The following is a 144,179-nucleotide window of genomic DNA, read 5'->3' on the forward strand; positions in this document are numbered from 1 at the left end:
CATGATGACAACATCATAAGGAAGGTAGCTAAAACCAAAGGGAGCAGAACACGAGAAGAAGGCAAAGAAGATAAAATTCCACTGGTACACTTACCATATGAAAAAGGCGTCAGTGAACGGCTAGGCAACGTCCTCCGCCGAAGAGGTTTCAAACCGATTTTTCGAAGCAGTCACAGGATCCACGAAATGATACGTTCCACCAAGGATGTAGTCAATCTTAACACTGCAGGTGTTTACGAACTACGGTGTGAGTCCGGAGTTAGCTACGTAGGAGAAACAGGGAGTCCTGTCAGCTTACGAGTAGCAGAACACGAACGCTATGTACGATTACAACAAACGCTGGCTACAAACTCCCGGCGTCCTTGCTGCCGGCCATCCAAGTCCAACGGGCCGCGAGTGGTCGCGGGGCAGAAGCTACACGGGACACGGACGTATCTGCACGAACAGCTGTAGAGCAACTGTCACTCCATTTCCGCGCACACCAGGAGGAAAACTAGCCGACCAGAAGCCGAACGCTGATTGGCGGACAGCTACCAATCGTTGACGACATGGACATCCACGAATAGCCTCTTTCCTTCCATCTTCCCTTACGTCATGACTAGTCAATCAAATTAGGGGGCCAATTAAAAGTTTTACAACAGTGACGACAGACATCGATAGTCTGTAGTAATAGAAGCACCTATCCCCATGCAATACCAGTCGTGCCCTGAGGAACGCCGTTGCAATTCGGCCGAAACGTCAGTTTTAGTTTATTATTGTTGTTAGTTTTTGGAAATGACGTGGCATAATATCCAGAAGAATTTTAATCATCGTGACCTTTTCCTTTCGCGGGCAAGTGCTCTACCAACTGAGCTTCCCCAAGCACGACTTACGACCGGTCCTGAAAGCCTCGTCACCTACCTTCCAAACTTCACAGAAGCTCTCCTGCGAAACTTACAGAACTTCATTCTAAGAACGCTATGAACCTACGAACCAACCTAATATTTAAGGAGATCACGGAAAACCAGAATCTGCACTACCGGACGGAGATCTGAACTGCTGCCCTGGCAATCATGACTTCAGCATCTTACTAGGTCTCTGCTATTTAAAGAAAGTGGAAGAGAGAGAGAAATAGGTTTGGCATGAGACGTAGAATTACAGACCATACAGTTTGTGGCTACATTGTTAGGAACCATCTACAAATCTTGTATTCTTACGACTGTCCTTAGAAATGTTTTTCTCTTTCTGCTCAAATGGTTCAAATGGCTCTGAGCACTATGCGACTTAACTGCTGAGGTCATCAGTCGCCTAGAACTTAGAACTAATTAAACCTAACTAACCTAAGGACATCACACACGTCCATGCCCGAGGCAGGATTCGAACCTGTGACTGTAGCGGTCACGCGGTTCCAAACTGAAGCGCCTAGAACCGCACATTGTAATTTTGCCTACCCCCGGCCGGCTCTCTTTCTGCACTACCATGTAGAAAGTGTTTAGTGTTATCAGAATGTTCTAGGAATTTCAACACTTTTGTCTGTAGTAATGTAACTGTAGTTATCGTCATCTGCTTTACGTCGAATGAAGCTACATTTATCCCGTTATAGCGTGGTCCTTCCTCTTCTGTCCCTGATACGAGTTCTGTTTAGCGAGGACGCTTACGATATTTTTCGATACGAATGGTTGATCGTACAGTATCGATGCATCGCACTAGTTTCTTGAAGTGAACAAACGTAAGGTTATGACTGCTATATCAAGTACAAGTCGTTAGATCCAGGGAGAAGCTACAGATTGAATTGAACCACCCTGAGACAGCGGCGCAGGACTGTGCCAACCTCGAGTACATACGTGACAGAGGTGCCACTCATCCAGCTAGGACTAAGACTACAGCACGGTGTCCCTAGCGTCGGGTGGACACGTTAGCACCTGAAATACAAAGGAAGATGTAGTCTAAGTTCGTTTCTACTGAAGATGTCCTAGAATCATCGGAGAGTTGCGGTGCGGCCTGGCAACGGCGCACGACCCCCACTCCGTTGGCGGGTCTGTTTTGGACGGACCTCATGTTCAGAGGTCAGACAGTGTCTCTCGTTATAGAAGACTGTACGAGCGGTATGCAGTATCTGGAGAGGATACTATATTTCATTGGAAGGGGACAGTGATTGTGACATGGCGAAGGAAGTGAACATGAATGTGAATTGAAGATGAAACACCTACAACGCTTAATACGTTGCTCGGGAAGGCAGACTGGTCGGTTTTCAAAAAGGAACCCATATCCGGAAACGTAGATCTAGGTTACTGGAAGAGCGTCGAAGTGCGAGAACGAATGCTTCTGACTGTTCCGATTCGTTTTGGTGTGTTAGTACAGAAGGTATGGAATCCTTTAGCCATCTGTGTACTGTGAATTGGCGACCTAAGCCTAATAACATTCCTCCACATGCGCTGCATTCCTCCGCACAGCGCTGGTGCACATGCTACTGCGGACCTTGTGTGGTCTGTCAGCGGAGAAACGTTGTTGATAGCAGTGTGACAGGTACCAGCAAACAACTGCGGAAGTGAGCGACATGATGCTTGCATACGGCAAAGTGGGTTGCAATGGGAGAGTTGCTGCAAGAATATATGCGGAACGTTTACCAAACAGATGGCCGACCGCTGTGGCCGAGCGGTTCTAGGCGCTTCAGTCTGGAACGGCGCGACCGCTATGGTCCCAGGTTCGAATCCTACCTCGGGCATGGATGTGTGTGATGTCCTTAGGTTAGTTAGGTTTCAGTAGTTCTAAGTTCTAGGGGACTAATAACCTCAGTTGTTAAGTCCCATAGTGCACAGAGCCATTTGAACAAAACAGAAGCACCCCTCACCATTCCACATTCACGGACATCTAGCGACGCCTCAGAGAAGCCGGAAAGACGCACGTAGGTATTTTCTACCTGAGGTGTGACCATAGTACAGTAAAGTAGTAGCGCTTTGTGCTTTGTGTTTGCGAATACTATCCCCAGCCTACTGTCTGTTCTCCAGTAGATGCCAAACGTGATGCTGGTCTACCACACTCAGCTCTAACACTACAACTAGATGTGCTGACAATGTCTGAAGAGGACACAGCCACCAGCAGGTGGCACAAACGCCGCACACAGGTAGAATTTCCGTGTGGCGCGTTGTCCACGAATAACAGCTCCATCCATACCATCTGCCATCTGCAGAAAGTTCAGGCATTACGGAAGGGGGACTACCCACGACGGGTACACTTTGTGCAGTGGGATTTACAACAAATGTACACTACTGGCCATTAAAATTGCTACACCACGAAAATGACCTGCTACCGACGCGAAATTTTACAGACAGGAAGACGATTCTGTGATATGCAAATGATAGCATTTCAAAGCATGCACACAAGGTTGACGCCGGTGGTGACACCTACAACGTGCTGACATGAGGAAAGTTTCAAACCGATTTCTCATACACAAACAGCAGTTGAGCGGCGTTGCTTGGTGAAACGTTGTTGTGATGCCTCGTGTAAGGAGGAGAAATGCGTACCATCACGTTTCCGACTTTGATAAAGGTCGGACTATAGCCTATCGCGATTGCGGTTTATCGTATCGCGACATTGCTGCTCGCGTTGGTCGAGATCAGATGACTGTTAGCAGAATATGGAATCGGTGGGTTCAGGAGGGTAATACGGAACGCCGTGCTGGATCTCAACAGCCTCGTATCACTAGCAGTCGAGACGACAGGCATATTATCCGCATGGCTGTAACAGATCGGGCAGCCACGTCTTCATCCCTGAGTCAACAGATGGGGACATTTGCAAGACAACAACGATCTATACGAACAGTTCGACGACGTTTGCAGCAGCATGGACTATCAGCTCGGAGACCATGGCTGCGGTTACCCTCGACGCTGAAGCACACACAGGAGCGCTTGTAATATTGTACTCAACGACGAACCTGGGTGCACGAATGGCAAAATGTCATTTTTTTTTTCGGATGAATCCAGGTTCTGTTTACAGCATCATGATGGTCGCATCCGTGTTTGGCGACATCGCGGTGAAAGCACATTGGAAGTGTGTATTCGTCATCGCCATACTGGCGTATCACCCGGCGTGATGGTATGGGGTGCCATTGGTTACACGTCTCGGTCACCTCTTGTTTGCATTGACGGCACTTTGAACAGTGGACGTTACATTTGAGAAGTGTTACGACCAGTGGCTCTACCCTTGCGAAACCCTGCATTACAGCAGGATAATGCATGACCGCATGTTGCAGGTCCTGTACGGGCCTTTCTGGGTACAGAAAATGTTCGACTGCTGCCCTGGTCAGCTCATTCTCCAGATCTCTCACCAACTGGAAACGTCTGGTCAATGGTGGCCGAACAACTCGCTCGTCACAATACGCCAGTCACTACTCTTGATGAACTGTGGTATCGTGTTGAAGCTGCATGGGCTGCTGTACCTGTACACGCCATCTAAGCTCTGTTTGACTCAATGCCCAGGCGTATCAAGGCCGTTATTGCAGCCACAGGTGGTTGTTCTGGGTACTGATTACTCAGGATCTATGCACCCAAATTACGTGAAAATGTAATCACATGTCAGTTCTAGTATAATATATATGTCCAATGAATACCCGTTTATCATCTGCATTTCTTCTTGGTGTAGCAATTTTAATGGCTAGTAGTGTATATTTCATCCATAATTCCCAAGCTTACCAGAACTGGCACCGTCAGGCTACATAATCGTTATCTGTGGGCTACAAACAATCCTCGGCGCTTCAGTCTAGAGCCGCGCTACGGTCGCAGGTTCGAATCCTGCCTCGGGCATGGATGTGTGTGACGTCCTTAGGTTAGTTATGTTCAAGTAGTTCTACGTCTAGGGGACTGGTGACCTCAGATGTTAAGTCCCATAGTGCTTAGAGACATTTGAACCATTTTTGAACAATCCTCGGGGAATGGTTGAGGCATCGAATCAGCATCGTTTTAGTATCAATGTGTGGACAGGGATTCTTGGTGACCACATGCTTGGACCAGTTATTATTCCGCAACGCCTCGACGGAAGAATGTACCTGGACTTTCTGCGTAATACTCTTCCCAGGATGCTTGAGGATCTGCCTTTGGCAATAAGACAAGTAATATGGTTTCGCGTGATGGAGCACCACCCCATTTCCGCATTGCAGTTCACCGACACCTCAAAAACATCTTCCCCAAAAGTTGGATAGGACGCAGAGGCCCCTCAGCATGGCATGCTAGATCGCCGGACTTAAGCCCCTGGATTTTTACCTAGAGTTGTGTATGCTGAACCAGTCCCTGATGAGCCGGCCGGGGTGGCCGAGCGGTTCTAGGCGCTACAGTCTGGAACCGCGCGACCGCTACGGTCGCAGGTTCGAATCCTGCCTCGGGCATGGTTGTGTGTGATGTCCTTATGTTAGTTAGGTTTAAGTAGTTCTAAGTTCTAGGGGACTGATAACCTCAGCAGTTAAGCCCCATAGTAGTCAGAGCCAGTCCCTGATGTTCAAACTCTTCAACAACATGTTCACGACGCCTGTGATGCTATTCGGAGACAGGCTGGAATATGCCAAAGAATAATTAATAACGGGACTTGTGAACACGTGCATTGCATCCGATGGAGACCACTTTGAACATCTGTTGTGACGTGGATGCGATGCAGCTCTGTACCGTGATCCGGGACGATTTGTTGTCGTTGTACGTATACCATCCATTTCCTGACACCTGTTCGTAGAACCTTTTTTCCTCCATTTTCAGTCAGGTATGTGTCCCTCGGTATGTGTACATCGGTTTTATTAATGTTCACCCTGTATAGATTCGACTGATGATTAGTGGATTTTACGCCACTCCCTACAAAAGAAGAGTTGTATTTCCTGGAGACACTCTGAAGAAGAGTCCAGTGTCTTACCACTGCGCCTCCTCGCCAGCTGCTATTCTCTTCCTAATAAGCAGTGTGAAACTCTTTGTTGTGTCATTTATTAGTCAGATGGGTAAGCGAAAGAATGTGGTAGGCGAGCAGCGCGCCGATCACAGCTCGACCTTGTCGTCCTTCTCGCTGAAGCAGATGCTGTCCCAGAGCTGCATGCGCTTGAGGAAGGCCGGTGTGGCGGTGGTGAGGGTCACGTTTTCGCCGATGACGTAGAAGACGACGGAGCCGTCCCTGGGCAGCGGCCGCCACGGCTCGGGCAGCAGGTCGCTCTTGGTGGGCGTCGGGTTGCCCGTCGCCGCGAAGTTGGCCAGCATCAGGCCCAGCCGCTGCAGCGTCGTCATCGCGCCCTCGCTGGGCCGGTTGCCCGGGAACGGGATCTTCTGGCGCAGCACGTATCTGGCGAATAAGCGTGGAGAATTTATATCATCAAACATCACAAGGAGCGGTTACATTGATCTAAACTGTCAAAATTTCAAAAGAACTGCACAACTGCATGTACACCCACATTTACAGGCTGCCCAGTAAAGGTCTTCCTGATTTTAAAATTAAGCAATACCAAAACAAAGAACAATAGAATGGCGCAACAAATGGTTAGTATGAGAGCTGAGTTTCTCCTGCCGTATACATTGTTCAAATAACATACGGGAATATAGCCGGGTGACGTCGTCGACAACCGCCATTTTTCGACCGGAGCACACCTGCCATTTTCAAGGCAGAACAGCAGTAAGTAAGCGCTGTGCAAGAGAATTTAAAACCTCGGTTTTTACAGAATCTCCAGAAAGATAACATTCACACACTATAAACAATAGCGCCATCACAAATCAAAGCTGGCCGACGTCGGAATTTATCGATAGTGAAATTAATAATCAACGGGTGAGAGCATATGGAGGACATAGTGATAGACATCCCTGGGGTTGTGAAGCAGCTGAATGGGTTGAAAATAAATAAATCGCCAGATCCTGATGGGATTCCAATTCGGTTTTACAGAGAGTACTCAACTGCATTGGCTCCTTACTATCGCGAATCTCTTGCCCAACGTAAAGTCCCGAGCGAATGGAAAAAAGCGCAGGTGACATATTCTCAGTTCGAATATAATGAATTTCCTTGAGACAGAGAAGTTGTTGTCCATGCATCAGCACGGCTTTAGAAAGCATCGCTCCTGCGAAACGCAACTCGCCCTTTTTTCACATGATATTTTGCGAACCATGGATGAAGAGTATCAGACGGATGCTATATTCCTTGACTTCCGGAAAGCGTTTGACTCGGTGCCCCACTGCAGACTCCTAACTAAGGTACGAGCATATGGGATTGGTTCCCAAATATGTGAGTGGCTCGAAGACTTCTTAAGTAATAGAACCCAGTACGTTGTCCTCGACGGTGAGTGTTCATCGGAGGTGAGGGTATCATCTGGAGTGCCCCAGGGAAATGAGGTAGGTCCACTGTTGTTTTCTATCTACATAAATGATCTTATCAATAGGGTGGATAGCAATGTGCGGATGTTTGCTGATGATGCTGTGGTGTACGGGAAGGTGTCGTCGTTGAGTGACTGTAGGAGGATACAAGATGACTTGGACAGGATTTCTGATTGGTGTAAAGAATGGCAGCTAACTCTAAATATGGATAAATGTAAATTAATGCAGATGAATAGAAAAAAGAATCCCGTAATGTTTGAATACTCCATTAGTAGTGTAGCACTTGACACAGTCACGTCGATTAAATATTTGGACGTAACATTGCAGAGCGATATGAAGTGGGACAAGCATGTAATGGCAGTTGTGGGGAAGGTGGGTAGTCGTCTTCGGTTCATTGGTAGAATTTTGGGAAGATGTGGTTCATCTGTAAAGGAGACCGCTTATAAAACACTAATACGACCTATTCTTGAGTACTGCTCGAGCGTTTGGGAACCCTATCAGGTCGGATTGAGGGAGGACATAGAAGCAATTCAGAGGCGGGCTGCTAGATTTGTTACTAGTAGGTTTGATCATCACGCGAGTGTTACGGAAATGCTTCAGGAACTCGGATGGGAGTCTCTAGAGGAAAGGAGGCGTTCTTTTCGTGAATCGCTTGTGAGGAAATTTAGAGAACCAGCATTTGAGGCTGACTGCAGTACAATTTTGCTGCCGCCAACTTAACATTTCGCGGAATGACCACAAAGATAAGATAAGAGAGATTAGGGCTCGTACAGAGGCATATAGGCAGTCATTTTTCCCTCGTTCTGTTTGGGAGTGGAACAGGGAGAGAAGATGCTAGTTGTGGTACGAGGTACCTTCCGCCACGCACCGTATGGTGGATTGCGGAGTATGTGTGTAGATGTAGATGTAGCATCAACTGTGTCGCTCTGTTTTTTGACAAGGGGGAGAGCAGAATTCCATGTAGAACTTAATCAAAGTCCACCATCTCTATTTATAAGGTAAATAGCTAATTTAATTTCAACAGCTTCCTTACTAACATTATCCCAACAGCTAGAAGTCCATGCCAGAATCTCCGTGTTGTTTTATTCCGCACGATAAGCGATGCCAAGACAATGGTTTGCAATATCTGATTTGCTCGGCTTTTGTAAGCGTGTGTGCCGCATGTGCTCAGTGCACTGGTCCTTCACAGTCCCGACAGTCTGACCAGTGTAAGTCAAGCCACAACCGCAACGAATACTGTAGCCACCTGCCTTACGCAAACCAAGATCATAGTTTACGGAACCTAAGGGTTCGTTGGTGGTCGAAAAACACACTTCACTTTGAATTCCGCAAAAGAGACCAATCCTCTTCGAAATTCTCCCTATGTAAGGAAAAAAGCCCGTAGACTTTGGTGACACCTCGGTATTATCATCACTCACCCGGTGGACAGTTTATCGATAGCGCAACGCACATCTGATCTGTCTTTCACTATAAACATTCTAACGAAAGGTGACTTCGAGATGGCCTAACTCAGCTCGAAAAGGCTCAGGATCCGAGATGACCTGAAGCCTGTAAACCAATTTACGGATTACCCCTTCACGTTGAGCCAGATGGCGACAACTACCAGCCTGCTAATACAAGTGGTATGAGTAGGATTCCTATAAACGGCACGTCCCAACGTACTATCCACCTTCCTTGTGACCAACACATCGGGGAAGGGAAGGCAGCCATCCTTTACCTCCTCCATCGTGAAACAATTTATATGAACACTTGGTATGTTGACTGTGAAAGCTGTAAGATTTTTATTCAGGGATCTCGAAATAGTAGTTACAAATTTACTGACAGACAGCTGACCTGCTGTGCAGCTCGTATCAGTGTGTATAAACAAATTTATCGTCTGGAAGCGGTCTTTGCAGTTATATCAAAATCTTTCCAAATGTATCTTCGTAATAGAGAGGTGCCACAAATGAACAATCGAATTTGCAATCACATCTTATAGTCTGTCAACGGAAATTGATTAAGTTGCCACACAGATCGACAATTCAACGTCGTTCAGCGTGGTGGTATATCGAATAAAACAACACGTTACTGTTACCAGCAACTGTTTATAAATTCCTACAACGCGTTTCAAAGGATTAAACCTCTATCATCATGTGCATTTTTGTTTATTAATATGACATGTGTGTATTGTGTTACGACTTTGCGGTAACCTGTGGCGCTGTCTAGTAGAGAAACAAAACACTAATTCAGAACATCGCTCTGCGGACTCTTTGATTAAAGATTGAACGTAAATGTAAATCTCAAAGCAAAACAACTCAAATACAATACCTCTAGTGGTCACAGGGTTCTTTCTCTGTCGTAATACACCACATATAAAATGTCACACTTTGAAAACGAAGATGATGGCTATAAATTAATATGCGTAAACAACACTTAGAAAAACAGAACCACTACTTCAAGCACAAAGAACATATAGCAAAACAAGACAATTATTTCGGAGCAAGTCTTAAAGCACTGTGGATTCCTTTGTTTGATTAGGTGAACAGATATGTTATAATAAGTACTCTAGGTGGTACACAAATCCTTTTCTCTCAAGTTCGTATAACTTAGATGTTTTAACCATTTATGAAATCAGGTAAGAAGTTGAAAATGTTAAGTGTAATAATTATGTTACCAACAGTGTCACCAATATACGTAAATAACAATTCAAGTTGGGATTCAGAGACAGAGAATGAAAGCAGTGACAGAAGAGAGCAAAGTTTTGGTTATGCCACATCTCCAAGATTTAGAGAATAGATCTATGGAAAAATGGCAAAGAGGTAGTGTTGATGAAAGTGTTAATGATAAGTGCATAAAAATGAGGGAAGGACTCATGGAATCTGCCAAAGAAGTACTAGGAATTATAGTATCCCAAAGCACCAGGAAAGAATGGATAACAGAAAACATGTTGAGAAAGATGGAAGAGCGCAGAAAGTGGAATAGTGTAGAAACTGAAGAAGGCAAAAAGAGGTACAGGAAACTGAATAATGAATTAAGAAGAGAAACTGAAGAAGCAAGAGAAAAATGGATGAAACAGAAATGCGACGAAATAGAGAAAATGGAGAGAGAGGGAAAGTATGAAATGATGTATAGACTGACTAGTGAGATAGTTTTTGAACGTAAAAGAAAGAGGAATAACATGGAAATAGAAAGAGCGGATGGTACTCTAGCACAGGAGGTTTTGAACAGATGGCAAGAATATATTGAATGTCTGTATAAGGGGGATGAAATCAAAGCGAAATTAAGGTTGAAGAGGAGCAATATGTGCCGGAAGATGGAAAGGGATTTACCATCTTGGAAGCAGAAGTAGAAAAGGCGCTGAAGGAGATGAAGAATAGGAAGGCACGTGGAATAGATGATTTACCAGTAGAACTGTTGAAGAGTCTGGGAAACAAGGCAAGAAAAGAAATAGTCTACCTCTGTAACGAGATATGTGGCAAAGGGGAATGGCCTGAGGACTTCACTGCAACAGTTATGATACCAATCGAGAAAAAGAGAAACACTAAAAAATGTGAAGAGCACCGGACCATCAGTCTAATTTCTCATGCAGCTAAAGTCTTGATGAGAGTGTTGAATAGAAGGTTATATGGCAAGCTGGATAGAGGGATTGCAGTGGAGTAGTTCGGTTTTAGAAGAGGAAAAGGAACAAGAGATGTTATTGGCCTACTAAGAACTATAGGGGAAAGATATATGGAAAGGGGTAGAGAAATCTTTGCTGTTTTTATAGATTTAGAAAAGGCTTTTGACAGAGTTCAGTGGAACAAGCTGATGGATATCTTGAAGAGGAAAGGAGTAGATTGGAAAGAGAGACGACTGATACAGGATCTATATTTACATCAGAAAGTAAGGATAAGGATTGGAAATGAAATGTCAGAAGGAAGCAGCATTGGACGAAGTGTTAGACAAGGTTGTTGCCTTTCCCCACTGTTGTTTAACGTATACCTTGAAGAGATTATTGCGAAAAGCTTAGATGGGAATAGAGGAATATGTATTGGTGGAAAGAGAATAGAATGTATAAGATTTGCTGATGACATGGTATTAGTGGCAGAAAATGAGCGGACAGTGAATAACATGCTCAAAGATCTGAATGAAGCTTGTGTGGAATATGGGATGCAAATAAACACAGCAAAAACAAAGAGTTTGATCATCAGTACAAGACGCAGACTATCCAATATTAAAACAGAACGATCTACCATTAGCCAAGTAAGTGAATTTAAATATCTCGGAAGCCCAATAACTGAAGACTTGAGATGTCACCAGAAGGTGAAAACTCGAATTGCCATAGCGAAGGAGGCATTCTACAGAAAGAGGAGACTCTTATGTGGCAAATTAGATAAAGGACTAAGGAAAAGGCTTGATAAATGTTTTGTCTGGAGTGTGGCACTATATGGGTCAGAAACATGAACACTGAGACGAGAGGATGAAAAAAGGTTAGAAGCATTTGAGATGTGGATGTGGAGGAGAAGAGAGAATAAGCTGGATGGAAAGAGTGAGTAGTGAAAGAGTATTGGAAAGGTTTGGTGAGAGAAGATGTCTGCTGAAGGTTGTAAGAGAAAGGAAAAAGAACTGGTTGGGACATTCATTGAGAAGGGAGTGCTTGCTAGTAGATGCTTTGGAAGGATTGGTTTGTGGGAGAAGACTTAGAGGAATAAGGAGATACAAGATGATAGACGACATAAAGGGAAGAGGAAATTATGCAGACCTGAAGAGGATGGCAGAAGACCGGACAGCCTAGGGAACTACATGTGAAAACCTGCCTTTAGGCAGAACACTGATAATGATGACATCTGTGGGACTTATAGGGTCACATCTGTTACATGTCGTAGATTAGTAAAACCTGAAGTAACACTTTGATAAAAATTCTAAGTATGCATATATATATACTCTTAATAACAAAACCAATACATATCAGGCTGACATGAGTTACAGATATTGGCCTCTGGTTAGATGTATTAGGTTCAGTGATATAGGAAAGTCACTTCTTCATTTAGAAAAATTAAAGGAACATGTAAATAACTAAACAGATTCATGGTAAATGCGAAGGAGGCAATGTGTGTTTGTGTGGCGGGGATAGTTCCGGTAGACAGTAGTTTTAATTGTGTCCCACAAAACTTAGTCCATTCTTACACCTGTAAATTTTGGATAATCTAGCTTAATGATTCTGTTCACGAAGAACGCCGCGAGAAAGCGAAACATATCTTCGTTGCCATGTGGTCGGGGCCCATTTTGACTGGTCAAACTTTCAACACTTGATGTGTGCCGACTAATTCGTTCAATATTGAAATATAACGTTCAGTAGTTATCGATTATAGCACAAAAAAGGCTGGCAATTCCTCTGCTGCATACTGCAACGGAAACAGTAACTTTAGGAGGATCAAGTGGTTTCGATTCACATAAAAGACAATTCTCGGAACCCCAAAATCGAAGGATCCGTTACAGCCATGCGGATAAGATGCCTGTCATCTCGACTGCTAGTGATACGAGGCCGTTGGGATCCAGCACAGCATTCCGTATAACCCTCCTGAACCCACCGATTCCATATTCTGCCAACAGTCATTGGATCTCGACCAACTCGAGCAGCAATGTCGCGATACGGTAAACTGCAATCGCGATAGGATACAATCCGACCTTTATCAAAGTCGGAAATGTGATGGTACGCATTTCTCCTCCTTACACGAGGCATCACAACAACGTTTCACCAGGCAACGTCAGTCAACTGCAGTTTGTGTATGAGAAACCGGTTGGAAACTTTCCTCATGTCAGCATGTTGTCGGTGTACCCAACGGCGCCAACATCATGTGAATGCTCTGAGAAACTAATCATTTGCATATCACAGCATCTTCTTCCTGTCGATTAAATTTCGCGTCTGTAGCACGTCATCTTCGTGGTGTAGCAAATTTAATGGCCAGTAGTGTAGCTTAGAAGGGCGCTGCTTCTGCGCTGACAGCGGTTGGAGCGTTTCTGTTACTGCCGCCAGCCTAACTGGTGTGTCCTGATGAGTGGCAAATTTTCCCCCTGGGAAGAGTGGGTGGTCTCGCTGCTCCTATGGCGTGTTGGTCCTGGAGCGCTGTCCAGCGCGCCCTCGCCGTCCTCTGCTGCTTCCTGGAGTGGAGGCAGATTTGGGCTCGTCGCTGTCTGCTGTTTGTGTGTTCGGGCGCGGACGTCGCATCAAGTGGGCCTTGTCGAGAGCATGCCGCGCAGGCGGCTTTACACGGCCCGGAACATCGCGTACTCAAGTAGCTCTCTACACCGCTGCCGCCACAATTCTTTCACCTTGACGAGTGCGTCGTCGGTTGTGGCCATTGAGTGCTCGCGTGGTCGCCCGCGCACTTCATGCGTGTCTCGGATAAACAGCAGTGGCGTGTAATATGACCCTCCCTTTGGGAGCGAAAGCACTGAGGCGAGCCTCTCTTACGCGTCAGAGGCTCAACGGTGACTGCTGCATTGGCCACCCACGTCATCTTGTACAATTTCCTGTCCTCCACGCTATCTAGAGCGCAACGACAAGAGACGGAGACTCTGCTACTTGGATGATTTGATGTGCACCAGCGAGGGCACATCAGATCCAAGTTTCTCAATTTCCTCTTTGATGTGGTCAGCTGCAGCAGAGAACGGAAAGCGGTTAAACACCGCCTTAATCAGCTTTTTCAGGTTGGTCGCGTGGATGCAGAACGGCAGAGAGAGATGCCCCATCTCTCGTCGTCCTCGAGAAATTCTCACGTTTACCGATCTGACTGAAACCCCTACATACTTTAGTCTTACATAAAATCAGGGAGTGGTTCGAAATAATCTATTCAGCCACTCTGTGGCCGTAATGGCACCGAAACGGAAAATGCCAGAGGCACAAATAATAAAATGTTCCGGGCTATTATGCCGTGGTCGAATGGATTTCGCCTTACAACCCGACATTTCGTCCCCATCTGTTGAGAACATTTTCAAGGGGGATCGTAGCTTTGTTTAATGTCCTATTCACACTCTGGCTCGCTACTAGTAACAGCAAAATTCCGCTACCGCGAGCTTCCGCGAAATGGAGTGACGTCACATGTTTTGAACAAGCGAGCAAAATTGGCCGTTGTGCTGCCGTTGTCCGTTGTTGCTACCATCCCATGGTGGAAGACTGGTACACATCTTCTTCAGCATCGGACTCCAAATATCACTCAGATTCACGCCTTCTTTCATCCTGTTGAAATTCCTGGGGTGTTTTTCAATCTCTATGGCCTCTTTGTATAGCCTTTCATGGTATCCGTTTGTGGCTGCCAGTACTTGAGTCTCATCAAAATTAATGTGGTGGTCCCCTGGCTGAAAGGCATGTTCTGCAACAGCTGATCTGTCAGTCTCCCCTCTTCCGCAATTGCCCTTGTGCTCTTCGAGTCGCTTTTTGACCTTGTTATACTACCCACGTACACCTCCGCACAACTACACAGAATCTTATAAATTCCAGCTTCTTCCAGCGGTAGCCGAGCTTCCTTGGCCGATTTCAGGTGACCTATCTTCCATCTAGGTGTGCAAATTACCGCGATGTTCTGATTTTTCAGGATTTTTCTTATGCAGTCTGTCGCTTTCTTAATGAATGGCAGGAAAACTTTCGATTTCACCGCCGCTTGAGCATCGCTATAATTTCTACGCAGTGGTCTTATACACTACTGGCCATTAAAATTGCTACACCACGAAGATGACGTGCTACCGACGCGAAATTTAACCGAAAGGAAGAAGATGCTGTCATATGCAAATGCTTAGCTTTTCAGAGCATTCACACAAGGTTGGCGCCGTGCTGGATCCCAACGGCCTCGTATCACTAGCAGTCGAGATGACAGGCATCTTATCCACATGGCTGTAACGGATCGTGCAGCCACGTCTCGATCTCTGAGTCAACAGATGGGGACGTTTGCAAGACAACAACCATCTGAACGAACAGTTCGACGACGTTTGCAGCAGCATGGACTATCAGCTCGGAGACCATGGCTGCGGTTACCCTTGACGCTGCATCGCAGACAGGAGCGTCTGCGATTGTGTACTCAACGACGAACCTGGGTGCACGAATGGCAAAACGCCATTTTAATAGCCAGTAGTGTAGCTCTTTTCACCTCAGTGAAGTGAGAGTCAAGCAGCTCTGGTTCGCAGATTTCCTTTGTTCTATCTGCCAACGTTTTCATGATGCCTCGGTTTTGTTGTGGGTGATGGTTCGAATCTCGGTGTGGATAACTATCTGTGTGCGTGGGTTTTCGGTAAACCGATTGCCCCAAGCTACCATCTTCTTCCTTGAAAACTAGTATGTCAAGAAAATTTGATCTTCCGTCTGCATCCACCTACTTGGTAAACTGAATATTCGGATTGATCCCGTTCAGGTGTCTGTGAAAACGATACAGTTCCTCCCTGCCATGCCGGTGTAGAACAGGTTTATTGTTCGCAATTTCCAGTGCCGGCTCCTCGAATTTTTCCATAAGAAGTTCGATATAACCGGGCTTAAGGGGCTATCGATAGCAATTCCATCAGTCTGTTCATAGAACTCTTCGTTCCGTCTGAAATAGCGTGGTTCTGAGGAAATATTTAAACAGTTCTGCAACATCGGGAACGAAAATTTAGCTTTTGCAACACTTCATTGATTGGAACCATAGTGAATAGCGACACCACATCGAAACTACCTAATATGTCCTCCTGTTGTACCATTATGCCGTCTAATTTGCTGGTAAAATACGCCGAATTCTTGATATTAGAATCCAACCGGCCCACTTACGGTCGTAATAATGGGGAAACGTCGGGTTTTAAGGTGAAATCCATTCGACCACGGCATAATAGCCCGGAAAATTTTATTAATTGTGATATTTCCGGCCGTGAAAGTTTACATTTTGCAAATGACAGAGAAACGAGCGTAATACTGAATTCGGTCTTCCGAAATTGTTTTACCGCGGAAGATCGTAATACTCAAAAATGGCTGTGAGCACTATGGGACTTAACTTCTGAGGTCATCAGTCCCCTAGAACTTAGAACTACTTAAACCTAACTAACCTAAGGACAACACACACATCCATGCCCGAGGCAGGATTCGAACCTGCGACCGTAGCAGTAGCGCGGTTCCAGACTGTAGCGCCTAGAACCGCTTGGCTACCCCGGCCGGCAGATCGTAATACTGTCCATTGTTTCAATCACCGCTTTGTAGTGGAAAGGCATCAGTACCACATGAGGCACCTGTAAGATTTTACAGAGATTGTGTGAAACAATTTGTTCCCCTTCTAGCAGCTGTTTGCGTAGGTGGCTGGAGCAACGAACGATCCCTAGCGACATTAAAATAGCGCAGTCATTCCCGCTTTCAAGAAGGGCCGTAAGAAAGGTGCACATAATTATAGGTTTCCATCGTTGATATCAATCTGTTCTGTAATTATGGAATCTGTTGAATGCCCGTGTATTATGACGTTTTTGCAGAATGAAAATCTCCTCTATAAAAGTCAACGTGGATTCCGTAAACTGAGATCTTGCGAAACTCAGCTCGCTCTGTTCCTCCACAAGATCCACAGCGATGCAGAAATCGCCACTCAGGTTGATGCCACGTTCCTCTAATTCAGGAAGGCATTTCACACTGTCCCACACTGTCGTTTAGTAAAAAATGAGCGAGCTTACTGACTATCGGAATAGATTTGTGATTTGATAGATTTGTGATTTGATGCAAGACTTTCTTGCAGACAGAACTCAACACTTGGCTTGTAACGGAAAAAAATCAATAGATGTGTAGGTAACTTCGGGAGTAACCCAAGGAATTGTTACAGGACCGTTGCTCGTTAAAATTCATATATAAACGATTTAGTGGAACGAGTCGGAGACTGTTTAAGGCTGTCGCAGATGATGTGATTTATAAGAAGGCAGGACAAACGCAGGTTCGATGAGTGGTACAGGAATGGCAGCTGATCCTCAACGAAAATAAATTTAACATGAAACCCTGGTTCATGGCTTCCGTAGCATCGGTGGTTTCATGCTAAAGGCACTGGTACTCCAAAACAAAATGAATAAAATGATGAGTCTCGAATGAGACAATCTACATCTACATCTACATCTACATCTATACTCCGCGAGCCACCTTACGGTGTGTGGCGGAGGGTACTTATTGTACCACTATCTGATCCCCCCCTTCCCTGTTCCATTCACGAATTGTGCGTGGGAAGAACGACTGCTTGTAAGTCTCCGTATTTGCTCTAATTTCTCGGATCTTTTCGTTGTGATCATTACGAGAGATATATGTGGGCGGTAGTAATATGTTGCCCATCTCTTCCCGGAATGTGCTCTCTCGTAATTTCGATAATAAACCTCTCCGTATTGCGTAACGCCTTTCTTGAAGTGTCCGCCACTGGAGCTTGTTCAGCATCTCCGTAACGCTCTCGCGCTGACTAAATGTCCCCATGACGAATCGCGCTGCTTTTCGCTGGATCATGTCTATCTCTTCTATTAATCCAACCTGGTAAGGGTCCCATACTGATGAGCAATACTCAAGAATCGGACGAACAAGCGTTTTGTAAGCTACTTCTTTCGTCGATGAGTCACATTTCCTTAGAATTCTTCCTATGAATCTCAACCTGGCGCCTGCTTTTCCCACTATTTGTTTTATGTGATCATTCCACTTCAGATCGCTCCGGATAGTAACTCCTAAGTATTTTACGGTCGTTACCGCTTCCAATGATTTACCACCTATGGCATAATCGTACTGGAATGGATTTCTGCCCCTATGTATGCGCATTATATTACATTTATCTACGTTTAGGGAAAGCTGCCAGCTGTCGCACCATGCATTAATCCTCTGCAGGTCTTCCTGGAGTACGTACGAGTCTTCTGATGTTGCTACTTTCTTGTAGACAACCATGTCATCTGCAAATAGCCTCACGGAGCTACCGATGTTGTCAACTAAGTCATTTATGTATATTGTAAACAATAAAGGTCCTATCACGCTTCCTTGCGGTACTCCCGAAATTACCTCTACATCTGCAGATTTTGAACCGTTAAGAATGACATGTTGTGTTCTTTCTTCTAGGAAATCCTGAATCCAATCACAAACCTGGTCCGATATTCCGTAAGCTCGTATTTTTTTCACTAAACGTAAGTGCGGAACCGTATCAAATGCCTTCCTGAAGTCCAGGAATACGGCATCAATCTGCTCGCCAGTGTCTACGGCACTGTGAATTTCTTGGGCAAATAGGGCGAGCTGAGTTTCACATGATCTCTGTTTGCGGAATCCATGTTGGTTATGATGAAGGAGATTTGTATTATCTAAGAACGTCATAATACGAGAACACAAAACATGTTCCATTATTCTACAACAGATTGACGTAAGCGAAATAGGCCTATAATTATTCGCATCTGATTTATGACCCTTCTTGAAAATGGGAACGACCTGCGCTTTCTTCCAGTCGCTAGGTACTTTACGTTCTTCCAGCGATCTACGATAAATTGCTGATAGAAAGGGGGCAAGTTCTTTAGCATAATCACTGTAGAATCTTAAGGGTATCTCGTCTGGTCCGGATGCTTTTCCGCTACTAAGTGATAGCAGTTGTTTTTCAATTCCGATATCGTTTATTTCAATATTTTCCATTTTGGCGTCCGTACGACGGCTGAAGTCAGGGACCGTGTTACGATTTTCCGCAGTGAAACAGTTTCGGAACACTGAATTCAGTATTTCTGCCTTTCTTCGGTCGTCCTCTGTTTTGGTGCCATCGTGGTCAACGAGTGACTGAATAGGGGATTTAGATCCGCTTACCGATTTTACATATGACCAAAACTTTTTAGGGTTCTTGTTTAGATTGTTTGCCAATGTTTTATGTTCGAATTCGTTGAATGCTTCTCTCATTGCTCTCTTTACGCTCTTTTTCGCTTCGTTCAGCTTTTCCTTATCAGCTATGATTCGACTACTCTTAAACCTATGATGAAGCTTTCTTTGTTTCCGTAGTACCTTTCGTACATGATTGTTATACCACGGTGGATCTTTCCCCTCGCTTTGGACCTTAGTCGGTACGAACTTATCTAAGGCGTACTGGACGATGTTTCTGAATTTTTTCCATTTTTGTTCCACATCCTCTTCCTCAGAAATGAACGTTTGATGGTGGTCACTCAGATATTCTGCGATTTTTGCCCTATCACAATAGGGGCCCAAAGGATGAAATCTAATAAATACACTAAAGAAGTACTTTACTTAGCACTTGCTAGATCGATTCTAGAGTGTCGTTAATCAATCTGGAGCCATTACCAGCTAGAAAGATAGAACAGAGAGAACAGATCCAACGAAGGGAGGCATGTTTCGTCACGGAATCGTTTAGCCCGCGCGGCAGCGTTACAGATATGGTGTCAGACGCTGCAAGAGAGACGTTGTGCACCACGGAGATATTTACTGCTGAAATTTCTAGAGAATTCTTTCTGGAAAAAGTCAACAATGAAGTGCTTCCTCCCAATACGTCTTGCGAAATAAGCTCAAAGAGAAAATTTAAGAAACTAGTGCTAATACAGAGGCTTACCAACAACACTCTTCCAACGCGCGCTGGTAGAACAGGGAAGGGAGGATCAGTTAGTGGTGTCAGCGGTGCTCATCACACACCGTCAGGTGACCTACGGAATGTTGATGCAGATGCAGATGGACTCTCAACAGATCCCTTCCCGCAGACGTCACGGTGCAGACCGCGGTTGTCCAATGGTCGAGAAACATATGGAAGCCTTTGACATGTCCTTCACCTCACAGGCGACTGGAAATGGGCTGCGTTGAGACAGCATGGCGAATGGCACCGGGTGGGAGCTCGCCCCTTCTAGGGCGGTTGGAGATGCGAGCGTTCGCAAGGCCTGCTTCTGTTCCTCTACTACCGGCTGAAATCTGTTGGCGGTGGCAGTTTCATTTGGAGTGGAAATTTGTTGAGGACGAGCTACGCGTTTCGACGCAACGGTCGTTCAGGCACGCCGCACAACGCTGGTGTGTGCTACAGATCTCTCCTGCCCTCCAGTAGTTGTGGCGGTTACCTGTCTCTTCTGTGACGAGCGGTAGCCGATCGTAGGCCGGTCGCGGTGGCCGAGCGGTTCTAGGCGCTTCAGTCCGGAACCACGCGACTGCTACGGTCGCAGGTTCAAATCCTGCCTCGCGCGTGGATGTGTGTGATGTCCTTAGGTCGGTTAGGTTTAAGTAGTTCTAGGTTCTAGGGGACTAATGACATCAGATGTTACGTCCCATAGTGCTCAGAGCCATTTTTTTTGAGCCGATCGTAGGTCGAGTTTCGGTCCTCTAACGATTGTACTGTTCGTTGTGGAGAGTGAACAGCACCGCCGCCGCCTCCCGATACTACTCACCTCATCTCTTATCTGCGAGTAGCGATTCAGGGCGTTGGGAAATCCCTCTATGTAGTCGTTCGCACCTGTCGTGACCACGTTCATTCCCGCGTATGCTGGCCATGTCGCCGCACATGGGGGGACCGCATGCGGACAACGATCTGCCACTTTCTTCGCTGTCTCACGTCTATTTGCTCTCTGCGGAGCCTCAGTTCCTCGCTGACCTACGTTAACATCTGACACTGTTCATGCCCCTTCTGTACCGTACAAGGTCTGGTAATAACACTTAATATGAGCAACACAATGTACTCTGCTGCCTGCTGTACCTGTCACAGGGACTTGCAAAAATTCAAATGGCTCCAAGCACTACGGCACTTAACACCTAAGATCACCAGTCCCCTTGACTTAGAACTACTTAAACCTAACTAACCTAAGGATACTACACACATCCATGCCCGATGCAGGAGTCGAACCTGCGACCGTAGCAGCAGCGCGGTTCCGGACTGAAGCGCCTGGAACCGCTTGGTCACAGCGGCCGGCCAGAACTTTCAACTCTAATCATTTACGTACCCTCCGATGGTGTGTTCGTGTACAAAGTTAGACTGACATCCGACCATGTCTTCTAGGTGACTCACTTTTTTCGTCACGAAGCATATATCAATGATCTGCCACCGAACACGACGGACGACAAAAAATTGTTCTCTTCGCCGAAGGCACAATATATTGTCAAACACGTTGAATGTAATATAAATGACGGAGGCAACAGGGTATCAGTAACACCAAAACGTTGTTTGCAGACAATATGTTAACGCTTAACTGTAACAAAACGCAATGCAAATAGTTTCTGACACAGAAATCTTGTAGAAGCTAAATTGTATTGTCAGAAGGCGGCCAAGTAAGTCAGTGAAGTCGATTATTTTAAATTCTTGGGATTTGAACTAGGTGGAATGGTTTTTTAGAAGTTTCGCATTCAAGATCTTGTGCAGGAAACGAATGCTGTATTTTTCACAATAACAATGATCTCGTTTCACTCTGACACTAAAATACGAGGGCTTGTTTACTTTGCTTACTTTCAGTCTATTATCTCGTGTGATCCGGTGAACATTAGACGGAGAAATTATGTATACTTGCATAAGACTTCCCTAAGTACTGTACTGGAAAGTGTGCACTATTCAGTAGGTTTTATTTTAAATGGGCTTTCACAAAAACAAAAACAAAAATATGAGTGGTGACTCCTACGTACTCAAATCAAAGGTGAAAGATTTCCTTGTAGCAGACTCCTTATATTCTGTAAAGGAGTTCGTCGGACTATTGGAAAACTTGGCTCTGTAATGTGCCATTTATTTCTATAGTTTCGTTTAAGTGTTTTAGTAATTCTTTAATTCTTTGTTTAGAAATTTTGTAATCAGCTTTCCGTAAGCTGTGTACTGACTCGTTCCATGACCAAATAGCTTAGGCTTGATGCATAAATAAAATGTGAAGTAATGTTGTGCCTCCCCATAAGACGACAATGGTGACAGTGGTCGGTCCCGTCTCGTGATAATTGGAGGGTTGTAGCATATCCCACGAACGCTTCTCACGAACACATATCGAGAATAATTCTCAGGACAAAACTGCGAAATTCTCTTTATGTGGAGAGTCGTCGACCGCACAGAGCAACCTCTCAAAGCCAACGGTATACACCACAACGGAGACGTATGACGCTGAGGCTGCCGGTACGTCTGTAGTGGTTAGGCGTCTTGGCGCACTTAATGCAAGGTAACGACCTTGGAGCTGCGTTATATAATGTGGTCGAATTTGCCTGTACTTCTTTGTTTTTCTTCCATCCTGGAATTTTCATCAGGGCTATGAAATGTCACTATTCAACCCCTGGCTCACTTCGTACACCTCTAGTTCACTTCGCACTAGATTTCAATACGCCAATGATTCAGAAATACGACACGGCTTTGTAATAAGTTTTCTATCTCTTGCTGTTTCGCATCGACTCATTACTAATTATTTTAACACATTTATCCTTGCCACTGCAAAACTTGCTAGTTGCCTATTATGTTGGTATTATTATTGTACAGTGAATCACGTACATATCAGTTATGGTTGAAATGCCTCTAAGCGTTCCAGTGTTACGCGAAACTTACACTAATATGTAGATAGACTTACACTAATATGTAGATTCGACGTGAAACACAATGTGTAATATACTTTTTTCAGCACCCGAGTTTATTGTATCTGATAAGACGTCTTGAAAGAAAAGTTCACAAATTTCAAGTAACGCAATTAAAGTTAAATGCATAACAGCACTGAATATCTGTGACAGTATAAAGATGGATACCTCCACGCGAAACAAAATTTTGTATGAGAACAGCACGAAAAATCTCGTGGTGCGTATTTCATGACTAATGATGTTGCAATAAATTAAAAAACTTTCCTTATTTCTTCCCGGCCAGGTCTGAACTCATTCTCACAATTTTATCAAAGCTCGTTTATAACGTCAAGTTTATTTTGTAGTTTCCTCCCATTATTCCATATAACGCGGTACACCGCCACTTCTAAACTTCATGTTCATTTCTGCGAACTGTTGCAACTTCCATACTAATTTCAACATTGATTAATACCACAGTGTAACTACTTGAGAAAACCCTTCTATTACAACAGGATCCGGTACGTAACGATTACCATTATACTGGTTAATAGATTAGCACCGGCTGCCTCAGTGATTAGCAGTGTCGCCCTTTGCCCAGCAGCGGATTTCAATTACGGTCTTGAAACTCTCACGTAATATTGTATAGTTAAGTTAGAGAGTATACGTAATTTTGTGCACTGCTCTTAAAATTCTTGTCCCTGGCAGCGTTTCTGCACAAAGTGCTATTCTGCACAGGTTTAGGAGTAGCGACAAAAGTAAAGAGAACTCTAATAATTTCCCTCACTGCATCATACAGAAAAAATCTTCGACAACATTTTTTTTCCACATTTGTCCTTCTTTTCGAAGACTGCTGCAATTTCTTAAATATCGCTCTTTGCTATAGATAATTGTGATGACTTAGCGTGTTATTTCTTAAAAATAAGAGATTCATGACGGCGTAAAGGATACTCCGTTCAATAAAATATATTTATCAACATTGTTTAAAAAAAAAATCGCTGAAAATATGAACTGGGGCATAGGTATGAATTTCTACGTACCAGGTGGTTACAGTTAAACTGACAGTGTTGGAGTGCGGGCTGTACACATCGCAGGACAATGAAGCACTGAAGGTATGTCCCTTAATCACATGGCTCGCGGATTATGCTGGAGAAAATTATAATTCCACTTTTTACCACCAGGTGAAAATATGGCGCTGTGGGCAGTCAGAATATGGTGTCGGTGCAGGAAAAAGGAAGGAATGATCAAACACACGACAATGGTGGAACTTTTATTAGGATATGGTCACAAGTTAAATGTGTTCAGTATGGTCTCCAAACTAGGGACATGCTGCGTCCGTAACACAGCACGGCCGACAGTTGCTCGCAGCATATCCGGTGTAATCGAAGTGATATGTCGTCGTTTGCTATCCTCCAGATGAGGAAGAGTCCGGATGCATCCCTAACAGACACGGTCTTTCAGATATGCCCGCAACCAGAAGCCACATGGATTTGGGTCGGGAGATGTGGAAGACCACACCTCTTGAAATTGCATAGAGATGTACACGTAACAGGGTTGCGAGGTATCGTCTCCTCGAAGAAAAACGGACAGAGAATGAATGATGTTTTGAAATCACACCATACAGTCACATAAGCTGAGTGCAGTGGATGTTCCTGCATAACTTGTGTCGGAGTAGATCCCCATATGTGACAGTTCGGTGCATTCACGGCACTGTGAAGAGTAAAATGTGCCTCGTCTGTCCAAATAATATTCCCTGGCCACATCTGATCTATTTCCTTGTGAGTAAAAAAACGATGAGCAACGTCACGGATTTGTAGCTCATCTTGGGGCTTCATATGGTGCACGTTCTGAATCTTGGAGGGATACCAGTGCAAAATGCGCCGCAGAATTTTTGAACTGTTGACCAGGGAAGAGAGAATTCCCGTGAGACAGCTCGAGCACTGGTTGCAGAATCTGAGGTATGTCCTAGACAGTCGGCTACAAAAAATGGCTCTGAGCACTATGGGACTCAACTTCTGAGGTCATTAGTCCCCTAGAAATTAGAACTAGTTAAACCTAACGAACCTAAGGACATCACACACATCCATGCCCGAGGCAGGATTCGAACCTGCGACCGTAGCGGTCTCGCGGCTCCAGACTGCAGCGCCTAGAACCGCACGGTCACTTCGGCCGGCAGTCGGTTACAGCTACATCAACTTTTTCAACAATTGCCATGGTTTAGGCCCCCTTTCTCACTGGTGCGCCACCTATTTCACCTGTTTCTTCAAATTTCTTGATCATATTCTTTAGGTAATTTGTTACATAGGGCCTCTCCGCAGCTGTTTCTGTCCGCGATATTCCCACAATGCTGTGGTACTATTGCTGCCGTTCGGATAAAACAACTTCACCGCAGTGCATAGGCTTTCTTGTGAATAGCCATTGCGTTTCGTGCGAAAAACTTCATCATCCTTAACCATTTACACCAATAGTAGGTATTTTTTCAATATGTTAGCTTTCTGGCTGTGCCTATTCAGACATCTCAATAGTAATGTCAATTATGGCGGTACTATCGTAAAGACTACAAATCACCCTGCCCCGAGAGGAGGAAATTTCAACCCGGTAGGGAATCAAACCCGAGCCACTTCGCTTAGCAATCCTCCGCGATGACCACGCAGTTACGGAGGCAGACCCAACAGTCACTTCACAAAAGTAAGCAACACTCGTCGCCAGGCGACAAACAGGATACTGTGGTCAAAACAGGAAATGTTTCACATTCTGACTGCATACAGCATAAAATTTTCACCTGTTGGTAGAAAGTGGAGCTATTCATTTTCTCAGCATAATCCTCAAGTGCATCGATTAATGAACATAGCTACGGTGTTTCAGCGTCTTGCGATATATACAGCCAGCACTGCGGCACTCGGAACACAGTCAGTTTAATTATAATCAACCGGTACTTGGTGAAATTAGTCACAGTTTTGTTTCCAATCCAGAGTCCAAATTTGTGAGGTTTTTGTCAGACCTATTGGTTACAGTATGAAATCTTAAGACTATCATCAAGAATCCTTCAGCGTCAAATCGTAGAAGATATTCTTTCCTAAGAAACACATGGGCTGTTAAAAATCGCTTATTGCTATACAGCGTTCTGTAAAGCAATATATACACATTCTATTATAATTCTGTTTTGCCATGAGACGTCAGCGAACTGTCTTAATACAGAGGTAGTGCTTCTAATAACACTCTAAATGTACTGAGTCATAAAAGCACTGCGAAGATTCATTTGACTCGTGATGTTTTTTCGTAGTTTTGTCTTTCAGAACTTCACCATGCCTATTACACTGTTGTTGAAATAAGCCCTTAAAAGTTCATAGTTTCCCCCGAAACTTCATCTTATTTTTTACTATCCCAGTACCAAAGTGAACTACTCTTGGATGCCTTGAACATATGACAATAACCTGTCCAGTTTACTGGTAGTGATATTCCATTTATTTCATGGCTATTATATTTTGTGTTAGATCTGTCAACTAAGTTTCAACATTCTCCTGTACGGACCATTTCAACTGCCTGCAATTCTTTTGTTTTTAATTTTTGGTTTTCCGACTATCAACGTTACATTTACATATAGTGTTGAGCACTGTATGCCGTGTAGGTTCTTTAACAACTTTACGCGGACGTTTGATAGCAATAGTATTATTATACAGAGGAAATATATTTTTTGTTTTTGCTAGCACGCTTCTAGCGTCTTTCTGGCTTGGGATGACACGTTATTTACTTTCTATGCAGCAGTCTCAAATCACTTCAAATGGTTCAAATGGCTCTGAGCACTATGGGACTTAACATCTATGGTCATCAGACCCCTAGAACTTAGAACTACTTAAACCTAACTAACCTAAGGACAGCACACAACACCCAGCCATCACGAGGCAGAGAAAATCCCTGACCCCGCCGGGAATCGAACCCGGGAATCAAATCACTTCTTCTACTGTTTCTTCTTCAGTGCTATTGTTTAGAGAACCTCAATTACCTCTCCTGCTACTCCTCATCTCTCTATTCTTTGTTTCGTTTACCGTTTATCTATTTCTATAGAAGCAACTTGATATACTTAATTTATCAGTTCTTCTGAGCTGCTCATACTTTTACTTTAAAATTCATGTGGCATCTGTACTTATTCCTTTTCTTTTTGTGTTCTTATTTGTCGATACACTTCTTTCCTTATGTCTTTGACTTTTAATCGAAATTCTGGTGGCAATAAGCTATAATATCTTCTCTCTACTTTCACACGAAATTTTATTCCTCTATACCGCTTGTATTACAAGTATTTGATTTTGTAAACATTGTAGATGACTCGTGCGTCACTATTTCTTCCGAAGACCTTATTTGCGCACAGAACGTAGGAGACTTCTTCCTAAACCACAATGATATCCTGCTTTTACTTATTTCTTCCTTGGAATATAAAACATAAGTTTACAAGAACTTCGGGATACCTTCATCTCTTGTAAACGCAAATTATCTTGGTTTGAACACCTACAGTATTTATGCGCATTTTGTGTTCATCAAGCGTAATAGTCGATTTTTCTCCCCAAAACCATTCATGCAATCATTGCATCCATTCGGAAACAGCTTCAGAATTGACCGTGTTCGCGATCAGAGTAGCCGGTATTACACCTCAAGTCATTCCCCAGCTGCTACATCGACGACAGCAACGCCTCCACTTTAAAAGCGCCATTCAGTTGAGCTAATTTCTCCATCTAATTGCACTTTAGTATGGCAGTTGTGTTCTGTGGTGCACTATTTCATTAATTCGACGACTGCATAATGCTAAACTTCTGTCAAAATTGGATAAGTCGCATCAGTTTGAAAATATGGAGGATTTTGATATTAGGAATAGAATATTATTGAACGGAACAGTCTTTAGAATATTACTACAAACCAGAGGCGAGACAGAAATTTAGTAACTGCAGCAATATTAACAGCTTGCGTCGGTAGCGGAGTTGTCGACGTATATGAGTGCCATGCGAGGAACCGCCATCAAGAGGAAAAAGGAAATTAGAACTCGTTGTACCCGTATGGCGCGATAACTGAAGCGTCATGGAACTCAATAGATCGCCTGAGTGGGCTCTTACACTGCTGGATATTAAAATTACAACATAAAGACATGAAACATACGTCAAATCTACATTAAAAGTGCTACATGATTAGATATAGAAATGATTACCACTTCAGCGCAATCGCACAAAGAGCATAGGAGGAAGGGTATCTGCAGTCCGTGCACAGGCTGTTTAAAAAATAATGACCTGGTTTCAAAATTACATATTTATTGATAAAAACACATTACAAACACGGTATGTATTGAAAAATACTAGCGAAATCCTAAAGAAAGTCTCAGCTATGTTGACGAACTGTTTGTTGGCTTCTGTCTCGGGTTCTTATGCCGACGTCTATCTGACGATTTTTCCAACGTTTCACCAGCACGAGTGGATGGCATAGTCGAAGTTTCACCCTCGATTGGTAGCGGTGGACTGGAGCCGAGTTCGCGGCCGCAACCCACCAGCAAAGGAGGGTAAAACTGACAATGCCAGCCACTCGTGCTGACGTAACGTTAGAAAAATCATCAGAAAACGTCGGCCGAAGAATTCGAGACAGAAGCAAACAGGCAGTTTGTGAAAAGGGCCCACAAAAGCGTCAAAATTTTGTCTTTGCTATGTAATTAAAAATGCCATATGTGTCCATCGGCAGCAGCACGAACAACATCTACACAATCGCTAAATTCGTCATAAACTTAACACAACATACCGCCTCTTACAGAAGTTATGGCGGCTGTTTTTCTGTTCTTCTTTTCTTCTATGCCACGAGGTAAAAAGTGGAGATGAACACACCTTCCTTCACATCACGCTGACCTATGTTCAAATGTTTCAGAACTGGCTTTCCCCACAACTTCCGGAGGAATCCGATGACTTCATTTTCCAACAGGAATGAGCTCGACTACAGTTGGCACAACAATTTATGGCAGTTTCTCAAAGACACTCTGCGTCAATAGTGGTTAGGGCGCATGGGACATCGAGACACTGCCCTGCATTCTTGGCCTCCACGATCGCCAGCATGACTCCATACGATTTTTTCATGTGTACGTATGTGAAGGGAAGTGTGTTGATCTCACCTTTACCTCGTGACGTAGAAGAATTGAAGAACAGAATGACAGCCACCATAGCTTGTGTAAAAGCAGATATATCGTGCAAAATTTATGACGAATTTAGCTATCGTCTAGATGTGGTTCATGCTGCTGCTCGTGGACACACAGACCATTTGTAATAGCACAGCTAAAACTTTAAGACTTTATGAGTATTTTGCATTTTATCCCATGCTTGTAGTAGGTTTTTGTCAGTGAATATGGAGTTTTGAAATCAGGTAATACATTTTGAAACCACCTTTATAATGTTGTTTTCATCCAGAAATCATATTACAGTGCTGGTTGTTTGAGAGACTGTCACGTTGTACCTCGTGTAGAGACAGAGAGAGTCGTTTCCCAGAACATATCTGAACAGACAGTGGCAAGATCGAGACTATTAAGACTGGGTCTTTTCGTTCCGCAACATTGCTGCTCGTGTGACTGGCAGCTCACGACCATTATGTGAGTACGAAATCTAAGGGTTCAGGACACCTACAACTAACACCACACAGAATATCCATTGCTCCTGACTACAAGTGTTCCAGATGACAGACATATTGTTCGTACCTACCCTTGGCGCCGCAGGAGAGGAAGGCTCACCGGCTGTTGTGGCAGAGCGGTTCTAGGCGCTACAGTCTGGAACCGCGTGACTGCTACGGTCGCAGGTTCGAATCCTGCCTCGGGCATGGATGTGTGTGATGTCCTTAGGTTAGTTAGGTTTAAGTAGTTCTAAGTTCTAAGGGACTGATGACCTCAGATGTTAAGTCCCATAGTGCTCAGAGCCATTGTTAACTTCTGTAAGGCACACGCTAAGTAAATAAGACAGCTGATGCCACATACCTCTGCAAGACTACGGAGGACTTGCCAAATATCGCTGCTTTATTGCATTCTGAAAGTGGTTCAACATGTTATTAAATTAATATGGTGGTCATATTGTTTTGGCTCATGAGTGTATTAGGCACACCTACATCTACATTTACATCTACATTTATACTCCGCAAGGCACCCAACGGTGTGTGGAGGAGGGTACTTTACGTGCCACTGTCATTACCTCCCTTTCCTGTTCCAGTCGCGTATGGTTTGCGGGATGAACGACTACCGGAAAGTCTCCGTGCGCGCTCGAATCTCTCTAATTTTACATTCGTGATCTCCTCGGGAGATATAAGTAGGGGGAAGCAATATATTCGATACCTCATCCAGAAACGCATCCTCTCGAAACCTGGACAGCATGCTACACCGCGATGCAGAGCACCTCTCTTGCAGAGTCTGCCACTTGAGTTTGCTAAACATCTTCGTAACGCTATCACGGTTACCAAATAACCCTGTGACGAAACGCGCCGCTCTTCTTTGGATCTTCTCCGTCTCCTCCGTCAACCCGATCTGGTACGGATCCCACACTGATGAGCAATAGTGAAGTATAGGTCGAACGAGTGTTTTGTAAGCCACCACCATTGTTGATGGATTACATTTTCTAATGACTCTCTCAATGAATCTCAACCTGGCTCCCGCCTTACGAACAATTAATTTTATATGATCATTCCACTTCAAATCGTTCCGTACGCATACTCCCAGATATTTTACAGAAGTAACTGCTACCATTGTTTCTTCCGCTATCATATAATCATTCAATAAAGGATCTTTCTTTCTATGTATTCGCAATACATTACATTTGTCTATGTTAAGGGTCACTTATTCAATCTGTATATTGAGCAAGCAGTAAAGGAAATAAAAGAAAAGTTCGGAGTAGGTATTACAATCCATGGAGAAGAAATAAAAACTTTGAGGTTTGCCGATGACGTTGTAATTCTGTTGGAGACAGCAAAAGACTTGGAAGAGCAATTGAACGGAATGGACAGCGTGTTGAAAGGAGGGTATAAGATGAACATCAACAAAAGCAAAACGAGGATAATGGAATGTAGTCGATTTAAGTCGGGTGATGCTGAGGGAATTAGATTAGGAAATGAGACACTTAAAGTAGTAAAGGAGTTTTGCTATTTGGGGAGCAAAATAACTGATGATGGTCGAAGTAGAGAGGATATAAAATGTAGACCGGCAATGGCAAGGAAAGCGTTTCTGAAGAAGAGAAATTTGTTAACGTCGAGTAGAGCTTTTAAGTTTCAGGAAGTCTTTTCTGAAAGTATTTGTATGGAGTGTAGCCATGTATGAAAGTGAAACGTGGACGAACAAGAAGAGATTAGAAGCTTTCGAAATGTGGTGCTATAGAAGAATGCTGAAGATTAGATGGGTAGATCACATAACTAATGAGGAGGTATTGAATAGAATTGGGGAGAAGAGGGGTTTATGGCACAATTTGACTAAAAGAAGGGATCGGTTGGTAGGACATGTTCTGAGGCATCAAGGGATCACCAGTTTAGTATTGGAGTGCAGCGTGGAGGGTAGAAATCGCAGAGGGAGACCAAGAGATGAATACAATAAGCAGATTCAGAAGCATGTAGGCTGCAGTAGGTACTGGGAGATGAAGAAGCTTGCACAGAATAGAGCAGTATGGAGAGCTGCGTCAAACTAGTCTCAGGACTGAAGACCACAACAACAACAACAACAAGGGTCAGTTGCCACTCCCTGCACCAAGTGTCTATCCGCTGCAGATCTTCCTGCATTTCGCTGCAATTTTCTAATGCTGCAATTTGTCTATATACTACAGCATCATCCGCGAAAAGCGGAGACTGGGCCAAATTTTTATTTCGATTTTCTGACGCCCCCTGGGTAAAAGTGCGAAAACAATGGGGTTGGCGGAGGGTTAGCGTCGTAATGCGCGAGTTGCGTACTGCACGGTGCCTCGTGTCAGTTGGCCGGCCGGAGAGCCGAGTATCTTTGGTACCGATGCCGATACTCGGGCAGGATGGGCAGTCCGAATCGCTGTGAAATAGTAAAGAAGTGGCCGCGACTGAGTAACGCGCCTCACCCCACGTCGTCGATGTGCCTGACGGAGGTGGCGTCGCCGCGGCCGGCGAAGCTGAAGACGTAGTAGTAGACGGGCCGCGGCGAGGAGGCGGCCAGCAGGCGCGCGGCGCGCGTCACGCCGTGCGTGTACATCCCGTCCGAGAACAGGTCGGCCAGCCCCTGGGGGTCCAGGCTGCCCGACGCGCCGCTGCCCAGGTAGAAATCGCGCAGCCGCCGCAGCAGGTCAGCCCGCAAGTGGTGCAGGTGCAGCGCCCTGCGCACACACACACACCGCCGCCTCAGTATCACTCCGCAGCCGCCCTGCACAAACACCGACCGGCGGGCAAGTCTGCTCCGGCAGCACTCCTCCTTAAGGGGCTCCGGAACGCCCTATACTTGCAATGTTAAAATAACGCTTATAAATTACATCTTTCCTCACAAAGTATTTGAGGTAGGAAGTTGAACTTTTTACAGATTATTTATTGGAATATGGGCTACAACTTAATACAGGGATTTTACAAAATTTTAGTTCAGTTATTAAAGATGATTTTTTTTCAATTGTAATGAAAATTCACAACATTTTTTTGCAATTTTTTATTTATATATTCATAAATATACAGTTTTTTGGAAAAAGGCTGTGTTAAATTATGCAGAAGGTACTGTGTAACATTTACTGAAAGTTTGAAACAAATATGTTTGGAAGATCCTTAGAAAACATGTAATTAGTATGAGAAAATAAAAGTTTTGGGAATCGAGCGACAAAGATTGGATTAACTTTTTAGTGCATTCCAGGTCCATAGGATGGATTATCTTCATCCTCTGCAAACTCCTCCTCCAGCTTCCTCTTGTTCCTCCTCCTGCTTACTCTTGCTTGTATTTCTAGACTCTTTACAGCCCTGTCTGCAGCACGAAGGCGTTCCTTGTCTAAAGCAAGCATCGCTCGTACCATGTTAGAACCTATCTTCATTCCCATATTTATAAATACCTTGCACCTTACAATGTTGCCATCATTGAAAGTCGCAACAGCATCATACACACCAAAGTGAAGTGTTTCCATTCCAACAAATACAGTCTTGGGGATTCTCGACCATATAACACTATTTACACTTTCATTGGGGTTTTGATTTTTTCCGTGAATACACTTTTTCAACAGTTCAGGTGCTGCTAAGTCTCTGAAAATAGGTTTTATCACCTCCACTATTGCATGAGGCAGACTATGCTTATGAGTGTACACTTCACCAGTTAGCAATCCTTTGTTATATTTACACCAACTGTCTTCTTCTTTGGGACACAAGCTATGTTGGGGATTTTCATCGGTTGAAGAAGTATGAAAAAAAAGAGCCCAAACAGCCTTCTTCATTTCGTCGACACTTTGTGTATTTTGCCTAATAGCCATTCCATAATAGTTCTGTATTTTGTCAATTACACTGTCAGTTAACCTTCCCTTCCCATCCAACCCTTTATCATCACTGAGTTTTTGTTTTTTATACGAAGCTTTTCAGTCGCCGAAGTCTTGTTCCCATTCGCTTCTGTACGTGTCCAATACACTCAAATTTCTGCACTACAACATCATCACCATAGGGCTTCAGTCCTTGAACATGTTTGAAACTTTTAGAATCACCGTCACCAAGGTAATTAACATATCGCACTTTATCACACGCCTCAGAACGCTGGAATATACTGGCAACACCAGCCACTTCCATTCCTCCACTACTGCCACTATAGTTAGCTTTGCAATTATTTTCATGTGTACCTTTATATTTTTGTGGACATCTACAATACTTTGATATTACTGCTACATCTAAAACTTTCCCTGTATACATACTGGTGGCAGATACTACACCATGAAGAGATGTGTGTCCCCGTTTATGCCAGGTACCATCGAACGCTGCAGTCAAATCTCTGTTACCATTATTTTCCATTACTGCCTCTTCCACAGCGTTCTTCATAGATTCTATGCAGACATCTTCTACTTTAGACCCTATTAATTTATTATAGGTCGTAAACTTGGGTGGGGGATTTGGAAGATTCATGATGCCACAGAAAATTGCACCTGCAGTAGCACGCTTACCAACTGAACGCAAGGAATAAACAAATCTAATGTTGTGTTCGCAGATTTTGCTACCATTTTCTTCAGTTGCAGTTACTGCAACACTGTTCCAAAAGGCGGTCATGTATGAACACTTATCACATTTCAGTTGTATTTCACTAGCAAGTCCTACGTGCTTTATTATGGAGAGTTCCAGACCAACTTCACTACAATGAATACATCTTACACAGTTTGAAAAAATTCCTTTGAGAACCGACATATCAAATATTTCATTCACATCCGATTCGCCCATAAAACATTCATAGTTTTCACTCATTGAACCAAGCTTCTTCTGTGAAGTATTTTCTTTCCCACTTTGACTGCTATGGGCAGGTGTACTTGAGAGGTTAGGTTCGCTCACTTGGTTATCGTCTTTATTGTTTACAGTAATAACACATGCCTTTGGTTTTCCAACATTTCTCCTTTTCTTAAAAGCCTTCAGAGGATTTCTAATAACTTTACTTTTACTCATTATTATACTTCAACAAAACAGAGACTCAAGAAACAGAATTAATTACGAATATTTTCGAGATAACGACAGAGTAAATAAACATGAAACAATCGACAATCACACCAGCGATATATATTGAACCATCACAGGTTAGCTACAACACATACTTTATCTCACATCACTAAAATGTACCTGATGAACAAGGACGTTAATAATAACACCATTTGACAGAGGTTTAACAGCGCCACAGTGGGTCACGCCCATGTAGAACACATTTCAAAAAAAATTTAAAAATAGTTGTATTCTTCGGAATTGAATAAATTATATATCTATTAAAAGGTAATAGTCTGCAGATTCAGAAAACGCAAAAAAGTAAAAATTGAACTTTTCATGATTTTGAGCCTTTCCGGAGCCCCTTAAGCAGTCGGCGCACGGATCGTGCTGCCGAACGTTAACGTTGAGCGTGCCACGTTCAACGTGCTGCTGAACGCTCAGGAACGAAGTGACTTGTGCATACGGTACGTGGACCCCCAACGTGGTATAAGCGATCGCAACACACTCCAGCGGCAGTTGAGGGATGTTTCTAGTTCGTAAATCACACTGTTTACTCAACGGGCGCGTGTAAAAGTCCCACGTTAGCTCTATTAAAACGCACATTTCCTCCATCGTCCACGAAAAGGAAAGTACCATGTCCTATCAATAAGGATACAGGCTTGTAAAAGTTCCGTTACAAGCAGTGCGGTACAAATTTGGAATACTTCACCGCATAAGATAAACATTATTTCATCATTCCCACATTTTAGTAAAACCCCAAGGTCAGTCTTACTTGATCACTGTTCCTACCCACTAGCAGAAACTTTGCAACATGTGAATTACGAAGCGTAAAAGAAAAAGGAGCAAAATATCTTTACACTAGTAGCTCTCCTCTAGATTAAGCCAGTCGAACGAAGTCACCCCTCAAAAAAGGGTGAACTTATATTTACATAACATCAAATATTATAGTATATACTTATATAAAACTAATAATAAAGTATCAGAACCTAATAAAAACGCGAATGTTAGAAAAAAAATTTGGAGGGGGCAAGCCGCGAACCAGCGCTCGAATCCCCAACTTATCAGTGGACAGTGGCACTAGTCATTACGCTACACCAACAGCGCATCAATTACGTCTACACATAGTATGTTAACCGATGCTGAAATCACAATAGCAACATGCGTTAAATCACTATACGCGTCTTTTCCAGGGCGTTCGAATGATGGTAAAAAAAACTATAGCGTCTCATTTAAAAACATGTACTTGCCTCATTATCTTATCTCGGTCAAATAAACGTCGTGATTATTGTGCATGTACCAAAGTATGTGCCCCATAGTCGGCTATGATTCGCCGAACACCACTTGTCGATACGTGCAATCGCCTCCGGAATAATGGGGGTGTTACGTCTTACGCGATTCACCCTGTATAAATCTTCGATACAGTCATTCTTGAAACACAAAACACTTTTAGCTACCTTGCTTACGGAAGCTCCCACCATTGTAACACAAACACTTTGCCCACACAATACACTCAGCTCCGATATAATGCACTCACAACTACACAGGAAACTGTTTTGACAAAGACCAAAACACTTGCAACGCATTGAGGACATTGCACCGGTGCCGTTCGTGTTCAGATACAACTGCGTCATCTGCGGGCTTGGCTACCATCTGTGTTTACGCTCAAGCATGCGTTTTTCAAAGTGTTTCCATTATTTTTGCCCATGCCTTGTACGATGTATGTTGGAAATGACGTCCGCGGATGGCTATACAAAACTGAACTCGCGTAATTTCAACTGAAAACACTTTCTGCAGATTTGATTGTGATATGAGTCTCACGTATGCAGTTATTTCAGTTTTTAAGTCATAGAGTAAGTGAGTGATTCCGATACACTGCAGATTTTGTTTCTCCCCAAATAAAGTCTTGTGGAGTAAGGGCCGATGAGCGATGCATCTTTAGGCTTTTTTGAGATGACACGTTCCCTAAAAAACACTTCCGTAAAACAAAAGGTACTGTTAGCTGTGTGCGTAGTAGCGCCATCTTCGTGAAAGCATGAGTACTTTATTTCGCCGATAACTGGTCAATGAAATCGTGGACCATTAAACAATAAAATTCACTTTCATGGTTTCTTCAAAAAATGAAGGTCCAACAGTTGGCCTTATGGATATTGCTACCCACACTCCTACTATCTGATCACGCAATGGCCTTTCAAGAACAACACTAGGATTCTCCGTTACTATGATGGCGTGTTTTGCGTGTTTACATAAACAGAGCGGCGAAACCAGGTCTCGTCTGTATAGATGACATGAAGAATATTAATCGTATTCTTCTCAATAACAGATTTAAACCATTTGCAGCAACGGATTCACTTTCCATGATCGGCACCTCTCAGTTGTTGTACTGCTTTCACTTTATAGAGAAACAGTTTCAATGTTTGCCTGACCGCTGTGTGGTTGCCAGCGCGGTAACTTTTTCTTGTGCCAATTCGCGAAATGATTTCGTTCGGCTCTACTGTATAGAGTCAGAAATATCAAACAACTTTTGTTTGTTTACCTTAGGTGGTCTTCCAAGTAGTATGGCGTTGAACACAAAGCCTGTATCTCGAAATTTTCCAATAAATCGACGAACCGCATTACGATTATGTACAGCTGTTTCTGGGAATTTTTCACAAATACCTCCTGTACTAAATCTGTGTACTTATCGTCTTATCGAAGCACTTGTTTAACAAGAAAAATACGTTTCCCAGTTGAACGCACCAAGATTTAAAAAACGTAACACTGCACGTCGCGTTCATTAACTGCGCCAAACAGTAAGTGTTACGAAACAGCAGAACGAACTAAAAACTAGTCGAGTATCTATGAAAGAGCAGTTTTGTCAACTTACGTTCTGTCATATTTGTTTCGAACTTCCAAGGCAATCTACAGAACGAACGCAAAGTCCCATTAGCCCCTATCATGTGTCCACATATTCGTAGATGATCACATTACATTAATGTCGGATCATGGCAAAGGACACTTTGATATAGTGTGAGAATTTTTTATAATTTATTCCTCAGTGTCTTTGTGCATACCACAGTTTTCGTAACATAATATGTATCTCGTACATGTATATGTGAAATTCTGCTCAACACTGCTGGCGTAATGGCAGCAAATGTACGCCGAACACCATTCTTACGTTCTTCAGCTGTCTCGTAACGTGTGGCAGCAACCTTGTGTTTAATGAACACATTGTCGCAAGATGATAGATCACGACTTCGGAGTGGTCACTCCAAAGGTGGAGGAAAATGGGCAGTACACGTCCAAGCTACTTATTAGAAAATATCTCGTCGAGATATTCTCGCCGTTCTTGTCGATGTGGAATAAACCAATAAAATAACACGGTGAGATAAGCAATTTGATTCACAGCGCCGTCAAAGAAATATGAAGCTATCAAGTAGGTTGTAAATATCGCAGCCGATATGTGGTGGACTGTTTCCAAGTCCTTCATAAAAATGTAGGTTTTTCTTTACTACAGAAATAAAATTTTCTCGCTTTTCTGGTTGGTTGGTTGGTTGGTTTGGGGAAGGAGACCAGACAGCGTGGTCATCGGTCTCATCGGATTAGGGAAGGATTGGGAAGGAAGTCGGCCGTGCCCTTTCAGAGGAACCATCCCGGCATTTGCCTGGAGTGATTTAGGGAAATCACGGAAAACCTAAATCAGGATGGCCGGACGCGGGATTGAACCGTCGTCCTCCCGAATGCGAGTCCAGTGTCTAACCACTGCGCCACCCCGCTCGGTGCTCGCTTTTCTGCTGCGCTATATTGCACACTCGTCAGAGAAGACAATTTCCCCTTTGAAGGAAGAGTTGTAAAGATATCGAGCATTTGCCCACAAGCCTGATGACTTTTTGCGCGTCATTAGCACTTAATTCGTTTACAAACAAAGGTTTAAAAGCCTTTAACTTCAAATCATTTATTTTTGTAATGACGACGATCGCACTCCTAACTCCTGTGACCGCTTACGAATAGACTTTTCTGGCGAAACTTCGACAGACGCTGCAGCCTCCAAACAAGTTTCCAGTCGTGTTGCTGGTCGTCCTGATCGTGGCTTGTGTTTTATGCAACAAGTTGCACAGAGATTTTTCCCCACCCTAAAACAGTTGGTTTTGGTGGGGCAGGTGTCTGAAACGTTACAGTGACATCATGCCGAATATCTCTCATTGATTTTCCGGCGTGGAGTCTTTCGTGGGTCCACGGTCCATTACGATCCGCTCGTCCACGCTGTTCGTGGACTTATCATCCACGATTTAAAAGTATATCAGCACATGTAACAATAAAAAACAACACTCCATTAACTTTTTCGAGTATACAGGAAAAGTGCTAGAGTTATATCATTGTTTCTGCTTCCCTCGCTGAGTGTCGTTTCGTGTAGTCAATTGCTTCAACTATATGTAGGCATAGTAGTTCCGTACGTTCTTGCGCAAATGGCTTCTCTTTTCATTTTACTGTTATTAAATTGTTTGTAAGCACGAATGCTTCAGTACACTTTCCGCCACTCACTACCTGCGAAGGCTTACTGCTCTACAAGTGACACGGCGGATAGGATTTTTAATATGGTTTAGCAAATGGAAGTAGCCTGCTAGTTCGTGTTATTTATGCTGAAAAAGGTGCATAGATGAACATCATGTTCAGTTCCTCTTACGAACAAGAGGCATGGCGTTTAGTCCCTTCTGTTAATAAGTGTTCAGATCTTAGAAAGTACGCATACAGGACTTCGTAGTTCCAAAGCTGTAAAAAAAGTAAAAAAAAAGTTCTAGACTAAATTCACTGTTTACCATTGCCTCGTCACAAATACAATGCTGGTCATTCATACTGTAATACTGAAAAAGGAGCATGCAACAACATGAATATTACTGCGTACTTGGATATGCAAATGATTAGCATTTCAGGGGCAACCGCACAAAGTAAGTAGGAGTAGCTCTGTCCGCAGTGTCTGTATACAAAGAATGATTACGCAGCGGGCTTTTCATTAAGAAATTATGTTTGGGTATTATTTTTTTATGAGACTAATGATATACCTTCTATAAGAAGGAGAAATATCTACCAGCATGTGTCAGACAGGATTGGGATCAATCGAGACTGAGGCTACCGTTCCACAATAAATCAAATCGCGTTAGTTGGCGTCCTATGAGTGTCAGGTGACTGTATCGCTTGGTTCAGGAGGACCACATTCAACGCCATTTAAGATCTCAGCGGTTCCACGCGACTAGCGCCAAAGAGGACAGATGTGTTGTTTGGTCGATAACACAGTCACATCAGGTACCTGGAGCCAGTAAATGGACTTGATTGCAGCAAGACAGATACAAGTATCCACACGGATAGAATGATGTTGGGTTTGTGGATTTGTAACATTACAACGTCGACCCGGAATTCGCAATTGTTTATCGTTAATAGAGAGTTGGTGCCCTACTATTTAGATCTATCGATGATTACTGATTTCAATCAATAGCGTTACCCCCCCCCCCATTATTTGGTACCACTGCGAAGAAAACTACTCCTGAACAGGAGATGAACCCTGCAATTGAAAGAGCACTCTCAGCCACTGATCGAAGCCTGTACTTGGGGATAGTACCCACCAGGAACATGAAAGGGGTGCCCCCACAGTTAAGTCAAGTCTGTGTAACTCAGAACCAGTTTCTGTACAGTGAGCACTGTGCTGAGCAGCAGCCTGCAGGAGTCTCAGATGTTTGTTGGAAAGACATGCTAATTATCGATTCCAGATTTCCTGAGACTTACCAGGTTTTAGCCTAGTTACACCATATCACCTGAATTATACGCCATCGTTCTCAAGAATGCGTTATTACTCGTGTTGGCGTTATTTCTCTCACCGCGTTTGATTACAAACCACTGAGGACGCTTACAGGTTGCTTCTAATCATCGTATTGCAGAAGGGAATTTCGATATCAGTGATTACACCTCAGACGACTGTAACAGCAGTTACTCTACATCTCCCTTCTGAAGAAGAAGGTGCTGATGATGATAAGGTTCCTCATTCTACTGGAGAATGCTTGCTATTCTAGGTCTTCGGACAGAGTAGTTTCTGATAGTTTTGTAATCGAAAAGCGTGCACTGTGCCAAATGACTTCATCGTGACCACAAACGGTCTGAGTTACTAATAAATCTCACTCCACCGTATGACCCTACACCTCAAATGTTTGCTCAGGAGTGTATATCTTTTGGTTTGGTGACTGGAAAGCCACATACTACTCGTGTTAGCATGATATTCTCGCTTTGTTTAACAAGTACCTGCTGAGGATGGTTGTGTGAACTTCTGTAGCTCATCTTAGGCTACACAGGACGCCTTTTGGCCCATGATCACACAAGTAGGGTTCAGGTAGTACAAGATAACTTTTTCGGTACTCGCTGTGCTGTTTGAAAGAGATTGTCTCGTGGTCCCCTACTAGCACTTGTACAATTTGCGAATCCCACGGTAATTCGTGGCCCAACTTCTCTGACGATAGCCCTGTCCGAATCAATCAGATGCTATTGCAAGGCTCAATGTATTCGAGATGTTCAGAGGCCATACCTGTCCTCCAGATGAAGATCCACTGGTGACACAGCGCGTCTCCTGATTTGGCTGACTACAGTACAGAAAAGCGCTTACTGCTCAAAAGTCAGCCAGACTCTGAGGTCAGGATCCACAAGTATAATGCGACCATGTCTGGAGCGCCATGTACTGTCAGCATGGTGGTCGCTCTTGCAGCTTCCCTCGAAATAGCATCAGAGCGAAGCGCGTCGACAGTGGTGCAGCCAACGACAGCAATGGACAAAGATGTGGCACCACATCATATAGCCTGATGGATCCCAGTTTGGCGTACAATATCATGAAGGAAGTATACGATACACCGTGGAAAAATAACATTGAAAAACGCTTTCGCCACGACCACAGCATCTAGCGTGATGGTACTGAGGTCCATTGGGCACACAATACGATTAACTCTCTTTCAGACAGCCATAATTTGGATAGCAGGCGTTACTTTCCTGAAGTATTTGAGGAGGCGGCTGTGCCCTATCTTCCAGGTTTCCGTGGCGTGGTCTTTCAACAACATAATGCAAGACCCCATGTTCCTGTACTGTCCTGATCTATCTCGATAGAGTGACTGTTAGACATTTGGCCTGGCCAGCACGTTCTTCAGATCTCTCACCACAGAAAATATGGTGGTCTTGGGTTGCCAAGGGACTGTTGGGCCACCATTCGCCAGTGATTATTGTTTAGGGAAGCAGCATGGTATAATTTATCTTTTATCCAGGCTCACAAGTCAGTTCGATTCCAAACCGGGTTAGGGTCATGGTTGCTGCAAGAGGTGGCAGCTCTGTGTACAAATTCCACACTCTGTATTCCCTCATATCATCTACAAATTTAATCATGTATTGTTCCTTCAATACTGAAACATCCAATAAACAAAATTACAGTTAAAGTGGCCAGCCGTGTAATACTCCCTTTTCAAGAAGGAGATTAGTTAGAAAATATCTGCATCAAGAAGACAGCTTTTGGACGCAGGCAAACGGCGAGTGGCGTCGAGGTACGAACCTGCGGATGACGCCGTCGAAGTCGTTGAGCAGCTCGTTCTTGAGGTCGTGGCGCGACTCGACCAGCGTGGCGAGTGCGGCGTGCTCCTCGAGCGAGCTGCCGGCGATCAGCGGCACGTAGTTGACGCGGCCGTCGCGAAGCAGGTTCTCGGGCTCGCCGAGCAGGAAGGCCTTGCGGTCGCCCGGGGCCTCGACCACCGGCGCCCAGGGGATGGGGAAGCGCACGGCCCAGTGCGGGAAGTGGTACAGCGTGCGCACCAGCTGCTCGGCCGGCGCCGCCGACAGGCAGTGGCGTACCTGCAGCGAGGTCTCCCAGGACGAGCAGCCCACCAACTGCGCCAGCTTCTGCGCGTTCTGCGGCACAACCGACACCCCACACAGCGCTCGCGTCTCTTTGCTGAACAACTACAAGACAGCCCAAACTGAACTCCTACATTTGCATCTACAACAACGTTCCGCAAGCTACCTAACGTTACGTGCCGCACGCTACTTCAGACCAATAACAGATCCCCGCTTCCTACTTTCACTTGCGAATGGCGTGTGAGAAGGATCATTATCGGTATGCCTCTGTACTAGCTCTAATTTCTCAAATTTTCTCATCGTCATTACATCCCGAGATGTATGTGACAGGAATTAATATACACTACTGGTCATTAAAATTGCTACACCACGAAGGTGACGTGCTACAGACGCGAAATTTTACCGACAGGAAGAGGATGCTGTGATATGCAAATGATTAGCTATTCAGAGCATTCACACAAGGTTGGCGCCGGTGGCGACACCTACAACGTTCTGACATGAGGAAAGTTTACAATCGATTTCTCATACACAAACAGCAGTTGACCGGCGTTGCCTGGTGAAACGTCGTTGTGATGCCTCGTGCAAGGAGGAGAAATGCGTACCGTCACGTTTCCGACTTTGATAAAGGTCGGATTGTAGCCTATCGCGATTGCGGTTTATCATATCGTGACATTGCTGCTCGCGTTGGTCGAGATCCAATGACTGTTAGCAGAATATGGAATCGGTGGATTCAGGAGGATAATACGGAACGCCGTTCTGGATCCCAACGGCCTCGTATCACTAGCAGTCGAGATGACAGACATCTTATCCGCATGGCTGTAACGGATCGTGCATCCACGTCTCGATCCCCGTGTCAACAGATATGGACGTTTGCAAGACAACAATCATCTGCACGAACAGTTCGACGACGTCTGCAGCAGCATGGACTATCAGTTCGAAGACCATGGCTGTGGTTACTCTTGGCGCTGCATCACAGACAGGAGCGCCTGCGTTGGAGTACTCAATGACGAACCTGGGTGCACGGATGGCAAAACGTCATTTTTTCGGATGAATCCAGATTCTGTTTACAGCATCATGATGGTCGCATCCGTGTTTGGCGACATCGTGGTGAACGCACATTGGAAGCGTGTATTCGTCATCGCCATAGTGGCGTATCACCCGGCGTGATGGTATGGGGTGCCACTGGTTACACGTCTCGATCACCTCTTCTTCGCATTGTCGGCACGTTGAACAGTGGCTCTAACATTCATTCGATCCCTGCGAAACCCTACATTTCAGCGGGATAATGCACGACCGCATGTTGCGGATACAGAAAATGTTTTTCTGGATACAGAAAATGTTCGACTGCTGCCCTGGCCAGCACATTCTCCAGACCTCTCACCAATTGAAAACGTCTGATCAATGGTGGCCGAGAAACTGGCTCGTCACAATACGGCATCACTACTCTTGTTGAACGGTGGTATCGTGTTGAAGCTGCGTGGGCAGCTGTACCTGTACACGCCATCCAAGCTCTGTTTGACTCAATGCCCAGACGTATCAAGGCCGTTATTACTGCCAGAGGTGGTTGTTCTGGGTACTGATTTCTCAGGATCTATGTACCCCAAATTGCGTGAAAAAGTAATCACATGTCAGTTCTAGTATAATATATTTGTCCAATGAATACCCGTTTATCATCTGCATTTCTTCTTGGTGTAGCAATTTTAATGGCCAGTAGTGTATATTGACCAAGTCTTCCCACAAAGTACTCTCTCGAAAGTCCAGCGCAACGCCTCTCTTCTAGCGTCTCCCATTGGAGATTCTTCGTCATCTCTGTAACGCTGTCGCGTGGACCTTCTCTATCTCTTCTATCAGTTATATCTGGCAAGAGTCCCAAACTGATGAATAATACTCAGGAGACGGTGTAACAAACGCCTTATAAGCCACTTCTTTCGTGGATGAGTTACACTGACTGATGATTCTTTCTACGAATCTTAGTCTGTCAGCAGCTTTTCCTAGTGTTTGTTTGATATTGTCATTCCACTTACAATCCCTCCGGATGGTGGTCGCTGTTTCCAGCAACTTTTGAGCAGTAGTGCAGTTGCACAGTAGTGGCTTTCTTTTCCTATGTATTTGCAAATATTGCATTTATTTACGTTCAGGGTCAACTGCCACTGCCTGCACCATTCATCAGTCCTCTACTGGTCGTTCTGCACATCGATAGTGTCCTCTGGCGTTGTCACCTGCTATTGGACAACTGCATTATCTGCGAACAGTCTTAAAAACCGTCCGACGCTTTCTACCGTATCATTTGTATGCATTGTAAACAGCAACGGTTGCATAACACTTCCTTGCGGTACTCTCGAAATTAGCTTTAAAATTACAAACTCCGTCCGATCAGGTCTTGCAAAGCCGACGGAACCGACCGACCGCCGTTTCATCCTCAGCCGATAGGGGTCACTGGAGGCAGAGATGGATGGGCATGTGGTCAGCATACAACTCTTCCGGCCGTTGTCAGCTTTCATGACAGGAGAAATTAGCTTGCCATCTGTCGATTTTCTTCCATTAAAAATGACATGTTGAGTTTTATCTACAAGGAAGCCTTGAATCCACTCGCATCTGGTCCAATACTCAATAAGCTCGTATTTTTTTACCAAACGACAGTGCAAGACAGGGAACGACATCAATCTGAGCTCCGACATCTACAACGCTGTAGATCTCGTTGAGGAACAGAACGAGATGACTTTCGCAATATCTCTGTTCGAGATATGTTGATTTTTATACGGGAGAGTTTCGTTCTCCAAATACGTCGTAATAAATTAACAGGAAATATTTCCATAATTCTACAACAGACTGACGTCAACGACATAGACCTATAACTATGTGCATCTGTCCTACCAAAATTCTTGGAAACGAGAATGAGCTTCATTTTTTTCTAGTCGCTAGGTACGCTTCGTTGCTCAGGCGACCTACGATTAACTGCTACTGGAAGGAGAGCAAGTTCTTTCGCAAAATCTCTGTAGAATCTTAAAAGTAACTCAGCGATTATAAACTCCTACACCTAGAGGGTTATTCAACAATAGGAAGAAGAATGCAAAAACTTATTTTTCACGAAATACAATGGATAGAAGCATAATTCCAACGTTCCTGGACAGAAAGAGATTATGATTTAAAGGTTGAAGCGATTGTGCATTCCATGTGAGCACGATGTGTAGCACGGCAGACATCAAAATGGTAGCTCAGTTCAGAAACTATATATGGTTGTGCAACTTCACTTGCACTTCAGAAGTATTTATTGGCAGACCAGTACTCGGGTATACAGCCCATTATCAGTGACATCTGACACAGAGGATAAGTAAGAAATATATGTATACTTATCTATAAATACCTATGCATACAGGGTGTAACGGGGATAACTGCAGATATTTTTATAGGTGGTGTCTTAAATATGTACACACAGCAGTGTGTGGGCTGTCTTTTCTGTCCGTCCAACAGTCTTACCACAAACACGTCACATAATTTGCTACCTAATGTTTTCTTCACTGTAATACAGGGTGATGCTTATTCAACTACATGAAAAATACGTAAATTAGTTACAAACTACGGCGTTCACACTCTTTATCCAACATGTAAACGTCACTACAGATATTCGGATTTAGGTTATGACATATTCGATATGCCTGTCGTCAGTGGCGATGATGTGGCACAGACGAATAACGAAATTCTGCATGACTCGCCGAAGTGTCGGAACATCGAAACTATTGGTGACCTCCTGAATAGCTGTTTTCAGCTCAGCAATGGCTTTGGGATTATTGTTGTACACCTTTAATGTAGCCCCACAAAAAGGAATCGCTGGTGATCAGATCTGGAGAACATGGCGGCCAATCGAAGCCTATGCCAGTGGCCTCTGCGTCCCCAAAGGCAGAATGCGGTCCCCAGAGTGCTCCTCCAGGACATTAAACACTCTCCTGCTTTGATGGGGTCGAGCTCCGTCTTGCATGAACCATATCTTCTCGAAATCATGCTCACTTTGCATAATGGGGATGAAATCATCTTCCAAAACCAGTGCCATCTAGGAATATCGCACCGATTATTCCGTGACTGGACATTGCACATCACACAGTCACCCGTTGAAGCTGAAGAGACTTCTCGATCGCGAAATGCGGATTCTCAGTCCACCAAATGCGCCAATTTTGCTTATTGACGAATCCATCCAAATAAAAGTGGGCTTCGTCGATAAACCAAACCATATCATTCGCATACTAATTCTCATCATGCCCCGTGGCCAATCGTGCTGTTTGAACGTCCAGACGCGAACCGTTCAGACGTTATGACGATTTTATTTCATATAGTTCAATAATTGACACCCTGTACCTGCACCACTATGTATGCTACGCTTACCCCTATAGACTGACCGTTTTGCGTCACTGCATTCACACTTATCTGCACTTACACCCGTCACACCATGTATACAATACAAGAACACTTTATATACACTGTAGCAGAAATATAACATTCCTTACACGTTGTACACGTCTACATTAAACAACGTATGTGTCAAATGTAAAATCTCTATGATGGTTAAAAATTACGTCGATCTACATTTATATTTTAAATAATCACAGGATTTCAATGTTTTCTAGGCCAACATAACTTTTGATCACCGTAAAAACACTTGACAAACACCTCGTTTGATGCAGACGTGCAAAGTATTGAAGTAATCTTACGTTTCTACTTTAGTGTACGTAAGGCGTTATTGTGTTATCGTCATAAGTTGCATACATTTCTTGTTTACTCCCTGTATCAGATGCTACTTATTATGAACTGCATGGTCGAATACTTGTCTGATAAACAAATCCCTTTGAAGCGCACGTCATGGCGTACAACAAATCATCCTTTATCGAATAAGTACTCGCTGTGGAGCACCAAGCGTGCAAGATATCTCATTTGTTGCCACACGCGAATCAGAGTAGCAGGTATAGATGGGAGAAACTGAACGTCTTTTACATACCCCCAGATATAAAAAATTGCAGGGTTGGGTCTGATCGCCTGAGAGGCCATCGACGATAAAATTCAACTCCTCATCGAATCTTATTTCTTGGCATGATGTTTCCCAGTTAACATCGGACGCGGTTGGAGAAGAGATCCAGAACGCCATATTTCATGAAAATGAAGTTACAAGTATCACCTTGGATTGGGAAAACAGCCAGTTTTCTAGCATGTCTGGATAGTAGATTCCTGTGGCAGTATTTTCAATAAAAAATGGCGTGGAAGAAGTTAACTTTCAGTGAGTCACTTTTCGTGTTGAATAAGTACAGTAGCATTTTCACCCTGCAAAAATATGGCTTTATGGCAGCGACCTGTGCCAGAAACGTGAAAGGTGAATTAATCGGAAAAATTAATCGTCAGAAAGATTACCGTCCTCCATGTACTCTAGGGCTGAAGTGCAAGAATCTTATTTGTTGGCGTAGTCGTCTGGATCGAACGCAGTTTGTACGGTTTTTGATGGAGATGATTTTTAAGTACTCGCCAAGTCCTTGTTGACGGATTTTAAGTTCATTGCTTTCTCGTATTGTGGATTCCAACGGCTGCTTTTCGTAAGTTGTACGGATACGCTGACTCATAAATGTTCATATGATGAGGCGGCTCTTCATGGAATTATGAGCGAAATTAATTTTGCCCATCAACAACGGAGTCTGTTTTCCTAATTGCAGGACACTAATCAAACAGGCAACTGGGCCACTGCTGGTTTGAAATGAACTTCTATGTTCTCTAGGACCATCGCAGCTATGTTTTCATCTTTTGTGGCTTCTGAGAATTAAGTTATTTAAATCTGCTCCTTTTTTTGAATAACCCTGAACTTAATGCACAGAGATAAACTGATAAGAATTGCAATGAATATAAAAATAAAGTTTGAAATTTCGATTGTTGCGCAAGCCCAATGAATTGGAAACCGACGTCGTTATGCAATAAATGAAAAGATCCGTGGCAAACTTGAAAGTGTTGGCTACCGTACAGAAGCTATGCTGCGTGTTAGCATCAAACAATTCTTATTCTGCCATCACAGTGCAGAGAGAATTTTGTCAGTGATATAGTCAAGCACCTACAAATGCCGCAGCCGTCATCGGTAGTTTGAAGAAAAAGGATGTTTGTTCAGAAGAAAAAAAAAACACACCGGCCGCCACGAGTATCAGCACAAGACGTCTAAATAATTCTCCTATCGTCTGAAGTAGTCCACGGAAATCGATGTACGAAAGCAGTAGGGAGCTTTAAAGGCCGACGAAAATCGGTTTGGTTGTTCTCAAAACGAAGGCGAGCATGATACCGCACTCAATTCAAAATTTACATTAAATGAAACAGGAAGACTCCGTCAAACGTATGAACTATGCTACGGCAATGCTGGAAACATAAATAGCAAGGTTAACCTGTATGAAATTGGAATATGTGTTACATAAAATCCTAAAACTAATTATCAGCGTGACTCACTGAACATAAATGGTCTACGGGCGCTGTCAGCACAAAATTTGAACATTGCTTTTCCTTTATTGATCGAAGCGTTTGAACAAACATTTACCTGGACGTGCTTGAGCAATGGCTGATGTCACAACCTGATACAGATTCCATGAAATCTTTCGGAAAGAGGGAGGTCCGCAAATTTTTAAATCGCTATCTTCCAAACAGTGGCATCGGTCGTACTGGGCGTAAAATGCTGTTCTCTGCTCTTGGTCTCCTAGATCTGAAGGTCTGACACCGTTGGATTTCTTTTTGCGAATTTATATGTAAGACGTTTTGTATGTGCCTCCAGAGTAATTCCACAACTCAAAATGCACTTACGTCTGTGACTCCACATACGTTTCAGAAAGTTCACTAATGTCACAGAACTCATGGAAAAGCGATATGCACAGATAGCGGTAGTATTGCATACACAAGGTATAAAAGGGCGTTGGATTAGGGAAATTGACATTTGTACTCAGGTGATTGATATGAAAATGTTTCTGTTGTGATTATGGCCGCTCGACGGGAATTAACAGACTCTGAACACGGAATGGTAGTTGGAGTTAGGTGTATGGGACATTCCATTTCGGAAATCAGCATTCATAGATCCACAGTGTCAAGATTGTGCCGAGAATAGCAAATTTCAGGCATTACCTCCAACCATGGACAACGCAGTGGTCGAAGGCCTTCACATAATGACAGAGAGCACCGGCGTACATGTAGAATTGTCAGTGCTAACAGACAAGCAACACTGTGTGAAACAACAGCATAAATCAGTGTGGGAAGCACGACGAACGTAACCGTTGGGACAGTGCGGCCAAACTTTGTTAAGGCAGCAGACGACCGATGCGAGTGCCTTTGCTAACACCACGACATCGCCTGCAGCGTCTCTCCTGGGATTGTAACTACGTACTCACTATACTGGAAAACATTGGCCTGGTCAGTAGAGTTCCGATGTCAGTTGGTAAGAGCTGATTGTAGGATTCGAGTGCCACGCAGACCCCACGAAGACATGGACCCAAGTTATCAACAAGGCGTTGCGCAACCGAGTGATGGCTCTATAATTGTGTGGGCTGTGTTTACACGGAATGAACTTGGTCCTCTGGTCCAACTGACACATCATTGATCATCTGCAGCCATTTATGGACTTCATGTTCCCGAACGACAATGGAAGGTTTGTGGATGTCAATGCGCGATGTCCACCGGGCCACAATTGTTTGCGATTGGTTTGAAGAACGTCCTGCATTATTCGAGCAAATGATTTTGCCTACACGTCGCCTCTAAAATTTAATCGGAAGGCCAGTTTGTGCACAAAATCCTACACCGGCAACACTTCCGCAGTTGTGGACGGCTATGGAGGCAGCATAGCTCCATATTTCTGCAAAGGACTTCCAACGACTTGTTGAGACCGTAACACGTCGAGTTACTTCACTACGTCAGGCAAAAGAAGATCTGACACAATATCAGGAGACATCCCATATCAGTGTATGTTTTGAAACGGATTATGGCTCAAATATTGTCCATGTGGCCAAGAGGAGTCAATCAGAACAACTATAGAATATATAAAAATTTGAACATTCCTTTATATTCTCCGTAGTTCTTATCAATATATCACTAAGCATTAAACAGTTATAACGGTCTGTAATCAATACATACATTTTTAATTGGCCTAAATCGCTGCGGAATTGTTTAAGGCCCTTCAGTTTGTTCGTATTTCACTAAAAAGGATCGACTAAGAGGCAGTGAACGAGAAATTTCCCACATTCAAGTCGTTGTGCTTCCATAAAAGCCAAAAGCGACTGGCCATCTATGCAGCATCAGTGACGTGGATATGTTTTAATCCGTGGAAGCAGTTAGAGAAACATCCAAGAACTTTAACGCAGCGGTGAAAGTAGGCTACGGCAACGAGGGGGTAGAGGAGACGTGTCCTGGCAGGCGTTTCTGTGGCAACACAGTTTTGTAAAGGGAGTAAAAACTAAGGACACTCCAAACAAAAGGGTAACAGCCAGGGTGAAAGAAGAAGAAAAGAAGAAGAAGGAGAGGAGGAGGGGGTGGAACAGTAAAAGTGTTGGACAGCACTGAAATGGGAAGGGGATATGAAAATAAATCATAAGGATATTCTGATTGCACTCTATTGAGTAAGAGTTAAATAAGAACTATCTTTCCCCGATGCAGAGAGACCTTGTTTTTCGATGTCGACTAGTATATGGATATACTTCCACTATACCAGCTGACTCACTGGAACTGAAGTGTAAAGAGTATGCCGGCCGCGGTGGTCTAGCGGTTCTAGGCGCTCAGTCCGGAACCGCGTGACTGCTACGGTCGCAGGTTCGAATCCTGCCTCGGGCATGGATGTGTGTGATGTCCTTAGGTTAGTTAGGTTTAAGTAGTTCTAAGTTCTAGGGGACTAATGACCACAGATGTTAAGTCCCATAGTGCTCAGAGCCATTTGAACCATTTGTAAAGAGTATATTTTGATATACCTTCTTTGTTTGTACATACTCTATATTGAATTACATCACACAAAAAATTATTGATATGTATACCTTTTACTGTGCGGCTAGTCCCGGTGGAGGTTCGAGTCCTCCCTCGGGAATGGGTGTGTGTGTTTGTCCTTAGAATAATTTAGGTTAAGTAGTGTGTAAGCTTAGGGACTGATGACCTTAGCAGTTAAGTCTCATAAGATTTCACACACACATTTTGTATACCTTTTAAACACTTATTTTCATCTCTTTAAGGAATTGCTCATTCCATTTTCATAATAGCTTCAAGTTTACCACGGCATGTTGTTTCGGAGATTGGAATTGGAATTTTGTTGACTTCTTGTCGCTACAGGTGTCCAAAGAGATCCAGAGGTAAAACTATTCTTGGTTGAAATCTAAAAATAAATGAAAGGATTATACATTTCGGTTTCATTATATTGAGCGTGTTTAAACAAAACAAACTAAGAAGGGGAGATGGTATAAGGGACAGAGTGAGGAATTAACAAAAAGTGGGAGAAGGTCAAGAAGGAGACCACCATGAAGTAGTTTCCGTATTTCTGTAGGCATCAAGAAAATGTTATTAACGCGGTGTGTCTATAGCATACGTCCGATTCATCTGGAAAATGGACCATTACATATCAGAAGCGCGGTGGCTACGGTCTTCCTGACAAAATAAGTGAAACATTCAGAAGATACGGTGAGATATCAACGTTATTTCGTAGATGTACACACAATCGGCTGATATGTAAATGGTTACAGTTTCAGTTCTGTAGGCCAGCAAGAACTGCCACCAGACTGCGTTAATGTTGTTCGTGTTTCGTTTTGTTACCAGGCCAATTAGCGTGTATAAGGGGCGTGAGCAGCACCAGATGCTGAATATCGCTGTGAAGGATATGGAGATGCTGCGTACACGTATGAGACAGCGTTATCAGCACTTAACGGTTTGAAAGGAGCCTTATTTTGTGGCCTCCATTTGTCCGGCATGTGGAATCGTGCAGTATTCAGATTTCTAGAGCATTCGGATCTGACTCTGATCCATTATTGGACTGCATGTGACGTGAGGGCAGACGTACTCACCAAGGTCAGGTCAACCACGTCTGACCACTGCAAGGGACGATGACCGTATTGTGCACCTGGCACATCGCAACCCTTTTAGATCTGCGCTTGCCATCCGAGAACATGTAATGGACCCTCTGCAAGAGTCTGTGCATCATTGACCAGAGACTAGCAGCAGACAGACTAGGGAATTACCACCCCACGCGAGGGCTGCAGTTAAGACTGAAAAACGGCTACGTTTGTAGGTGTGCCGTGACCGGGAAGCATGGACGGCTGATGAAAATCATTGCATTGTATACAGCAATGAATCGCGGTTCTGTACCACAACAACGACCATCGTCGACGAATATGACAGCGATGTATTCATAGATCGCATCCTTGCTACGTTTTTGACACGATGGTGTTACTCCCGGCGTCATGGTGAGAGAAGCCGTCGGGTATGACTTCAGATCATGGATGGTAGTGATTGAGGCAACTCTGACACCACAACGATATGTCACAGACATCCTGCGTCCGTACGCGTTACCTTTGATGAGGCAATATCGTGTTGCCATTTTTCAGCAGGACAACGCTCATCCACACATTGTCTGTGTCTCTGTGAACTGTATGCGTGATGTTGAGGTTCTCCCCGCGGCCAGCAATATATACAGATCTATCTCCGATAGAAAACGTGTGGGGCCATCTCGGACATCAACTCCTTCCATTGCCAGCATCCAGGATATCGAGGACCAGTTACAATAGTAATGGGCCAACGTGGTTTAGGAGAGGATGCAACGACTGTACGACACCTTTCCCAACCGAATCAGTGCATTAATCAAGGCCAGAAGTGGAACAATGTCATCGTGATAAGTGAGCTGACGGCGCCATGTTCTATCTAAATTACAATGAAATGACATCACATACACTCTCAACCTGTGAAATTTCATTTCGTTTCCTCCTCCCTTTACGGCTAGTTCACTTTTTCTGATATGTAGTGCAGTTTCATGCGTACACTTGTCATAGCTCTAGGACACAATTGTAAGTCGAAACACAGTCATACACTAATACGGTAGAAATACTTCCGTTGTAATCCGGCTTCTGCCCGCAGCTTGCAGTGTAGTCTGCTGTAAATGTCGGGGTTGGTGCTCTAGTGGCGAACTGCGTGCGTTGAAACGGAAAGGTCGCGGTATCGAATCGGTCGGACCACGGAATATTTCAGTCTGACTGGCCGTATTCCTGATTAAACTGTAGATCCTCTTTCCTCGGTAAGATCACTGGGGTAGTTTAGGGGCACGCATGTCGCCGCAGTGGCTTCCAATAGAAACACTAGCTCTACGCTGTTGAGTCGAAAAGAATTACAATTATTATCCACTGAAAATGACACCTTCCGCTGATAAACATGTTGAAGCGTGAAAGCTAACTCACTGATAAGCTAACGAACATGATACCTTTTTTTATTTTACTAAAATTCACGACCTGTAACGCTTAGACGACATAGACATTGCTTTGCAGATTCATAACATAACATATTTCCCTCGCTCTGGAGCGATATTGATGGGCTTGAATCACCTCTCGTGAGTCATCCCTTGAACAAAGGTTGAACATGGAGATCGTTTACTGATCGACGCATTCCCCACATTTTAATAACTTGTGTTCAGACGATGGTAACTGCATTAAATCTGATTTACTAAGATAGAATTAACGTGTAATAACGCTTATGATATTCTCAATCACCAATGAGAATAAAGAATGTAAATGTCTAAAGAAGCCATTGATGAAAGCAGCCAATGAAAATTCGGCACGCTGAAGGTGGAATTAATCAGAGCGTAAGGGTATGGGAGTCGCATAAGAATCAGATGTAGTTGTACAAGGGAGAAATGCTAACCGTGGTTAGTAGCAGTTAGCTGTTCAAAAGCTAAACGTAACTATGGTGGGCGACTAACACGCTTATCAAGCAGTGACTCGTTACACAACTGGTTGCACAATAACCCATGTTAACAAAGACGTCTACCTGTAAATTGTTCCACTTCTTCTGACATGCCCATGGAGGCAGCTTTTTCACACAAATTTAGTCGTCCTTCGCCCATTACCGTACAGTACGTCTTCTCGAACTTTTCAAGTGTGGTTGCAATTACAGTTGCTACAGGGTGTTTCAAAAATGACCGGTATATTTGAAACGGCAATAAAAACTAAACGAGCAGCGATAGAAATACACCGTTTGTTGCAATATGCTTGGGACAACAGTACATTTTCAGGCAGACAAACTTTCGAAATTACAGTAGTTACAATTATCAACAACAGATGGCGCTGCAAGTGATATGAAAGATATAGAAGACAACGCAGTCTGTGGGTGCGCCATTCTGTACATCGTCTTTCTGCTGTAAGCGTGTGCTGTTCACAACATGCAAGTGTGCTGTAGACAACATGGTTTATTCCTCAGAACAGAGGATTTTTCTGGTGTTGGAATTCCACCGCCTAGAACACAGTGTTGTTGCAACAAGACGAAGTTGCATCACGCTGACATTCTTCGTGAATTTGTGGCGGTACAAACTGCCTTAGACGACACTGCGAACACCTCGTGGTTTATGCAAGATGGTGCCCGGCCACATCGCACGGCCGACGTCTTTAATTTCCTGAATGAATATTTCGATGATCGTGTGATTGCTTTGGGCTATAAGAAACATACAGGAGGCGGCGTGGATTGGCCTCCCTATTCGCCAGACATGAACCCCTGTGACTTCTTTCTGTGGGGACACTTGAAAGACCAGGTGTACCGCCAGAATCCAGAAACAATTGAACAGCTGAAGCAGTACATCTCATCTGCATGTGAAGCCATTCCGCCAGACACGTTGTCAAAGGTTTCGGGTAATTTCATTCAGAGACTACGCCATATTATTGCTACGCATGGTGGATATGTGGAAAATACCAATAAGGCACTGTGCAAGTTGGTGTTGGCTGCATAATGGCACCGGCCGAGGTGACCGAGCGGTTCTAGGCGCTACAGTCTGGAAACGCGCGACCGCTACGGTCGCTGGTTCGAATCCTGCCTCGGGCATGGATGTCTGTGATGTCCTTAGGTTAAATGGTTCAAATGGCTCTGAGCACTATGGGACTTAACTGCTGTGGTCATCAGTCCCCTACAACTTAGAACTACTTAAACCTAACTAACCTAAGGACATCACACACATCCATGCCCGAGGCAGGATTCGAACCTGCGACCGTAGCGGTCACGCGGTTCCAGACTGTAGCGCCTAGAACCGCACGGCCACTCCGGCCGGCTGTCCTTAGGTTAGTTAGGTATAAGTAGTTCTAAGTTCTAGGGGACTGATGACCTTAGAAGTTAAGTCCCATTGTGCTCAGAGCCATTTGAACCATTTGCGTAATGGGGTGTGCTGTATTTACATGGAATGGTCTGTTTTCTGTGGTCCAACTGAAGCTGTCATTGACTGTAAATAGTCATTTTCGGCTACCAGGAGATACTGCACTACGCCGGGAAAATGGAGGTCCGACACGAGATTAGACGGTATCGCAATCCTTTTGTGTCCTCTGTGTACCTGTCGTATGGTTAATCTGACGCCATACTCCACATTCATTTTCGTTCCCGGAGATTTTGGGGATTGCTCACTTAGAGGCAGAGGAAGTAACTTTCTGTGTCAAGTAAGTAAATTCCTGTGGGTGTCCACAGCCGGCACGTGCACTGCTGGTCGCGTGTTGCTGACGTCACGGCGCGCGGCGGCCATTCATCAGCGGCGTGCGATGCGGGCGGCAGCTACCGGCGCGCTGGCATGCGGGTCAAGCGCGAGGTGCTCCAGCACCACACGCCCGCCCCTCCTCCTCCGCTGCCTGCAGCACGTGTGCCGCTCACACACGTGCTGTTTTCCGTTCTTTGGCCACTTTTTACTCTGCTCACACCCTTGACAACGGCTACAGATGAATCCCATCATTAACATTACTTAGTTACACTACTGGCCATTAAAATTACTACACCACGAAGATGACGTACTACAAACGCAAAATTTAACCGATAGGAAGACGATGCTGTGAAATGCAAATGAGTAGCTTTTCAGAGCATTCACACAAGCTTGGCGCCGGTGACGACACCTACAACGTGCTGACACGAGGAAAGTTTCCAACCGATTTCTCATACACAAACAGCAGTTGACTGGCGTTGCCTCGTGAAACGTTCTTGTGATGCCTCGTGTAAGGAGGAGAAATGCGTACCATCACGTTTCCGACTTTTATAAAGGTCGGATTGTAGCCTATAGTGATTGCGGTTTATCGTATCGCGAAATTGGTGCTCGTGTCGGTCGAGAACCAATGACTGTTAGCAGAGTATGGAATCGGTGGGTTCAGGAGGGTAATACGGAACGCCGTGCTGGGTCCCAACGGCCTCGTATCATAGCAGTCGAGATGACAGGCATCTTATCCGCATGGCTGTAACCGATGTGGCATCCACGTCTCGATCCCTGAGTCAACACATGTGGACGTTTGCAAGACAACAACCATCTGCACGAACAGTTCGACGACGTTTGCAGCAGCATGGAATATAAGCTCGGAGACCATGGCTGCGGTTACCCTTGACCCTGCATCACAGACAGGAGCGCCTGCTATGGTGTACTCAACGACGAACCTGGGTGCACGAATGGCAAAACGTCATTTTTTCGGATGAATCCGGGTTCTGTTTACAGCATCATGATAGTCGCATCCGTGTTTGGCGACATCGCGGTGGAGGCACATTGGAAGCGTGCATTCGTCATCGCCTTACTGGCGTATCACCTCGCGTGATGGTATCCGGTGCCATTGGTTACACGTCTCTGTCACCTCTTGTTCGCATTGACGGCACTTTGAACAGTGGACGTTACAGTGCAGATGTGTTACGAACCGTGGCTCTACCCTTCATTCGAAACCCTACTTTTCAGCAGGATAATGCACGATCGCATGTTGCACGTCCTGTATGGGCCTTTCTGTATACAGAAAATGTTCGACTGCTGCCCTGGCCAGCACATTCTCCAGATCTCTCATCAACTGAAAACATCTGGTCAATGGTGGACGAGCAACTGGCTCGTCACAATACGTCAGTCACTACTTTTGATGAACTGTTGAAGCTGCGTGGGCAGCTGTACCTGTACACGCCATCCAAGCTCTAATTGACTCAATGCCCAGGCGTATCAAGGCCGTTATTACGGCCAGAGGTGGTTGTTTTGGGTACTAATTTCTCAGGATCTATGCACCCAAATTGCGTGAAAATGTAATCACGTGTCAGTTCTAGTATAATATATATTTCTCCAATGAATACCCGATTATCATCTGCAATTCTTCTTGGTGTAGCAATTTTAATAACCAGTAGTGTAGATTATAGGCGTTCCAGCACGACCGATCCAGCACGCTGTCAGAAATACACGACTGGCGCCCCCAGTATACTGCGCTTCGAAAGGAAAAAATTAACACGATAGTTTACACCCTAATTTGTATCTATCTTTCGCTGAAACAATGTAATATTATAAAAGAAAACACACGGAGACTTCTTTTCACACAGAAAGGTTCGTAAGTTTCAAAGAAAGGTAAATGGTGTAGGCTTATACATTTGATAATAAGGAAATAGCTAGGTGACTCTTTTGTCTCGAATAACTCAGTGTTTCGTAGTGTGTTTTCTCTCCATCTTCCTTTTTTTTTTTACTCTTCCATTCAATTTCTCCTATCGTTTTACTATAATTTTCACCATCAGAACATTCGAGAACCGTCACATATTACTTTCTTGAGAAAAAAATTAAGATTAATCCAGAACAGGTAACCCATGCGAAACTTTCGCACTTTTGTTGTTTTAAATGATGACAATATTTGGAATAAATGTAGTCTTTGCGATGAGATTAGTTGTGGGAATGAAGAGAAAACATTTTTTTTAAAATGAACTGAACGACGGGAAATAATAATCGTGGATTTATAATACGGGGTGTTCAAAAAGTCTCTCTGCAGTGCCGTATGATTGTTAGCCGGCTATTTTCAACAAGATGGTGTAACCGCGCATACACCTCGCATTTCAATGTCACTGCTTATTGATGTTTTTGGTGATGGCATAATTTCATGAGGACTCTGGCCTCCACGATCGCCTGACCTAACACCACCTGACTTTTTCTTCTGGGGTGCAGCGAAAACACCATCCAAAATCCATCGATGTATTGAATAGAGCAATATCCACTTTCATCGCTTCTGTTACAGAAGAAATGCTACAGCTTGTGTTTGGAAACATGATTAGACGAATTGAATGGTGTATTCAACAACAGGGGAGACACTTTCAACATTTTACGTGAAAATTTGTAAGTAAAAATGAATATTCAATAAATTAATAACTTGTATTTCATTGAGTTTCATTTCGGCATATTCACTGCGGCGTACGGCACGCGCGGCTAACAATCATACGGCACTGCGGAGAGACTTTTGAACACCCCGTACATCTTTACATATAAATTTCCATCTGTCCAAAAATGTGTTTTGCTTTCGGAATGTTTGTCCCAGCTGGTACGTCGGACAGAGATCAGTCACTGTCAGCAGGGGCACATAACCTGCAACTTTAACTCGATAAATATTTTCAGTTACATTAAGCGCGTTACTCTTTAGGCCGTAGTAGCAATAGGTAAATCACAATTCAAGACGACGACGACAAACATATTCGTCGTTTCGGAAAGTAGATTCATTTAGAAAAGTCAATTTGTACGACGAGCAGAGATAACGGAACATCGCAATGATCATGGTTATTATCTATGACAATGCTGGATACAAATTATCCAGTTAATTAAGCACTTTAAAACAAACAAAATGGTTTTTGTAACAAGATAATACTGAAAGGGAGTCTCTTATTTGCGATTAATAAGTCATCTTCGGAAAATATGAAAAATGAAGCTGGGCATCCATGAGTCTCTTTTGCCAATGATTGTTAACTTCCCCTTTATGTTAAATGTTTTCACAAGCGGTACGTCTAAACGCAACATCGGTACGTAATGTCAGAAGTCGGATAAAAATTATCTCTAGCGGTGCCTCATTCTTCCATGTGCGATTAGTATGTGTTGTGAAAAAAGAATGTTGAACAGAGAAATAATACATATGATTAGGATAGTGAGCTGTGAATCGATCAATCGATCAAAATTTGCTAGATAAACAGTCATAGGTCACGGTGAAGCCACGGTCACAAAACGGCGGCCAGCCAAACATGAGTGCGCGGAACGGTGAAGAGCTGGTGCCAAGCATTTTTGAAGCCGCGGCAGTCATTGTAAACTTGCCATCGATTTTCGAGAGGTTGTGCCTTCGGGGATTTCAACTTCGTATCGATTTAAGAAAATAATACTTTTGGAAATTTAATTTCTGTTTCCTTAAGTTCATCCTGCTCTTAGTTCATCAGCAAATACTTAAACACGTGGCGTTTGGATTCCATTGTGAAAAACACTGCAACTTACAGCAATACAGGACACCTATCTTACTGTAGTGCTGTTGCCGTAATACTGCTTACTATTATCACAAACTAATGTAGTTACTTCTAGCGTAGTTGCCTCTGTAGTCACGCTTTACTCAGTAAAAGGCACAGAATAAATAAACATAAAAAGGAATATAAAGTTAACCTAGCTTTGACTGTCCAGCTTAAACAATTACCTTGAGCTAATTTACTTTTTAACGTAACAGGTGTTAGTTGGAGGCAGCTACATCACAAACGCACGCTTCTGCGAGCTCGTCTCTGGTTAGCTACGTTATATACACTCCTGGAAATGGAAAAAAGAACACATTGACACCGGTGTGTCAGACCCACCATACTTGCTCCGGACACTGCGAGAGGGCTGTACAAGCAATGATCACACGCACGGCACAGCGGACACACCAGGAACCGCGGTGTTGGCCGTCGAATGGCGCTAGCTGCGCAGCATTTGTGCACCGCCGCCGTCAGTGTCAGCCAGTTTGCCGTGGCATACGGAGCTCCATCGCAGTCTTTAACACTGGTAGCATGCCGCACAGCGTGGACGTGAACCGTATGTGCAGTTGACGGACTTTGAGCGAGGGCGTATAGTGGGCATGCGGAAGGCCGGGTGGACGTACCGCCGAATTGCTCAACACGTGGGGCGTGAGGTCTCCACAGTACATCGATGTTGTCGCCAGTGGTCGGCGGAAGGTGCACGTGCCCGTCGACCTGGGACCGGACCGCAGCGACGCACGGATGCACGCCAAGACCGTAGGATCCTACGCAGTGCCGTAGGGGACCGCACCGCCACTTCCCAGCAAATCAGGGACACTGTTGCTCCTGGGGTATCGGCGAGGACCATTCGCAACCGTCTCCATGAAGCTGGGCTACGGTCCCGCACACCGTTAGGCCGTCTTCCGCTCACGCCCCAACATCGTGCAGCCCGCCTCCAGTGGTGTCGCGACAGGCGTGAATGGAGGGACGAATGGAGACGTGTCGTCTTCAGCGATGAGAGTCGCTTCTGCCTTGGTGCCAATGATGGTCGTATGCGTGTTTGGCGCCGTGCAGGTGAGCGCCACAATCAGGACCGCATACGACCGAGGCACACAGGGCCAACACCCGGCATCATGGTGTGGGGAGCGATCTCCTACACTGGCCGTACACCACTGGTGATCGTCGAGGGGACACTGAATAGTGCACGGTACATCCAAACCGTCATCGAACCCATCGTTCTACCATTCCTAGACCGGCAAGGGAACTTGCTGTTCCAACAGGACAATGCACGTCCGCATGTATCCCGTGCCACCCAACGTGCGCTAGAAGGTGTAAGTCAACTACCCTGGCCAGCAAGATCTCCGGATCTGTCCTCCATTGAGCATGTTTGGGACTGGATGAAGCGTCGTCTCACGCGGTCTGCACGTCCAGCACGAACGCTGGTCCAACTGAGGCGCCAGGTGGAAATGGCATGGCAAGCCGTTCCACAGGACTACATCCAGCATCTCTACGATCGTCTCCATGGGAGAATAGCAGCCTGCATTGCTGCGAAAGGTGGATATACACTGTACTAGTGCCGACATTGTGCAAGCTCTGTTGCCTGTGTCTATGTGCCTGTGGTTCTGTCAGTGTGATCATGTGATGTATCTGACCCCAGGAATGTGTCAATAAAGTTTCCCCTTCCTGGGACAATGAATTCACGGTGTTCTTATTTCAATTTCCAGGAGTGTAGAAGTATCTCCAGACTACAAAGCTATAGTTACCTCACAAACTTCGTTCATTGCTACTTCACCTACCCTACTCTGACATTATAGTGTTTTTCTGCATCATCTATCTGTCTGTCTACGTAATAACATTCCCTTAGGTACTAATATTTACATAATTTACGTAACATGCGCCTTTACCTATGTAACGTTTTTACATCAGGCTTGAGTTTCCAATTAATCTCTGTGCCTGCAGTCATCCTTATAACCAGAAACTGGTGCTTTTTTCGAACCTCCAATATCATTAGACTTTTTGATAGTGAACTTCTTATTTGTAAATAGTCTCATTTAAAATAATGCGTATTTAAAGTAAGGTATGAGACACGAAAGCGCCGTAGACGGATGACGGGTTTGCTACCTGTATTTCATTAGATGTATGCTTTTGCAATTGAATAACGCTTTTACACACTTCTTGGTGGGTATAATCTGACAGTTTTCCATACATAGTCATTTAATTTTTTTGTGAATTCTATCTCCTCCGTTGCTAGGGAACAAATTTGGCCACTGTCTTCTGGTCACCGTCAGATTGCGTCTTTTCGGTACCCAATTTCGTCATGTAGTCCTAATGGTTGTGCAGCAGATATGCATTTCAAGGTGCAGTTTAGACTTGCTCTTAGTACTAACCGTGTTGTTACAGGCTTTCGCATATTCATTGACCCAGACCGCACCGTAATGCCGGTAGCTTGTTTCATACGAACTACACGCAATCTAGCAGCACGATAACCCAACTTTTTGCATAACTGCAGTACTGGGTAACTGGTGACAGCATCTACTTGTACAACTAAATTAATCGATCTATTTTGCTTATTTAACCATCGCCGTGTGGCATTATCGCGGTGCTAATGGCTGAAACGTTCTAGTTCCATGACGTTAATACTGCTCTCCATCAAAGCCAATAGTTGGCTATTTTACAATTACATTCTGTCAGAACGTGCAGAATAAATAAAATGTTCATATCAGCTGACTGTTTTCGGAAAAGTTATCTGGTAATCTCAGTTTTTCTCCTACTTATATACTTCATCGCCAATTTCTGGCAACTCACACGAGAACTTTAAAGTGCTTCAAGCGTGTCTTTTTGTACCAATATATGCAGACTTAGAAGAATCAATGTGCCAAAGAGCCTAGCGTTCCAGCTCACTTTAACCATGGCGAGATTAGCGTACAATACCAACACTTAAAACGAGATTTACGTTCTTCCGTGCTTCCTTGTGATTCAACAACAGCCGTGGGCTCAAGTAAAACTCGTTTTCACTAAGTGCTTCTGAAGCAGCAAGTTGAGGACGGAATCACTCGGAGCACTTAACCGCGTTTCTGGTACTTAAAGGATTTCGAGCGACCGTGAGACACTGCTGAGGTCTCTACAAGAATGAAAAGAGCTTTACGGGCTCCTCGAGTTCTGTCATTCTTCTCTCGTCAAACAAAATATTCAAGATCTTCTCTAGAAGATACTGTTTGACGATTAAAAACAATATTTTAATAAAAGAAATTCAAGAAATTAAATCCCGAACATTCGAAATATAATTTCGAGAATGAATTTACAATCTGCAGAGAAAGGTGTGCTGATCTGAGTCTCCCTGGAAGATTAAAACACGAAACTTTTTCCTTTCGTGGGTAAGTATTCTACTGACTTAGCTATCTATCTTCTTGCTCTCTATTTGGCACTACTTCGGTGGCTTTAGTGTCGGTGTCACTGATTATTTAATCGAGTAGCTATTAATTTTGTTCTCCTGAGTCTAAATGATTCCCGTTCCAAATACACCCACTGTAGAACGTCATGAGGTTGTCATCTGCAACCAAATCTGAAACATCCGACTCATTTATCAGTGATGCTAAGTAAATGATCAGGGGGCGGTCAGCCAAAGAAGATAATTCTGTTAACAACAGTAAGATCTAATTAACATCTACAAATTTTTTATAGAATGCACTTGGGATCACATACAAGTTTAGTACTACGTAGTCAAATTATTTCGCGCTCACATATTTATAAATCGTGCAGGGTACACTAAAATAATTGAAAGCGTCCATAATCTTTGTGTGTGAATCATTCGCTAAGGTGTTGCCAACACAAGCATCGTTCTTAAAAACTGAACCATCCTCTCTGCACCATGCATGTCATCTTCAAATATTCATTATTCCATTTACCTGAAGCTACAAAAACTACAGTAGACTAAACTCCTTTAAAATCTCTTCTGTTGTTCTTATTGGACGTTTGTGCAGAAAACAGAAGGTTAGCGAAAAAAAGTAGATTTCGATGAATATATGCTGATTAGCCACAACTAAAGTTGTAAAATTAGCGTGGGCCGAAGACTACCCTAAGTAAGCGTAGACTACGGTAGCTTTCCTAGGAACTTTGGTCAGTTACGCTCGTACCCGCGTTTCCCATACGATAGGCTTGTTGCATAGCTATCGGGCGTTACACCTTTTCGATCTCTTTGTTAGCGTATGCGAATCGTATCTTACGAGATTCTCCTAGAAACTAGAAGCAGTAAAGTGTTTGAGTAAGGATACACAAAGGCCTGCGTAACCTACATAACATTTTTGTTCTACAGAGTTGTTCTGCTGTGTGTTACTGAAAAATTAACAGCATTTATAGCAAAATTGAAACTATCAGGGTTTAATTCAGGATTTATTCGAAAATTTGGTGATCTTTAACGTGGGACAGAGGGGTGTCGTACTAAAAATAAAGAAAAATACAGGTTGATCATATAGCTCCAGAAAACACAATTTAATAAAAAAAAAGATAAAATAAAAAAAAGTTGCAACAGAACAACATATCAGACATCTCTTCAATACTTCGCAAACTTATATAAAATATGTTTCTGTTATTCTTAAGCGCTTTTCGCATCTATCAACAATAACAGAAAAGTTTTGCCTTTGATCATGATGGAAAGCGTTCTATAAATGACAATAATTATATATTTCTTATATTTGTGCAGATAAACTGAACTTGCATCAAAAGTAATTGTTTGGTTACCTTAACGTGCAGTAGTTACGTGATCAGTTAATTTTTATTAGATATTGCAATTTATATTTTGAAAGGATATAAAATACACAGCGGACTAACACTGAATGGTGTGCGGCTGTAATTATGTGCAAGGAAAACAACCAAACAATCAAAATAGTAAATAGGAGTCGTCGGCTCCCAGTTTCTCTCTTACACATTCATTTATGCTTCTTCCCTACCTGTGCTACCAATGTTACTGGTAATCGCACCATTTACTACGACATTTACGTAGTGTACCAAAACTACCGAACCATAATAACATAAGTCACCACATTACGGTCGCTGCCCACCGTCAGAGTAAATGTCGCTTGGTGGCGCTGAGGGCAACTGACGCGGTAAACATACGAGACTTGGAACGTTAATAGTGACAACTACTTATTTACAGCTCGTACAAAATAGATACGTGCTTCAAAGTTCCAAGTCTCATATAAGCGCAGCAGAGACGACTGTGGAATCATTCTACTGACGATACGGGCCGCAAGTAGAGAAATCGACTGACTTAAACGACTTTAACGAAGCGTAGAAGGGTACGATTAATCGCGTGGGAGCGAGAATCTCGACGGCAAATCTGGCCGGCTGCTCGTGTGCTACCGTCGTGAGTATCTGTGAAAAGTGGTTGAAGGACGATGGAACCACGAGTGGGCGACAAGTTGTTGGACGTGAGGGCGTCATCATAGAAGGCGTAGATTGAATGTTTGTCGGCTCCGCAAATAGGGACAGGCAATGATATTTGGTACATTTGACAACATAGCATGTGCAGACACAAGCATCTTGGAGCACACCGTTCAACGCACATTACTGAACATGGGGCCTCGCAGCAGACGACCCCTAAGTGTGCCAATGTTGAACCGATGACGTCGGCAATTACGGCTGCAGAGGGCACAGAGTCATCGAAATTAGACCACGTGTTAATAGAAACGTGTCGTCTGTTGGATTAAACATGTTTCATTTTAGTGCATGTCGATGGTCATATCAGGATACAGCGTCATACAGGTGAACGGCTGCTAGAAACATATATCGCCCCATGGATGGTAGTAATCGAAGGGACCTCACAGCTGCGGAATATGTGATCATTATTCAGGACCACGTACATCCTTTCATCTCTGTTGACTTATCCAACGGCGATGGCGTCTTCCAGCAAGATAACAGTCAGTGTCACAAGGCCAGGAGTGTAATAGTGAGCTTAGCCATGAAATTGACGTGATCTGAACCCGATAGAACACATCTGGGACGATGTCGACCGCCAGCTATGGTCTTACAAACAACCGGCTCGTAATTTACGGGAATTGGGGAACCTGTAGTTAGACGCCTGGTACCACATACCACTGGAAACCTACCAAAGACTTGATAACTCCACGCCACGCAGAATAGCTTTCGTTTTACGTTCCAAAGGTAGACCACCAAGCTGTCAAGCAGGCGGTCATAATGTTTCGGCTCTTTAATGTATGTTGCAGTGTATCTCACAAGATTCAGTGCAGGGTCAGTTCTTTTTTCTGTTTTTGCAGAGGGGTAGAGTCGAGATTCGATCCATTACAGACCATTTCCTTTCCGATAAATACAAGGCGAGCTAGTTGTTGGACAGTGGAGATCACTGTTGGCAATATTAGAGAGAGAATTTCCGATTCAGACATTTAGCTTACAAAAAGGGAAATTTTCCAGAAATTTTGTCGCGGCGGTGGTATTGGAGTTATTTTTAATTTATTTCAAGGATAGTAAGTCCAGAGAAATATGCGATAGTCTGCAGAGGTTCGCAGAAGAGGTTCTGTGAAGTTTGGAAAGTAGGAGACGAGGTACTGGCAGAACTGAAACTGCGACGACGGGTTGTGAGTCGTGCTTGGGTAGCTCAGGTGGTACAGCACCTGCCCGCGAAAGGCAAAAGTCCAGAGTTCGAGTCTCGGTCCGGCGCACAGTTTTAATCTGCCAGGAAGTTTCACTGTTAAATATGTTTGTCTAATTGTCGACGCATGTGGAACTCCACCTCAGTCTGTGCGTGAGGCATACAGACATCCCAGTGAGAACTACCTAGCCATTGACTGACCTCATAAACTTATTAACAGTTTTCACTGAATGGACCCGGGACGCTATTTGTTTCGTGTGTACAACAGAACACTTTCGCAATTGACAAGGGCAGGCTATACGTTTAGGTACACTTGAAGGCAATTCCATTGCAATATGTTACTCTGTTGCAGATGGGGCTGCACAGATTTAGTCTGGTCTCTACAATTCGTTCTCTTTATTTTCATTATCCGTTATCAGTTACCAGTTGCAAGTGAATTTAACAACCCATGATGTAAAGAGACAGTGAGCTATGGGCAACCGGAATAGCCGCTATTGTCTCTCCCGCTTTCGAGTATGTTCTGCTAAAAGTGGGAAACTGCCTGATATCTTACTACTCTAAGCGTGATACCAAGCAGCAGCATGATGTAGTTAAACCTAGATTTTCTGCTGAATCACAACTGACACGATTAAAGCCACTCATAGATTTACAGAAGAGGAGAGCAGTTTACAGCACTACTCAATGATGATCATATTTAGACTCTAATAAAACCGATATACTGCACTGCTATCTTCAAAAGCAAATACAAATAACTCGTACCGGCTTAATAATATTATCAGAAGCACTTGGCCGCGAAAGGCAAAGGTCCCGAGTTCGACCTCAGTCCAGCACACAGTTTTAATCTGCCAGGAAATTTCATTATTGAAATAAGTCGTAAAGAGTGCTTAGATCATTGAATCTGAAAACTAAACAAAGTATGGCGAATATTTCTCGGGTAACTGCGTAATAAAAATCATAAGTAACAAAAAGTGTTAGATAAGAGAATAACAAGAGGGTGAGAGAGTGGTACTGTCATGACACAACCTTCGTAGAACATTTGGCGTTACCTGAGGTGCAGCAAAGGTGATCTCGTTGGTTTGTGCAGATGGGACACCCGGACTACCATCGATAAATTAGTCAATGAGATATCGCGACTCATAAGTAATGATCCGATCGGAATGATTTTTTGTCGAATTGGTAGCACTCTCTAAGCCTACAAAGCTCCAGCAGTCAGGAGAACTTCCGCCTAAATGGCGCCAAAACTGACGGTCCATGTGGATTGGCGGCTGACCAAACCAATCACGGATGCTCGTGTTATCCTTCGAAATCCAGCTAAAAATAAAACGCAGCTGTTCCTCCTGTGTCTTATTTGAAAACTGCTACCAACACAAACACGGTTGATAACTGATGTCAGAAGATTTTTTGCATCATACAAAAGAGAATCTTTATTTAGCTCTTTCTGGAGAAATCACTGTTGGCTGCCTGGTGCCAGGGCTATTCTGAATTTTTACAGACACTTTTTCCTTGCTCTCGTGTTTCTGTGCGTTGACGGACGCGTTCACATACAAGGAATTTATTTTAGAGGAAATCGTAAACTTGGTGATAAGTTTTAATTTATTACAGCCACTAACGTCCTGCAAAAATCATGGACAATAACTCTACACCAGAGGAACAGTAGTATGTTAAAATCACCATGTCTCTGTTGCCTCAGGAAGAAAAATCAGTTCAATGTGAAGACAGAGAGAGAAGGAAAATGCAAATTTTAGATGTTTTGGTTCAATGAAAATCGGATGAATGGCACGACCACTCTGTGCATTGCAAGCCGACGCGCACTGATCTACACTCCTGGAAATGGAAAAAAGAACACATTGACACCGGTGTGTCAGACCCACCATACTTGCTCCGGACATTGCGAGAGGGCTGTACAAGCAATGATCACACGCACGGCACAGCGGACACACCAGGAACCGCGGTGTTGGCCGTCGAATGGCGCTAGCTGCGCAGCATTTGTGCACCGCCGCCGTCAGTGTCAGCCAGTTTGCCGTGGCATACGGAGCTCCATCGCAGTCTTTAACACTGGTAGCATGCCGCGACAGCGTGGACGTGAACCGTATGTGCAGTTGACGGACTTTGAGCGAGGGCGTATAGTGGGCATGCGGGAGGCCGGGTGGACGTACCGCCGAATTGCTCAACACGTGGGGCGTGAGGTCTCCACAGTACATCGATGTTGTCGCCAGTGGTCGGCGGAAGGTGCACGTGCCCGTCGACCTGGGACCGGACCGCAGCGACGCACGGATGCAACCCAAGACCGTAGGATCTTACGCAGTGCCGTAGGGGACCGCACCGCCACTTCCCAGCAAATTAGGGACACTGTTGCTCCTGGGGTATCGGCGAGGACCATTCGCAACCGTCTCCATGAAGCTGGGCTACGGTCCCGCACACCGTTAGGCCGTCTTCCGCTCACGCCCCAACATCGTGCAGCCCGCCTCCAGTGGTGTCGCGACAGGCGTGAATGGAGGGACGAATGGAGACGTGTCGTCTTCAGCGATGAGAGTCGCTTCTGCCTTGGTGCCAATGATGGTCGTATGCGTGTTTGGCGCCGTGCAGGTGAGCGCCACAATCAGGACTGCATACGACCGAGGCACACAGGGCCAACACCCGGCATCATGGTGTGGGGAGCGATCTCCTACACTGGCCGTACACCACTGGTGATCGTCGAGGGGACACTGAATAGTGCACGGTACATCCAAACCGTCATCGAACCCATCGTTCTACCATTCCTAGACCGGGAAGGGAACTTGCTGTTCCAACAGGACAATGCACGTCCGCATGTATCCCGTGCCACCCAACGTGCTCTAGAAGGTGTAAGTCAACTACCCTGGCCAGCAAGATCTCCGGATCTGTCCCCCATTGAGCATGTTTGGGACTGGATGAAGCGTCGTCTCACGCGGTCTGCACGTCCAGCACGAACGCTGGTCCAACTGAGGCGCCAGGTGGAAATGGCATGGCAAGCCGTTCCACAGGACTACATCCAGCATCTCTACGATCGTCTCCATGGGAGAATAGCAGCCTGCATTGCTGCGAAAGGTGGATATACACTGTACTAGTGCCGACATTGTGCATGCTCTGTTGTCTGTGTCTATGTGCCTGTGGTTCTGTCAGTGTGATCATGTGATGTATCTGACCCCAGGAATGTGTCAATAAAGTTTCCCCTTCCTGGGACAATGAATTCACGGTGTTCTTATTTCAATTTCCAGGAGTGTATATCACAGTGCACAGCGTTATCACCGCCATGTCGAGAAGACAGCTGTTTTAATTATATTAATATGAAGAGCAACAACTGTTTGTGACAAGGACCACCTGGCTTCTTAGATCAATCATTTGACGTACGCATTTTGAAAGACTGGCTATGGCGTTCGCGATATAAAGGTAGCGCTCTCCAAGAAACAAAAACGTGAAGACGTTGAACAACTACGTGGCGATCTACTGTTGCAGATCGCAGTGCGGAGCGCCAAAGAAATACAGAAATATCGATAACTTGAGAAATAAGTATTTGATGATCAATCTCATAAATAAAGACAGAATAATGATTCATGAAGTTAAAACCTTGTCTCACTCTTGTACATACTCGGATTCTGTTACTAAAGAAGAAATAGAAGATAGGACCTGCGAGGATAATTTCAACCGGGACAGTGGCTGTAACCTTACTAGAGCATGCTAACCAACTCTCGATACTGAGAACACTCACTGAAATGCACTGAACTGTGTACCTTCCTACTACAGTGCTGGCTCTGCCAGTTCAGATATAGACACAAGTGCATGAAGTGATGATGACTTACGCCGAGCAATCACAAGTCGTCTAGGAACTGTAAACGAACATAACAACCAAATTACTATAGCTATTAATAGGCAGCTCCTGTGGACTATATCCTTCTACGATTATCGCGGCCTACAATTGACGTTTCTAAGTCAGTCGAATCAAGGCCTTTGAAGTCACATATTTTGATACTCGCTAATTCACTCATATCACCTATGGGGTATTTCTCGCTCACCTAGAGTCATGAAATTTTGGCAAGGAGCAAGATTTCACGTTACAAGTAAAGGAAAATTGTTAATCTGTATTTCTATCACACGAGAAAAAATATTTGTTTCTCATTTCTTATCCAACTGACTGTCCGTCTGATAAGACCTCGTTTTCTAAGGTATTACAGAAGCAAAAGCGAAATTACACAAAAAATTTGAACTTAAAATTGAAAATTAAAACGTTCTTGAAAGACTAGAAATTCCTGGTATAGATGTCTTGCCACTATCGATATCAATAAGAGGCAAAAACCGTTTAGGTTTCAGATTCCCGGGATGGATGAACGGCATGGATGAACTACCGATATACACAACTAACAACTAGAGACCACGACGTTGGGATCATGGACTTACTCCAAACTTTTTACACCTTAGTAGTAAGGTGCACTACTCTGGAAACTCTGAGAAGGTCGCAACAGAAGTTTTACTCGTCTATTCTGGAACTGATGTACATTATATGTGTAAAGGCGCCGACCATGAGAAGTTATTGTGGTCAAAAGCGTTCGCTCTGAGCGAGATAGTAGTGGTCGAAGGGGCTGTTTGAGTCACGTTAACATTCATTTTTTAATCCATACTTTTCTAATTTTTTAATCTGTATTTTTTATCACTGGTCACGTTACTTAATTTATGTACCATTTGAGAGATAACATAATGAGAAATAACCTCACGTGCATTTTCATGAAGTTGTAGTGAATTTCACATTGTTATTTGAGTATTTACTATTTTTACTTAAATTTTCAAGGACGAGGGACAGGTCTGGAAAGTCCAAGACAAACCTCGATAAATAATCATGCAAATCACTTTATTCAGTAATACAGTAAGTCAGAATGTGGCAGCTCACAAGAGTAATGTACAATTACTCATCAAATGTGCTCTCGACATCACACGTTGCAGGATGAAATTTGTCATGCAGACGTGCTAAACATCAACTGAAACGGCATCTACTGCATGCATGTTTCCCGCATTGACAGGGAATGTTCAGAGTTTCTGAGGGAAAACATACCTCGTTAACATTTTGAAAAATTTCTCTTTCACCCAACAGTTTAATATTGATTAAAAATTAAGTTTTAGCGGTAATCGAACCGTCGCCTTATACACGTTCGCCTTATGTAGATCGAACGCTAACCACTCTTTTCTTTCTTTTTTTTCTTTTTTTGCATTTGTTTGTTAATGTTCGTTGCATTTGATCGTGGCGGTCGTCACATGACGCTCGCTGAAGTTCGTCATTGATCCCTTCACTCGGTCGTTTCTATTACAGAGAACAGGCAGTTCTCTGACCTAACACGCTGAGCTACCGTGCGAGAAAAAAATTGGGGCACGAGGGAGATTTGAACACGGATGTCTCCCTCCAGGGTCCAACACCGTGATAACACATCAACGACACAGCTGCTACTTGGCCACCATGAAACTCTAAAGCTCCGGCACCTACTCACAGATACAACAGCCACATGATAGACGCGTAAAACTTCTCTTATTTTCTCGTAATTGCCAGAGTAGTGCACTTTACTACATGCACGCTATGTTATTTTAATGGCCTACTGAAGGTGTACAAAATTTGAAGTACATCTGTGATCGCAGCATCCTGCCCCCCCCCCCCCCCTTCCAACCATGAAAATTTGTACGTAGCCCTCAGAGCGCGAGTCCTACTCGCACCTGACTATATTATTTTATATATTTTAAAACTGTTATGAAATATGTAAAACCTTCGGCTGAAGAGTGATTTTTTCCGCTGCCAGGGCACTGCTTTGTGAGGGATGGAAATAACAGTAAACGAATAAAGAGGACCAGACGCAACAGTCCGTTGTTGCTGACGGAGAAGATGGACGATTTCGTTGAAGGCTCGCAATTTAACCCAGATCCAACGTGACAGGTTAAGTAAGGACGTTTTGTACAAGGATGTCGTCGCGAGAAACTTCCATCTCATACAATAGGTATTCAAATAGTAATAGCTGATTAAGTAATAAAGTTCTCTATAGTAACATTTCAGCTTTAAACACCCCTCCTACTTAAGGGGGGTAGGACGTCAAACGGGCCGACTTGGAGCAGGAGAGGCACCACAGGACATTTTAACTTCCACTGTCTATACTTTTACAAATAAATTCATAAAACTTTGTCAGCATGACCAGGAAGGATTCAGAATTCACACTCATAGCAGTGGAAGTTCGAAATCATAACGAAGTAATTTTCTTTACATGTGAAATTTCATCATTTTTTTCACTTACTAATGGCAGCATTTGTTGCTATAGATACACTTTTCTTCATAAGTAAAAGAGATTCTTCGATGAATTTTGCACAGCATACAAACCGTACTTAAAGGTGTATGAAACTCTAGAATTTTCCACATCTATTAAAAACTATGGTACAAATTGAGGTAATTAACTATAAAATTTAAGTTTTTTCTAAACATGAAGTTTAAAATATAACAGCTCATTCGCTTTTTCATAAATTAAATAGATTCTAGAGCTTCATACACCTGTAAGTATGGTATGTATGCTGTGCAAAATTCATTGAAGAATGTCTCTAACTTTGAAGAAAAGTGTACCTATAGCAACAAAGGCAGCCATAAGTAAGTGAAAAAATGATGAAATTCACATGTAAAAAAATTATTTTTTTATGTTTTCGAACTTTCGCTGAAATCAGTGTGAATGCTAAATCCTTCCTGGTGATGATGACAAAGTTTTATGACTTTATTTGTAAAAGTATAGACACTGGAAATTAAAATGTCCTGCGATGCCTCTCCTGCTCCAAGTCGGCCCGTTTGACGTCCTACCCCACTTAATGGTGTGTATTAACTGATGATGCCCTGGGTGTCGTCGGACTTCGTGGGTGCAGAATTAGAATGAGACATCAGCGCCGTCACGTACGCTTCGGCTGCGGTACGCTACGTGGTGCTGCGGTGGCGTACCCGGATGGGTTTGCGCTGCAGCGCCCAGGGGTTGAGCACGGAGCCGCTCTGCGCGATGACGCGGTGGAAGAGGCCGGCCGAGAGCGGGCTCAGCATGTGGTACTGCGCGCACGCCGCGCCCGAGCCGGCGCCGTACAGCGTCACGCGCGACGGGTCGCCGCCGAACTCGGCCACGTTGCGCTGCACCCACTGCAGCGCCATCACCTGGTCCTGCGGCAAAGCGACGCATTACACGCTGGCACTGCTTCACCCGGAACCTGTCTAAACCAATTATAAGTAAACAGACGACGTAACTGCTGGGCGTTCCATTTGTCTGATGACCGCCTGTTCGGCGCAATAGATAGCCGGGCAGAGAGCGCTCCGCTGCCAGGCCATCAGATGCCGTGTCGCCTGTCTACTGCAGCGGTAGGGCAAAACTACATTTTAAATATAAGCAAATAAATTTTGTACTCACCCATGTCACGCAAGGAGATGCCATTATTTCCCACGCATTTCTGACACCTACTCAAGAAATTATTAATCGCACGATTATTGAATTAATTGATTCACGGCTATTATCCTTGAGTTCGCAGGCCGGAGTGGCCGAGCGATTCTAGGCTCTACAGTCCGGAACTGCGCGACCGCTACGGTCGCAGGTTCGAATCTTGCCTCGGGCATGGATGTGTGTGAGGTCCTTGAGTTAGTTAGGTTTAAGTAGTTCTAACTTCTAGGGGACTGGTGACCAAAGCAGTTAAGTCCCATAGTGCTCAGAGCCATTTATCCTTGAGTTCCTCTATCGTGTCAGGATTTGTTGTGTACATTTTGTCCTTCAGTGCGCCCAACAAATAAAAATCGCACGAAGTTAAATCAGGACTTGTAGCGGGCCAGATATTGTTGCTAATCATTCTTTCATTGAACACATCGCGAATTGCGTGCAAAGAAACAGTGGCCGTATGAGCCTTTGCCGAATCCTGTTGAAAAAATGCGAAGCTTCGTTCTGTTTCAACCAGTTCATTAAAAAACGGTCGTAACATGTTTTGCACATACCTTTCACGCCTAACTGTGTCATTAAAAAAATTAGGCCTACTATTCTGGCACCACACCCCTATTTTCTGTTCATGAAGGGGTTCCTCACGAAGCAGAACAGGTCTGTCTGCGCACTAATGTCGACAGTTTTGGGAATTAACACACCCGTGTAAACGTAACTGAGCCTCGACTTAAAACAGAATCATGTAAGGATCCATTTCACCGTCGTGGACTTGTTTTAAAACCCATTCGCAAAACTTAACCATGTGCGCAGGATCACGAGGTCGACGTTCTTGTACTACTGATACTTTATAAGGCCTTCGCCGAAGCAGCGCAGCACCTCTTTGTACAGAGGTGCACGATTTTTGTGTTTGCTGCGAAATTTTTTTGCGGAGTTTTCCAGGCGGCATGCAATCTCATTGAGATGAGCTTCTGTGAGCACTGTACGTCGTCGTTTACGCTTCTTGTTCTGAACACTTCCCGTTTCACGAAATCATTCACTAATTTGTGAACTACGTCACGACTCTGAACTCGAACACCTGGAAACTTCTGTTCAAACACTCGTCGAACAGTACGAGCGGTCTTTGTACGCACATACGAATCGTAAATAAACACTCGTTGTGGAACTGATTAATTCGCTCTTGCCGTTGTTGAGTTCGCAGACTTCACTGTTACACTCCTGACGCCTGTTTCGCTGCTCGAATGACACTGGCCGACAAGGCGCGCATGTCTGTACGGCCTTCAGGCTCAAACCCAAAGGAAACCCATTCAATCTGCAGCCGTAGCTTTCGTGGTCGGTCTGCAACACTCGGGGCAGGCGGTCATCAGATGGCTCTGAGCACTATGGGACTTAACATCTATGGTCATCAGTCCCCTAGAACTTAGAACTACTTAAACCTAACTAACCTAAGGACATCACACAACACCCAGTCATCAAGAGGCAGAGAAAATCCCTGACCCCGCCGGGAATCGAACCCGGGAACCCGGGCGCGGGAAACGAGAACGCTACCGCACGACCACGAGCTGCGGACGGTCATCAGATAAATGGAACACCCTGCACTTACTGAGTGGTGATTCTTTTTATTTACGACGCGTTTAGGATGCTTTGCTGCATCATCCGGTAGCAGTTCCAGTGCACAACAGTTCACTCGGCAACAAATCCGTATCTAGAAACTACGAAGTTGCAGACGCCACGCCAGTACTTAACAAAGGGAACAGGAGTAATCCGCTAAATAACAGACCCATACCATCGACATCGATTTTTGAAAGATTTGTGAGTTACATACTGTGTGCGAACATTATGAATTACCTTTAAGGAAACGGTCTATTAACATACAGTCAGCACAGATTGAGAAAATATCGTTCTTCTGAAATACAAAGAGTTCCTTACTCGCACGAAGTAATGAGTGCTATCGACAGGGGATCTCAAACTGAATACATATTTCTGGATTTTCAGTAGGTTTTCAACACCGTTTCTCACAAGCGGCATCTAACCAAATCGCTCGCCTTTGGAGAATCGCCTCAGTTGTGCGACTAGATTCGTGATTTCCTGTCAGAAAGGTCACAGTTCGTAGTAATGGACCTCAAATGATCGAGTAAAACAGAGGTGATATCTGGTGTTTCCCAACGAAGTCTTACAGGCCCTCTGCTGTTCCTAATCTACACAAATGATTTAAGAGATAATCCGAGAAAATCTCTTAAATTTCAGATGATGCTATCATTTACCGTCTAGTAAAGTCATCATAAGCTCAAAACCAGTTCCAAAATGACTTAGACACGATATCTGTATGGTGCGAAATGTGCAATTGTCTCTCAGCAACGAAAAATGTGAGACTATGCATATGAGTACGAAAAGAAATCAGTCAAATTTCTTTTACATGATAAATCACACAAATTTAAGGGCTGTCAATTCAACTAGCTATCTAGGGATAAAGTTATCAACAACTTAAATTGGAACGACCACATAGAAAACGTTGTGGAGAAGGCGAATCAAAGACCGTTGTATTGGCAGAAGATCAGGAGATGCAACAGATCTACGTCAGAGCCAGATAAAGCGTTGCAAACCTCACACGTGCCATGTCGGTAATAGTTTTATAATTAATATAAATGACGTGCATTCTGCCAACCAATTTAATGTGACGCAACATGTGAAGGTTACTCCTGTAACGGGGCGGGCTACTCCTGTAACCAAAAATGCAGGTACTTTCTGGTACATTTGATGTTGATCGGATAGGATGAAAAAGGTTGCATTTGTGAAATAGTAAATTAGTATCATGTCGTTTCAGAACTGAAGATGGTTCTAGAGGAAACGAAACCACTCATGTGAATAAACATTTTTGCAATCATGACGGATTATAAGAAGCATTGTATAAACAGTGATTACGGTATCCCATCGGACATTATGTCTGTTTTTGCAAAATTTTCTTTAGTATTGTAGTATGGAATCTTTTGGTCGGCACAACCCGCTTCAGTTCGGCATAATCGTGGTGTCAGCGCTGTTTACACTACATTATTTGTTCATGGTATGAAGGATGTTGACAGGCCAGTCGCTGTTTCCACAAAAAGAGGCAGTCCAGTGATCTATTGCCACAAGCTTAAAAATGAATGGGAATGTCAGAAGAAAGTGATGAGGGTTTTCAATATCTATTATGCAGTAGCATAATCGACAGGCATTGCGAATTTGCTATGAAACGGTATTACAATATCTCGTAGAAAGAATTTAAAGATATAGCTGTCAATAAAAGACCAAAAATTACAATGATCGACAGACAGTATTTATACTTATGTACACCACGAAGCACTTCGTGCTAAATTTTGCAGGCATGGAGCATTTGAAGAAATTGGTGATATGAATAGCAAAATTTCTGAAGTCGCACACATTACTCCACTGTGATTTGCAACAGTTTTCGACGGAAATGAAGGAAAACTATGGAGCTTTAAACATTACTGCCATGTACGTTAGTTAAATCAAGCGGCATGCCTGGGACGATTTTCCGATTTAAAAGCCACTGTTATCGAATATATGATGCAACAAGGAGGGCAGGAACAGAAATTAGAACATTCAGAATGGATTGAACGCTTCGCATGTTAAGCGGAGTTAATGCACGCTGACCACAATAAGCCGCTGTAAAGTGTGAAACAACTTATTTCTGGTTTGATTTGGATGAATTTAAATAGAAAATCGCATTCTAGGGGACGAACTTTGGCAAACAAAGTTCAATTCACGAAGATCAATGACACTAAAGAAACGCGAGATTTGGAGAATTCACTGCGGCCTTAAAAAATTACAAGGATCGTTTCCTAAACTTTTGAGGACACTGCCAATCTTACATCTGTTTTCGAGCTATTTTTGAGACCGTTTGGCAGCTCATCTGAAAGCGTCCCTACGCTTGTGTAGATGTAACTCACTATTCTGAAATGTCGTTCTTGTTTTAAAGGAGTTCGCACATGTTAACACCTGGTCGGTCAATAGAGGGCCGGTTAATGCTGGTTGTGGGCGACGCTGTAGTCATAAAGAGATATACAGTGAGTCCAAAAAGTATTCGTCTAGCTGCATGTCTTTTAGAAAACAAAGTCTGTGTAACATGAAAAGAAATGTATACAAAATCTAAGGAGCCCGTCATGTAAGAAGTACCTCGTAACTCATTTTTGTTGAGAAGCAAGGAAAGAAATGCATCCAAATCGACAGCATGTTTAACAAAATAGAAAATTTAATACAAGAGCTCAACATGCCGAAAATTCAACGCGCAGTGATTAAACTATAACGCTGACCCACGGCACACACTAGAGTCAACCGTGCGCGGCCCCACTCTCTCGCCTGTTGTGGTTCTGAAAGGCGCTGATACAGTGAAATTAGCACCATGGGCCATAAGGGTAGTGAGACGACGCTGATCGAAAGAAAACTTATTCTGTACTTTCATAACGAGTGAAAATCTTCTTACCAGATTGCTAAAGTAGTCGGTAGACCTAGATCGAAGGTTCAGTCGATAATTTTGCGCAACAAAATCATTAAGAAACTAACCACGTACCGGATGCCCTCACACTCTGACTGATGCAGACGTGAGATTTATCATGAGAGAAATGAAGAAGAAACCTAAAATCAGCGCTCCTAAGTTGGCTGGTGAGTTAATCTAGGGGAAAGAAGGTATGTGCCAACACAATCAGAAATACCTTCAAAGCGTATGGTATCACAGCCGGGTAGCGCGCAAGAAATTTTGGGTCAGAGAACAGAATCGAAAGAAACGTCTTTATTTTGCGGTGCAACATAGATTCAAAAAAGAAGACTTCTGGAATAGAGTAATATTTTCTAATGAGAGTAAATATAACGTATTCGGGTCGGATGGCAGGCGAATGGTATGGCGTTAGAAGAATGCGGAGATGTTGCCACGCAATTTTGTGCGACGTTTAAACAGTTTCTGTGGGGCTGTATGAGTGCTGCAGGTGTTGAAAATTACATTTCATAGAAGGTTCAATGGATCACCATACGTATATCAACATTTTAAAGGACAATCTGAATCCTAGCGCCGAAAATTTAGGTCTGCAAGGAAACTACATTTTTCAGCAAGATAACAACCCAAAGCATACGGCTCTAAATACAAGGCTGTTGCTCATGTACAATACCCCAAAACAACTTAACACCTCTCCTCAGAGCCCAGACACTAATCCTATTGAACGCCTTTGGAAAGTACTGGAAGATAGCATGAGGAGAAATGACATTTCCAACAAGAGACGAATGGGACAAAAGTCCAGCCTCTCTGACGGCACACTTGGTCAAGTCGATTTCCAGACGGCTACAAGCAGTAATAGTTGCAAAGGGAAACCCCACTAAATATTAATTTTTGTAACTGAAATCATATTTTCAGATTGTAAATTTAAAAAAATATGTGTGGTTGAATACTTTTTGTAGTAGCCCTTGAACAAATTCTCCAATTTGTCAAATTTTTTATCGCCATGGAGGGAGTTATTTCCTTGTCCATCAATAACAATGACTTACCAAGGTTCGTTGCATATGACTGGATGTTCACATTTAATTTTCCCTTCCTTTCTTGTGACATACACTTAATTATTTAAAAAAATTACAACTAGACGTATACTTTTTGGACTCACTGTAAGTAAATCCATTTCACAAAAAAATGTTAATTTACTGAATCTATTCAATGTAAGAGTTTCTATCTCCACCGACAATAAATTCTCTAATAAGTTGAGTGATTAAGTTGCCTTAAAGGCATTCCTGACTAACATCAAACCACTACGTCCGCTGTCAAAGGTAACCAACACTCACGACCGTTGCAGCGTCCATTTAAAGCAAACTTGGTTTGTATCCTCATAGTGGTGCTGCCAGGGCAAGTCTCATGCAATTACGAATTTTCTTTTATAACGCACAGCTCCTTTTTTGTGTCGCGATTTTGTTCCGTCAGAGTAACTGAACTGCAGTGACAATTACATAATCAATTATCTTCGCCGAGGTTTACCAATGTCCGGAAATTTGCTGACACAAACCAAAATAATTCGAGGATTTACCGTGGAAATTTGAAATTCTGCTGGATTTTGTTTTATATCGTTTGTACATCGTGTGTATTATGTGGAGAAATTTCTTTCATTTTATGTGCAAGGTGCAAAACAAGTTATGTTTTAAGCATTTTTGTATAGATTATGATTATTGTAATGATTTTCTATCATAATAATAAGTTGTATATTATTTTACATTAACAAAATACAGGTATGTGAAACGGTAATCTAAAAATGTAAAATGTAAAATAAAAATTTAAAAAGTAAAATAAAAACGAAGAAAATAAATAATTAGAATAATAACTACTACTTAGATATTTTAATTAGGTATGTTGAAAATACTTCGACAGCATATTGTATATAGCTTATTCGCCAAAAATGGTATTTCAGAAACTAGCTTTATTACACATGGACACATGTAGTTTGAAAGCTTCTTTGATTTATATTGTAAGAAGTGTTTTCGTTTGTCAACTTTCAAATTAATACAGTACTTGATTATGCAGTTTTCGACAACGTTAATTATAGATCAACTTTTATCTGAAAAACATTTATTACGTTGCATCGATTCGAAGATATTCTCTTCAAATCTAATATGCCAAATTACCTTTCAGGGTGCGTTTTACTCCTTCAGAGTGGAATTGGGCACAAACAAAAGAATACAGAGTGGAATTGGGCACAAACAAAAGAATACGTATTGCATTATTTTTTCCCCTTCGCACACCCGCCAAGTTCCATCAAGATCATTTATTTACCCCTGGGAATGTTCCCTTGTCCACTGGCCTACTTCACTGCATCATGAGACACAAGAATGAGAACGGAATATCGTGGCTACGGATGAACAGAACTATACCGCAGTATGTATGTTTTCTGTAACAAGCAAAATTTAACTAAAAATCTTTACCATTTTCTAGAATTACCATCGGAGACTGATCAAATTCTGAATACGCCTGTATTTCAGCAGGATGTAGCTCTACATAAATTTCCATCACAGCTCGTCAGAACCTCAGCCATAAGTTAAGGAGACCGAACTGGTACTTTCCCAAATATCTGCGCTACGAATTCACCTGAAATCGACGCCGAATACATCTGTGCGTGGGATTTGGTCAAGACCCTTGCGTACAGATTTAAACCGCTGGTCTGCACAAGGTATGTGAAGAGATTATGGAAATAATAGCAGCAGATACGATCAACCGTCGTGTTCCGTGCTAATGCGGAAATGTGATCTCTGCGCCTTGACATGCGAGGTGATTATACTGACTACATATCACCGCAGTATGTTTTCTGTGACAAGCAAATGGGTACCTGCGCTGCCGATAGAGCCTAAATTATCGCAAATTCATGGCGACCTATTATATATGATCCATGTGCATGGCACACGTCGAAAATATAGGGTCTGCTCCTATTTCGAGAAAAATGTTTAAATGATAGTAAATAATGAAATTCTGACAGAGGCCCACAAGCGTCTTTTGTCCACTTTAAGCTCTCGTTACGTCTCGACCCATACCCCGCTTTTAGGTTTCCTAGTATTTTCTGAGCCCTTAAATCGGAACACCTGGATACGACTTAGCACTATTCGTCAGTTAGTGTCACCCATCACAAGTTGAATGGAAAATAATATCGTTACTTTGAGGACGAACATCGACTTTTCACATCTGAAACCCTGTGAACATTTAAAACATATTCATCGTCGCAAAGACGTCGGTTAGTACGTCATCGGGGTTTGATACTGACCATTCCAAGTGTAAAAGTTTCTATTTCTATTTATTTTCACTCGGATGTCTAGCGCAGTGTTTCCTCTTAAATTGTTGCTTACCCATTACGACACTTCGGAGATCAATTATTTAGTTAATTTATTTTCGTCCTTAAATGCCATCGACGTCAGATGAATTTGGCACAGGCCAAAAAATACCATTTTCATCATTAAAGGAGTAACTGCTGACTGCATAATGCATTATGAAAGCTTTTATTGTCGGAGAAATCAGTTGCAGTTGTTAGTGATGGATTAATTGTTTATCCGAGCAATGTTAAACGAGGATCACAACAAATTACGGGCAATGCCTGCTGGCTGGAAATTCAGGCCCTGATGCAGAAATATTAATTGTAATTGGGAATTGCCCAGAATGCAAATAACATATTGCATTAGGCAATGATTACTGTGTTGCCACATGTAATTGCTATTATGCTGAACGAAAGTATCTGCTGGAGAAATTATTAAATGATACGTGCATTTTGTGAATATTCGTACTGAGTGAACACTGATATTGGAGTGCTGCTGATAGATGGAGACTCAGAGTCCGTACTGTATTATAAATTTACATTGTACGCTCGACAGCTGTAAGTAATTCCGTGTACACAGTTTTGGCTTAAAATAGTTATCTTTAAGTCTTTAAAGAAAGAAGAATTTTTCAGGGTTATGATATTGTGAGCAGAAACTTTTCGATAAGTTAATCGTTCCTTAAAAACGGTCATGCGGAAGGAAATCCAGTCTGGTGATACGAATACGAATGTAACATGGTTCTAACGCGTCTGAAGCCAGAAACGAAATACATACGTAATGTCGGATTTATATGATCCTGAATAACAAGATAGTTATTAATCGAAAACTATCACAATTACTGTGCGTCCTAAAAAAAATATATGTTTATTTACATATTTATTTTCACTGATAATATTGAGATCTTCAGGCGTTCTCATACATCTAAGCAGGCATGGTTAGAGATTCTATTTACAGTTAACTCTGCAATGTACATAGTCCGTGGGTTACTACTACTGCTGCCACTAGTAGTAATATAAAATATTAAAATAATGTCAGTCCTATCAACATTGTGTCAAGTTTATTTCATGACATATGGGAGTAACGACATGCTGATGCAATGGCATCCTAGCAATACTGAAACAACAGAATCCTCAGAAAAAATTAACTAGTCTGGTCTGAAAGAATAAGTTACAGCTAGCAGAAGAGAGCGACGTAAAAATGTCACAGAAAGCTACACCGGTAATCACAATACAAGCATTTATCAAGTCTAGAATGTAGGGCGTAATTGAATCAGACGCGCCTTACTGACAAGGGAACCTCCCCATCGCACCCCCCTCAGATTTAGCTATAAGTTGGCACAGTGGATAGGCCTTGAAAAACTGAATACAGATCAATCAAGAAAACAGGAAGAAGTTGTCTGGTATTTGAAAAAAAAAAAAGCAAAATATACAAACTGAGTAGTCAATGCGAAGATAGGCAACATCAAGGATAGTGTGAGCTCAGGAGCGCCGTGGTCCCGTGCTTAGCGTGAGTAGCTGCGGAACGAGAGGTCCTTGGTTCAAGACTTCCCTCGGGTGAAAAGTTTACTTTCTTTATTTTCGCAAAGTTATTATCTGCCGTTCGTTCATTGACGTCTCTGTTCACTGTAACAAGTTTAGTGTCTGTCTTTTGCGACCACACTGCAAAACCGTGCGATTAGTAGACGAAAGGACGTGCTTCTCCAATGGGAACCGAAAACATTTGATCGCAAGGTCATAGGTCAACCAATTCCTCCACAGGAAAACACGTCTGATATATTCTATACTACACTGGTGACGGCATGTGCGTCACATGACAGGAATATGTTGTCGACTCACCTAACTTGTACACTTGGCTAATGGGTAAAAAGTTTCTTCTACCTTGCCCGATTTAGGTTTTCTTGTGGATGTGATAATCACGCCCAAAAAAGTGATGAAAACATAAGAGTTTGTCACAAAACTGCAACAAATGAATGCAACAGTTTCACAGTCGCACAGTTTTCCCTGTGCTCTGTCAAAATATATGTTTTTAACGTTTTCAAATTTTTCCGTGTGTAGACCGACAAATACTGCATATGTCCAAGCAAATCTGAACATGTCCCGGAATTTTGGAGAGCGAGGTTGATTATGCGTGAGTGCCTGAACTTTGATAATTGACACACGATCACGTAAACAATACTGCTCTGTGTACCTGTGCAACTTCGCAAAATAATGGTCTGAAAACAAAAAATTAAACTTTTCACTCGAGGTAAGACTTGAACCAAGGACCTCTCGTTCCGCAGCTGCTCACGCTAACCACGGGACCACGGCGCTGCTGAGCTCAGTTTATCCTTGATGTTGCCTATCTTGCGCATGGACTACTCGGTTTTGTATTTTGCTTATTTTTTTCATAGTTCCACACAACTTCTTCCTGTTTTCTCGAGTGATCTGTATTCAGTTTTTCAAGCCCTAACCACTGTGCCAACTTGTAACTAAATCTGAAGGGGGTGCGATGGGGAGGTTCCCTTGTGAGTAAACTGCTCCAAAACTGACCGAAACGGACGAGTTAGCCACGACGCTTCACGTGTCTTGTATTTTGACATGGCCCCTTTAGGTCAGTCCAGATTTTTTTTCCTCCAGTGACGAGGTCTTATTCCTCAAGCACTACTCCTGAGCGTCTGTCATACACCTGCCTACCCTTCGTTAAACTTAAAAAGTTTGTCACCCAAAAAGATCTTTAAACTTTTTACTAAAGGGAAGAGGTTTGTGCACAGGATCGATATTCTGACAAATTGTACTTCAGATCCTTCCAGACTTTTTTAAGCTTAGAAAGAAAATCACTGGGAAAAGTCCCTATTGTATCCCAGAAAACACTGATCATTCCTGGGCTGCCTGTTCAAATCAAATTACATTTTTTATCTATGATGGGTTGCTAACTTGTTTCATTTCTGTCTCAGTCACAATAAAAAAAATTGGTTTACAGGGTTGATTCTCCATAAAACAGCTCAAACATAGCTTATAAATTACTAATATCTTGAATTATTCCATTTAACCATTTTATATTTTTCTTTCTGTTGAACGACATGTTTCTAGAGAATGAATTCCCATCTTCAGGTTCAGTGGCACAGAACTACGTTGACCGTTTTTCCCCACTAAAATACAGGGTAACGCAGGAGGAATGGTCAGTACTCAGAGATATATGTGACCGGAATGATTATTCGATGGGATACCAACCTGACTGTCGCCCGCCATATAGCGCGACAATCAGAAGTGGTGGTCTGGTGTGCCATTTCTTTTGTTAACAGGACCCTTTATAGTACAGTAGTGCGTCGACGATATTCTACGCCCCGTTTTGTTGCCTTTCATGGTAAGCCTTCCTGGGTTTATATTTCAGCAAGATAACGCCCGCCTGCACAAGGCCAGGGTTGCTACTGCTCGTCTTCGTCTTTCCAAACACAGTCTTAAACAGCAAGGTCGCCCGAATTGAGAACGTCTGGAGCATTATGAGCAGGGCACTCCAACCAGTTCGGGATTTTGATGATCTAACGCGTCAAATTGGACAGAATTTGGCACGACATCCCTCAGGAGGACATCCAGCAATTCTCTCAATCAGTGCCAAGTCGAATAACAGCTTGAATATGGGCCTGAGGTGGACCAACACCTTATCGACTTGCCGAATTGTCTAGATTGTCTAAAATAAATCATTGATTATGTAGAATAAATCATCCAATTTTTTTATGAAACTGTAAAAATTTGTTCGTCTGTATATGTATCCTAACGACCTGTATTGCGTTTCAGCTGATTTGCATCCAGCTCAGATAACGTAACTGTCTTGCAAGTCCTCTAATCGCGTTTCGGTATAGTTGCTTCACTATACAAAATGGTTACCACAAGTGACCTCTAGAAAACACGGTTTTCTATGGAAATTAACTCTAAATATAAATTAATACCACGATATTACAAATATCAGGGAACACATGAGACAGTCCTTAAAGCTCGTAAACTCAACTTCATTGCAAGAAGCGACATTTCTAAACTATTGCCACTTTCACTAGTACCTGACAGAAATAATACCCGCAACTATAACACATCAATCAGTCCGTAACCTTACTCAAAAAAACATTCTCTTGCGAATATGAGAGTTTCAAGAATATCTGGACTCCCAAATCTCTATGATTCCTGGCAGAGGATTCAATGGACCACCTTCAAGCTGTCTCTCTACCGTTCCACTCTCGAACGGCGCGCTTAAAAAAAGGAGCACTTAAATTTTTCTGTGCGAGCCCGGATTTCTCTTATTTTGTCGTGGTGACCATTTCTCCCTCTGTAGGTTGGTGCCAAAAGAATATTTTTCGCAATCGGAGGAGAAAACTGGTGATTGAAATTTCATGAGAAGATCCCATAGCAACGAAAAACGCCTTTGTTTTAATGATTGCCACTCCAATTCACGTATCATGTCTGTGTCCCCTGTTTCACGATAATCAAAAACGAGCTGCCCTTCTTTGAACTTTTTCGATGTCATCCATCAGTCCCACCCGATGTGGATCCCACACAGCACAGCAATACTCCAGAATAGTGTTGTGCATTTATTTGACTTTTAAATGACACGACGAAATTTTTTGTTCTAGATATGCATTGAGACCCAATACTAACGAAGCAAATTACGGGGCGTATCGGTAATGTCCGATAGCTCAAGAAATGGTAACCAGGGTGAAAATGAAAAATATTTTATTTGCAACATTTAGCTACAACTTCCAGCTAGTTATCTACATAGTCGCCGATTCAACTTAGACATATGTGGTAGCTTTGTACAAACTTTCCAACGCCATCGTCACAGATGGTAGCCGCCAATGGTCTCCACCAATTCTCTACGCTGGTCTACAGCTCGTTGTCTGTGCCAAAATGTTGTCTTCATAGCCAGTGGTTCGTGTACTTTGAGCTGAAATGCAGAAGGAAACATTTACGGGCTGTATTCTGGAATATCAAACACTTACCAATGGAAACACTGCAGGAGCGTCTTCATTGCCCCTGCAGAATGCGGCCGAAAATTGTCTTGAAGAAAGAAACGGATGACAGTTATGTTACATGGGCTGCATAGCTTCAGGCTGCAGGAACGTCTTCATTGCCCCTGCAGAATGCGGCCGAGAATTGTCTTGAAGAAGGAAACACGTGACAGTTATGTTACATGGTCTGCATAGCTTCAGGCGAAATTTCTCACCAGGCCCTTTGCGGGAGATACTATTGTTCTAGGCATCTTTATATGCTCACTGTGCGTTCAGAACTGAAAAGAGAGACGGTTGCGGCATCGACGGGCGTACTAGAGACGCTGCTCAACACATCTGTGCAAAGCTTCATCGGATTTTAACAGTGGTTTCCCTTTGGCGACCGATCAGCCCTTACTTTCCAAATACGCCTCTTATTTGTGCCTGTCCGAGATTCGACCACAGCACTGATCGACATTGCTGATTCACCATAAAGAGACGAGATCCAATACATTTTTAGCAAGTATCAGTTAGCAAATTTGAACTTTAAATTAGGTGACGAAAATGTCTGAACTGGATAGGAACAGGTATCTAGAATCAGTTGTCGCTGTTAACAAAACACGAAATATGTTACTTATGGTTTCATTCCCAAATAAAAAAACTTGAAATGAAAAATGGCTCTGAGCACTATGGGACTTAACTTCTAAGGTCATCAGTCTCCTAGAACTTAGAACTACTTAAACCTAACTAACCTAAGGACATCACACACATCCATGCCCGAGGCAGGATACGAACCTGCGACCGTAGCGGTCGCGCGGTTCCAGACTGTAGCGCCTTTAACCGCTTGGCCACCCCGGCCGGCAAACTTGAAATGAGATAATGTATGTGTTGCGTGGTGATTCGAACTCAGCACCTACATGTAAGCACAGTCATGTGGAGATATCGAATTTTCTCGCCAGTAGTGTAATGTTTGGAACTGCAGTGACGAGAAAATCAGCAACTTCTGACTTCCAATGATTCAATAGACATTAACTATAGGTTCTTTCACCAGTAGCGATATGTGCGTATTTTTGAACTAGAATTTGCGTAACAAAGAGTACAGCGATGACTGGGAATCGGACCCCGCACTTATCGTTCACTACACACGAAGATACATTAATTACCAAATTTTGTTTCGCTGTTAGCTAGGAGCGGCAAGTTTGAACATGAAACGACGTGACGAAAAGATCTGTGTCTCCCTGGGAGTCGAACCCGTCATATATCATTATTGACCATGAATGCAAAGACTTTAAAAATGAAATTAAATGTCCATCAACAGTTAGGTGTGCTCATGCTTAAGCCTGATAGGACATTATGAAAGTTTTTGTGCCCAGCCAGGATTCGAACCTTGACATGCGTCTTACGCAAGAACTTAAGGAGTTCATAGCCTTGAGAAAACAACGAATTGATGGCACTATATCTTCACGAAGAGGTCAAACGCCAGTCAATACTGAGCACGCCTTTTTCACAGTTTTATTCGGCAGCTAATGGTAAAATTCTACTTATAATTAACAATTTCTTTTTTTTAGGTTTTCGGGCGTAGCCCGTCATCACAACATCATTCAAAAGGATTTCATACATAGTTTTTGTTTTTATAACGGCAACTGCCGAAACGAGATGGTGAATAACGAAATATACGAGGTAAATTCCGTAATTAAAGAGGAAAAACAGGATTTAAAAAGATAAAAGTTTGCAGGATTTTCATAGTTTCATGACTTTTGGTTCTCATCACATGCATATGCTGAGAACTGCTGGCGGATAAAAATTGTTTCGTTTATAACTCAACATTGCAAGTAACGATGGCGTGGCCGCTTAAACCTTCGATTTGAGTTCAACAACCTTCAGTGATCCGAAATTTTGTTTGATGAAGGCGAAGAACAAGATAAAATCTGTTCTCGAATAGTTTTATATTGTGCTGAAAGTTGTACGAATCGCGGAAATGATTGTAAGTGGGCAGAAGAGTCCTGGCCGGTCACGAGACGTGTTAACTCCTTCGCCTGAATCCCACATTGACGACATTATTCGTGAAAACCGATGTGTTACAGTCGAAAAAATAGCATTCGCTCTTCGCTCAAGTTTATAAACGCCTCAAGTTCTCCAGTTACGGGGCGTGTCAGGGTGCGATCCTGGATGGGCACAAAAACTTTCGTAATGTCCTTTCAGGCATAAGCTAGAGCACACCTAACTGTTGATGGAAATTCACTTTCATTTTTAACGTCTCCTCATTCATTGTCAATAATGATATATGACGGGTTCGGCTCCCACAGAGAAACACGATCTTTTCTTCTCATCGTTTCAAGTTCGACCTATGGTGAAAAAATTGTCTTCATGTGTAGTGAACAACGATAAGCACAGGATCCGACACTCAGTACTTGTTTTCGTCACGTCATTTCTAGTTCAAAAATGCGCACATATCGCTACTGGTGAAAGAAACCTGTAGTTAATGTCTGGTCGTGTCTAGAAAACAACGGCGATAGGAGCTGGGTTTGAATCCCGAGAAGGCAGAAGCTGTTAATTTTCTCGTCACTGCAGTCCCAAACATCACACTACTGGTGAGAAAATACGGTATATGTCATGACAGTGCTTACATGATAATCTGGCTACATGCTGTGTTCGAATCACCATCCAACACATACATTACGTCATTTCAAGTTTGTTGTTTGGGAGTGAAACAATGATTAACATACTTCGTGATTGGTTAACAGACATACGTTTCTAGATCGCTGTCCCAATCCAGTTCAAACACTTTCGTCAACTAATTTAAAGTTCAGATTTGCCATCTGATACTAGCTAAAAAAGTATTATATCACGCTTATTTACGGTTAGTCAGCAACGACGATTAGTGTTCTCGTCGAGTCTCAATGCATACGAATAACTTAGATTTTTAATATCACTTTGTGTTAGGCAACAAGTACGATAGGTGATTTTCGAACTACACATAGATCAGCGTACTATCACGAAAATAGTGATACGTTGTTGACGGCGAGTTTTCGACAGAGCGCTTGACGCTTCTGATTTTGGCTGCTTAGTTCATTATTCCGTTTATATAAAAGCCCTCGCTTAGTGAACGACAGTTAAAAGACGATGGGAAAATCTTTTAGAGTACAAGAGTTCAAGAATGATTGATGCGTTAGAGTTATGTTCATTATTTGTGTCAGGTAATGATGAGAGTGTTAACACTTCACAAATACAGCTTCTTCTAGTGAATTTGAGTTTACAAGACTTAAGGACTGTTTCTGGTATTCCCTGAAAATTTTAGTTTCATAACACTAATTTATACCTCTAGTTAACTGCCATACAGAGCAGTATTTTCTTGTGGTCACTATTTTGTATAACCAATGACTGCACCAAAACGAGATTGGAGAACCTGCAAGACACTTACGTTACGTGGAGTGCATGCAAATGAGCCGAAAAGCAATTCAGCTCCTTCGGATATTTCTGAGGTTGATACAATATCACATCTACCTATTCCCTGCCCATTTGGATAATTCCTTCGTGGTGCGTCGGTTTCTTTTCTTTCTTTATTTGTTCCTTTTTTTAAAATAATGTATGCTATCTTGACACAAATGTTAACGTAGATGAGCAAATAAAAATTAGGTTTAATACTCGTATTATATGCAATTTTGTCATATCATGACATGATGGAGACCGTGGCTGTTGTTTGAAGACAAATGTTGACGGTGTTGGGACAGAAACCAGCCACAAATTTACTTTTAGTTCCTTTATTCAAAGGGTACCGTTATCGGTTTCAAATCGCTGTGATTCATCCTCAGACGGTTTACACGCTTTCTTTATGACATGTGGTTTGTTTTTTACTGATTAATTGTCCTATAATATAAATGATACATGATTATTAACACGCCACACACAGATGGTTGAGTTACAGATTTTCGTTGCATGTGACTTACGTGAAATGTCGGTTTGGAGTATTTGTTTTCATAACATTCGTCCAACAAATGTGAATACATTCCCACTGATTTCTTATTGTTGCACATGTAAATTTTTCTGACTGAACACTTTAAATTTGTCACTGAGAAGATTCTACCACACACCATGAAAAATGACATATTTCAAAACGATGCTACACCGAATTAAAAAAAGTACCTATGAGTGACACAGACCAACAAAATGAAATCAATATAATTAAAACAGTTGCTCATAATAATGGATATAAACCCACAATAATAGAAAAACTATACAACAAAATGCAGACAAAAACTACAGATGCACTTCACAGCAGTCACCTGAAGCCAAATCAGTGTGCCACAGAATCCAAACATAAATATGCTACTCTCCCACACATAGGCCCACTTTCATACCAAATAGCAAACTTATTTGAAAAGAAAAATATCACAATCAGCTTTTCCACAAATAATAAATTACAACAAAAAGTAATCCATGATGTAAATACCTCCAAGAGTCCCTACCGTAAATCAGGAATATACAAACTCAAATGCGATACATGCCCAAAATTCTACATTCAACAGACAGGCAGAAGTTTTGAAATTAGATACAAAGAACACATTGATGCTTTAAGACTTGGTAACTTGAACAAATCCGCATTTGGAGCCCATATTGCTGAAGAAAACCATTCAGTGGGAAACATTGAGGACAACTTAAAAATTTTACATCTAGCAGAAAAAGGAGCCACTATGAATATATTAGAAAAAATAGAAATACACACACACACACAAACAGCACCCAAGACTATATCCTTAATGAACAAACAGAGTTAGCAAACACCCCTTTCCTGAAAAATTTCCAAAAATTATTTTCCAACTTCCAAAGTAAATACTATTAGTACGCCTATCTGCAGATCGAGTAGCAAATTTGTATGTTACTATAATTCTCATAATGCTAAATGTAATTAAATAATGTAATATATATATATATATATATATATATATATATATATATATATATATATATATATAACTCAAAAAATCAATGTCTCTGTACTAGTGTAAAAGGCATTACAGTTGCGTAAATGAATATATGATCCTTTCCAAATATAGGACATCATCGTCAAATGTTACGATATATCTTACTAACTTTGATACTCATATGTTTGTAAGCTCTTTGTATGTATCAAAACATGTGGTGCGTGGTAGAAATCTTCTCAGTGACACATCCAAAGTGTTCAGTCAGAAAAATTTACGTGTGCAACAATAAGAATGCAGTGGGAATGTATTCACATCTGTTGGACGAATGTTATGAAAACAAACACTCCAAACCGACATTTCCCGCAAATCACATGCAACAAAAATCTGTAACGCAACCATCTGAGTGTGGCGTGTTTATAATTATGTATTAATTATATTTTAGGACAATTAATGTGTAAAGAACACACCACATGTCATAAAGAAAGAGTGTAAACCGTCTGAGGATGAATCACAGCGATTCGAAACCGGTAACGGTAGCCTTTGAATAAAGGAACTGAAAGTAAATTTGTGGCTGGTCGCTGTCCCAACACCATACACACGTATTATAGTCTCTTTTGATAGCTTATGAGTGTTATGCCCTAAAATACCAGTTAGATAACTTTGACCCGACAGAGCATTCTAAGCGCTTAGTTTTTAAAGGAAAGAAGCAGAGCTACGTTCAGCTAGCGGCGTGGTGAGTGCACAGCACGCCAGAGTCAGTGAGCCGCGAGGCGCGCACCTTGAGGCCGTAGTTGCCGGGCAGCTCCGCGTCGCCGGTGCTGAGGAAGCCGAGCACGCCGAGGCGGTGGTTGAGCGTGACGAGCACCAGGTTCTGGTCCATCAGGTACTCGGGCCCGTTCTCCTCGACGCCGCCATCGCCCGCGTGGAAGCCGCCGCCGTGCAGCCACACCAGCACCGGCACCTTGTTCGCGTCCTTGTGCGTGTACACGTTCAGGTACAGGCAGTCCTCGTCGCCCGCGAACATGTCAGTCGTCACCAGCAGCTGCGGAGGATACGGAAGCGATTGACGCTGCTACATTACGAGAAACAGGGCTTCAGCCGCCTAAAAGCATTGGGATAACTGGTGGGGGTTGAAGAACTGTGACGTGCAAGTAGCGGCCCCTCCCATTAGCCCCACTGCTCGTAGCATTCGCTAAGTACCACAGGAGTTCAGAACCTATGGTGTATCCGCACCGAAAGTACATAGAGTCGTACATATACGAGAGTTGGCACTTAAATAGTGGCTACTATTTTTTCACAACCGATACAAAAGAGTTACATGTTTGTACCTGTTACTGTCCTTCAAAGCAGTCACCGGCGTTGTGTAGAACCCTTTGCCAGCGATGTGGAAGGTGCAGTATACCGTTAGCAGAGCCTGTTCACTTGATGGTGCGAATGGAGCGGTCTACTGCCTGTCGAATCTCTGGAACAGTTTTGATGCGAATGCCACGAAGTGGTTCCATCATCTTCGGAATCAAATCAAAGTCACAAGGACTTACGTCCGGGGAGTATGGTGGATGGTATAGTACTTCCCAGTCCCATTGACCGAACAGAGTAGCCACAGCTTGCGCTATACGCACCCTCCCATTGTCGTGTGAAATGATGGGTTGGTTGCGCAGAAAGTGTCGCCGCTTCTTTCGCAAAGCTTGTCGCAGGTGATGCTCCAGAAACTAACAGTAATACTGTGCATTGACTGTATGCTGTGGAGGAACGTAATGCGTTAGAATAACACCATCACAGTCGTACACGAGAATCAGCATAACTTTCACTATATTGGGGCTCTGACACACTTTCGACTTTCGCGGCGACCCATAATGACGCCATTCGTTGGAGTGGCGTTCCAGTTTTGGTTCATACGATGTGGCCCGTCTCATCCACTGTTACGATACGCCATAATAAATAATCTCCTTCGCGCTCACAGCGCTCCAAGTGCGTCTGAGCATCGTCGTAACGCATCCATTTCTGCATTTCCGTCAAGTGATGCGAAACACATCGTGATGCAATATTTCACATTCCCAGGCGTTCCTTCAGGATGCGAAGCACAGTCGTATGCGCTAGTCCGGTTTCGTCGGCGAGCTCACGAATCGTTTTGCGTCGATGACTGTACACTAACGTGGCAACAGCACGCACTCCTTCTTCAGAGACGCTAGGATGAACTGCCCGATGCATGTCTGCCACAGTTTTCCAACCTTCGCTGAAGGCTTTTACCCAACGTGTCATTGTTCTGCATGGCAATGCCGATTCCCTGCACTCCTCTTGAAGACCTTCATGACACTGTCGTGCTGTACGACCTGTGGCACATTCAATCTTGATCCAACTCCGTTGTTCCTGTTTCGAAAACATAGTGACACCGTTACGTTAGACCGCTCGCTCAGAAATGACTATGCTTCCCTCGATTATGCGCACGCCGGTGACGTGGGACTGGAGAGTCCATTTGCTCTGAGGTAAGGTAGGTATGTCAACAATGTGTGCTATCAGCGACAATAATAGGTTCCATTGCATAGTGTCTCCACAGCAGTGTTGCCACGATTTAAGTTCCAACCTACGTATATATATACACTCCTGGAAATGGAAAAAAGTTCACATTGACACCGGTGTGTCAGACCCACCATACTTGCTCCGGACACTGCGAGAGGGCTGTACAAGCAATGATCACACGCACGGCACAGCGGACACACCAGTAACCGCGGTGTTGGCCGTCGAATGGCGCTAGCTGCGCAGCATTTGTGCACCGCCGCCGTCAGTGTCAGCCAGTTTGCCGTGGCATACGGAGCTCCATCGCAGTCTTTAACACTGGTAGCATGCCGCGACAGCGTGGACGTGAACCGTATGTGCAGTTGACGGACTTTGAGCGAGGGCGTATAGTGGGCATGCGGGAGGCCGGGTGGACGTACCGCCGAATTGCTCAACACGTGGGGCGTGAGGTCTCCACAGTACATCGATGTTGTCGCCAGTGGTCGGCGGAAGGTGCACGTGCCCGCCGACCTGGGACCGGAGCGCAGCGACGCACGGATGCACGCCAAGACCGTAGGATCCTACGCAGTGCCGTAGGGGACCGCACCGCCACTTCCCAGCAAATTAGGGACACTGTTGCTCCTGGGGTATCGGCGAGGACCATTCGCAACCGTCTCCATGAAGCTGGGCTACGGTCCCGCACACCGTTAGGCCGTCTTCCGCTCACGCCCCAACATCGTGCAGCCCGCCTCCAGTGGTGTCGCGACAGGCGTGAATGGAGGGACGAATGGAGACGTGTCGTCTTCAGCGATGAGAGTCGCTTCTGCCTTGGTGCCAATGATCGTCGTATGCGTGTTTGGCGCCGTGCAGGTGAGCGCCACAGTCAGGACTGCATACGACCGAGGCACACAGGGCCAACACCCGGCATCATGGTGTGGGGAGCGATCTCCTACACTGGCCGTACACCACTGGTGATCGTCGAGGGGACACTGAATAGTGCACGGTACATCCAAACCGTCATCGAACCCATCGTTCTACCATTCCTAGACCGGCAAGGGAACTTGCTGTTCCAACAGGACAATGCACGTCCGCATGTATCCCGTGCCACCCAACGTGCTCTAGAAGGTGTAAGTCAACTACCCTGGCCAGCAAGATCTTCGGATCTGTCCCCCATTGAGCATGTTTGGGACTGGATGAAGCGTCGTCTCACGCGGTCTGCACGTCCAGCACGAACGCTGGTCCAACTGAGGCGCCAGGTGGAAATTGCATGGCAAGCCGTTCCACAGGACTACATCCAGCATCTCTACGATCGTCTCCATGGGAGAATAGCAGCCTGCATTGCTGCGAAAGGTGGATATACACTGTAATAGTGCCGACATTGTGCATGCTCTGTTGCCTGTGTCTATGTGCCTGTGGTTCTGTCAGTGTGATCATGTGATGTATCTGACCCCAGGAATGTGTCAATAAAGTTTCCCCTTCCTGGGACAATGATTTCACGGTGTTCTTATTTCAATTTCCAGGAGTATATATATATATATATATATATATATATATATATATATATATATATATATATATATATATATATTGTAAATTGGTTTGTGGCCATGTGTGACAGAAAAAGCACAACTGGTGTTTCAGTGACCGTAAAAATACAATATTGCGAAAAATAAGACTTCAGCCGCGGATTGGCATCGGAATAAATTAGTGATGAAGGTTGAAATTTTTGCAGGACAGGGACTCGAACTTGGATCCCCCACTTCTCGTGAATGGTTACTTTAACCGCCTTTTTTATCTCATTTTGATCGTTCTGTTTGTTTGGGCAGGACAACCCATGCCGCTTGTTCAAGTTAATCGTTCATCCACTAACTCAGTTTTTTATTAGAGAGGGCAGCTGACCGTCTGACCGAACACGCTGAGCTACCGTGCGCCGCGCCTCGGCCATCTGGACGCGCTAGCTGGCCGATTAGAATTCTCGCCCTGCCATGTGTTGTCTGTTCTGCCGGACATGTCCGGCTCTAGGTACTTTCAGTGCCGGTGCGCCGCATCTTCCGAACCACTGCGGAACTTAGCGAATGCTACAACAGTGGTGTTAATGGAAGGGGTTGCTACTTGTGGAAAACAGTTTGAGAACTAGAGTCAGCCGTGAAGAGGGTCCGAATGACGGAGGTGGTTAGGGTAACACTTCTAGAGAATCAGAGCAACCAGGTTCGAGTCGCGGTCCGACACACAATTTCAACCTTCACTACTGATTTATTCCAATGGTTGTAGGTGGCTGCAACACTGTCTCTCTTAATAATGTATCTTGTCAGGAAGAGAAGACAGATACAACGTTATTGCGCCTAATGCCTTTAGCATTTAAACTGCATTGGTTCACTGAATATGATCCCTCCAAATTCACATGAGCAGACGACACAAAAGTTTTACTTTGTCCATGGACGTTATTTTAAGTCATGGATGTCGTATGAAAGGGGAAGCACCTGTCATGGGACGCGCTTTGTAAAATCGCAAGGTGGCGCAGTGGTTAGCTCACTGGACTCGAATTCGAGAGGACGACGGTTCAAACCCGTCTGCGGACGTCCTGATTTAGGTTTTCCGTGATTTCCCTAAATTGTCTCAGGCAAATGCTAGGATGGTTCCTTTGAAAGGGCACGGCCGATTTCCTTCCCAATCCTTCCCTTATCCGAGCTTGTCTCAATGACCTCGTTTTCGACGGGACGTTAAACACTAGTCTCCTCCTCCTCCTCCTCCTCCTGTAAAATCGCAATATGCAGAGGTTAATTAACACACATCCCTGAGCTACTTGCCTTATAACGGAGAAGTTCAGTCGTAGACAGGAACAACAAAAAGGCTGCTTAAGAAATAAGCTTTGGGCCATGAGGCCTTCTTCTTAAGTAGACATCATATACACACACATTCACACAAACACAACTCACGCTCACATGACCACTGTCTGTGGCTGTTGAGGCCAGACCAACATCTCCGCTATGTGATGAGTAGCAAGCTACCGTTTTCACAGTATTGTCAGTTGACATATATTGTGTGACGAGTTTAGCAAAGACGGGGAGACTTGTATACTCTTACTTGTATACCACTTACTTGAATCGCAGACAACATGATTTTTATGACAACAAGCTTAATTAAACCTTCCTATGTTTAATAAAGAAGCATTTTTTTGAGGTTTGAGACAAAAATCGTGCTATAGTGAATTCGCAGTACTTCGAACTGCTCGCCGGACACTGCAGAAGCCAATAAATCCAGAGAGTTACTTCGGAGTCTCTCATATCATGCACGTAAAAGTTAGTGGGCTTCGTGTTAACACGAAGCAACTTTATAGATTCCTGCCATAAATTTTGTGGTGCTAACTCTGCCCTGTTCCGTTCTCTTTTTTTTGGGTTCCATACCTCCACCGGTAAAAATGAAACGAACCCATATAAGAATATTTTATTGTCCGCCAGTCTGTGTGTCCATCTGTTAAGACCCCTTTTCTTCAGGAACGGGTAGACGTCTCAAGTTGAAATTTATGTGAAATGCTAGCCGGCCGCGGCGGCCGAGCGGTTCTAGGCGCTCCAGTCCGGGACCGTGCAACTGATACGGTCGCAGGTTCGAATCCTGCCTGGGGCATGGATGTGTGTGAAGTCCTTAGGTTAGTTACGTTTAAGTAGTTCTAAGTTCTAGGAGACTGATGACCTAAGATGTTAAGTCCCATAGTGCTGAGAGCCATTTGAATCATTTTATGTGAAATGCTAAGGTCTGCGGTCCCTTGGTGGTATAAAAAATAAGCTTCTCAGTCAATGTAATCAAAAGATACAACGATTAGTCTCCCATATTTTGATACGGATAGACTCATTGATCAAAACCTGTAGATTAACGATCTATACACATAATGAAGTTTGTACGGAACCCTCAAAGCGTGAGTCCTACCCCCATGTGTCCGGCTTCTTTTCTCATTTTGTCCTTGGGTGACAGTTCTTCAGTGTTAGAAAGTTTCAAGCAGAGTCCTCGTTTAACATATGAATTGTTAAACTAAACCTTTTATACCCTTCACGCCATATATCCCAGACATCAGACTCATACCAAACGGAGCACATTGATTGGTAGTATCAAACAGATATTTATTTGGATCGGTTCAACACAATGCCGATTCGGTGGTACGCTGCAAATATTTAAGCAGTGCAGAAGAAAATATTTGACAGCATTCTTCTACTCAACAACAGCAGTCTGTGATATAATAAAGCAGGGCGGTCAGCACTAGTATTTACTTTGAGGACGTGTAGATGCTTATCGGCCTACAATCTATTTGTTCTTTACAGCAACTTCCCCATATTTTAAAAAGTTGACTTGTTAAGATGACTGTCGAAACGCCATCGTTGTCTTTTGTAAAATCATCAACAGAGCATAGTGATTAGAGACCCAATTGCCTTACTGTAGTGTTCTCAATCCAAAATCTGGAGGCGACAGTATATTCCGATCAGAGGGTTAGCGCAGTACACCCTACTCCCTACTCAGACGCAAACTTTCGACCTGCTTAGGAGCTTACGAGCAGTTTAGCGATATTTCGGTAAACTCGTGCTTTTCTAATGGCGCTACATGTAGGTGGTATTTAATTAATCCTACGTAGTTGGAACGTGCCTCCACTAACAGGGTAACTCCAACGACGGAACCTAAAGAATTCAGAATGTAGCTTAAAGGCCCAAGAAGATTCCGATATTCAAAACTGTATACGTGTCTTAATCCTCCTAACTGACTGGTAAAACACCCCGCGTCAAATTCCTCATAGTACAGCGACGCATGAAATTACACAACCAATTTTAACGACATTCTCGACAACGTGATCTGATTGCCTTACACCTGTACAGTGCTACTTCTCGCTGCGCCATACACCCCCATTCCGAATACTGTAAAAGCAAAAACTGAAGGTAAATGGCAAGTAGAAAAATTTGCCCCCGGTGTGGCTTGGAGTACACGTTAGATTAACGGCCAATATTTGACTGCAAAATGCAGTATATATCAGAGAAGACATTTATTTTTACTTAATATCTGGCGATAGCGGATATTTATGAAAAATAATAGGAAATAAATGTTGGTAATTAACTAATTTCAAGGAAAATTATCAGTGGTTAAATTGGTAGAGAGAGGCTACAATGTGGCCAGTGTACGAACGTATGGCTAGTGCTATTGGCATTCAGTATATTAACAAACATAAGTACACCAGGTTAGTGTCAATGAATTAACTTCGTACGCAAAAACTATTTTTATTTAGAAATTCACGAACAGATAATGTAATATACAAAAAGAAAGAAATTAGTATTTAACGTCCGGGAGGCAGTGAGTCCATTATAGACGGAGCACAAGCTCGGATTAGGGGAGGATGGGGAAGGAAATCAGCAGTGCCTTTTTCAAGGGAACCACCCCTGGATTTGCCTTAAGCGATTTAGGGAAATCACAGAAGACCTAATTCTGAATGGCCGGCCGGGGGTTTGAACTGTCACCCTCCCAAATGCGAGTCCAGAGAACTAACCACTTTGCCACATCGCTCGGTTTAACGCAATATCGTTTCAAGCGGTGCGGACCGTACCTCAGTATGCTACAGAGAAGTACATTGTCAGCTGCGTCTCATTCAACATTATTCTGGCTGCCTAGCCAGGCCTTTGATAGCAGGTAAATCAGTGGTAGTGTTATAATATTTCCTAGATAAACATTTATCAAATGGTTCAAATGGCTCTGAGCACTATAGGACTTAACATCTGAGGTCATCAGTCCCCTAGAACTTAGAACTACTTAAACATAACTAACCTAAGGACATCACACACATCCATGCCCGAGGCTGGATACGAACCTGCGACCGTAGAACATTTATCAAAATTTTTCACATTCGTATGCACTATTGTTGCTTTAAAAGTGGGTATTAAATGTAAACATCTACACATCCAAACATCTGAACAGATAGTGCTTTGTCTGGTCACTGCCAAGACTCGTTACGAATCTGGTATGCAGTTTAATTTCACCGGTATATATATGTAACTGTATTGTATGCATATTATTACCCATGCCTGTTCTTCATTGAGTCAAGTTATCCCGTGCATCTCACTATGACAATGATACAGTTTTTACCCCTATCTGTCGGATCTTATGTTGCACCCGTTATATGGAAAATGGAAAATTATTCATTTTGAAAGTGAAATTGACAGAGGATAATGAGACCTTTTTGCTTTCCGTAGTCGAGGATTCATAGGCACAACCCATTACAGCTAGAAAATCCCTTAAGGAAGTAAAATTAGACTAGGATGCAATAAATTTCGACAAGGTTCAGATGTATCGTCCGCTTAAAAGGCTAGCAGGAATCTAGTACTTGTTTCTTCAACGAGTTATCTTTGTAGGAATGTAATTAAACACTTTGGAATTGCAAGAATAAATATCTGTGACCAGTCCAGATTAGTCATGACCATTCATTGACAAGCACACGCCCAGCTTTCGGTCAGTCATGACTCATTGCAACTGCAATAACGTCTCGAACAAATGAATTCACATAGTCGTGACTGTTGCTGATCCTTACTCAAACGAACCTAATGTGTTACAGTATTCCAGCGAGGAACGATGAATATAGAGCACTTGTAAGACAATGAATTTTAAGCAATGAGCTCACAGCACAGTTTAGAAAAATTTGGTGGGAGTTTCTTTAGAGATCCGGCAAGACAGAATGTTTCTGCGTGTAATTGGTACCGCAGTAATCCCAATACATAAAGCTGAAATGGGTGCTACTTTAGCGAACACGCTCTGGTGTATCGTTTAGAGATGTGTTTCGTCCGGGGAAGCTACACCGGCAGCTAAGCTGGGACGGCCCACGCGGTATAACCAGCGGGCATGTACATACATGGAACTCTCGTTACGATGGTCTACGGCAGATATTCAACCAAAAAAACACGTAGAGGCTTTTAATGCACACATCAAAGTATGCAATATTGGTATTTCTAAACTTCTACAGCTTTACTTAATAATAAAAACTTACAGGTTATTTATGTCTTAGGCTAGCAGTAGAATATCCATATTAGTGAAATATTTTATTATTAATTTTGAATACAGAAGATGTTTAAAAAGTGACATGTTCCCGCAGGAGGTAGTACTGCTCAAAGACAGAAGAAAAGATTCTATAATTACGTGTTCAGAAACCAGTCCCTGTTGGTATAAGGGACGTTTCAAATGTGGCAAGTAATGTATAGTATGTGGTGGTATCAGTCATCACAAGAGATGGCATAGCAAATTACCACAATATCCACGTGTGAGCAGATGAAGATTCTCGAGCAGTCATGGAGGTGAGCCACCAATATCTTATCAGAATCAGTAGATAGACAGGAATTGCTGGTGACAGACTCGCAGGGCCATATGCTTTACCAAACACATTAACGGGTATTGTGTATAACCAATTTATGAATTATTAATTACCAGTGCTATTGGAAAACGTTACACTTGCAGAAAGACAACTGCGGTTTTGCACCTCGCGGCACCATTCCATTCTCTAGCGGTCGTATGAGACTACCTCACTGCAATACTACATGGGCGAAAGATTGGCCAAGGAGGTCTGGTAGCACGGCCTCCCCGTTCACCTGACCTGAATCTGTTATATTTCTGCCCTTTGGGAGATTTAAAGGTGTTGGTGTTTGCCCACCTCGTCGATAATGTGCACATGTGTGTGAACAATGCATGATGTATTTGATTCACTGCGAAGAAAGGCTGAAGTATGTGTAAGGATATGTGGTAACCACATGCAGCACTGCCTCTAGTGTCTATCTCAACGTAACAGATAAGAATGAGAGGACAGATTAGGCCATATATCAACAGGTATTGGTTTTCCAGACATATAATTGTAGGGACTCCTCATCTAGTTTCGAACAATACTGCCCCATATACAGGGTTATTACAAATGATTGAAGCGATTTCACAGCTCTACAATAACTTTATTATTTGTGATATTTTCAAAATGCTTTGCACACACATACAAAAACTGAAAAAGTTTTTTTAGGCATTCACAAATGTTCGATATGTGCCCCTTTAGTGATTCGGCAGACATCAAGCCGATAATCAAGTTCCTCACTCACACTCGGCGCAGCATGTCCCCATCAATGAGTTCGAGAGCATCGTTGATGCGAGCTCGCAGTTCTGGCACGTTTCTTGGTAGAGGAGGTTTAAACACTGAATCTTTCACATAACCCCACAGAAAGAAATCGCATGGGGTTAAGTCGGGAGAGCGTGGAGGCCATGACATGAATTGCTGATCATGATCTCCACCACGACCGATCCATCGGTTTTCCAATCTCCTGTTTAAGAAATGCCGAACACCATGATGAAAGTGCGGTGGAGCACCATCCTGTTGAAAGATGAAGTCGGCGCTGTCGGTCTCCAGTTATGGCATGAGCCAATTTTCCAGCATGTCCAGATACACGTGTCCTGTAACGTTTTTTTCGCAGAAGAAAAAGGGGCCGTAAACTTTAAACCGTGAGACTGCACAAAACACGTTAACTTTTGGTGAATTGCGAATTTGCTGCACGAATGCGTGAGGATTCTCTACCACCCAGATTCGCACATTGTGTCTGTTCACTTCACCATTAAGAAAAAATGTTGCTTCATCACTGAAAACAAGTTTCACACTGAACGCATCCTCTCCCATGAGCTGTTGCAACCGCGCCGAAAATTCAAAGCGTTTGACTTTGTCATCGGGTGTCAGGCTTGTAGCAATTGTAAACGGTAAGGCTTCTGCTTTAGTCTTTTCCGTAAGATTTTCCAAACCGTCGGCTGTGGTACGTTTAGCTCCCTGCTTGCTTTATATGTTAACTTACGCGGGCTACGCGTGAAACTTGCCCGCACGCGTTCAACCGTTTCTTCGCTCACTGCAGGCCGACCCGTTGATTTCCCCTTACAGAGGCATCCAGAAGCTTTAAACTGCGCATACCATCGCCGAATGGAGTTAGCAGTTGGTGGATCTTTGTTGAACTTCGTCCTGAAGTGTCGTTGCACTGTTATGACTGACTGATGTGAGTGCATTTCAAGCACGACATATGCTTTCTCGGCTCCTGTCGCCATTTTGTCTCACTACGCTCTTGAGCGCTCTGGCGGCAAAAACGTGAAGTGCGGCTTCAGCCGAACAAAACTTTATGAGTTTTTCTACGTATCTGTAGTGTGTCGTGACCATATATATGTCAATGAATGGAGCTACAGTGAATTTATGAAATCGCTTCAATCATTTGTAATAGCCCTGTAGATAAAGGTGACACTATTTTCTGAATACCCTGTACAGTGTTTGATGTCATTGTGATCGTTTTGAGCGCGATATATTATGAAACTCTTTTTATTAATGTTGGCTTATTCATCCCAAGTTGTGATTCACCACAGAATAGTATCCCAGGCAAAGACTAAATATTTACTGAAGCCAAACTGCCTGATTCAATGACCATCAGACTGCCAACTAGGGGAAAATTCTGAGTAGGAGGAGGTGAATGCAGAAGCGATTGCGAGCGCCCGAATCCGCAAACAAGTCACAATGACATCATGGGCAAAACGACGAAATCATATTGGTGACAGAGCATAGTGTCACAAGAAAGCCCAGATCCAACGCGACAGTAACTATTCAACCTCTGACACAGCAGAAAAGAGCGTCTGAAAGACTAAGTTACGAAAATCTGAAGTCACAAGGAGAGCTGACCAAACGAAAGTAGTACCTCCACTGCAGTGGAGCGCATGGGAAGTGCCAGTAAAAATACAAAACCTTTCAAGAGTGACTCCCACGGTACGCTGTAGCACCAACTTCTGGATTCTTATGGGCTGCAGAAACCGCTATCAGCCTACTGGCCTACAGGAGCTTGATAGCGGGGCAAGAAGCTGTTCGCCGTCCGCCGTAGTGTTGGGAGCCAACACATGAAGCCGGCCTCTGTCTCATAACTGGAGTCTTCTGCTGGGCTGGAGGGCTGGAGGGTGAATCTCCTGGGGGCACGTCTTCTACGTCAACGAGAGCGCTTCAGAGAGCTATTGTCCACCGGCGTGGTCCGTGCTGGCTACGACGCCTGGGGGAACAGGCCGGCTGCGACGTAACTATGCCTCCTAATGCTGACGGGGTATGCGCAAAACCGGCTGAGCAGCTAGAGCCCTGGGAAGACCATTCTGTATTATGAATAATAAACAAGTCACTGTGAATGATTTTTTTCTAGGCACTCTAGAGCACAAACACATGCCCCCTCACTGCACCCTGTTCGACACGGTACTTATGAGTATAGGGGTCATGGACTAGACCCTGTAGATATAGTGAAATGTAACATAATGCACGTCAATAGGAAGGAATGGCTTGGTAGGAAAGAGAGATAGTGGCAACGAATGGGAAGGCAGTTGAAAGGGTTAGTGAGGGAACGCTTTGAAGCTGGACTTGGATGTTCAGAAGGATTGGTGGGGGTAGGTTTTTTGGCTCCAAAGGGTGAGAAGTTCTATTTTCAGGACATTCGCTTGTAAAGTTTGCGTTTTTTGAGTTGTGTGTGGCAAGTGGCTGGGTAGTGCAAATGTTGACATTTTAGTCATTTCGAGGGCCCAGCACATACAGCGAATTAGAATTTTTCTGTGAGTGAGACCATACAAGAACCTTAGAGTTTTCATATAGAACATATTATGGACTTAACAGTTTGATTGATTATTCACGAATTGCAAGAGACCCTGAGTCTGTTTCTTGTGAATTTGGCTGCCTCCTTTAGTTACTTAAATAACCAGCGCCACTACAACTGTGTCACACATTAATGAGTTAACTACTGAATGTCATACGCATTCCTCGTATTTCTAAGTTATACAGCCAATGTAATCAACTGCAGATGCATTCATTTATTCATACATTCGTTAAAAAATCTGCGGAGAAATACTAAACTTGTAATTTTTTTTAAACACAGAAACTGTTCTGCAGCGGTGTGTGATCGGTGCTTTGACTACAACTGATGGGCCAAAATCAGTTCATATAAATACGATCGTGCATTCATGTTCCTTTGCTTTTTAGTCCCTCAACCCCCAGTCAACCATTTATGTTGCCCTCCCAAGACACATATATCTTAACGGGATGGTAGCTAGCAAAGTCGTGTAGTTCCTCATTTTGCGTGCACTCTCAGCCGACCATCCACTTCTTCACCGACAGAAAGTAATAGGTCTCCTGCGGTTTCGAATACGGACTGAAGGAAGGCTGACATCTCCCTCATCTTAGAATCGGAGAAGAAGATACTGAGCTGGTTCAGCATGATGCGGACGGCCTCTGTCGTCCAGCAGACGACACCTGGCGACATATTGGACCTCCATTTGTTTCGTAAGGATGTGCACAAGTTTCACAATGTGTCACAATATGTTGTCATATTGACTGTTGTCCCTGGTGGCAGGAACAACTGTGACTTCTTCAAATCACGGAATTTAGGTTCATCTTATGACAAAACTCGGTAGACGGACGGCAGGCTTATATGCAAAGGGGTAGGGAGTCTGGTACAGCATTACGACAAATTCTACATCGGTTTTGGGGTAATACTGGACAGCACTTAAGACGTTTATATAGAATCTGTAAATAAATTCTTTCTTATATTCACACTGATTTTGATTTATTGCCTTTTGGTAAAATGACATTGTTTTGTTGTTGTTGTTGTGGTCTTCAGTCCTGAGACTGGTTTCATGCAGCTCTCCATGCTACTCTATCCTGTGCAAGCTTCTTCATCTCCCAGTACCTACTGCAACGTACATCCTTCTGTATCTGTTTAGTGCATTCATCTCTTGGTCTCCCTCTACGATTTTTACCCTCCACGCTGCCCTCCAATACCAAATTGGTGATCACGTGATGCCCCAGAACATGTCCTACCAACTGATCCCTTCTTCTAGTCAAGTTGTGCCACAAACTTCTCTTCTCCCCAATCCTATTCAATACCTCCTCATTAGTTATTTTATCTACCCATCTAATCTTCAGCATTCTTCTGTTGCACCACATTTCGAAAGCTTCTATTCTCTTCTTGTCCAAACTGCATACATAAGTAAATAAGTCTATTACGCTACGAGGATGATTTCATACTGTATTGCTGTAAGGAAACCTCTTTTCTCCACTCACGTAATTTATCTTGTTTGCGAATTTCTCCCGTAGGTTTCTAAAGTAACCCAGGAAAGAACTATCCACTCTTGATAATAGTGTAAAAAGGAATACGGATAATACTCTGCAGACTCGTCGTCCTAGGGGTGCCCGCGTTACAAATGTATGCGTTTCACAGTGAGTGATGCTATCAAAGATGTTTGCATACGCTCATTAACTCAGAGTCCTTCTATATGAATCAGATTTTCATCTGTGTGATATATTATTTAACGTATCAGCCTACGCAACTGTTTAGTTTCCATTGGTACCGTTACAGTGCGAAAGATAGTACATCTGACTTGTGACACGAGTGTTACTGTGTAAAGTATTTCGAGGTTACCACGGAAACTTGAACCTTCTTCATGTACGCTGCACGCCACTGTGCTCTAAGCACTTTTACAAAATTTTGTTTAAGAAACAGAATTCCGAAAAACACAAAATAGCTCCAGTATGGCTAACAATGACACAAAGTAGTCGTTTAGTCTTTTCGGGTCCCGACAACTGATTCCTGGCATTTCTGAACTATATCCGGTGGGTAAACGAGAGGAAAACGAGACCCAGTGCTCTTGCGGAACGGCCTGAAGGGGACTCAAACCTGGCGCGTTAACAGAATCGTCTATAGAACACACATAAAAGCAATAGTGGACACTTTATTCGTATAGTGGTGCAATAAGCTCAATGATTTGGTAAATAAGCACGTCCGTTGTGATAGTATCTAAACATTTCAGGAATTTCAATAGCAACTACAACTAGTGGAAGATGACTGCACAAAAGTCTGGATGTAGAAGACGCCACGACCCTACGACTTACCAAGAACAGACGTCTACACCAGCGACCCCCGTGAACGACGTCCGCCTGGCAAGGACAGGAAGCCGTCGTTACAGCAGAATGGACTGCTTTTCGTACTACGCCTGTGCAGAGCCGCCCACAACTCACCACACCAGCAGAGATCCGTAAAATTATCCGGAAGACTCGCAATAACGCGCCAGGTAACGACTCCATAAGCAACACCGATTTGAAACAAGTTGCCCAGAAAGACAACTGTGCTCCTTACCCGAATTTTCAACAGCTGTCTACTGCGGGAATATTTTCCTACGGCATGGAAGGCGGCTCGAATAGTTCCAGTCCCAAAGCCAGGTAAAAACCTAGCAGAACCCAGCAGTTACCGGCCAATTATCCTCTTGCCGACCCTTGGCAAGGTCCTCGAGAGAGTGCTGTTGAAGAGGCTCCAAGACACGCTTACAGCGCATGATGTTATACGACCCGAACAATTCGGTTTCAAGGACAAGTCATCTGTCGAACTTCTACGGATCACCCAACGGATACAAGAAGGATACAACAAGCAGCACTTCACAACTGGTGTATTCCTTGACATTGAAAAAGCATACGATAAGGTGTGGCGGCCCACCCTTATCGTCAAACTACATCGCACTACCCCTATTGCGGATTGTTACATTGGACTCAGACAACTTTCTGCAGGACAGGAAACTGTATGTCCGAGTCGACGATAAAAACTCCGAAATGAAACTGATCTCCGCGGGAATTCCGCAGGGCTGTGTCATTTCACCTCTGCTTTTCAACTTACATATAAATGACATCCCAACAGTCCCCATTGTTACGGCGAGTTTTTACTCGGACGACACGGCATTTCTGACTACTGGACGACACTTGGACAAGCTAATCGCTAGGATGCCACGGCAACTTGCTGTAATGGAACGCTGAGCGCTGCAAAATAAGATAACGATCAACCCGACGAAGACGGCAGCCGTTATGTTCACACGGAGGAAACCAGTTCTGAACGACAGACTCCAAACAGGTGATCAGTTTGTCCCATAGTCGCCGGGAGTGAAGTACCTCGGTGTCTACCTTGACAAAAGATTGCTCTTTACGCAACATATTGACGACAAGAAGACGGCAGCCCAGAAGATGGCCAGGTCATTGATTCCGTTCCTGAAGAGTAAGGATCTCAACCCCAAGACTAAACTCTAACTTTATAAGACAATGTTGGAACCCACAATGTTATATGGCTCTACCTCGTGGGAAACTACGTGCGTCTCCAACTACAACAAACTCCAAGCGCTGCAAAACATTTGCTACCGATGGATGACAGGAGCTCCATGGTGGACAAGAAACGTCGACATCGGCACCACACTCCACGAAACCACTATAAAATAGTTTTTGAAAAAATCGATACCCTTAGGGACGAAGTTCGACAATTAGAATCTGTAGGAACGGTAAACCCTGCAAGATGGCACAAATATCGAGTACCGAAGTCAATAACGTTTCACCCCCCATGGGCGATACGTCATAACACGAGGAAGCAGTCGCAGCCTAGACACATCCCACCCTCCACAGCAGACAGACATCACCAAAGACAGCAGGCTAAATGACCCATTGAGTGCCCAAGCCTAACTGAATGTGTAATAAATAAAGTGTTTTCCTTTTATCCTTACATCCCATCCTAGAAAAATAAGTCATCGAGGATGATCTCTTCAGGACACACTACACATATATAAAAACGTCACAAGCAATCATTCTCGTCCTATGAATATCAATCTTGTTCTACACTTATTGAATCACTGTTTTAATCCACGACCATGTCCCAAATTGTAAAATATTTGTTACTTTTCATCTAGACAAATGTTATTTGGACTTGTCAAGACGAGTGGGGCATCCTCTGTGTACTGAGGCAGCAGACTTGACTAGCAGATAGATTATGCTGATAAAATAGGTCCATATTTAGCAGTTATATACAACCACTCGCTCACAGAAAGATACGTACCTAAAGGCTGGAATATTGCTCAAGTCACACCAATACCCAAAAAGGGAAGTAGGAGTAATCCGCTGAGTTACAGGCCTATATCACTAACGTCGATTTGCAGTAGGGTTTTGGAACATACACTGTATTCGAACATTATGAAGTACCGCGAAGAAAACTATTTATTGACACATAGTCAGCACGGATTCAGAAAACATCGTTCTTGTGAAACACAACTAGCTCTTTATACTCATGAAATAATAAGTGCTATCGACAGGGGATGTTAAATTGATTCCATATTTTTAGGTTTCCAGAAGGCTTTCGACACCGTTCCTCACAAGCGTCTTCTAATCAAACTGCGTGCCTACGGAGTATCGCCTCAGTTGTGCGACTGGATTCGTGATTTCCTGTCAGAAAGGTCACAGTCCGTAGTAATAGACGGAAAGTCATCGAGTAAAACAGAACTAATATCTGGCGTTCCCCAATGAAGTGTTATAGGCCCTCTATTGTTCCTGATCTATATTAACGACATAGGAGACAATCTGAGTAGCCGTCTTAGATTGTTTGCAGATGACGCTGTCATTTACCGCCTTGAAAAGTCATCAGATGACCCAAACGACTTGCAAAATGATTTAGATAAGATATCTGTATGGTGCGACAAGTGGCAATTGAACCTGAACAAAGAAAAGTGCGAAGTTATTCACATGAGTACTAAAGGAAATCAGCTAAATTTCGATTACGCGATAAGTCACACAAATCTGAGGAATGTAAATTCAACTAAATACTTAGGGATTACAATTACAAATGACCTAAATTGGAACGATCACATAGATAATATTGTGGGTAGAGCAAACGAAAGACTGCGATTCATTGGCAGAACACTTAAAAGGTGCAACAGGTCTACCAAAGAGACTGCTTACACTACGCTTGTCCGCCCTATTCTGGATATTGCTGTGCGGTGTGGGATCCGCATCAGGTGGGACTGACGGATGACATCGAAAAAGTACAAAGAAAGGCAGATCGTTTTGTATTATCGGGAAACAGAGGAGATAGTGTCACAGACATGATACGTGAATTGGAGTGGCAATCACTAAAACACAGGCGTTTTTCGTTGCGACGGGATCTTCTCATGAAATTTCAGTCACCATCTTCAGCTCTGGGCTTGGTGTACTCAAATGCTGAGTATTGTGCACCTGTTTGGATGAACAGTCATCATACAAGGCATGTTGATAGCCAGCTGAATACGACAATGCGCATAATATCTGGCGCAATCAGATCTACTCCAGTTTATTGGCTTCCACTGTTAACCGGTATAATGCCTCCTGATGTAAGCAGATGTACTGCCCTTATGAGAGAATTCTGCAAGATCTCCAGGAATTCTAACCTACCCGTGCATAGCGACCTGCCACTTTGAAATCGGAAGAGACTGAACTCTGTGCGATGCTGCTGACATGGTTGATAAGAATTTCAAACCTCTTGAAGAATGGAAAGGTCGGTGGGAAGCAGTGACAGATGTGCACCTGCATAACATCTTCTCAGGTGCTAAACTTCCAAGTGGATTCGACTTATCACACAAGACCTGGACTACTCTCAACAGAATCCGTACCGGCCATGGCCGATGCAGCGATGCTCTCTTTAAGCGGAAGAAGCTGCCTGATCCAGCTTGTGACTGCGGGGCTCCATACCAGACTGTTCACCACATTGTCAGTGAATGCAGGATTCGAACCTATCACGGCGCCAAAGAGGACTTACTGCTAGCAACACCAGATGCAGTGCGCTGGATTGAAGGACTGGATATTCAGTTGTCAAGACAAACTTAAGTTTCTTGTGTGTCAATATGTACATATGTATAGGTAATTTAATTTCATGATATGTCTGTATTAGCCATACGCTAAATAAAATAATAGTCACCAGTTCTCTCCTCCGATTGCAAAAACATTTTGTTGGCACCCACCTACATAGGGAGAAATGATCATCACGATAAAATAAGGGAAATTAGGGCTCGCACGGAAAAACTGAAGTGCTCGTTTTTCCCGCGTGCCGTTCGAGAGTGGAACGGTAGAGAGACAGCATGACGGTGGTTCACTGAACCCTCTGCCAGGCACTTTATTGTGAATAGCACAGTAATCACGTAGATAGTGAGTGGCAGCGTGCAGGCGTACCTGCGGACAGACGGAGCCCTCGTACTTGGCGGAGCGGATGCCGGTCCAGGGCACGGGCGGCTCCGGCGGCCGGAAGCGCAGCACGCCGACGGGGGGGCGCGCGTACGGCACGCCGCGGAACGCGATGAAGAGCCGGCCGCCGAACGACGTCATCATGTGGCCGCGCAGCGCGCCCTCCGACGTCTGCACCACGGTCAGGTCCAGCTCGGCGCCCGCACCAGGCTCCGGCCACAGGCACAGCGACAGCGCGAGCGCCGCCGCCGCCGGCGACAGCCGCATGGCGCGCTGCCGGCACCGACACTGTCATGAGTTGTGGCGATTCGTGAATGACTCGTTCATTTCAACGACTGTAAATAATCGTAAGAACCGAATCGTGATATGGACGAATCGTCGTTCAAAAGAATCGTAAGAACGATTGCGTGTTTCCGAGTCGTGACGACTCCAAGTTCCATCGATTCATCGATTCTTAGTACGGTATGCTTCGAAGGCAACTTCCGAATCATGCCGAATCGTGCCGAATGACTACGACCGCCAGATGGCAGTCAAGTGGAGGATGCGTGTGAACAAAGGAAGCTCAGAACGAACAAACGAAGTTCGTGGGCCGTAATATTACTCGTGAAAACCAAGCTGACACTTGGCGGTGGCTGTCGGGAACGAGCGTAAAGGCATTTCCCATTTACTATCGCTACCATCAGCCACCGCGCCTGTGCTTTGTATTTAGAAGAAATGAAAGTTAAGCTAAATTTGCTGTGTGGGAGTGCTGTCAGCTGCGTTATGAATTCCAAGGGTGATTTTAGCGCAGAAAAACAGGATGATATGAGCCAAACCACGTCTGCCTCACTGCTAGATTTTGTTACTATAAAACAGACGTCTGTAGTTAGATACGTTCAAGCCACACAATCAAACTGGCATACCACATAATTTTGCACCATCTTTCGCACAAATCGACTCCTCTTTCCTGGCATACAGAAATAAAACAATAGGTGCAATGAAATCAAACGTGACCTTTCATACATTACGGCATTACACGTATAAATCGAGAATCACACTTGTAACGTCATATACATGTTTACTCATAAATAAACTATTTCTGGCATATCTTATCATGACACAGTTCGATTCTAACCTCATTGACAATTTCAGACATGTCCTGCCATCCGTGAGTAAGATGTAAAGCTTTTTGCATTCCGTCAGAATCGTGCCATCGCCGACTAGAATGAATCGTGAAAGAATCGTGAACCAATCGTAGGAATCGATTCGCAATGTCATATTGAATCGTAGGAATCGAATCGGGAAAAAGAATCGTGTTGCCCAACTCTACTGTCATTGCGTCGTGTAACAACTTTACCATACGCCTGTAATCTGCAGCAAGGGCATAGGCACTTACAAAAACTTTGCATAAACAACCATCACAAATACGAGGGACATTTATCAAGTAATGCAACACACTTTTTCCTTGACCAATTTCGGCTGGAAAACAGGCCGAATTTGTTGTGGAACGTCGGGGAATACTCCCGCTTCTGCCCCTGTAGTTACATGAGGTTCCGACAGGTGGCGACGCTAAACGTAGCCATCAAAATGGCGACTGCAACCGCGGTGCGTTCCAAGCACAGAGCCTTCACTGAGTTTGTTTTGGCGGTAAACCAGAGCATAATAGGCGTTTGAAGAATGTCTACGGAAGCGAAGCAGTGAACAAAAACACGGTGACTGGTCATCATCTCAGCAAGGACGCGCAGAACTGTCAGAAGGTTACTGACGCAGTAAGACGTTGCCTCCGACGTCGACTATTAGAGTCAGAGGGCCATAGACACGGGTTCCCGGGTGGATGCCGTGTTTCTTGACTTCCGCAAGGCGTTCGATACGGTTCCCCACAGTCGTTTAATGAACAAAGTAAGAGCATATGGACTATCAGACCAATTTTGTGATTGGATTGAAGAGTTCCTAGATAACAGAACGCAGCATGTCATTTTCAATGGAGAGAAGTCTTCCAAAGTAAGAGTGATTTCAGGTGTGCCGCAGAGGGGCGTTTCATAGGACCGTTGCTATTCACAATATACATAAATGACCTTGTGGGTGACATCGGAAGTTCACTGAGGCTTTTTGCGGATGATGCTGCAGTATATCGAGACGTTGTAACAATGTAAAATTGTACTGAAATGCAGGAGGATCTGCAGCGAATTGACGCACGGTGCAGGGAATGGCAATTGAATCTCAATGTAGGTAAGTGTAATGTGCTGCGAGTACATAGAAAGAAAGATCCTTTATCATTTAGCTGCAACATAGCAGGTCAGCAACTGGAAGCAGTTAATTCCATAAATTATCTGGGAGTAGGCATCAGGAGTGATTTAAAATGAAATGACCATATAAAATTAATCGTCGGTAAAGCAGAGGCCAGACTGAGATTCATTGGAAGAATTCTAAGGAAATGCAGTCTGAAAACAAAGGAAGTAGGTTACAGAACACTTGTTCGCGCACTGCTTGAATACTGCTCACTAGTGTGGGATCCGAACCAGATACGGTTGATAGAAGAGATGGAGAAGATCCAACCGAGAACAGCGCGCTTCGTTATAGGATCATTATTAACAGTAACGACGGAGGACCATGCTCATAATGACGGCAAAAAGCACTGAAAACATTGACAGCGCCGTGGTATGTTCAGAAAATTCTGTAACTTCTGTCTTTCAGTCCATAGATCGGGTCAACAACCAGTTTTTTTTTCCAGTGATGTATAGTAAGAGTGCCTACACTGTTCAGAACGTCTTTAGAACTAATATTAATCTCGATATTAAAACTGAAACCATATAAAAAAAAGTTTCTTACAGTTGGTACATCCATTTCATCAACATACAAACTGAAATTTTAGTACTTGAACCACCTTCAACAAAAAAGTGATTTCTACCTTAAGCAGTGTTAAAATACGAGTAATTAACGTCTTCTGGGTTAACGACACCTTCGGTAAAAGTAAAATATGACCTCTTTGCCAACTGGGCTGTTAATTTAAACGAGCACTACATTAAACACTGCGATCCGTTGCTCATTTTTAACTTCACAGATGAATGCGGGCCCATACGACATTATCAACATTCTGCAGAAAGATTTACACAACATATTTTTCACAGTGGATCTAGTACGTATTATTCCCACGCAACTGAAAGAATCGCGGTAAAGGTGGAAAGGACAAATGTTCCACAACTCGTTTAATCAGTTTCATGTCATCAGATTTTAGACAGAAGATTACTAACGCCCGCTCATGTGCTGTTGATAAGTATAAAATCAAGAAGAAAAACAGTTATTGCAAATACTGGACAAAATGTCTAACGCACTACCACTACGCCCAGATTTCGGTGCAGAAGAGCCACCGGATATGGAAATCAAGGAAAAATTACAGAGAACGATGCTGCTCTTTTCGCTTAAACTAACGAAGTTTTGAACAAACAACTGAGTTGGACACCAAGCAAGCACACAATCGCCCTAAGGGATTGATTTAGATTCTGCTTTGGTATTCGTCTGAAACAAAATGCAAAATAACAGCCATAGTAAACACATCTCCTGTCCTCAGTGCCAAAAGTAAATAACAGAAAACCGTTAAAATGTCTCTAAAAGCGAAACATGGCTCTTTCCTAGAACATTCGTCGCATCGATAGTCATCATAAATAGCGGAAACAGAAATTAGCAGCTAATGAGACTGCTGGAGAAATACAGAGCAGACAGCAATAACTTACATTAACCAGCAACAGGTTAGTCCCAACAGCTTGCGATGACAGCTTCCTTCACTTGATAATTTTTCACCATTCTGTTACAATCACGCTCTTTGTTTGCGACTTAAACCTGACGTCAAACGTAAGATCAGAGATAATACTTTTAATAGAACTGCGTATCATGGCAGAGAACAATAAATGAAAATCGGCATGCTCGTATTTATTCTGAACACACAATCTTACGAGCGCTACTGACTTAGCAATGTGTTCTCAATGCTGTTGTGACATATCCTCTATGAAATTTGAATGATGGGAGATTAAATAACTTCTTTTTGCTATCGAAGCAGTTTCTTACTATCATAAAACTGTTGTCGACGCTAGCGACGTTGTTTCCGTAGATATTTCGATATAGATAATAGCTGTTATTTTTTTACTTTTACTTAATCATCCTAAACGAAAAGAGAAGGCGAAAACTTCACACAGTAAAAGCCCGACAATATTTAAGCTGAAACTATGGTAACATTTTGTTTCTGATGGCTATTTCTAACAGTCATATGGGGCTAAACTACCGTCATCCATGATTTTCACTGGTAGGATTTACCTTTTACCGACACAAAGGAAAGTGTACCTATAAAATATTTGAAACCGCGGCAGAAGAATGAAGCAGTTTTACACCAGAGAAACACTGAGAAAAGTGAATTTCGTGTACAGAAATACCGTATGACTCTTCGAACAGAAACAATATTGTGACCAGACTCCTTAGTGACGGCACTAACTTTCCCGAAGACTATAGAATGAAATACATATGACGCGCTGGTCTCACAGTTTATTCGATAAAATCTGTAGATACATTCTAAATTTAAAAAATAAACTGTTGTTTCTCGACGTGTAGGTATGATTAACATTTATTTTCTTTCTGTTTTTAATCTGTAAAGTTATAAAGACTTAAGGAGTGACACTAAGGGCGTAACAAAACCATAGTACACTCGTTCAATTTCTATTACATAACAATGACGTTCTTCACACTGGACCCAAGATTTATACATGGTAATATAATAGTGTGCCTACTGTTAATATGTAATATTAAATGAACTATTCAAAACAATGTCATAAAACAAAAAAGTGAATCTATGGAACAATACAACAATTTAATGTTTTTTAGGGTTATTCGATGAAATTGTCCTCAAAGGAACTGTGCAATATACCCATCAAAATTGACAAAAATAACTGAAGACTCAGGAAGCATAATTCCTGAGAATGCGAGAAATATCTCTTCGCTTCGCATTAATGTGGTTTTATACGACAGTATGGAATTGGTAAACCGATACATAATACATGTTGAACAAAACTAACAAATTTAGGAACAGAATGGGAGTTGGAATGCGGCAATAGTTTAGCTTACCCATATATACAGACCTCATGGCAACAAGGCATCCTGCAACAAACAGTGTACTCGATAGAATCAGTAGGCCTACACGTATTGGCGTTCACGTCTAAAAAAGTCAGTTTTTAAAGTTAAATATAGCGTCTAACGCTTCTTTGAATTACGGCGTGGCAATCATCAGTGTGTGTGTGTGTGTGTGTGTGTGTGTGTGTGTGTGTTCCAAAATGTTCAAATGTGTGTGAAATCTTATGGGACTTAACTGCTAAGGTCATCAGTCCCTAAGCTTACACACTACTTCACCTAAATTATCCTAAGGACAAACACACACACCCATGCCCGAGGGAGGACTCGAACCTCCGCCGGGACCAGCCGCTCGGCTAATCCCGCGCGGCTGTGTGTCAGAAAGTATTACCTCGTTTCCTTATTAGACCCGTGTAGAGAGAGGCGATTCTACAGAAAAGGGTATAGCAGATTAAAATCTGAGGATATATTGAGTAAATTCTACTTAAATTTTAGGTTTTTATTAATCTAAATTTCTATGTTTTGGAAATCTGAGGCCCATTGACAGCGTTCTGTAGCCTTGTTTGTTGACCAAATGGCTTGCTACATGGAACGACGTTTTGTAATCGATTATGTCACGATAAAGTAAGTAGAAATTACTGTGTCTTGATACTTCTTTTTTGGGCCTGGGGATGTTTCTGATATCTCTAGAAGTCCAATAGATTTTTAACATGTCGTCAATTTTCTATTATCTGCTGATAATTATAATTATGTTACGGAGTATAGAAATATTTGCGCATGCATTTAAAAATGCACCTTGAAATGTTTGTAGTGTGTAGGTCGCAATTCTAATTTGGAAACCGAAATGTTACTACGTTAATAGCATCCCTCTTCCATGTATACAAGCATACCTCCATAACATAAAGAGAAAGATCGCGTGAATAAACCGAGTCACGGCAGTAAAATTGCAACGGTAATAAAAGTACATAAAATGTGATGTTCTGCAAAGTTGACTATCATCAATGATCTTCCAAGGACATTAAAGACTGCTAGAATACTACTACTGATAATTCATAGTAAAGAAATAGAAAGCGCAATACTTTGATGTCCGTCGCACAACAAGAAGAAAAGGAATCAGCTCGTTTTTGAAATGATAAAGAAGCTCAGTTCGCCGTGTTTTGTGTTTAGTATTATTTCTTGTTCTGTTGATCTACTGACAAATATTCTAATTTGCTTTGTAACTTTCGCAAGTAAAATAAGAAAAAACTGGACATGTGCGAGCAGGACCACACTCTGAGGGTTTCGCAAAAATTTATTAAGTACGTAGATAGTTCTTCTACAGATTTTGATGAGTAACTTTGCTCTTATGAAAATATGTGACGCAAATGCCCATATCTTTTGACTGCATTGACGCAGACGACTCAACTTTCTTTCACCGCCAATGGACCGTAGATCATAATATTTGACATAAATTTCAGCTTGATGTCTTACTTGTTCCTGAGAAAAACGGGTCTTAATAGATGGACAACAAAGTGATATCATAACGGCGCCGTTTTTACCAACTGAAACACGGAACCCCAAAAATATGTATTCTCCAGAACTAATAATTAAAATTATTGTACAAATTTGATAAGGGTACGTCGAGAAAAAGGCTCTTCACTAATCTTGGGATTCTTTCTCACGCTTCCAGTTATAGCTTTTTGTGACTGTTTTCAAACCAGCAATAAAGACCAGTTTAGTTTAAGTGCGATTCACACATCAACAACACAGAAATAATGTTCTGTAAGCTGTGACTTCTTCCCTGAGGTTCAGGATGTTGCTATATATTCGGTCTATATACCTATAACTGTCTTACACACTTGAGACAAAAAAAATTAGGAACGTCTGCAAAATCGAAAGAAAACGTTTCAGGTCTGTTAACCAGCCATTGCTTCTAGATGTTAATTACCTGCCTCTCTAAACTTGTGGACTGAAACTCCTTGATATTATCTTGATAAACAGCTATTTTATTTTTAAAATGATACCAATTCTTACAGAATGTAAGTGACTGAGGTTTACCTAGCTATCAATGTACCTGTATGGGTAATTAGCAAAAAGTCCAAGATAAACAGCAACTACTTAGTGTAAATGAAGAAGGAGAATCGTTCGCCACAGAAGCGCCTTCCCTGTTAAGTTTATTGATTTATTTTTTAATCTGTACAAGACATACACTCCTGGAAATGGAAAAAAGAACACATTGACACCGGTGTGTCAGACCCACCATACTTGCTCCGGACACTGCGAGAGGGCTGTACAAGCAATGATCACACGCACGGCACAGCGGACACACCAGGAACCGCGGTGTTGGCCGTCGAATGGCGCTAGCTGCGCAGCATTTGTGCACCGCCGCCGTCAGTGTCAGCCAGTTTGCCGTGGCATACGGAGCTCCATCGCAGTCTTTAACACTGGTAGCATGCCGCGACAGCGTGGACGTGAACCGTCTGTGCAGTTGACGGACTTTGAGCGAGGGCGTATAGTGGGCATGCGGGAGGCCGGGTGGACGTACCGCCGAATTGCTCAACACGTGGGGCGTGAGGTCTCCACAGTACATCGATGTTGTCGCCAGTGGTAGGCGGAAGGTGCACGTGCCCGTCGACCTGGGACCGGACCGCAGCGACGCACGGATGCACGCCAAGACCGTAGGATCCTACGCAGTGCCATAGGGGACCGCACCGCCACTTCCCAGCAAATTAGGGACACTGTTGCTCCTGGGGTATCGGCGAGGACCATTCGCAACCGTCTCCATGAAGCTGGGCTACGGTCCCGCACACCGTTAGGCCGTCTTCCGCTCACGCCCCAACATCGTGCAGCCCGCCTCCAGTGGTGTCGCGACAGACGTGAATGGAGGGACGAATGGAGACGTGTCGTCTTCAGCGATGAGAGTCGCTACTGCCTTGGTGCCAATGATGGTCGTATGCGTGTTTGGCGCCGTGCAGGTGAGCGCCACAGTCAGGACTGCATACGACCGAGGCACACAGGGCCAACACCCGGCATCATGGTGTGGGGAGCGATCTCCTACACTGGCCGTACACCACTGGTGATCGTCGAGGGGACACTGAATAGTGCACGGTACATCCAAACCGTCATCGAACCCATCGTTCTACCATTCCTAGACCGGCAAGAGAAATTGCTGTTCCAACAGGACAATGCACGTCCGCATGTATCCCGTGCCACCCAACGTGCTCTAGAAGGTGTAAGTCAACTACCCTGGCCAGCAAGATCTCCGGATCTGTCCCCCATTGAGCATGTTTGGGACTGGATGAAGCGTCGTCTCACGCGGTCTGCACGTCCAGCACGAACGCTGGTCCAACTGAGGCGCCAGGTGGAAATGGCATGGCAAGCCGTTCCACAGGACTACATCCAGCATCTCTACGATCGTCTCCATGGGAGAATAGCAGCCTGCATTGCTGCGAAAGGTGGCTATACACTGTACTAGTGCCGACATTGTGCATGCTCTGTTGCCTCTGTCTATGTGCCTGTGGTTCTGTCAGTGTGATCATGTGATGTATCTGACCCCAGGAATGTGTCAATAAAGTTTCCCCTTCCTGGGACAATGAATTCACGGTGTTCTTATTTCAATTTCCAGGAGTGTAGAAAATATCAAGTTAATGGTTCATAATTATTAATGCACCTCACATAATTTGTTGCACCTACTTCTTAATTTTAAGCTTTGGCAATTGCTTGTACTTTGACGCATGAATGACTGCGTGGACAGAGCAGGGCGTAAACTAATTCATGCCAATTAGTTCTGTCTCTAGTGTTGTGAGTACAAGAAACTCTTCGTACTAATAGTGGACGACACAAGATTGTGCATGAGCACTACAGATCCGAACTGAAAAGATGCTCGAATGGAGCTAAGGAACAGAGAACTGCCCGTGAACTGAGAGCAAAACGGAAATGAAAGAATGGAAGTGCTTTCATTGGCCAGTTCCGCTGAAAAATGTATACCGCTTTTCCGCTCACAGCTAAACTTTCTTCCGCTTTCCATGCAGAAACGAACCATCCTGCAAGGAAAGAACAGCATCCACACAAAAGATTGCCATGATTTTAGATACAAGGGGGAGGCAGTGTTTCACCGAAAACAATTCGCCACTTGTTGTCAGCAGCGAAATGGTAGCTGCTGCACCTAGCTAAACCTATACAGGGTGGTCCATTGATAGTGACCGGACCAAATATCTCACGAAATAGGCATCAAACGAAAAAACTGCAAAGAACGAAACTCGTCTAGCTTGAAACGGGAATCCAGATGGCGCTATGGATGAACCGCTAGATGGCGATTCCATTGTTCAAACGGGTATTAACTGCGTTTTTTTAAAATAGGAACCCCCATTTTTATTACATATTCGTGTAGTACGTAAAGAAATATGAATGTTTTAGTTGGACCAGTTTTTTCGCTTTGTGATAGATGGCGCTGTAATAGTAACAAATGTATAAATACGTGGTATCACGTAACATTCCGCTAGTGCGGACGGTATTTGCTTCGTGATACATTACCCGTGTTAAAATGGACCGTTTACCATTTTCGGAATAGGTCGACATCGTGTTGATGTATGGCTATTGTGACCAAAATACCCAACGGGCGTGTGCTATGCATGCTGCTCGGTATCCTGGACGACATCATCCAAGTGTCCCGACCGTTCGCCGGATACTGACGTTATTTAAGGAAACAGGAAGTGTTCAGCCACATGTGAAACGTCAACCACAATCTGCAACAAATGACGATGCCCAAGTAGGTGTTTTAACTGTTGTCGCGGCTAATCCGCACATCAGTAGCAGACAAATGTCGCGAAAATCGGGAATCTCAAAAACGTCGGTGTTGGGAATGCTACATCAACATCGATTGCACCCGTACCATATTTCTATGCACCAGGAATTGCATGGCGACGACTTTGAACATCGTGTACAGTTCTGCCACTGGGCATAAGAGAAATTACGGGACGATGACAGATTTTTTGCACCCGTTCTATTTAGCGACGAAGCATCATCCACCAACAGCGGTATCGTAAACCGGCATAATAGGCACTATTGGGCAACGGAAAGTACACGATGGCTGCGACAAGTGGAACATCAGTGACCTTGGTGGGTTAATGTATGGTGCGGCATTATGGGAGGAAGGATAATTGGCCTCCATTTTATCGATGGTAATCTAAATATTGCAGTGTATGCTGTTTTCCTACGTAATGTTCTAGCGATGTTACTGCAAGATTTTTCACTGCGTGACAGAATGGCGATGAACGTCCAACATGATGGATGTTCGGCACATAGCTCGCGTGCGGTTGAAGCGGTACTGAATAGCATATTTCATGACAGGAGGATTGGTCGTCGAAGCACCATACCATGGCCCGCACGTTCACCGGATATGACGTCCCCGGATTTCTTTCTGTGGGGAAAGTTGAAGGATATTTGCTTTCGTGATCCACCGACAACGCCTGACAACATGCTTTAGCGCATTGTCAATGCATGTGCGAACATTACAAAAGGTGAACTACTCGCTGTTAAGAGGAATGTCGTTACACGTATTGCCAAATTCACTGAGGTTGGCGGACATCATTTTGAGCATTTATTGCATTAATGTGGTATTTACAGGTAATCTCAGAAATGATAAGTTCACAAAGGTACATGTATCACACTGGAGCAACCGAAATAAAATGTTCAAACGTACCTACTTTCTGTATTTTAATTTAAAAAACCTACCTGTTACCAACTGTTCGTCTAAAATTGTGAGCCATATGTTTATGACTATTACAGCGCCATCTGTCACAAAGCGAAGAAAGTGGTCCAACTAAAACATTCATATTTCTTTACGTACTACACGAATATGTAATAAAAATGGGGGTTCCTATTTTAAAAAACGCAGTTGATATCCGTTTGACATATGGCAGCGCCATCTAGCGGGCCAACCATAGGGCCATCGGGTTTTCCCCTTCAAGCTAGACAAGTTTCGTTCTTTGTAGGTTTTTCGTTTGACGGTTATTTCGTGAGATATTTGGCCCGGTCATGATCAATGCACCACCCTGTACAACACACCAAGTGCGGATGTTTCTTCTTACCGGATTAAGAAGATAAGTGAGGCTCATTAGATTGTGGTGGAATTAGAACGATAGGTCTGGTCCAGATTAGTTCACCTCAGTCCTGTTACAACTGATCTAAGTTGTTCGGGATCTTCAATGGAACATCCACACTCTGATTCGAAGGACACTTTAAGTTGCTAAGTTCTGCAGTTTGTTTTTACACGTAAAACAGTGACTAGCAGTAGTATTATTTAGCATTGCTGCATCCGTTGGAGCTTCCAGATTTTTTTTTACTCTGTTACGCAACGAAACAACCACATAATATCAGATTACCCGCTCTTATAGGAGCTCGGTTACATCACTTGGGCAAACGTGATGCAACTACAATACAAAAATACCGTTTCGCTTACTAAATACTCGAAATAGTTAAAATGACGCTTTTTAACCACGAGGCGTTTATCTTCGCTTTACGCATGCAGCAGTGCTCAACTTCTGCCGCTGTGCTCGCCGGCTCGCATCAACAGGTTCCCATTTCCGGCTGCTCTCGAGCGGCACAGTGTGGGGCCGGGGGTCTCCGCCGTTAATGAAGCTGTCTGCTGCCTCTGCCGCCCACCAGCTCCGGCGGTGCACGGCCGAACCGGGCGATGCCCGATAGGGTCACTATTTCCGAGCGCGAGCGAAAGTGAAATTTTTCAGAGAATTATTTCAGTTTGACTCGAAACACTCTTTAAAATTCTGAAGATAACACGGATAAAATACACGGAGCGAAGGTTTATCCACAACTTGTTAAGAAAACAGGCTGCAATTAAGTCACAAGAGATACAAAGGAAGCAGTGGTGGAGAAGAGAATAAGACAGTTTTTTAGCCTATCCCGATGTTATTCAGTCTGTATAGTGAGCAAGCTGTGACGGAAACCACGGAGGAATTTGCTAAGGGAATCAAAGTTCAGGGAAATCAATTAAGCTTCGAGGTTTGGAGATGACTTTGTAATTCTATCAGAGACTACAAAGGATTTGGAGCAGCTATTGAACGGAATGGATATTGTCATGAAAAGACATTACAAGGTGAACATCAACAAAAGGAAAACGAGGATAATGGAGTGTAGTCGAATTAAATCAGATTATGCTTATGCAGTTAGATTATAGACTGAGGCACTAACTAACAGATGAGGTATGCTAAATAGCAAAAAAACTGGCAAAGGCTGAATCAGAGAGGACGTAATATGCACAATGGCAACAGCGATACAAGCGTTTTTGAAAAAGAGATAATTGTTTACATTTAATACAGCTTTAATCGTTTGGAGATTTTTTGTGAAGGTATTTGTCTAGAGTGCAGCATTGTTTTGAAGTGAAACGTTATCGTCAAACAGTTCACACAAAAACACAATAGAAGCTTTTGAAACTTGGTGGTGTAGCGTAGTGCTGGTAGTTAGATGGGTAGATAGGATAACTAATGAGAAGGTAATGTGTCAAAAGATGGAAAGAAGATATTTGTGGCACAACTTGAGCAAAAGAAGGAATAGGGTTCACAGGAAACATACCGAGGCATCAAGAAATCATCAGTTTCATACTGGAGGAAAGTGAGGGTGGTAAAAATTGAAGGGGAGACGAAGGCTTGCCCAGAGTAGGCAGATTCCAAATTATGCAGGTTGTAATATTTACGCAGAAAGAAAGAGGCTTGCACACCAGACTGTCGTGGAGAACTGCATCAAACTAGTCTTCAGTGTGAAAACCACAACGACATTATTTTTGTTCACAGCACGTGTTACCTGAAAACGGAAAGAAGTATACAGTTTACCGCGACACAGACGTAGAGGCTACTGGTAGAGAACAGAACGTTTATACTCAAACGTTTCGTCCACATCCACACAGTCAGAGATGGGGCGTTAGTTCCGCTGGATGAAGACAGTACGCCAGAGCTCACGTGGAGTAGGCATTTCAAGAAGTGTTTGTTCTGTCCCGTGCACTGGTAGTTTGTAGTTACCCTTTTGATGTGCCATGCTTCGTGCACAACGTCGGTAAAGCAGAAGCAGACAGGAACTATCTTATGGGCTTTTAGATGTCAGAGCTCAATCGGTTTATAACATTCCAGCAAATCTTGACGTTGTAAATATTTGCCGTGTCGGACTTAGTCGCTTCATTACCGTAGATGGCTGCGAGCAGTTTCCACAGTTCAAATATAAAGCTGTAAATTCACGATTTAAGGCAGACAGATAGAGAAAGAGAGAGAGACAAACGTGTATTCACATCGTCTGCTCTCCAGAGTGAACAAGAAGAACGTCGCCCTAACGCCGGTTGGAGTATTACCTCTTTGCTTTCACTAAAACAGTGAAGGTTTTCAGACAGATGATTTAATTGAACTAATTTTCCCCCCTTTATTGTGATTTAATTCCCCTGCCTCATATAGGTAGGGTAGGGCTGGCAGCGGCACAACCCGCCGCTCTTTAGCCGAGTGACATGACAGCTAATAAAAGGAGAAAATTGTACATATAAAGGCGATAAAAAGGGGGACATAAAAAAGGAGTAAGGGGAGACAAGGGAGGGAAAATATACATTGACACGGAGACGTTCATGGGGGGAGAATTAATTGAACTAAGTTAAATGACATGTATGTAACAGGTGCAAACAACAGTCATCACGAGAGGACAACATTTCATTTGACGATGATAAGTGATACTACAATCATACAGAGTTCGTGCTTCGAAAACAAAGTACGAGGGGCGTAGGGGCATTTAATAAGTAGCGCACCACTTTTTTTCTCGCCCAATTTCAGCAAGAAAACTTGTTGGACATCGTGGAATATTCCTGCTTCAGCCGCTATGGTTTCATGAAGTTCCGACAGGTGGCAGCGCTATACGTAACTTTCAAAATGGCGTCTGTAGCCGAGGTGCACTCCAAGCAGAGAGCTGTCGTTGAGTTTCTTTTGGCGGTAAACCAGAGCATCGTAGATATTAATATACGCTTGCAGAATGTCTATGGAGACCTGGCAGTAAACAAAAGCCCGATGAGTCGTTGGGCAAGACGTCTGTCATAACAGCAAAATGGTCGTGCAAACCTGTCCGATTTCCCGCGAGCCAGCCGGCCGCACACAGCTCTGACTCCTGCAATGCTGGAACGTACGAACACTCTCATTCAAAGTGATAGGCGGATCACAATCAAAAATCTCGCTGCTCAATTGGACATCTCTGTTGGTAGTGCTGACACTCTCGTCCACCAGTTGGGGTGCTCAGAGGTGTGTGCCCACTTGGTTTCTCGCCACCTAACTGAAGACCGTACAGAGCAATGGGGAACCAGCTTTATGGAACTGCTTGCGCGCTACGAGGTCGATCATCGTCGTAGACAATAAAACATGGCTTTATCACACTTCTAACTGGCACAAAGCCACTGAAGTATATTGTGCTAACGTCAGCGGGCCCAAGAGGAGCTAAAAAAAAAAAAAGCGTTTCAATGGACTGTTCCACCCTACATCCCGGGGTTTTCATCTTCGGATTTCCATCTCTTTGACCCAATGAAGGATGCATTCGGCGGGAAGCCTTCTTTACTGAACGCCCCAAGTAATACAGAGTGGTGTATGAGAATACTAAACCTTTTTTCTATCAGCATTGATTAAAAAAACAGTTCAGCGGGGCTTTGTCTGACAGGTATTGACGATCGACAACGTTATTGATTAGAGACCAATGACCAAATCGCTTTTAGCATAACTTGGGCAAAAATTACTGCAAAATTGTCGATAACGTATCTCAGGGTCACTTTGTATTTTGTTCAAAGAGAAATAAAGACAGAACACGATATGTATTCGGTAATTACGTCTCCCAACAATTTGTTGCCAACTTCGCTGTTTCAGTAGTTGAAGGTTCTGAAAAATAGTGAATGTGTTCACATGCGTGTTCCTCGGAAAGAAAAGTACTGAAAATGATGTCAGTAGACTAGGTCGTACACAAGTTTAATCTCATTTAAAGTCAGCGGAAAAAATACATACATGTACAAACACTTACAGAATAGCTCTAATCTGCAACATATAAGGTGGAAGACAAGAAAGAAGTGAGGTAGCGCCCAAAACAAAAAAAGTTACCGTCACTTTTTCTTGTTTTAGCAAACAAATAATGCTTGTCTCTGAGTGTCTAGAAAGTTCTAATTTGAAATACAAGGTATTTTTCATAGAACATCGTCGGTTTGCAGCATTGATTAAAACGGAATTTGTGTATACGTAATTAAAAAAGTAGAGATGCACGTACGCTGCTGGACCTAGCCTCTACCCTTGATCTCAATAAGAAAAACATGTTTATTCTCTAAAGACATAGCTCATGTCTCCATTCGACAACCGGATCACCATCAACGATGTCACACTCCCTCAGCACATGTAACAGACTACAGAAAGATTTGCGTACAATATGATCATGAAAAACTGTACGCCACCACCTAGCCTCCACTTGGTAGCCAAACACTACTCATTTCACTGTGGAGATTCGAACCAGCTATTGCTGAGTCGGGCGCCACTTTACAGTGTAATAACGGTCTCATCTGAGGAATGGATGCTATCTCGATATGGATGTCCTGAAGGGTTTCTCTCGGTTTCTTGGAAATTATATTAATAATAAGGACAGTAAAATCAGGTAGTACATGACTATCTCGTGAAAAGCTTCCCATATTAAGTCTGTTGTAGCTGCATCCCATAATCAGTAATTCATAGGCATCACATGGTCGAGGGAGAGGCCGCGATGTACAGAAAGCCAACTACAAAAACCGATCCATCCATAACAAACTGTTCCAGTGTTGGAGATGCACCACGTGCCTGGTATTTATGCGCAAAAAGGGATCTGCAATCCTACACGCATCTGGGTACATAATCCCGTGAAGAAACGCCGACTTGTTTCCTCGTTTTATTCCAGGGAATTAGTTTCGTAAAGCAAACGGTGTTTTGTGCATCCGACCAACTCTAATATGCGGATGGTATAGTTGGTCTGACATTTAACGATTTACGCGAAGCGTAGTTCTATGAGGCCGATCCGACTACCCTCTTCTGTTTACTGAAATTGCTACATTTAGAATGAGATTTGCCTCTCTGAGCAACGAAGTCACGTCCAAGTTGAGATATTAAAATCTCCTTCTTAAATACGTCTGAATATTTATTATCAAGATCCTCGCCAGGGAGCAGGCCGTGAAATATGAAGCAATATCCGCCCATTACACAGATTCAGCCGATGCGACGCGAGGCGGCGCGGCGCGCGCGTGCCAATAAAGTCGACCGCCGCGCCACGGGCAGAGCGGAGGCGCGGTCCCCAGGCACAGGCAAGCGGCGCCGCCCACTCAAACACACCGAAGGGATTTTTTTCTTTTTCCTCTTTGTCGGGGTTAACGCCCTGTGGCACTGATCTTCTAAGAGAAGGGGGTCACTGTGGAATTGAGGTAACAAACATTTGCAGTTGAAAGACCCACTTGTGTATTTTAGCATCATAAAAAAGCTTTTAGGCGTTGACTCTTTATGTGTAGATAAATGTAACCAGGGAATTCGTCTTTGCTCAGTGGAACTGAGAAGATAATCCAAAAAGAAAGTACATCTTTGCCTATCCTTTTTTCTTGTAAATACAGAACAGCGTTTATTTTCTACACAACTAGCCATTAAAATTGCTGCACCACGAAGATGACGTGCTACAGACGCAAAATTTAACCGACGGGAAGAAGACGCTTTGATATGCAAATCATTAGCTTTTCAGAGCATTCACACAAGGTTGGAGCCGGTGGCGACACCTACAACGTGCTGACATGAGGAAAATTTCCAACCGATTTCTCATACACAAACAGCAGTTGACCGGCGTTGCCTGGTGAAACGTTGTTGTGATGCCTCGTGTAAGGAGGAGAAATGCGTACCATCACGTGTCCGACTTTGATAAAGGCCGGATTGTAGCCTATCGCGATTGCGGTTTATCGTATCGTGACATTGCTTCTCGCGTTGGTCGAGACCCAATGACTGTTAGCAGAATATGGAATCGGTGGGTTCAGGAGGGTAATACGGAACACCGTGCTGGATCCCAACGGCCTAGTATCACTAGCAGTCGAGATGACAGGCATCTTATCCGCATGGCTGTAACGGATCGTGCAGCCACGTCTCGATCCCTGAGTCAACACATGGGGACGTTTGGAAGACAACAACCATCTGCACGAACAGTTCGACGACGTTTGCAGCAGGGTGGACTGTGGACTGTCAGCTCGGAGACCATGGCTGCGGTTACCCTTGTCGCTGCACCACAGACAGGAGCGCCTGCGGTGGTGCGTTCAACGACGAACCTGGATGCACGAATGGCAAAACGTCATTTTTTCGGATGAATCCAGGTTCTGTTTACAGCATCATGATGGTCGCATCCGTGTTTGGCGACATCGCGGTGAACGCACATTGGAAGCGCGTATTCGTCATCACCATACTGGCGTATCACCTGGCGTGATGGTATGGGTGCCATTGGTTACACGTCTCGGTCACCTCTTGTTCACATTGACGGCACTTTGAACAGTGGACGTTACATTTCAGATGTGTTACGACCCGTGGCTCTACCCTGCATTCGATCCCTACGAAACCCTACATTTCAGCAGGATAATGCGCGAACGCATGTTGCAGGTCCTGTACGAGCCTTTCTGGATACAGAAAATGTTCGACTGCTGCCCTGGCCATCCCATTCTCTAGATCTCTCAGCAACTGAAAACTTCTGGTCAATGGTGGCCGAGCAACTGGCTCGTCACAATACGCGAGTCACTACTCTTGATGAACTGTGGTATCGTGTTGAAGCTGCATGGGCAGCTGTACCTGTACTCGCCATCCAAGCTCTGTTTGACTCAATGCCCAGGCGTATCAAGGCCGTTATTACGGCCAGAGGTGGTTATTCTGGGTACTCATTTCTCAGGATCTATGCACCCAAATTGCGTGAAAATGTAATCACATGTCAGTTCTAGTATAATATATTTGTCCAATGAATACCCGTTTCTCATCTGCATTTCTTCTTGGTGTAGCAATTGTAATGGCCAGTAGTGTATAAGAGACAGCCGAAAGAGAGAGAGAGAGAGAGAGAGAGAGAGAGAGAGAGAGAGAGAGAGAGAGAGAGAGAGGGAGGGAGAGGGAGAGGGAGAGGGAGAGGGAGAGAGCAAGTACGAGCGCGCTCTGACGGTTCCGTACAAACTTAATTAGAATGACGGAAAAAATCGCAATACCAAAAAACAATTGATATGCAGTAATGATATTTCGGGGATACATTTAAGTGATTAAACGGCAAAATCACAAGTTAATGTAAGCCTGAGAAATGAGTCGCCGAGGCTATCTAAAACTGTATAACTGTAATTTTAGTTAACTCCACCAAAGTGATTAGAAATCGAAAAACTGTGTATTTAGTAAGTCGTTGTTTGAAGTTCTGTTGTGCAGTACAGTGAAGTGCTAGAAAGCGTGACGTCACAACACGTGACTTGTAGTCCCAACACACTAAGTTAACAGAATGAAAAATGCTACACAAAATTACTAATTGAATTTTGAAAGAATAAATGGCCAAAAATGTTTCTTTAAGAAAACTGTATTTTGTTACCCAATCTGGCTGACAAAATTCTGGGCACTAAATAATACATACGCGAACGTAACGCTGCACTGTGACAAAATAAAACTGCCTGCATATGAAGTCTGAACTTATTTTACCCAAACTCATTAGGTAAGAAATTTTGAAAAGTAAAATTGACTGTAAATGATTTCATCGTGTTCTGACTAGTGTAAGACTGGCCCTAAAAGTTTTTGTATGGTTTATATGTGGAGACGGGAACTTGAACTGCTCGAAGTTCAATAAATATGAAATGATCAGAAAAACACAAATACTACCCAGTCCGCAGGCGGAGAAAATCTCCGACCCGGTCGGGTATCGATCTTGGGACCCCGTGATCCAGACGCAGCAACGCTACCCACATTTTTTTTCGGTATTGTTCGTTGCGTTTGGTCTAGGCGGACGTCACAGTTTTTTCTTATTACAGAGGGCATCCTGTCCTCTGACCAAATATGCTGATCTACCGTAGACCAAGAGCTGTGGACAATGAATTAAAAAGTACAGGATGGTTATATTTAAACTTTCGCTACCTGAGCCAACGGAAAACTACGAGGGTTGCCCAGAAAGTAACGCACCCCATTTTTTTTTCCCAGCTGAAAACAATGCTGCGAATGCGAAACGTTACGTACGTATTATTTGAAATCTCCTGAGGAAGGGCGCTAAGTTCCCGTCACTTCCGACAGATAGTGTAGCTGCAAGACAGTTTCAAAATGTCGCCTCTAGGTGACGTACGACGTTACAAACAACGTCTGTCATTTACTTTCTCGCTACAGAAAAAGAAACTGTGGGGAATACTCACAAACGCTTGTGCAAAATCTATGGAGCATCTGCTGTCGGAAGAAGTACAGTTGGTCACTGGGCACGAAGGGTGAGGTCATCAGAAGGCGGTTCGGCGGAGCTCCACGATTTGCAGCGGTCGGGGTGACAATCCACGGTTGTCACAGCTGACATGTTGTAGCGAGCTGATGTTTCCATTCACGAAGACAGACGCATTACGACTCGGCAGTTAGTGCTGCATCTAGCAATCAGCAAAGGATCTGTGCATGCAATTATCCGCACTCTTGGATATTCAAAAGTGAGTGCGAGATGGGTCCCACAGCGTCTAAAGGTAAATCAGAAATCGCACAGAAAAAAAACATTTGTCTTGATTTGTTCCAACGTTTTTGAAACTGAGGAGGAAGCCTTCTTGTCCGGGAATGTGACAGGTGATAAAACTTCGGTTCACCATTTTGAGCCCAAAAAAAAAACGACAGTCGATGGAATGGCACCATTCCCACTCCCCACAGAAGAAAAAAAATTCAAAGCAACTGCTTCCGCAGTTAAGGTAATAATCCCTGTATTCCGGGACTGTGAAGATGTGGTTCTCATTGATGTGATGCCAAAAGGCGGTACCATTAATTGAGAAGCCACAGCAACCCAGGAGATATTTGGGTGCAACACGATAACGCTCGGCTCCACACAAGTCTGAGGACAGCTGGACACATCACAAAACAGGGGTGGGCTGTGTTACGCCATCCACCCTACATCCTTGACCTAGCCCCTCGGACTTCCACCTGTTTGGGCCATTGAAGCATGCCATTCGTGGAAGACATTTTGAGGACGATGAGGAGGTGTTTGATACAGTGAATCACTGGCTCTACCACCAGGACAATGATTGGTACCGACAGGGCATACACGCCTTTGTTTCGTGCTGGAGGAAGGCCATAGAATGGTATGGAGATCACGTGGAAAAATAGAGTGTGTAGATAAAACACCATTCTCTGGTGTGTGTAATTCTCATTATGTTCAATAAAGAATTGGTTTCTGGGCAACCCTCGTAATTACCGTAGTACGGTAGCCAACTTAATAGGTGCGATGTACAGACTGTGCACTGCAGGATTTGCGTTATTAGTGGTGTTGGTGTCATGACTTGCCGTTAGAAGCCTTTGCTAGTACGGCGACGAAATGTTGAAACACAAGCGTCAGTTGCAGACGGTCAACAAGGATCTGGACAGAGTGAACAGGGCTCTCCTCGTAAAGCTGTTTTAACAGAACAACAGTAATAGTGCATCTGCTCGTCGCCAATATCGACGCATTGCTTGTTAAGTTACTAATCAATGGCCGATCGTTCAAAATTGCGTGACCATCAAGATCATCAGATTTTTAATCCGTGTGATTTCTGTCTGTGGGCCTATCCGAAGGACAGATTTATCAATGGGACATTAACATATGTTGGAAGAGAATACCGAGGGAGGTAGCCAATGTTGCACCTATGATGTTTCGGGGAGCCAGTCTCCAGCGCGGTTCCAGATTGTCGTGGATGCAGATTGTCGTCACATAGGGCAATGTTGGTAACCTGTAACGTAAACGTGGTACGCATTTATCAAATACTACCTTCTCATGTGGATTAAAATGTGTTTGCCGCGCGTGATTAGCCGAGTGGTTTAAGGCCCTGCAGTCATGGACTGTGTGGCTGGTCCCGGCGGAGGTTCGAGTCCTTCCTCAGGAATGGGTGTGTGTGTTTGTCCTTAGGATAATTTAGGTTAAGTAGTGTGTAAGCTTAGGGACTGATGACCTTAGCAGTTAAGTCCCATAAGATTTCACACACATTTGAACATGTTTTTAAAGTGTTTCTTTCAATGGTTTATTCGTTCTCTTCCACATGTCCTTACAAATTTTTGCACGAAGTTTCGTTGTCTTATAATCATCACCTTTTCAGGAGGGCCCTATCAAGTAGCGAAAGTTTAAATAGAACTAAACCGAAGTTGGTAAGGTTAACATGTTAATTCAATACCACAGGCATCGATCTCAACAGCACCCCGAACTTCCCAAATGGAGCACGCTCCGCTGGAAACATACAAGGTTCCCCTGATAGGCCTAACACTCTAATGGTTATGTATTATCGAACCACTGTAGTACGTTCTGGAAAAGCAATTAAGGACTCTTTTATGCACCTCCAGTATTCCCAAGAAACAGTGAGAGACTGTATCAAATGTCATTAACAACCGTTTAGCATGTATATTCATGAATCTCCAGCAGAAAAGAAGCAGTTTTGGAATCCGAAGGCTGACCTTCGTTAAATTAGATGTAGTTCAGAAGCCTTCTCGAGCTGCTGTATATTTACATGACACTATTACGTGCTGCGTCACATCAATCCCTCAATCCTCCTAGCACTTACAATAATAATAATTGGTAAAAAAGCTGGATTGGTTACTTTATTTCATGATTCGCAAAATGATAGTATATGGTTCATCATAAATTGGTTTCTATAACCAACAGTCTGTCGCTCGGCCTAATTGTGCTAGACTGTAGTTCATAAGAAATCATGAGAGGCAGTTGCTCAATCAGACTGGACTTCATTACACGTAGAGCAATTTCGCTGATATGTGGAACTGGTATCGCGAAGTAACGCTGTGTCTTACATCTTGGAACCTGTGTAGGGACGAAGGTCCTATTTCTGTATTCTTTTTCACTCTATTCCTTGTAAAACGCTTATGAACATCAGCAGCCTGTCCACAATTGAAAGCAGAACCCTGGAAAATGCGTTAGGTTTGTAATCAATTAAGAGCATCTCAATTTCTTCCTCTTTTACGGAACGCTTTCCAGGAGCCCAGCAATGAGATCGCGGATACCCGACTCGTGGGACGGTATTTGTGTGACCGCGCATTCACTGGACTTCTCACCTCCCATTATGAGAAGAGTGCACCCTGAGTACCTCGACTTGGAGGAACCCACCGTTTCCAGAAGCAATAGTGGCGGGCAACAGCGGATTCCGAAAAATATCGCCGTCGGCTATCGAGATTTGCAGCAGCGGCTGGGTGGATCACAGAACAGCAAATCAGCCACTGCTTCACATTCGTATATCTGTTCTTCGCGGATTGTTTTGCACTTTGATGAGCTTTGATATAGGAATACCTCCATCCGATGCTCGAAGTTCAGAAAAGGCAGCCCGGACTGACGAGCCGGTGTATCCATTTGTTCATACCGTAACAATAATACGTCTAAAACTAAAGAAGCATCATTCTTGAGATCAGGGGGCGTTTCAGGCAGCTAGTGGAGATCGTCTCGTGTGAGGGATGTTTATAAGTAAAAGACAGTCGTTCACCTATACGTCTGCTATCGTTCTTTATTGGCGAAACCTCTTGTCAGTTCATGAGTATATCTTATCCTACAACAACTCGAGAACGATCTATACCGTCAGTAAGACAATGTACCAGCCATTCGCTCCCTAATTATATCAGGATGGATTCGAGAATACTCCACGGACAGGAGGAAGCTTGTGAGAGACACCCCGCCGTCCCCGCATCCTCCTCCTCCAATAGCCAAATCTCATTGAGGATATTTAGGATATCATCTGGGAAGATGTGTGAGCATTGTACCAATATGCAGGAATTCAGCTGTCATGGATCAGGGTGGTCCGCTGATAGGGACCGCTGAACACTTACTAGATATCTCTCAACCGATTATTCATGGATATAATACGCCAGTCTAAATAGACTGGGTCTTGAAGACTGTATTTAGAAATTATTTTGTACATGGCTGTAATTTTAAGCAACTGTCGTATATATTTTCAGAGTAAAATTTAGTCGTCAATTGGTTCAAATGGCTCTAAGCACTATTGGACTTAACATCTGCCGGCCGGGGTGGCCGAGCGGTTCTAGGTGCTACAGTCTGGAACCGCGCCACCGCTACGGTCGCAGGTTCGAATCCTGCCTCGGGCATGGATGTGTGTGATGTCCTTAGGTTAGTTAGGTTTAAGTAGTTCTAAGTTCTAGCGGATTGATGACCTTAGAAGTTAAGTCCCATAGTGCTCAGAGCCATTTGAACCACTTTTGAACTTAACATCTGAGGTCATCAGTCCCCTAGACTTAGAACTACTTAAACCTAACTAACCTAAGGACATCACACACATCCATGCCCGAGGCAGGATTCGAACCTGCGACCGTAGCAGCCCCGTGGTTCCGGACTAAAGCGCCTAGAACCGCTCCGTCACAACGGCCGGCTAGTTGTCAGTTACAAACATATTTTGATTATGCTTTGCCGGTTTCGGCAAATTAATTTCTCATCTTCAGAAGCCTACAAAAGATTTATGCTGAGATGAACCTGCGACCGTAGCAGCCCCGTGGTTCCGGACTGAAGCGCCTAGAACTGCTCCGTCACAACGGCCGGCTAGTTGTCAGTTGCAAACATATTTTGATTATGCTTTGCCGGTTTCGGCAAATTAATTTCTCATCTTCAGAAGCCTACAAAAGATTTATGTTGAGATGACAAAAGTCATGAGATACCACTTCAAATCTTGTTGGACCTCCTTTTTCCCGGCGTAGTGCACCAACTGGACGTGGCATGGGCTCAACAAGTCGTTGGAAGTCCCCTGCAGAAGTACTGAGGCATGATGCCTCTATATCGTCCATCACTGCGAAAGTGTTGCCGGGGCCGGATCTTGTGCACTAACCGACCTCTCGAATATGTCCCATGGTTGATGGAATTCACGTTGGGCGATCTGCGTGGCCAGAATGTTTTTCAAACGAATCGGGACAATTGTCGCTCGATAACATGGCACATCGTCATCCATAAAAATTCCATTGTTATTTGGGAACATGACGTCGATGAATGATTGCAAATGGTGTCCAAGGAGCGGCCTATAACCATTTACCGTCAATGGTGGGTTCAGATGAACCATAGAACCTGGTCTGTTCCATATAAACATAGCCTACACTATTATAGAGTCACCAACAGCTTATACAGTGCCTCGTTAACAACTGTGGTCCATGGATTCGTGGCGTCTAAGCCACAATCGAACCCAGACATCAGCTCTTACCAACCGAAATTGGGACTCATCTGACCAGACCACGATCTTCCAGCCGTCTAGGGTCCAACTGATATGGTCACGAGCTCAGGAGAGGCGTTTTAGGCGATATCGAGTGGTTAGCAAAGGCGCCCCACATTGGTTTCTGTGGTTGTTTAACGTCGTGTCGGTTGTCTGTTAGCACTGGCAACTCTACGCAAACGCCGCTGCTCTCGTTCGTCAAGAGAAGATCGTCTGCCACTACGTTGTCCATGGGGAGAGGTAATGCCTGTAATTTGATGTGCTGGCCGGGGTGGCCAAGCGGTTCTAGGCGCAACAGTCTGCAACCGTTCGACCACTACGGTCGCAGGTTCGAATCCTGCCTCGGGCATGGATATGTGTGATGTCCTTAGGTTAGTTAGGTTTAAGTAGTTCTAAGTTCTAGGGGACTAATGACCTCAGACGTTAAGTCCCATAGTGCTCAGAGCCATTTGAATTTTAATTTGACATTCTCGGCAACTCTCGACACTGCGAATCTCGGAATATTGAACTCCCGAGTGATTTCCGCAGTGGAATGTCCTATGTGTCTAGCTTCAACTACCATTCCACGTCCAAAAGTCTGTTAATTCCCGCCGTACGGCCATAATCACGCCGGAACCTTTCTTACAAGACTTACCTAAGTACCAATGACAGATCCTACTATGCACTGGCCTTTTATATGATGTGTACGCGATACTACCGCCAGCTGTATATGTGCATATCGCTATCCCATCGATTACGTCACCTCACTGTATAACATCCCTAATTTTGTAAGCTTCTGAAGATGACAAATTAATTTGGCGAAACAGGTAAAGCATAATAATGAGAAATATATTAGCATCTGACGACTAAATTTTATTTGGAAAAAAATTATAAATTACCTGAAAGCTGTTACAGGATACAATGTTATTTTGACGACCACTGTAAACTCACTTGTGATTTTTATGATAGGCAACTCACGTACATTTTCGAGTCTACTTCGCCCTGCCGGAGCACTGTATGTAAATAACAGAATTAAGCAGCTGGATGCGAATATTGTTTCACATGTCATACGTTTGCTATCTGTAGTTATAACACACTAAATAGTCAGATAGTTTCAAACAAGCATAGGTATAATAATTACATAGCATTTACAGTTTATTAATGTCAAATGTCATCAAAAACATTTGTATTCTTTCTATTTCGTTCAATTTCGTTTCCTCTGTCACTTGCTCTGTGTGGCACATCTCTTATTAAGTAGCTGAGTATTTATACAACAATATCTTTACAAGAACGACCAAAATCTGGATGTAATCGCAATGTAGAAAAGGCTAAAAACCTTATCAAACGCACTCAATCGAACAACGTACTTTTAAGGAAATCATAGAAGCATTTCCATGTTCCACGAATCTTCTTACGATGCGCGAAACTCAGTTACATGCGAGATTCCAGGAAAATAGAGCTTATAAACTTCAGCAACCAATGTGTACGTATTTCCTTGTTAGCATATGAAGCCTTTAGATCAAAATTGGTTTAACGTTAGATAATTCCTCCCTCCGGTATTTGTGTTGCATTTCCTTTACGCTGCAGCAAGGTAATCTTGACTAAGGTCCAGAAGAGAACAGAATCTCGTGTATTTTCCCGGGTAGAGAAAATGAAGAGCTAACTCAGACAGCGTGTACGGCAGGTGGAATCCTTGCGGAACTTGATATTAAATTTGTGTTTGCTCGGTGCAGATAACTGAGAGCGGCATTCGCAAACGACCGACGCGCATGAATTTTTTAGGACCACGGCATCTGGGCCGGTGGCACGCGAGACCGCTACCACTGTCAACTCTGGTATCGTCTCGCCTGTACCCAGTCTCATAAGCTGCCAACAACCATTGCATATGCGTCGAATAAGGATCCTTATGATTTAACAGCTTTTCAAGGCCATTAAAGGTAGAACATTAGGTCGACTGGACAAAGATGGACAAGAAAATCGGTGGTTATCTTACTGAAACAGCTTAAGAAAACATGGAAAACCTTAATCAATATGGAGAAATGAGAATTGGAATTTGGTTCTGCCGAAAATGAATGCTATTTATAAGCACTGTGGTGCCTTGTTCGACCCACTATTTATTTTTACCTTATTTATTGTATGACATATAGAGATTACAGCAGTATTTACATAATAAAGCACTAAAGGAATATGGAAGAGCTCTGGTCTCATTTGACCTTACAGAGTGATGTCGAGAGTCTAGCGATTCCAGTGTTGTTGAAGGGGCATTGGTGATATCCTTCCAGTCTCCACTGAAACATCTCTCTGGACATTCCTATACAATACGGTCAATGATCAGCTCTAAAGCTTCTCAGTCACACAATTTGGTCTCTGAGAGTCACTATTTGTATACAAAGGACTCAGTTCACCATATCCAGATTGAGTTCTGTTCAGTTGACACCATCTTCTCCAAGACAGTTGCAGGTCTGATACACGTGTAGGGTCTTCGATGCCCAGGCGCTATAAGTTGGTGCTGTTTTTTCATGTTTCCCTCCATCCATCTTCAGTCTAGAGTGGTTGGATCACATAAACTGTCCAGAATGGTGTCCTCGACTTGATACCCATGCTGGATAGACTGTTATTAATCTTTTCCCATTCACGGCTCACTGCATCTTATCGTCTGAAATGTGACGGAGCAATGTTACTCAGAGCAGACAGTCAAAGTAGAGGAGTTGACCTGAATGTGGCCGTTACGATTCTCATAAGGAACCACTTATACCAGTGCCAGTCAACATAAATAACACCGCTATCAAACTGTCTGTGAAGGACAGCAAAGCTTCTGAGATTGTCGTATCTCCCGAATTGCCATAACACGCCATTATTAATAAACAGGTTTGAACAATAAACAAATTATGCTTAAAGTTAGGCGTTGTTGTGGGAACCTTTATGATAACGTAACCGGCAACAACGTCTACTCTGCATTAGGTTGCTATGGCGTGTTTGCATGAAAAGACGTAGCAGCTCTGGGCACCCACGCGTTACCAATTGTGACCCGTTGGTTTTTTTGAAGGAGCGTGATGTATTACGACGTCGTGTGGCCCTCTGTTAAAGTGGAATATTGTTGCTTCGATCAGTATTTATTTCAGTGAAGGACTACATATTCCTTAGGTTTCTTGCAGACCAAACATAGTGAATAAGCTTCAGTTGTTAATTTTTGCTCATCGGCCGCTGTGGCCAAGCGGTCCTAGGCGCTTCAGTCCGGAACCGCGCTACTGCTACGGTCACACCATGCCACCTTGGCCATGGATGTGTGTGATGTCCTTAGGTTAGTTAGGTTTAGGTAGTTCTAAGTCCAGAGGACTGATGACCTCCGATGTTAAGTTCCATAGCGCTTAGAGCCATTTGAACCATTTTTTTCTCGATTTTCACAATTTTAGAAATAGTTGATAAAATTTTGCGCTGTTGACAGCCGAGTAAACGCGTTGTTCTTCGGCAATGTTTCAGCAAGTTTGTTACTTGTCATCTTCAGGCATATTCGCCTGAAGATGGAAGTAAGAAACTTGATGAAATGTTGCCGGAGAACAACGCACTGACTCGAATGTCAACCCGAGAAGATTTTATCATCGAGATTCGCCGAGAAAGCCTGAATTCTCATTTAGAAACAGTTATTTAATTCTTGTCCTGCAACGCTTGTAGTAGCTGTAAATAGTTTTGTCGTGTCATAAGCTGTCCGTTTACAGTTCTGATAGTAAGACCGCAACATGAGGAAGAGCAACAAGAAAGAAATGTTACTTATTGTGCACATTTTGTATAGCAGAAAGAATACATGATTAAATCAGTAGATGCTTGGGGGTGTACAGGTTACGAAATCCATACATATTATAAAAGTCGATGTATGTATACATGTTCCAAAACTCCTTCTAAACTCAATGGATCGATTTCAGCCAACTTTGATACATATGTCACATCCTGTGTAGTAAGAAAATTTGTGAGGATACTAATCATCTGGCTCTCAAATCGTGGAGTTGGGGTGAAAAATTAGTGTAGCTCACGACACGCAAATAGCCAGACTACACCCATCAAGTAATTGAGAATGAGAACACTTGCAATACACATAACACATGATTTCAAACCTTTACGAGGCTTCTCGTCGCTTAAATCATCTGCAAAATGATGAAAGGACAAAAGTTTATCGCTTATTATAGTTTCGCTGTTCTTGCAGGGAAACTGCCACATTATGCATGACGTTTTAGTTTATTAGTCATTTGCTTCTAACTCTTGTAGCAACACATTTCACATATAGTATCCACACATACCACTGGATGTATCTGCACAAGTACGTCATTGTACCGCATATCATTGAGGAGCTACGACATCATACATGATGTGCTGTAACCAAAGCTGCAGGAAGAAATTCGCCTGAGATACAGATGAAATACGAGGGTTGTCCAGAAAGTAAGTTCCGATCGATCGCGAAATGGAAACCACTGGGAAAAGCCGGTAAAGCTTTGCACAGATGTGTTGGGTAGTGTCTCTAGTATGCCCATCGGTCGTGTCGCGTTGTATTTTCAGTTTTGAGTAAACAATGACCACGTAAAGATGCGTAGGGAATAGCGTCTCCCGCCAAGTATGAGGGACTGGTTAGAGGTTTCGTCTGTGTCATGCAGCCCACATAACACAAGTGTGCAGCAGTTCCTTCTTCATGCCAATTCTTGGCCGCACACTGCAGGGGCAATGAAGACGCTCCTGCAGCGTTTCCGATGAGAAGCCGGCCGCGGTGGCCGTGCGGTTCTGGCGCTGCAGTCCGGAACAGCGGGACTGCTACGGTCGCAGGTTCAATTCCTGCCTCGGGCATGGGTGTGTGTGATGTCCTTAGGTTAGTTAGGTTTAAGTAGTTCTAGGGGACTTATGACCTAAGATGTTGAGTCCCAAAGTGCTCAGAGCCATTTGAACCAATTTTTCCGATGAGAAGTGTTTGATCACCCACAATACAGTCCGTAATTGGCTCCCCGAGTCTCATCTCTTCTCCCAAGAACCGTTGGCTATGAAAACAATTTTTTTCCACAGATATCGAGCTACATACCAGTAAAGATTAGTGGCCGAAAGCACAGGCGGCTGCTTTCTAAGACGGGGATTTGGAAAGCTGATACAACACTACGAAAGAACTCGAAGTTGGAGCGGCGACTATGTAGAGAAGTAGGTGGGATGTGTATCTAACTGTTGAAAATAAAACGTTACTGGTTTTCACTGTGGTTTCCATTTCGCGACCGATCGGAACTTACTTTCTGGACAACCCTCGTATGAGTACAAATATGTGAAATATGTGTGACTTGTGCGTACGCGGCCAAAGAAGCGGGTAAAAAGCTACCCCTAAACCCTTGGATCGATTTCTGCCAAACTAGATGCACACGTTATTTATTATCTGGAAAGAAATACTGTGGGGATTAGACCCATTAAACGCGGCATCTTTTGAACGTACTGTCTGATTCAGCATGTCGAAGGATCGGTGTGACCCCAAAAAAGTATTTAGACAAAGAGTAACAGCCTCCTGAAGAAAGTTCTTCATCGCAGAAGACTATCAAGAATCTTAATTCTTACTGTGTTGCTCACTATAGGTTATATGGTCTCCCTAACGTCCTCCAGGAAGGAAATCCTCTTCATATGGTTGTAACATTGGTTCTCCGACACGTCGTGTAGCAAAACACCTTGCTGTTCTGTTGGGCGCTACAGTAGGCAGGTGTGAGCAGCGCGTTAAGAATTCGGAGGATTTCTTATGTCGATTCGAGGGAATGCGTTTCAGTGACTCTGATAATCTAGTAAGTTTCGATGTGGTCTCTCTCTTCATTCGTGTTTATTTGTCTGATTCGTTACGGCTGATTGAGGTTATGCTTGGTACTGAATTAACGAACTTTTTTCGACATGTGTTGACTTCCACTCACTTTTTATTCAGTGACCAGTGACAGATGGAGTTGCGATGGGAAGCCCGTTGTCATCAGTTACGTGCAATTTGTTTATGGAATAATAATAATAATGAGCGTATGGCATTGGTGGCCGGGAGACCCCTCGCGGGGCGGTTCGGCCGCCGTTCCACAAGTTCTTTAACGGCACTACTTTTTTTTTTGTGGGTTTAGGGCGCACAACTTCAATGGTCATTAGCGCCCTGACTACTCTAAGAATGCAACGCGAGGCACATGTTGACAACAACAACTAAAAGGGAAAACACGATAAAAGACAGACTGACAGGCATAGGATTAAAAAACAGCATCATCAAACGTCCTTAGAGAGGTTTGTCAAATTGATAAAACGAAGAACACGAGCTGCTGCTCGTGGGTCATCCGCTAAAATGGCATCGAAAGTACTTGGCAGGTTAAGATCTAGACGCAGTCTGCTAAAATCTGGACAGGACATTAAAATGTGTCGAACCGTCAGCAAGCGCCCACATGGGCAGAACGGCGCCGGCGCAGCCGTCAGCAGATGGCGATGGCTGAACCGGCAGTGTCCAATTCTTAACCGGGCCAACACTACCCCCTCCCGCCGAGAAGGGCGTGAGGAGGACGTCCAAGCCACGGGAAGAGGTTTTAAGGCCCGAAGCTTGTTGTCTGTAAGTGCAGCCCAATCGGCATGCCACAGCGATAAAATGCGCCGACAAATGACCCTGCTAAAATCGGACGAAGGGACACAACAAGAAGCTGTCCGAGGCTGGAGGACCGCAGCCTTGGCCACGGCATCTGCAGCTTCGTTCCCAGGGATACCGACATGGCCAGGAACCCACATAAAGCTAACCGGAGAACCGACGTCCACCAGCTGCTGAAGAGAGCGTTGGATCCGGTGTACGAAAGGGTGAACCGGGTACGGATCACTGAGGCTCTGGATGGCGCTCAGGGAGTCGGAGCAGATGACATAAGCAGAATGTCGGTGGCGGCAGATGTAAAGAACAGCCTGGTAGAGGGCAAAGAGCTCAGCTGTGAAGACCGAACAATGGCCATGGAGCCGGTATTTGAAACTTTGTGCCCCGACAATAAAGGAACACCCGACCCCGTCATTGGTCTTAGAGCCATCTGTATAAATGAAAGTCATGTTGATGAACTGCGAACGAAGTTCCAAAAAACGGGAGTGGTAGACCGAACCGGGGGTAACCTCTTTTGGGAGCGAGCTGAGGTCAAGGTGAACGCGGACCTGAGCCTGGAGCCAAGATGGCGTGTGGCTCTCGCCCACTCGAAAGGTTGCGGGGAGTGAAAAATTAAGGTGTTGAAGGAGGCGACGAAAGCGAACTCCAGGGGGTAGCAGGGCAGAGACATACAACCCGTATTGACGGTCGAGAGAGTCGTCAAAAAAGGAACGATAAGACGGATGGTCGGGCATTGACAGTAGCCGACAGGCATACCGACAAAGCAGTATATCGCGCCGGTAGGTGAGTGGCAATTCGCCAGCGTCAGCATGAAGACTCTCTACGGGACTAGTATAAAATGCTCCGATCGCAAGTCGTAAACCCCGATGTTGTATGGAGTTGAGGCGGCGTAAGATGGATGGCCGTGCAGAGGAGTAGACGAAGCTCCCATAATCCAGCTTGGAGCGGACGATCGACCGATATAGACGAAGTAGGACGGTTCGATCCGCTCCCCACGACATACCACTGAGAACACGGAGGACATTTAAAGAACGGGTACAACGGGCGGCCAAATATGACACATGTGGAGACCAGCTAAGTTTCCTGTCAAATGTAAGGCCTAAAAATTTGGTTGTCTCCACGATTGGGAGAGCAACGGGACCGAGTCGTAAGGACGGTGGGAGAAACTCTTTGTAGCGCCAGAAGTTAATACAGATCGTCTTCTCGGCAGAAAAACGGAAGCCATTGGCGACACTCCAGGAGTAAAGACGGTCAAGAGAACGCTGAAGACAGCACTCCAGGACACGTGTACACTGCGCGCTGCAATAGATGGTAAAATCGTCCACGAAAAGGGAGCCTGATACATCAGCTGGGAGGCAATCCATTATTGGATTGATCGCGATGGCGAAGAGAGCGACGCTCAAAACTGAGCCCTGTGGCACCCCATTCTCCTGGCGAAAGGTGTCGGACAGGACAGAACCCACACGTACCCTGAACTGTCGATCCATTAAAAAGGAACGAATAAAAAGAGGGAGGCGACCGCGAAGGCCCCATGTATGCATGGTGCGGAGAATGCCCGCCCTCCAACAGGTGTCGTAAGCCTTCTCCAAATCAAAGAACACAGCCGCGGTCGGGCGCTTCCGCAAGAAGTTATTCATAATGAAGGTCGACAAGGTAACCAGATGGTCAACAGCAGAGCGGCGCCTACGAAATCCACATTGTACATTGGTAAGTAGGCGTCGAGACTCGAGCAGCCAAACCAATCGAGAATTAACCATTCGCTCCATCACTTTACAGACACAGCTGGTAAGCGAGATTGGTCGATAACTGGAAGGCAAGTGCTTGTCCTTCCCCGGCTTAGGAATCGGGACAACAATAGACTCGCGCCAGCATGCGGGAACATGTCCCTCAATCCAGATGCGATTATAAGTATGAAGAAGAAAACCTTTACCCGCAGGAGAAAGGTTCTTCAGCATCTGAATATGAATAGAATCAGGCCCTGGAGCGGAGGACCGTGATCGGCCAAGTGCGTTTTCGAGTTCCCGCATGGTGAATGGGGCATTATAACTTTCACAATTCGAGGAGCGGAAGTTAAGTGGCCTAGCCTCCTCTGCCTGTTTGCGGGGGAGGAAGGCAGGGTGGTAATGAGCGGAGCTCGAAACCTCTGCGAAAAAGCGGCCGAAGGCATT

General features: G+C 43.7%; 1 protein-coding gene across 1 annotated transcript; it reads right to left on the minus strand.

The window, feature by feature from the left end:
* Positions 1-31,807: 31,807 nt before the first annotated feature.
* LOC126177159 (juvenile hormone esterase-like) lies at positions 31,808-111,202 on the minus strand. The gene is made up of 6 exons (XM_049924437.1): positions 110,924-111,202; positions 92,168-92,431; positions 73,224-73,433; positions 41,933-42,285; positions 31,941-32,063; positions 31,808-31,862 (listed from the first exon to the last, which is right to left on the minus strand). The coding sequence occupies exons 1-6, from the start codon at positions 111,200-111,202 to the stop codon at positions 31,808-31,810; spliced, it is 1,284 nt and encodes a 427-aa protein (XP_049780394.1).
* Between the last annotated feature and the right edge of the window lie 32,977 nt (positions 111,203-144,179).

This window comes from Schistocerca cancellata, chromosome 1 (assembly GCF_023864275.1).
Source record: "Schistocerca cancellata isolate TAMUIC-IGC-003103 chromosome 1, iqSchCanc2.1, whole genome shotgun sequence".
NCBI lineage: Eukaryota > Metazoa > Arthropoda > Insecta > Orthoptera > Acrididae > Schistocerca > Schistocerca cancellata.

Bases quoted from the DNA above. Each gene is read 5' to 3' on its own strand.
- LOC126177159 (XM_049924437.1), bottom strand. From the start codon at position 111,202: ATGCGGCTGTCGCCGGCGGCGGCGGCGCTCGCGCTGTCGCTGTGCCTG. The intron at 92,432-110,923 runs GTACGCCTGCAC...TATCCTCCGCAG, and splicing joins AGGGCTCCGTCTGTCCGCAG to CTGCTGGTGACGACTGACAT. The intron at 32,064-41,932 runs GTTCGTACCTCG...GTGTGTGCGCAG, and splicing joins TTCGACGGCGTCATCCGCAG to GGCGCTGCACCTGCACCACT.